The sequence below is a fragment of the Prionailurus viverrinus genome, chromosome D2, assembly GCF_022837055.1.
Source record: "Prionailurus viverrinus isolate Anna chromosome D2, UM_Priviv_1.0, whole genome shotgun sequence".
In the NCBI taxonomy this organism is placed as follows: Eukaryota; Metazoa; Chordata; class Mammalia; order Carnivora; family Felidae; genus Prionailurus; species Prionailurus viverrinus.
The window spans coordinates 55,856,054-55,978,347 of record NC_062571.1 but is presented as its reverse complement, the minus strand read 5'-3'; the positions used below and the strand labels follow the sequence as shown (position 1 = coordinate 55,978,347).

The 122,294-nt window shown below is 38.1% G+C and overlaps 3 protein-coding genes and 2 non-coding genes across 13 annotated transcripts; 1 reads left to right on the top strand and 4 right to left on the bottom strand.

Annotated features, from left to right (window-relative positions):
* Positions 1 to 9,013: 9,013 nt before the first annotated feature.
* ZNF518A (zinc finger protein 518A) lies at positions 9,014 to 37,308 on the bottom strand. 4 transcript variants are annotated; one of them, XM_047825573.1, is made up of 6 exons: positions 37,229 to 37,308; positions 34,654 to 34,739; positions 19,180 to 19,330; positions 16,409 to 16,458; positions 15,754 to 15,877; positions 9,014 to 15,604 (listed from the first exon to the last, which is right to left on the bottom strand). In XM_047825573.1, the coding sequence occupies exon 6, from the start codon at positions 15,479 to 15,481 to the stop codon at positions 11,021 to 11,023; it is 4,461 nt and encodes a 1,486-aa protein (XP_047681529.1). In that variant the 5' UTR covers positions 15,482 to 15,604; positions 15,754 to 15,877; positions 16,409 to 16,458; positions 19,180 to 19,330; positions 34,654 to 34,739; positions 37,229 to 37,308; the 3' UTR covers positions 9,014 to 11,020. The 4 variants fall into 4 exon arrangements, with proteins under 4 accessions (XP_047681529.1, XP_047681528.1, XP_047681531.1 ...); XM_047825572.1 differs by lacking the exon at positions 37,229 to 37,308 and adding an exon at positions 36,676 to 37,055; XM_047825575.1 differs by lacking the exon at positions 19,180 to 19,330.
* LOC125148487 (U6 spliceosomal RNA) lies at positions 17,311 to 17,413 on the bottom strand. Its single transcript, XR_007145570.1, has one exon. It is a non-coding gene; the product is annotated as a U6 spliceosomal RNA (small nuclear RNA).
* Positions 37,176 to 77,501, bottom strand: LOC125147610 (uncharacterized). Its single transcript, XM_047824677.1, has 7 exons — positions 77,370 to 77,501; positions 77,060 to 77,224; positions 76,834 to 76,908; positions 76,509 to 76,707; positions 69,777 to 69,940; positions 55,718 to 55,838; positions 37,176 to 37,357 (listed from the first exon to the last, which is right to left on the bottom strand). The coding sequence occupies exons 2-7, from the start codon at positions 77,126 to 77,128 to the stop codon at positions 37,176 to 37,178; spliced, it is 810 nt and encodes a 269-aa protein (XP_047680633.1). The 5' UTR covers positions 77,129 to 77,224; positions 77,370 to 77,501.
* On the top strand, positions 76,025 to 76,113 carry LOC125148542 (small nucleolar RNA SNORD88). Its single transcript, XR_007145620.1, has one exon. It is a non-coding gene; the product is annotated as a small nucleolar RNA SNORD88 (small nucleolar RNA).
* A 19,032-nt stretch (positions 77,502 to 96,533) lies between the features above and the next one.
* Positions 96,534 to 118,359, bottom strand: CCNJ (cyclin J). Of its 6 annotated transcripts, none has more exons than XR_007145466.1 (7): positions 118,163 to 118,359; positions 117,397 to 117,506; positions 112,172 to 112,382; positions 104,169 to 104,468; positions 103,922 to 104,081; positions 102,272 to 102,889; positions 96,534 to 96,554 (listed from the first exon to the last, which is right to left on the bottom strand). XR_007145466.1 is itself a non-coding variant. In XM_047826109.1 (6 exons), the coding sequence occupies exons 2-6, from the start codon at positions 117,463 to 117,465 to the stop codon at positions 102,478 to 102,480; spliced, it is 1,152 nt and encodes a 383-aa protein (XP_047682065.1). In that variant the 5' UTR covers positions 117,466 to 117,506; positions 118,163 to 118,359; the 3' UTR covers positions 99,908 to 102,477. The 6 variants fall into 6 exon arrangements, 4 of the variants coding, with proteins under 4 accessions (XP_047682065.1, XP_047682067.1, XP_047682068.1 ...); XR_007145465.1 differs by lacking the exon at positions 96,534 to 96,554 and adding an exon at positions 98,036 to 98,112; XM_047826109.1 differs by lacking the exon at positions 96,534 to 96,554 and having other exon boundaries at positions 99,908 to 102,889.
* Between the last annotated feature and the right edge of the window lie 3,935 nt (positions 118,360 to 122,294).

The window sequence follows — 122,294 nt, the reverse complement described above, 5'->3', positions numbered from 1 at the left end:
GTTTCTATAATGCTCAGCAGATTGTTTACAACAGAGGATCTCTAGCTGACCAGCACCCTCCAATGAGTTTCACAGCTACTGCCTACAGACCAGCTAAGACCAGCACCATCTTTATTATTGGCCAGCTGAATGTACCGGTGGTAGCTACAACCTCTTCAAAAAGGTCTGAATCTCAGAATAAGGGTTGGGTCGTCCTATTCTAAGTGCTTAGTTTATTTCTTGTTTATTCTTTCTCACTCTTAAAAATAATAGTAATTTCTACATTTGCCATTTCTATATTCCTTAGCATCCAATTTTCCCTTTCTAATGGTTAACCAACTTTTACTAGTCGATAATTTTAATGGCATTATTGAGATATAATTCACATACTATAAAATTTACCCACTTAAAATTATATGATTCAGTGGGTTTTATACATTCAGACCTGTGCAACCATTACCACAATCTGTTTAGAACATTGTCACATCAAAAAGAAATTCCAGGGGCACCTGGGTGGCACAGTTGGTTTGGCGTCCAACTCTTGATTTCAGCTCAGCTAATGATCACAGGGTCCTGGGATCAAACCCCATGTCAGGCTCTGTGCTGAGGGTAGAGCTTGCTTGGGATTCTCTCTCTCCCTCCCTGCCCCTCTCACACTTGCTGTCTCTAAAAACAAAACAAAACCAAACAGAAAACCAAACCTCTATACCCATAAGCAGACACTCTCCATTCTCCATCAATCCCCATCATAATTCACTTCTAAGCTATTATGTCTCTATAAACTTACATACTCTTAACATTTCATAGGAATGGAATCATACCATATGCGTGTCCTTTGTGACTGACTTCTTTCATGTAGCATGTTTTCAAGGTTCATCCATGCTATAGTAGGTACCAGTACTCCATTTCTTTTTATCTCTAAATAATATATAATACAGATATACCATATTTTGTTTTTCATTCATCAGTTGAGTACATTTGAGCTGTTTTCCACTTTTTGGCTGTTATGGATTATACCACTCTAAACACTTATGTACAAGTTTTTGAGTGAATGTTTTCATTTCTTTTGGGTTTATATCTAGAAATGGAATTGCTATGTCATGTGGTAATGATATTTAACAGTTTCAGGAATGCCCAACTATTTTCCAAAGCACCATTTTAAATTCTGACCAACAATGTATGAGAGTTTCAGTTTTACCACATTCTCACCAGTACTTGTTATTGTCTTTTTGATTATTCCCATGTTAAAGAGTGTGAAGTTCTATCTCACTGTGGTGTTGATTTACATTTCCCTAATGACTAAAAAGGTTAAGCATATATTCATGTGGTTATTAGTTATTTGTGTATCTTCTTTGAAGAAATATCTATTCAAATCCTTTGACCATTTTAATATATTTTGGGTACATTTCCCATAATAGATATGTGATTTGAAAATATTTTCTTCCATTCTGTGAGTTTTCTTTTTACTTTCTTGAGTTCTTTGAAACCCAATTTTTTCATTTTAATGAATTCTAATTTATCTACTTTGATTGCTGTGTTCTTGGTGTCTTATTTAAGAAACTATAACCTAAGGTCACAGAGATTTACAGCTACATTTCTAATTATTTTTATAGTTTTATCTCTAACATGTAGTGATCCATTTTGAGTTTATGTATGATACAAGGTAGGTTTACAAATGCATTCTTTTGCACATGGATATCCAGTTGTCCCAGGAACATTTGTTAAAAGACTATTCTTCCCACACTGAAATGCCTTGGCTTTCTTGTCAAAAATCAATTGACCATAAATATATGGGTTTATTTCTGGACTCTCAATTCTATTTCATTGACCTGTATGGTTATTATGTCAGTACTAAACGGTCTTGATTACAGTAGTTATGTAGAAGTTTTGAAATGGGAAAATAAGTTTTCCAACTTTATTCTTCTTGTCACAATTGTTTTAGCTATTGGTTATTCTGAATGCCCTGCATTTTCACATGAATTTTAGAATGAGTTTGTCAATTTCTGTAAAGAATGGCAGCTGGAATTCTGACAGGGATTGCATTGAATCTGTGGATCAATTTGGGGAATCTTCCCATCTTAATATTAAATCTTCCAATTCATGAACATAGGATGTCTCTACATTTATTTAGGTCTTCTTTAATTTCTTTCAACAATGACTTATAGTTTCAGGGTAAAAGTCTTGCATTTCTTTTGCCAAATCTATTTTTATTCCTTTAGATGACACTATAAATGGGATCTTTTTTCCTCAATTTCCCTTAGGATTGTTCATTGCTAACATAGGGAAGTAGAATTGCTTTTTCTATAGATCTTGTATTCTGCACCCTTGCTTAGCTCATGAATTGATTACAAAAATTTTAGTGGATTCCTTAGGATTTCTCACATACAAGATCGTGTCATTTAAAATTACAGATACTTTTACTATCTTCCTCTCCTATCTGGATGTTTTTTTCTTTCATTTGCCTAATTGCCCTGATTAGAACAACCAGTATTATGTGTAATAGAAACTGCGAGAGTGCACATCTTTTCTTCTTCCTGATCTTAAGGGGAAAGTTTTCAGTCTTTCACCTTTAAATGTGACGTTAGCAGTGGCCTTGAAGATACAAGTCCCATTCCTGGCAATAGACAGAACAGAACAGATGTCAGCCACAAAGAATTGTAATCATTTGTTTCGGCTAGTCTGGTGGCTTCCTGGAAGACTGGTTCCATCTGACTTGAAGCTTGCCTGGAGCTAAAGCCGCTACCTAGGGGCAAAGTTGAAACATTAACAGGCCAATGTTTTGGTTACTGGTGCCTGAGGTGATAGATAACATTTGAGGCAATCAACAGACTGATCAAAAAAGCTAGGGAGGACAGCTGGGAAATGAGATATCCTTAAGGGCTCCGTAAAGTTACCACATATTCCTAGGAATCTAGAAGACAAACATGCATGGTCAGGGCTGTGTGTGTGCTAACCAAAGCCCTGAGAAGCCCCAAAACTGTCATCTCTGACTAACCTGGAGGCTCTATCAAAGTAGTGGAGGCTAAGGCAGAGTTGAAAACTGTCTGGCTGAGTGTTGGAGATGCACCACAAAAACACAGTCCCTGGCAAACATTCTGGGTGCTTTTCCATTCTGTGTGTTTAAGGAAATCTCTGTCCAATGGTTAGCTGACCATTAAGCTAACATAACAGATACTTCAGTGGCCACACATGACAAAGAATACAGACTTTACAAAATTAGTTCAGAAAAGTTACTAGATAAACAACAACTACAACAAGCAGCAATAAAAACAAACCCTGGGACAGAGGAGGGGATGGACAATCTGATTTTCAGAGTTGCCACATTATAATATTTTAAGTGTTCTGTTTTCAAAAAAAAGTACAAGGTTATGCAAAGAAAAAAATATGGCCCATACACAGGGGAAAAAGCAATCAACAGAAATCCTGGGAAAGCCCAGGCATTGGATTTTCTAAGCAAAGACTTTAATGAAACCATGTTTAAAGAACAAAAGGAAAGTAAATATGTCTCAACCAAATAGAGAATATGAATAGACAGAAGTTGTGAAACGAACTTTTAATTCTAGAACTTTTCCATTGTAGAGTTGAAAAGTATAATAACTGAAATGAAAATGTCACTTGAGGGGCTCAGCAACAAATTTAGGCAGGCAGAAGACAGAATCTATAAACTTAAAGATAAATCAGTTGATACTGTCCAGTTTGAGGAACAGAAAAAAAAAAGAAGAAGAAAAATGAAAGCCTAAGAAACGGAGTCAACAAGCATAATGCATATATATAATGTGAGTCTCAGGAGGAGAGAAGAAAAAGAAAGCATTGAAAAGAATATTTGAAGAAAACTCCCCAAATCTGTTGAAAAATATTGATCTACAAATCCATAAAGCTCCAGGGACTCCAAGTTCTCAAAGATATGTATACCCAGACATATTATAATCAAACTACTTTAAAAAAACAAGGGAGGGGCGCCTGGGTGGCGCAGTCGGTTAAGCGCCGACTTCAGCCAGGTCACGATCTCGCGGTCCGTGAGTTCGAGCCCCGCGTCGGGCTCTGGGCTGATGGCTCGGAGTCCGGAGCCTGTTTCCGATGCTGTGTCTCCCTCTCTCTCTGCCCCTCCCCCGTTCATGCTCTGTTTCTCTCTGTCCCAAAAATAAATAAAAAACGTTGAAAAAAAAATTTAAAAAAAAAAAAAAAAAAACAAGGGAGAATCTTGAAAGCAGCAAGAGAGAAGTGACTCATCACATATAGGGTCCTCAATAAGATTAACAGCTGACTTCTCTAAAGAAACCATGGAGGCCAGAAGCAGTAAAATGACATAGTCAAGGTGCTGAATGGAAAAAGACTGCAAACCAGTTCCATGGTCAGCAAAACTGTCCTTCAAAAGGGAAGCAAAAAATTAAGACATTCCCAAATAAACATTGCTAGCAGACGTGTCCTACACAAAAATACCAAAGGGAGTCATTCAGGCTGAAAGGACACCAGATAGTAATTCAAATCCATACAAAGACATGCAGAACTGATCATGGTAATTATAAAAGACAGCAAATGCATTTTTTAACTTTTTTCCTCTCAATTTAGAAGTAAAATGCATACAGCAATAATTGATGGGCACCCAACTTATAAAGATATAATTTGTGACAATAATAGCATGAGGGGAGGAATGATGTATAACAGTTTTTATTACTGAAATTGATACCAGCCAAACTAGATGAAATAGATCAGCTCATAACCTCTTCTAATAAAAATTCTATACATTTTAAAGTTCCTGATTTCTTTTTTGTTTGTTTGTTTAAGAATATTTAAGAAGACTGCCTAAACAAAGGTCACGGTATTTACTTCCATGAGTTTTCTAGTTTTTGCTTTCATTTTGGTTTATGATCTATTTTGAGTTAACTTCTGTGTATGTAGTATGAGGAGGACTGTTTTTCTTCATTCTTTTTTCCATCTGTGCTTCAGATTTCATAATCTCTCCCCATCTATCTTCAGATTTGTGCATTCTTCTGACAGCTCAAATCTACTGTTGAGCCCTGGTAGGAAAAGTCTCACTTTGGCTATTGAACTTTTCAACTCCAGAATTTTCTTTGAGTTTTTATTTCCTATCTTTTTATTTCCATTTTCTATTTGATGAGTCACTGTCAGCATTTCTTTTAGTTCTTTAAACTTGGTTTCCTTTAGGTCTTTGAACATATTTATAATTGCTGCTTAACACTTACACTACATCTGGTATCCCTCAAAGAAGTTTCTATTGACTGCTTTTGCCCGTGTCACACTTTCCTGCTTCTTTGAATGTCTCATAATGTTGTGTTGAAAATAGGACATTTTAGGTAACATATTGTAGGTTCTCTGCATAGTAGTTCTCCTCCCCACTCCTGGCTTAGTTTTGTTTAGTTACTTGGCTGGACTAATTCATCCTTTCACAGTGTGCAGCCTCTGATGTTACTGCCCAACTTGTTTCTCCCTCATTTTTATCTTTAAGCCTGACTTCCTACGGGTTGCTTCTGAGTCAGCATCATTTTATAACCAGCCACTAATTAATGAGGTTATGCTTAAGCCCCCTGAATTAGGAAGATTTACCCCCATCACCACTGGATCCGTGTGGGACTTGGGGTCTGCTTTGACTGTCTAGGGAGTTGACAAGTTTTGCCCTACATTCTGTCATCTGGACTTGTAGCCCAGATGTTCCCTGTCTGGTCGCTTCTATGTGGTGCAGGCTTGAACATAAACACATTATTTCTGATCACAAGGGATGTCTGTAGTTTTATCCATTCTCTTTGTCTCTCTCCCTGATCTTGTCTTTACGCTTTCTGGCTGGTGTTTATTGGTATTACCAGCAATGGTTAGCCTCCATTTATTGCTAGCTGCTTGTTCTATTGTTTTAAATTTTTTATATGATTTGTTTTACATTAGCAGTTTATACCTGCTCTGCTCCAGTCTGTTCCAGGTAAAGTTAGGCCCCTGGTAATGTCAAGTGTGTTGTCAAGTCTTTGAAGCTCACTCAAACCTTCTTCTGAACAGAACCCCTGTGCCTTTGTGCTATGGAGCATGCTGGGGTGGGGGTGGGGGTGGGGCAGAGTATAGGAAACTGGCTCTTTGTTCAACGTCTCCTAGTTCTTCCCTGCAAAGTAGCTGTGCCAGGAGCTAGAGAAGGACATGGGTGACAATCGTCTATCACCTCTCAGTATGGACCTTCTATAGCCCAGAACCAGGGAGGATGGAATGTGCTAATGTTCATCAGGGGCTGAGTGTGCACAGAATAATAGCTCTTCTGCCCCCCAGAAAGCTAGAAGAGATAGAAGCTGCCGTTTAGATGCCCAGCCCACCAGAGCAGATCTCTTGCAACACAGCTGTGTGCGAAAGGGGGACTTGCACCTAAGAGTGGCTCCTGCCCTGATTCTCCTTACGCTGCAGGATTTGAGGGTGGTACAGTGGGCCCCACCAACTGCCACCTCCCACTTGATATGAGCCTTCTGTGGGACACCTGTGTGGAAAATGGGATCTACCAAACAGCGGTATATTTCATCTTATACCCAGAGACACTGTGTATCTCCCAGTTAGGTTTTGTGGATTTTCCTTAGGCAGCTTCACACAACTTTTAAATTTATTATTTTGTGGCTCTTACTATAAATGGGTCTTCTTTTATTTTTTCACAATTGATTACTATTAAGTGTTCAGAAAAGCTAATTTTCAGTGTACTCCTTTGGATTTTCAAAATATTGAAATGAAGTTATTTGTAAATAGTATTTTGGTCTCCCAAGTTTTTCATTTTGCTTTCCTGTCTTTTTACATTAGCAATAACTTATGAAGTAATTGATGATAACAGGCACCTTAACTGAAAGAAGCAGTTTCAATCACAAACTGAACATTACCTTCACTTTTGGTTAAAGGACTCTGAAGTATTAAGGAAGAATTCTAAAAAAGCAAAAATGACTTTACTAGGAATGAGCATTTTTATGTTAAGTACATTCTTGGCATTGACTAAAAATCATGATATTTGAAATTGATGTACATATTAACATTCTTCCTACACTATTTACTCAAACGTTTACAATGTCACAATAATGATATGTACTTTTCAAAGAAAGAAGATTGTTACGTTGGGGGCACTAACAGCAGCTCAAAAGATGGAACTAAAAACAAATAATTCAAAGAAGACTTGGTCAAACACCTCTTCCAAGATATTGGCTACTTCTCAACTGTACAATTAAGAACATACTTAAACCAATGAACACTAAAGTCAACCATGCTGATCCTATTTCAACTCTGCATTATAGGGAAATTTTTCTGCTAATTCTTAACTAGCTAATTAGCAGAACTAGCTAATTCTTTCTACATTCTTAACTAACAACAAATAATGCCCTGAAAATTCCCCCAGCAAGTTTCAACCAGATAAGATCCCGAATGGAGTCAAGGCACTTTGCTGAAAATAAGAATGCTAGCAAATTGCTGAAGTAAGGAACAGAGCCAATACCCCAACAGAAATGGTTCATATCCCAAGCTAAAAAAGCAGATGTCAATGGGGGGGGGGGGGGGGGGGGGGGAGACAATGGAAAAAAGATCAGTAAATTAGCTATATGGAATTAATATTGTTTTCACCTCACCTCCATTCTCCCCCCACCCAAGAACTCATTACTGTTCTTAACAGCTATTTCAAATCACTTAAAGAACTAGTATTTCTCACTTAACCTGAACATAAATTCTCACAACGGTTTGATCTCATTTTTAAACCCTCCATAAGTTACATGACCCTTTGCACACAGATGGCCCATCCATTTCAACCACTAATCCTTTTCATTATTTACATTCCCTTCACTTTTAAACACATCTATGTTGGTAACTTTATATGCACACTTTAGTTTTTATACTTTGTAACTTTTATACAGCTGGTGTACATCACAAAAAAACTGCACCAAATTTGTTACTAACTTTAAAAATCCCACTCTAAGGGCAGACCTTTGAGAGAACTAAAACAAGGGTTAGTGAACGGTTTGGTAGGCCAAATTCAGCTCATGGCTCATTTAGGAAGTTATGACAGAGACTAAATGGCCTACAAAGCCTAAATTATTTACTAGCTTAACTTACCCTTTACTGATAAACTTTGCTTACCCCTTAACAAAACCACAATTTTTCATTAAAAAAAAAATATGTATGTGTGTATATATATATATATGTATATATATCACATTTATATATAGGTATATACATATATATATCACATATATATATATATCACATTTCAATACACTGAGTGCTTAGTAAGATGAAAGGTAAACTCTTTGAAAGTTAAACTATTTTTTCAACCGAATGCAAATAGGCCCATTTCCTTGGAGATGGACAACTAGGGAAAAATGAAACAAATTCCTGACCAAGAAGTTGGATTGCAAAAATAAAACCCTTCCAGTGTAGTCACAACCTCAAATTAGTGGCTATTCCTATTTTAGAGAACAATCTTTAGTTCAGTTTCAGCTAGGAGAAAAGAAAGGATGGTGGGTTTTGATTTTGGATTTTCCACTCCACAAGAGAGAGGTTCCAAGGAAGTTTGCCTTCTTCAGAATAACCTAACAAATCAGAAAAGGGGCTAACTAGAGTATCTGGGGCATGAAGCTTTTTAAAATGGCTTTTAAAACTTTAAGGCAAAAAGTATGCATCACAACATTAGATTTTTACCAGCATGGCTATTCTGAAATGTGTTTTTATAATCCTGCAAACATTGGCATGATAGTTGCTGCTCTCTCTTCTCTATTCATGGAAGGCAATGAGTTATAATACATCTACCCAGAACAGCAGAGCATTTCAATTCTATTGCTGTTAGGGTACTAAAGAGCATAAGCCTCTCTATGATTTTCCTCATCAGCATAACTATAGTAACTTTATGGTGTTAAGTGTTTGTTCTCAAAGTTTCATCTATCATTTTGGGGGGGCAAATCCACACTTTATTTGACACAGTTCCCTAGCATAAAAGGAAACAAACTTTTTTGAAATAGAAGTATTTCCCTTTAGAATAAAATTCCCATTTGACTTCAGTACAGTAAAAAAAATTACTGTGTAAACACAAACTTAAGATAAATTTAATTGAAGAAAATTTTCATTACAGAAATTAACAATGCTTATCATTCTTTAAACACCATATACGTTATTAATATATACTGTATATTTCCAATCAACTCCATTCTTAGGCTCAATTTAAGAAACACAATTATAACAGGTTTTATACAAAAAATACTTCACTAGGAAAGTAGACAAACTGCACAAAAAAAGTACATGTATAATGTGCATAGCAAGATAGCTTGAAGCATCTATGTATGGCTTTCTTTAAAATAAAACTTTTGGGGGAATGGGCCCATTTGGGACCTACTGTTACAGTTGACATATGTAAACTGTTTCACATCTTTTAGGCACTTGCTAACAATAGTGTTCAATCCCTGAAAAATGAATTTACCCAAAAAAAAAAAAAAAAATTCTACATCTAAAATAAAAACCAAGAAAAGGACATGGGTAAAGTCTTACATATTCCTTTTAAATTAAACAACCAGTTTTATTAGTGCATGCACAGAACTAAACTGAAGGAAAATAAACTTTTTATGTCAAAAATTTTCTGTGCAAAATTTACATAACAAACTGAAAGGTACAAAAATATGTACAGGTTTAAATTCTTTCTTATATACAGAAAAGAAGCCCTGAAGTTTTCAGTCAATGAAAATGTTGTAACACTTGTAGTAAAAATATAACAAAAATTATACAGTAATTTGTAATACAAGGACTCCGTTATCCAATGATCCAACAAAATTTGATCCAAACTTACACGGTGAAGTTTCAGTCAATGATTCTGTCGTTGTCGTGAAAACATCCATTTTAAAACCCTACCTGCTGGGTATGTCCCCTAGGAATCTGTCCTGAAATTTTATGCACTGTCACTGAATCCACTATTAATGCTTCTTTATTTCAACTGCCAACAAACAGTAAAGAATCTGCTTTGGGCTGTCAATCATACTGAAAAGGTGCTAACAAAAATGGTTTGTCCCAGAGAGTACATGTTTAGACACCTAACAGTAATTAAACAGCAAAAATCTGATTTGCTTTGCTAATCTTGTTTCAAAATATGGTTTCTGGAGAATAATTTTTTATTTTCAAGAAAAGCCATTCCCTTGGAAGTGCGTCTATGGTCCACTTTTTAAATGCATGGCAACCAAGTCAAAAATGGGCCATTTGGTTTAAGAGGGACAAACAATTTAAATCAAATAAGCATAGTTCTGTGCAAGAGAATCATTGGAGATTATCATCAAATTCAGAAAAATGTTCAAGTTCCTTCACTAGACTTCAAACTAGACCCAGAGAGTTTAATTCTTCTTTTGAGGCTTCTCATCTACTACAGTGCTTGACACAGCCATTTAGAAAAAGAAAATCACCTTGGGAGGGTATTCCAATCCTTGATGTGGGACACAGCGTAAGAGAAAAAAAGATGTACTTGTCAAAAACTCTCTTCAAGCATCAAGAGGTATAACTGTACTTAGTTACTCTAAGGAACCTAATACCCTTCAACACAGCTCTATCGAGCAGATGTAAAGTTAAATTCTTTACTCAAGCTCTCTTAGTGTATCTTCACAAATGATGAGGAACTCCTTCAGCTCCATGGTGAAAGAGCTCTCTCCATCTTCAGAGGAGCTACACTTATCAGATTCCTAAGGCTGGTGGAAGAAGAGAGGGAATGCAGTTGTCAGCCGTTACCCTCTACTAAGAGTCCCTAAATAACTAAACTGGGAAAACTGTTTTATCAAAATTTTCTTTAGCCCTAACTTCCCAACAACACACTTAAAAAAAACTAAATCAAGGTACATCTGTGCTGTGATTAGTTTCTTTCAAAGCTTATGTGTGCAGTGACAGCATTTGCAACTATCACACATAAAACTTTTCTAGTCTCCCATGGAAATACAGCCTACTTTCTGATGTTCAATTTTAGGTATATACTGAAGTAGACAATTACCTTAAGGTAATTCAACCCACTGTTTTCTTCTAAGACCCTTTTACTTCTCTGTTCCTTGGTAACTACAGTAAATTATTCTAATATATTCCAATCACGAGTAGCTTCCATTAAATGTCTCTGCCCATGACCAGCCCAAGCATCCTGATTGTCAAATACTCTACCACAAAACCAACAGTTAAATTTAGCTTTTGGAACATTTTCAGAGGTAGTTTTCACGATCTGATAATTGTTTTTGCTCATCTTTTTGAGTGTTAATTTTAGCACAAATCTTTCTTTCACAGAACTAACAGGTTTAAATGTTTTATGCCTCTTGGAAAAATCATCATAAATTGTTTGTGAAGCATTACCACAAACCGGTTTCAGTAAAGCATCGATAGTTCTTTTTGACAATGAAACCTTAAGTACACGTCCATTAAATTTAGCAATAGTTTTCATTACACTTACTACTTCTGGGGCATCTGCATCAGGATGATTCAAAACTACAACTGGCTGGTTTCTCCTAGGACATTTCACAAGCTGTGTGGAACTAAATGGGAAAAGCCGCAAAGTTCTGACTGCATCTTTTGAAAGCCTCGGTCTGCTAAATCCAAATGATTCACGGACAGCTTCAGGTTTTGCCTTTTCTTTACACTTTCTATGTAATGTTGTCTTTTTTCTTGGAGGTTCTTGGTAACTATCCCTACACTTTCGTTTACAGTTCCTGTTTCTAGGTACAAAGGCAGTTTCAGAATCTTTACTTCTTACATGAGTTTTTATTCTTGGAAAATTTTTTTTGGAAGTCTTTTTTCTATCGAAGCTTCTCTCAATTGTACAATTTGTTTTACACCTTAACACCCTGGTATCTGAACGGTCAGTGAAACACACTGGTTCCTCAGAAGATTCTGGGCATGTCGCAGTAGAAGTTATCACAATTTCATTTGCTGGCATCATATCATCTAGTAAGAAGGGTAAGGCATCTCTAGAAGATTCTGGCTCTCTCTGCTCTCCTCCTGTAGTCTGATTAGATGGTACTTTGTCTTTCTGCAATGAGGATGCAGAGTTGTTTACAGACAGATTGTTAGCAGCAGTCACATTTAAAACAGGGTTAAAAATTTTCAGCAATATTTTTTGTGGTGTTCCTTCAGGTTTCTTTGGCTGTATGTTTTGATAATACGTACTATTTTGGACTAATTTAGGCTTAAGCAGCTCAGTCTTATTTGGCATCACACACTTTAAAAAAACAGCTTGTTTGCCATCAGGCAAGAGGGTATAAAGAGGTGGTTTGGGAAAAATCTCGTTCTGCTGTTTTACTGATTCCAAAATATTCAACTTGGTGCCCTGGTGCTCAGAAGCTACATTAGGAGTAGGAACAGCTTTCACTGAAGAACTTGCTGACGTTTTAATAATGTACGGGCCTTTTAACGGCAGAGTATTTTCGGAACTACTTTTCATGCTCAAGCAACTGCCAATGCTGGAACATAGTGCAGGTGTCAGACAATTACTGTTTGGTTCCACCTTTAAAAAAGGTGTTCTGCAAGGCTCCTTAGCTGTAGTTCCACAAGCTTGAGCACTCTCAGTTTTGACAGTGGAAACACCTTCAAGTTTCCCATGATTAAATGTTAAAATCATCCCGGGTTTCTTGTTTAAAAGAAGAGAAGCAGGTACACCTTGTGTGTTAACCAATGGAAGTGGTCTTCCTGAAACAACATGTAATCCAGGCTTGTTAGCAATGTGCAGCGGTACAAAAAAGCCTTTTGGAGTCTGAACAAATATAGCTTTTTTTGGTTCTGAATTTAGAAGTGGACTCTGCCTATATAAAGAACCTAAATTTTGTGTAGTGGCTCGCAGTTTATCTTTTACGAGCTGCTGTGTTATTATTGCATCTGACTGAGTCTTAAGTAATGTGCCAATACCTGAAATTCTAGGTGCCTTCTCTGAATCTCTCACATCTTGTGATATTGACAGATTTTGTTTTTCTTTTCCACTACACTTTAAATTCAGATCATTTATAGGCACATTAATCCCTATACCACCAGATGGAATTGGGAAGACGCCTTGTACTTTGAAGTCTTTTGAAGATTCAACTATTTTGCCTTCTCCCTCAGGTTTCTGAAAGGACTGGTCACAATGAAGTGGCAGGCCTTTATCTGGAGTCTTACTAGAGTCCTGTTTTGCATCAGATTTTGTTTTTAACCCATCCTGAAGTAACTGGTTTACTTCAGGGGGCAAAAACTCTGATGCCTGTTGGCTGTGGAGAGAGAAAACAGATGTGATTCTAGGCATCATAGGTGACTCAACATTAGAAATGTCATCCCACTTAGATTTTTCAGTCACATTCTCTAAATTTTGATTTTCATTAGTGTAGAAGTTCTGTCCGTCAATGTTTTGTCCTTTTTCTAACACACATTGTTCTTCAATTTCAGCTTGCATTTTTAAAGTTCCATCTTTAGTATTTAACAGGCTAAGAGATGCTAACATGCTATCTGGATTTGAGCTCTCCTTTCGCACCAAAGATAAAACCGATTCACTTATTGGTTGTTGAACAACCGTTTTGCTTGATGAGGGTTCTTTTTCAGACACCGCTGTTCCTGAAAACCTACGACGTTTATTAGAATTATTTACTTTTGAGTAATTATGAAAGGGTAATGATCCGTGGTTGGAAGATTCAACAGGTAACTCAGAGCTGACATAATTAATGCAATAGTTATGCATATCTCCGCTGTTGTATGCATTTTGTTTGGTAGCAGAGTTGACTTTATCTGGACTTCTAATGGCAGCACCTGGTATCTCAGGGTGACTCTGAGGAATGCAACTTCCCCATAAGTCAATATTATCTTTTGTTTCAACTTTTGTGGCCAAATTCACTGATGCTGTAACCAATCCTGATGCTGACAAAGACGACACACTTTTTTCATCATCCACTGTTTGAAGCATATTACCCGTTTGAGATAGCAAAGCCATTTCTTTTTCTGATAGGACTTTCCCTGAAAGTAGAGGAGATGAGCATGAAAATGGAGTAGTTGCTTTCATGTAAACGGTGTCACTTAACTCAGTTGTTACTCCTGCTAAAAATCCAGTAGTGTCCAGTGTCTGGGGCTGCAAATTGCCAGTACCATCCTTTGCAGCATCTGGCTGTGAGCCTGGTGAATATAAATTCTGTTTACTGGTAGGCAACAATTTTATTACAATATGCTGTTTTCCATCCACCATCTTAAAACCCATAAAATCAGCACTGTAGTTAGCAGGAATTGTTATTCTATTATTTTTCACCATCAACACTGTAGGTCCTTGTACAGCAGTCTTCAAGAAACCTAGAGTCGAATGTGATCCCTCTTCAGCTCTATTATATTGCCCAGTGGACAGAAGAGTTGGCTTTTCTGACCCTAGCTCAGCAGGTTTATCGTTATTCTCACAGTGTGGTCTTTCGTCCTTTTCTTCATTTAAATGTTCTTGAACAAGATGGTTCTGGTCTTCAGATTTAGCCTGTGTTTTGTTAAGTTTTTTTAGCACTTGAGTGTTTTTTTCTATACTTCGGTCGCTTCCATTGTTGATCTTCTTGCGTTTCCAGAATGTCTTCCTTGATGCATCTATTCTGTATCTTTTCAGTATCAGCTTAAGTCCTGAAGTCTTTGTCATCCTTTTTTCATATTTGTCTTTTTCCAGTTTCTCTTTCGCATATAAGTGTTCTTTGTGCAAAGTTATAACATGTCTTACGAGGTGCTCTCTCTTAGTGGCACCATAGCTACAATATTGACAAGTGAAGGGAAATGTACCAGAATGAATGTGAAGGTGCTTCTGAAGCTCTCCTTTGGTAAAACATATATGATGGCATTTACCACATTTATAATGGATTTCATTATGTCTATGAATGTGCTGAACAAATGTGCCAACATCCTGGGTGGAGAATTTGCACTTTTCACATTGAAAATTACCATTTACACAATGTGTGGATGTAAAATGCTTTGTCAAGTCTAATAAAGTATACACACTCTCATTGTTACAAATGTCACATTTTACTAAAGTGCTTCTGTGTGTCCGTCTGTGTTGTTTAAATATCTGGAAGTCATTTGCTGAAAAACTGCACATTTCACAAGGATATGAAGGTAATTCACCACGGTGCCACATCTGAAAGTGTTTCTGTAAATCATTTGGGCTATATCGAGTGCTATCTCGGCATTTTAAACAGTTGAAATTGAGTATTTTTGCCGACATTTTTAAACCCTCTTCTTCAACTCTCTCAGACTTCTGGAGCAGCATACACTCCTCTACACAGCTTACAGTCTTTATACTGATAGATTTTCTTGCAGTCTGTGGTTGACGCTGAAATAACTTTCTGTATTTGTCAACTTCATGTTTCAAAAAGACTTCATTTGGAATATTTATCTTCGGCAAATCGATTTTCACATTTTTTAGTTCATAATGAAAACGACTTTCTGAAATTTTTGGCCTAAGCACTGATCTAATAGTATCAACTATCTCATTTTTCACATCATAATCTTTTTTTAAAATAGTTTGTTTTTCATCAAAAAATAACTGTTTCTGTTCAGATGGCATGATTTAACAAAAAAACCCAATTTCTTTTTTCTCTAAAAACTGAAGTTACTTGTAACTTAAACAGGAAACAATACTGTTGCAAGACATCTTCAAAATACGAGGATTTTTCCCACATTAACTCACCTGAAATCAAACAAAGAATTGAATTTTCATCACGTAAGCATCAGTAATTTTCATGAATTTTAAAGTTCATTTTGATACAAAATGCCAATGTCGATCAAACACATAAAAAGAGATAGAAAAGACTGTGGAGTACTTCGAGGACAGCTTACCAAGAGGTAAGAGTCGGAAGCAGAGCTGGCGCTAATCAGGAAGTCAGCAGCTACAAGCTCTACCTGCAGCCACTCTCTGGGACACCAGGCAGGCTTCGACTTCTCTGCACCTCGGTTCTGTCATCTAAAGAAAACCACAACTGGATAAGCACCCTTAAGCTCTAAGATTGCTATATGAAATTGATATTACAATCTTTAAACAGGATTTGAAAAATCTTAATGAGAGCCATAAAAATTTCAGTTCCAATTACACACATGTACTAGTAACTTTCTCCCTTCTTTAGCTGACCCTATAGCTATTACCCTCTGAGAAATTCAACAGACTTCCCTCCAGATTTTCTACTTCCTTAGTGCCTCAGGGATAACTTATGTTTAAAATAAGTTTCACTTATCTAACAACAACAAAAAGATATTATGTGCTCTTTCAAGTTATCACTACTAAATGGTGTAAAAAAAAAAGAGAGAGAGAGAGAGAGAGAAATGAGAAGGAATAACACATTTTGCTGGGGTACGAATTAAGTCCACCTACTACCTTTTTGGTTCCCGACCATCTTGGCTCTTTGTCCCTAGAACCCAGGTACATGGCAGCAAGGAAAGCCCCTGGCATAGGAGAAGGCACCCATTACTACCTGCCTCCATTAATTCCAACACTTACTGGTTTGTGTTACTCTAGACAAGTCTCAATCTCTGTCTTCGTTTCTTCATCTATAAAGTGAAAAAGAAAAATTAGCACTTCCCCTTTCACAGGGTTGTTGTAAAGATTAAATAAGAAAATATATGTAACAGTATCCTGTAAAGTGCTATATAAATTGTAGCTATCACTACTGTGATGACCATGGAATGACACATTATGAGTCAAACTGCAAAGGAATAAAAAATAGTAAAATAGTAAGATGTGATAATACATCGGTGAGATTGAAATCTGAATACTGAAGGTTCAGCAGAATAGCAAAATGTGTACTGGAAAAATTGTCTTCTCTTACTTTTGTGATCTTAAATATATATTGTGAGTAACAGAAAACTAGATAAACTAAAGAAAATAAAGTGTAAATCACATTGAGCTTCACCCATAATGTCTATTCAAAGGTCTCAGCTTTAAATTTCAATTAATCTAGGGGCACCTGGCTGATTTAGTTGGAAGAGCATGCAACTCTTGATCTCGAAGTTGTGAGTTCAAGCCTCACATTGGGCAGAGAGATCAAATAAATAAAAACTTTAAAAATGTTTTCAATTAATCTAAGTAACAAGAAACATTACTATTTCAGAAGTCCTTTATTAAGAAACCATAGATAAAAGTTACATCACATTACATATTAAGAGACTCTCAATATTTCTCACACTTAGTAATTTCGGTTGGGTCTAAAAAACACATTCTTTAGTAGTCTCAAATATATAAATACTAAACTGATAATTCATTAGTAGGGTACCAGTCTACTGAATTTTTTTTTAATAGTGAAAAATCAGAATTTCACTATTCAGTGCTACACACCATCCTCTGACTCATATCATTTCCTCAGAGTTAATCTGCCGTGGGTGGTAGGACACTCGGGAACTGCACAAAATACGGAACGCTTCACGAATCTGCGTGTCATCCTTGCACAGGGGCCATGCTGATCTCCTCTGTATTGTTCCAACTTTAGTATAAGTGCTGCCAAAGCACACACTGGTTTCCTAAATGTTTTTACAGACTGTGTCTAACTCAGTAAATTATTAAAATTTTTACTAAAAATTTACTATATTATTTAAAGCTAAATGTAAAAACTTTTCCTTCGAAAGTAAGAAAAACTAACAAATGGCCAGAAGAAAGTTCACGACACCTGGTGGATACTCCACACCAACTGAGAAGATTCCCTGCAGACTGTCACATTCTCAACAGTGACCAGCATCATAATCACCTATGGAGTTTTCCCCATACCAGAATCTGAGGGTGAGATTCAAACATGTGAAACTTTTAAGAACACCTATAATGGTTCTTCCCCATTTGTCTAAATATCATATTATGGTCACTCTGGACCATCCATACTCAAGCCTTTCTATTATACATGTAATCAAGAGGAGACTATATCGTGGGTTTTATTATAAAAGGCAAATTGTTTCTTGTGGTAACAGTACATGTGTCCAAAAATATATAGGTAATGCTAAAAATAGATTGATAGGATTTCTAAATATCATCAATTCCATTTCAAAATACCTGTACAATTTAAAATTTTTCTTATAACATAACACATACCCCAGAGTCTGGCAACCAGTTTAAAAATAGGATTTTAAACAAGTCAACCAACCAAAACTTACTAATAAATAACAACTGTGATGGTGAGGCATTTTGCTGGGTGCTATGGAAAGAGTCAAAAACATGGTCTCTACCCTACTGCAGCTTACAGTCTAAAGGAAGAGGCAGGACATATACATGAATACATTGCTTGTTCAGAGTTGACATTTCAGCAACCTCACCGTTCCAGGACACAAAGAATAGAAAATAATTAAGTGGGATACATGGCAGCCAAAACAGAGTTCACAAATTCCATCCATTAAAGTGCATGTCCTTTCCTCATAGGCAAAACAATTAATAAAAGGGACCACCTTATTAAGAAATCCACTTAGCTTTTACTTAAGTTTAGTAACTGCTAAGTAATCAATACTGAGTATCAATATTTTTTTATATTTAATGTATGGCATGTACAATACAGCATTGGGGGGGTTTGTGTATTTTAGGTAGTTTGGGGTTTTTCACCCTCAAATTTGAAATGGGGAAAATCTATTTGTCTTCAACTATGTTCAACCTAAGTATGCGGAAGCAATCAAAGACGACACCTGGTAGCAAATTACAATATGGTTACCACCTATGGGCAAAAAAATGTGCTGTGAACACATCAGAAAACACAAAAAAAAGAATGAGGAATTATAATCTTCCAACCTACTAGCTAATGCTCTTTTCACTACAGTTCAATCTTTACCTTACCAAAAAGATTACTGATTTTAAATCTGCCATTGAAACTACTGTCCTCTCTCTACATATTACTACCTCATAAGACTTAACCAACATCTCATCAAGCCTTGAAATAATACTATTTGCATAAAGTATGCCTGGCCCTTTCAAGTAACCTGGAGAGTTTCCTGCATCAAGGTGGCAACTTAAGCCGTTTGATTTCCTTCTTCCAACTGCCCACTGAAACACAAACCAAAAAATACAATAAAGACCTACAAAATGACAAGAAACTAGAAAAAGATTCCATACACATACTGCAACGTGTTTGCTAAGATAGAGTCCAGAGAGAGGAGAGTGAATACAAATGCTAATTCACTGCCAAGCACCACTCTCAAGGAAGAATTTCACTAGGGGACATGCATTTAACTAACGTATAATAAGCATCTATTGTGCCGTAAGAAAGTAAAGGACATAATTCAGCCTACTCCTTCCCTACATACCTTGGGATTCGAGGAAGTGAGGACTTGAGAGGAAGATCATGTGGTACCCTTTGGGGAGACAGAAAGCTCGGGCTGAGGTACAGGAAGGAAGAGAATGAATCCAGAGTTTTGAGCTAGGTCCAGGGGCCGAGCTGGGGGTTGCTAGCACCAGCTGTTGAGAAAGATATAAAGAGAAAATTATTTCTGAACAAAGATAAATCTTCCTCTATCCATGCCTATCTTCCTCTGTTTAACAGTTCTGTCCTTTATCGACATAAGTAAATTATCTCTAAGCTGTCAGGAAAAAATTACATTAGCTTTTCACCTCCTTTTAACTAAAAAACTGAAAAAAAAAATTGGTTCATTCTTAAAGAATTCATCTCCGGACACCTGGTTGCTTAAGTTGGGTGAGCATCCGACTCTTGATTTCGGCTCAGGTCACCATCCTGGGGTTGTGGGATCAAGCCCCATGTCGGCTCTGCACTGAGTGTGGAGCCTGCTTAAGATTCTCTTTCTCTCAAAAAAAAAAAAAAAAAAAAAAGGTGGGGAGGGGAGTAGGCAGAAACATCACTAGCTGAAACAGCTCAACAAAGAGAAAACAACTGAGCACTGAGAAACCCTTCCTCATTCCCCCATTCAGCAATGAAAAATAGTAACTACATGAAAGCCACTACTGCAGGAAAAAGAAGGCTTAGAGGGGAAGAATCAAGTAGCAATTGGCAATTTTAGCAAGAACTGAGATGATATACTAAAAAAAGAAAACTAAGAACATATTGTCATGAAGGAGAGAAAAAAGTAGCAGATAGCAGAGAAATAATGATTTTGAAAACAAGAAAAAAAATCTTGAGTTTTGGGTTGTTTTTTTTTAAAGACCTGAATTTTCAAAATCAAAAGTTCCTCAAAAGCCAAGCAAGATTAGTGAGAAGAGAATATAAACCTCAATGTTTACAACTTATCCTAGTCAAATTTTTTAGTTTAAAAAGAAAAAATGAAATGCTACCAAAAAAAAGGTAGAGGGAGAATTATCTAAAAAGGTATCTTATTTTTCATCAACAATGCCAACTTTAAGCAGAAATTAGTATTAATCAGACATTTTAGTCACAATTCTAAATGTTAGAATATATAGAGTTCTGAGGAAAACTGATTAACCAAAGAATTAATTCTATACCTAGGAAAATGCATGAGGGAAAAGCACAATTTTAGATGTGCAAAATGATTTAGAGAATACGCTATACGTGTACTCTTTCTGGAATAAAGTTTCAAGTAAATACTTCAGCAAAATCAAATTTCAATCAGAAAAACAAGGACTAAAAGAAAGGAATAATGTGTTATAGAAGAAATATCTGTCAAGAACAAAATCTACAAAATAGAAATAAGAGTAAATATTTTGTTAATAGTTAAGAAAAGCAAAAAAAACTAGAGGAGGGGAACATTCACAACATGACAAATAGGTAAGGAGTCCTTAAAGAAAAATTAATAGGAAACAGGAAACATGACAATAGCAACAACTTCCTAAATGCTGGAAAGCAGAAAAATTAGTAAATGACCCTGCAGACCCAAGAAAACTGAATCCCAGACAGACAGTGGCGAAAGCTAAGAACTAACCTATTTTACACTCTGAATCTTTGAAAGGCTTAGGAACTGGAAGTACAAAGTAACTATGAAATGGGAAGAAGGGAGGGGAAAGCTAAAACAAAGAGAAATTTGGAGAAAGCTGCTTGAGTTCTGGTTCGATGCCAAGATTCCCTTTCTCACTCCAGGCTAGGTAACTGCTATTTCCCCACCACAGCAGCAGTTTATTCTCTGCAAAAAGTAAACACACTCTCTTAAACAGGGGATACCAGACACAGGTGAGAGAGTGGGTACCATATCAAAAGAGGATTAAATGACCGTATATGGATGAAATATAAACCTCACCCCAGCCCCTGTTGCCCCCTTCTACGCTGACTCCTAGGCCAAAATAAAATAGTGCTACTAAAAATATGGTCCTGCCGATGGTCCATAAAACATCTGTCACTAGTCCATGACGACGTATGTATGGAAACTGAGAGTAAGCATTTAGAAACTACTGTAGCAAATTGACAGAGTTAAATTCATATCTGTTGAATCGAATAATAAACATTTTGACTTGTATTTTGTATGCCTTCGTTTTTAAAATTTCATTTCCTAGTAACAGAGTCACTATGATATACTAATGATACAATCTTTACAAAGAACAGTTTGCTATGTAATATATTCATTTATATTTATTATAAACAATTCATAGTTATGTTACATATAGTTACATACACAATAGTATATATTTTTTAATATACAAGAAAATATACACAACTGGAAAGCAAGTATAGAACTACTGATTCACTTCTAGAAAGGTATCTTAAAGGTAATAATCATGCTCATTGCAGCATCGCTTACAAAATCACAAAATCAAAAATAACAAAATGTCCACCAATAAGTAAATTATGGTATTTTCACAGGGAGCCTGGATGGCTCAGTCAGTTAAGTGTCGAATTCTTCATTTCAGCTCAGGTCATGATATCATGGTTTGTGAGATCAAGCCCCACATCGGGCTCTGCGCTGACAGTGGGGAGCCTGCTTAGGATTCTCTCTCCTTCTCTCTCTGCCCCTCCCCTAGTTGTGTGTGTGTGCGCACTCTCTGTCTCAAAATAAATAAGCTTTTTAAAAAAAAAGATTAAAGAAAATAGTAAAATAAATAAATTATAGTATTTTCATTTAATGGAATATTATTCAGTTTTAAAAACAATACTGCAAACCTACATTTATTGATAGGAAGAGATCCAAGATGCATTCAATGAAAAAAAAAAACAAGAAACAAACAGTAGACATATTAGGGTTTAATCTGCTCAAAAATTAATAGGTGTATAGAGAAGAGACATAGACCCATACAGACTCATAGTAAGAAGTCAGGAATACACACATAAAAATGTTTATAGTGATTACTAGTGTATCCTAAGTCACTGTTTCTTAAAATGTTGTCCTTGGATCACTACGGCCTCCACATTGGCATACCTCCTTATCACAGCATAAGCAAACAGCTTACATTTTGATGTGAGGAGAATGACCTCTTTGCATCTAGACCACAGTTATGAAACTTTATCAAAAAGTGGTACGAAGCCACGAAAATTTTGAAATTCTCAAACAAAGCAAGTGAATTCTGCCATAAACCAACTGAGTTTTTTCTGAACAAACCTGAGGCCAGCACAAAATTGTGGGATGTAGACACTAAAGGGTGGAAATCAAAACAAAATAGGTATCATTCAACACTCCACTCCTCACATCAGTACACAAGTACCCAATCACACCTCTGCAGAAAAGACTGTATAACAGCCATAAAGTTGGAGGCGAACATAATGCTCAAAGAATATAAAATCGTGCTATTAGAGGTCACTCATGGTATATAAATTCATGCTATTGAGAAGCAATTTTTTGCTTATTTAAGAATTTGTGAGCCATGATGTTACCTAAAAAAGTAAAAAAGTTGGCACTACCAGAGTAACAATTACGAATGCAGTTATACATTCATAAAAAGTTTTATGTATTTTACATAGAAAACAAATGGTAATCAACCAATATGCTTCCTGATCTCAATACACTGTTAAAAGAAAGACACTAACAAAATAATAAAAACTTTTTAAAAAGAAAAAAGATAAAGAAATAGGAAAAACTGTAACGATCTAAATTCAACTATTTCTTTTTATACAGGTATCCCCTGCTTTTTGAAAGTTCACTTTTCAAAAAGTTTGCATTATGCCACTTCACTTACAAGACCTACATTAGTGTGTTTTTGCTGACCAAAAGACATGGTTTTACCAAAAAAGGTAAAGAGCAGAAACAGCTTTCAGCCTTTGTTTGCAGCGAGCTCTTATATAGAGGCAGCGCACACCCCAAGCAGTGAGTGGCACCACCAAGCTCCTTCCCCAGGAACTACAAATCAACATGTCAGCATTCAACATGGCCATAGCTTTGAACTGTGTTTGTGAGCATCTGTGCTTTTATCGCAATTATTTCTGCCTCCACCAACAAGATATGCCTCAAGATATCAGAAAAGCCTAAGACTAAGGTTATTTTTTGGCTCTGAGAACACCCAAAACTTTTCCACCCAAAGGAATGGTAATTGTTTCTTCACTTTATACCATTTTCAGCCTACAAAAGGTTTCATAGGACCACTCTTGTTTCAGATAGTGAAGGAAACCTGTATACTATACAATGAAATGAACAGCAAGTATAATGTTGAACTGTTTTTATATTAGTTAAGCATATTTTTCTTTAATAAAGTGCTGGTTTTGACCTGACAAAATTTTATTCAGAATTTTCTGCTATCTTTAATAGTTTTGATGTTGGCATTATGGAGAATATGTAAAATGAAATCGGAATAACTTCCACAATTTCATCTCCTCTGGAATTAGTTCACTAAACATGAAAATTGCCTACTCCTTAAAATTACACGATTGCACCAAAAATACCACATGGGCCTGGTACCTCTTTAGATTTTAGGCCTTCCAACCTTTGCAAGCTCTTCTACAGTTTCTGGGCTCTTCAGGGTTTCCACTGCTTGAGCCACTTTAGGCAATTTATATTTTCCTTGAAAATAATAAATTCCCTACACATTGTCTAAGTATACTCGCATAAACTGCACTTTTAACAATCCATCTTACATAAATAAAAGTACAACATATGTATCGGTATCACTTAAATGTTCATTTGTAGGAAAATGATTAATTATGCAACATCCATCCACATGAAAACATTATAAACAAAAAGATGTACGTACTGAATTGATTTCATTGTGAATTTTTTTGTTTGTTTTTAAAAAAGGAAGTTGCAGATGACGGCATATAACACATTTTTAAATTAGGAGGAAAGATCCCCATTTTCATGTCAGGAGAAAAGATAGTATGAGGGTATGTTTGCATAAGCATAGACAAATCTATAGAAAGATACGTCCTAAACTACTGACAACATATTAATTTCTTTTAGGGAATGACAGCATGGCATAACAGAAGACAAACGTACCCAAACAGCAGGGAGAGAATCATCAGCTTTCGTAAGTACTCCAGAGTGAACCAAGAGGGCAATGTTACTACCACCAAGGCTTTACTGCGGCCTGCATCTATTCCTGCCCTTGAATTCTAGGAAATCTGTATCCTTAAGATAAATTCCTCCTTTTCAGATTACCCTAACTTAAACTAGCTTAAGCTAGTTTTATTACTTGTAACTAAAGACTCTTAAGGCATTAAGTTGATAGATCAATGCTGACTGCATTTAATTCACAGAAAGGTAGGTTTTGTGATGACCCTTTAAAGAGGAAAGGACTTAAACTTGCAAGAAAGGAGCAAAGGCTATCCAGACCAGAAAAATGGAGTAACACTGAAGAAAGGCATTTTTCTCTCATGGCACTGCAGGATTGAGATCACAGAGAAAATGTATAATAGGGAGGTTAAGTGAGAACAGACTACAGAGGACAGATTTGAACTTGAAATGAAAGGTAACCAGGAGCCATGGCTAGCCCATGAGCAGAGAGAAGTTATAAAGGCACTATTTTAGAAATATTATTAGAATGCTACTAGAAAGCAATATATATTGGAGACAGTAAAAATAGAAGTTGGAAAATCAGAGAACTAAGTGACAATCCACATAAAGAGTAAGGAACCACAGAACTGGCAGTGTTCGCATATTAAGAAACACACAGAAAAATTTTAAAAAGATGATTCCCAAAGTAAAACACCAAGGATAAAGAACATTTGAATAGAATAAATCAAAAAGCGTCATTCTTAGAGTTTCGTTTGCTGTCTACAACAGACTAAAAAGCAAAGACATTTTACAGTCTTTACCTTTATTGAAATGGTATAAAAAGGAAGAATCTATATGCTCTTTATTACATTCCAGTTGCTTAAACAGTAAACAAAGAACTAAAAAATTCTGATTTTAGCTTTGCCCCATTTGTAACTTAGCATGTAGCTCTGTAACCTAACTTGTCACATTACACAGATAGAAAGACTAATTAGTCATTATTTTGTATAACAATTTCATTCCTTGAATCACCAAATTTTTTCTACAGAGATAACTGAATTCAAAACAGTCATATGAATATATAACTAGAGGTAAAACAAAAGCAGCATGCATCAGTAGAGCTTACTGAAAAAATGTAAAGTTCTGTCTAAAAGGGATCTAGAAGAGAACACAAAAAACCCTAAAACATATTTTCAAAGCAAAACCATATAACGCCTTCAAAACAATAATCTTTTCATGACTTGAAACATACACTCTGGGCTGAGTTTTTTTTATAGCTGTTTTTTAAGTTTTTAAAAAGTTCACCTACAGGGCTAATAATACCTATCATATTTTATTTATTTTTATTTTTATTTTTTTAACGTTTATTTATTTTTGAGACAGAGAGAGACAGAGCATGAACGGGGGGAGGGTCAGAGAGAGAGGGAGACACAGAATCTGAAACAGGCTCCAGGTTCTGAGTGGTCAGCACAGAGCCTGACGCGGGGTTTTGAACTCACGGACTGCGAGATCATGACCTGAGCCGAAGTCGGACGCTTAACCGACTGAGCCACCCAGGCGCCCCTAATACCTATCATATTTTAAACAAGTGAAAGAATAAATTTTGTAGAATATATATATATATATATATATATATATATACACACACACACACACACACACATATACAATACATATATATGTGTATGTGTATCTATTTTGTATATATATATGTATATATGTATATATACACATACATATTGTATACATATGCACACATAATAAAAGCCAGCTCCCTCCAAATCTTTGTGGCCTAATAAACAACTTAAACAGAAAAGAAAAATAAAGAGTTAAATATGCAGATGTAAGGAAGTACAGATTCAGAAATGTTCAAAATGCGAGAATACATGTGAGCCATGTACCACTCAGGTAGGCTAGTGACACTGATACAATTATGAAGGAGTACAAAATGGAAAAATTAAAATACAGAAGCAGTTCAGGTTCATCTTTTTTTTTTTTAAGCTTATTTATTTATTTTGAGAGAGAGAGGCAGAGAGCTGCCATGCTCTCTCTGTGTATGAGCAGGGGAGGGGCAGAGCATGAGCAGGGGAGGGGCAGAAAGTGGGGGGAGAAAGAATCCCAAGCAGGCTCTGTACTGTCCGCGCAGAGTCCTACACCGGATTCCACAAACCTCGAGTTTATGACCTGAGCGGAAATCAAGAGTGGACACTTAACCGACTGAGCCACCAAACACCCCTTAATCTTATTTCTTATTACTGAGATGATGACTGCTCATTATCCATAAGGTACAGTGCCCAATATCTAAGATGCTATCCACTACCTACACATACACTTTTATTTATCTTTGTTCATCCTGCTTCCTCTCACCAGGCTTGTCATCCCCTTCTATCTTCATTCCATACCAGTCAAACTTCCTGTCTAATTCTACCTCCTATAGGCACACGAAACCTTCTGCAATATACATTAATCTCTCCCTTCTCTGCATATCCATTTAAAGTACAGCCATTGTTCACCACTTAATTACACTGCTTTATAGTTACATCATTTCATTTTTTTAAGTTTTACCTCCCTTAAAGAGAAGTTCTATTTTATATTTTTCATTTATGCCTCACGAAAGTCAAGATGATTGGTACACAGGGTCCTAACACACTCCCGACTCATTCTTTTATTTGCAACCCAAATATCTGACTTCCTGTGATTTCAGATTAAATGACTTTAGAGCAAATAGCAAACGTTACAGATCACGTAAACTTTTTTTGCTGCAATAGAATTTGATTTAAAACACACACACACAAGCTCACGCGCACGTGCACGTTCTCTCTCACATGGTCAGAAATCACATTTTCAATATGTAGGAATTGGGACAAAAATCAAAGTAATCTATCCAAAGTGAAATAAAGACCACCAAATTTAGTATGGGAAGGAGAAAGGTTATTTCATCTCTCGTGCCTTTCTTCTTTGTCATTTTGTTGTGGCAGTAACTCAGAATAGGCAGAGTTTACTTAAGATTTTGGAACACATGGTGGGGGGGGGGGAATCAAGATTTATGGCTATTCGATTGGGAGAACATGTATCAACATGTAATCCATTTCCCCTCTGCTTCTCAAAACAATATAAACTATTTCATTTTTCTCTGGCTCTATAAAGCACCTGCCTCAAGGACAGAAACAAACTCCACTTCCCAGGATGCCCCACCACAGTAACATGGCACCGCAATCCATCCAGTTACTCATCCCAGAAATGAAGGAATCATTCTGCGCCTTCTTTCTCTTACTCCCACACTAATCCATAAGCAAGTCCTGTCAATTCTATCTCCAAAATACATCTTGAATTCTCTCCACCTCCACCACCATCTTCTCAGTCCACTGCCATCTATAACTTGGATTAAAATAACCTAACTGGCATTCATGCTTCTCTCTTGCCCACCACCTTCCTGTGAATCCATTCTCCACACAGGAGCAAACGTGATCTTAATATAAAATAGATCACAACGCTCCCTGCTTTAAAATCTACAGTGGCTTCCCAAAGCACTTAAAACAAAATTTAATCTCTGCCAAGACTTACAAGGAGCAGTGACATCTGGTCCTGGACCTCTCTCCTAAACTTCACCTCATACCAATTTCCTCATCTGTAAATGCACTCCAGCAAGCTACCACAGATAGCCTCTCAGTTCCTCAAATACTCCTTTCCTATCTCAGACCTTTGCACCTGCTGTTCCCTGCTTGAATTGAATTGGTCTTTCTCCTAGTTTTCAAATGCCTAGATCTTTCTCATCTTTTAGGTCTCAGCTCAGATGTCATCACCTCAGAAGGGTCTCCCCAACATATAAAGCACTGCTTCTCAACCAGAAAAATATTACTCTCTAAGCTCCTTGTATTTCTTTTTTATAACACTTTTTTTTCCTCTGGCAATATTTTATATATTTGACAATTTATTTTCTATCTGTCGTTACCACTGAAATAAAAACTGCATAAGTATAAGGAACACATCTGTCATGTTTTTTGCTATACCACCAGCATCTGGCATAGTGTTGGGCATGTAGCTAGCACCAAATCTGTGCCAATCTTTGTTCTAAGTATTGAGAATACAGCAATGAATAAAACAGACAAAAACCCCTCCCCTCATGGACATAACACTCTACTAGCTATTTAGATAATAAACAAGATAAGTAAATTCCTATTACATATGACATGTGTAACATATTCAAAGGTGATAAATACCTATGGTGAAAAATAGGCAGAATCAGAGTTGCAATTTTAAATATGAAGTCAGGTAGCCCTCATTTGAAAAAGTCTTATTTAAGCCAAGATCTTAAAACGTTGAGGCAGAAAGCATTCCAAGAAAAGAAATAATGAGTGCTAACACCCTGAGTATGGAGCGTCCCTAGCATGTTCAGAGAAGAGCAAGGTCGGTAGGCCTAGAACAAGAAAACAGCACAGGGAAGAAAGCAGTAGGAGATGAGGTCAAAGAAGTAATGAGGGAACTGACACAAGGCCTGAGGGATACTACAAGGACTTTGGTTTTACTATAAACAAGATGAGAAGCTACTGGAACATTTGGGGTAAAGAAGTAACATAAGCTGAATTATTTTTTAGAGATCACTTTGGCTACAATGTTAAGAACAAAGTATTTGGGAAGGAAGTAAGAGTAAAAGCAAGAAGACCACTTTGGAGATAATTACACTACAACATCCAGGTCAGAGATGATGGTGGCTTGGTGGAGAGAATGTGATATGGTTAGGCCGTGGATATGCTGTGAAGACAGAGCCAAAGGATATGCTGACAGACTCCACTTGGTCTGTGAGAAAGAGACATGCCAAGGATAACTCCCAAAGTTCCAACTTCAGCAAATGAAGAAATGAACTGCTATTTATTAATACAGAAAAGACAGAGTGGGAACAATAAGTATAGAATATATATCAAGAGTTCAGTTTTAGTGGAATTTCAGGTATCTAGCTGACAGCCAAGTGGAAATGTGGATGTGTAGCTGAATACAGAATATAGAGGTCTGGATGTAAGATAAAATTTTGGGAATCACTGGTGTGTGTATGTATTCATGTATATAGAATTGAATGAAATCACCAAGGGGTAAGTACACAAAGAGAGAAGTCCAAGGCCTGAGCCTCAAGATGCTACAACATTTAGAGGAAAAAGAGGAGAAAGAACCAGCTGGTAAGGATGAAAGGAATGACCAATGAGGTAAGTAAAGAGAGTGGTGTCCTGAAAGCAGTGAACAATGTGTTTCCAGGATCAGGTATTGATCAACTCTCTCAAGTAAGATGAGGACTGAGAATTGACCACTGGACTTAATGTCAAGACCATTGGTGACACTGATTAGAATGGTTTCAGTGGGGTTATATAGAAGGGATGACTAGCATGGATTTAGGAGAAAATGGGAGGAAAAAAAGGGAGATATAGATGCAGTACAGATAACTTTTTTTTTTAATGGTTATTTATTTTGACAGAGAGAGAGCGTGCTCAATCAGGGGAGGGGCAGAAAGGGAGGGAGAATTCCCCAGCAGGCTCCACATCACCAGCAGAGACATGTTAACAATAATTCATGGGTTTAATCTCACAAACTGTGAAATTATGACTCGAGCTGAAATCAAGTCAGACGCCCAAACAGCTGAGCCCCCCAGGTGCCCCCTTTTAAGGAGTTTTACTATAAAAGGCCAAGAGACAAAGGAATTGAAATGGAGTTATTTTTTTGTTTGTTTTTTTAAACTGGGAGAAATTACAGTATGATTACGTGCTTATGAAAATGATATAACAGAAAGATAAAAAGTGATGATGAAGGAAAAAAAAGTGAACAAGTAGGAGAGGTAAACTTAGAAAATAATAAAGATAACTGATCCATAGTTACTAGAGAGGAGGATAGTGGGAAGATGCGATTATGAGAAGCTGTGGCATAAAATGTCTCATTAAATCTATGACAGGTGGTCCACACCAACACCCTGTGCACCAAATGTGGCCTGCTGCTTTTTGTAAATTAAGTTTCACTAGAACATAGCTACACTTGTTCATTTACATATGGTCTATGGCTGCTATCGTGTTCCAACAGCAGCTGATAGGTGTAGAGATCATACTGCCAACGAAGCCTAAAATATATACTACCTGGCCATTTACGGCAAAAGTTTGCCAACCCTGGTATACAGGAATGTTCCAAATGTTAATTCTCTTGAGTTGAATATCAGCTAACTGGTTATTGAAAAAAAGGTGAAGTTAACAACAGCATTTAATGAAAGAATGACACATTAACCTATACGTCATTCCTAGTATCTGGAGCTCAAAACAATTGTTATGTGAGCAATCAAACATTAATTTAATTCCTTATCTCTTTCAGAATGCTTTTACATCTATTGCAACGTTAGTTTTGAACTGGCTGTTTCTCTAGAGGAAGGGTATGGTTATGCCACTGTTACTATGGGATCTCTCAAAAAGGGGCAGGTAAGAAGAAAGAAACCAATTTTATATATATGTGTATAATATGTATAAAACAGAACAACACCGCAAATTAATGATTGTTTTTAAAAAATTTCCAAGGCAGGGGTGCCTGCATTGCTCAGTCGGTTAAACTTCCAACTTTGGCTCAGGTCATGATCTCACGGTTTGTGGGTTTGAGCCCCGCATAGGGCTCTGTGCTGACAGCTCAGAGCCTGGAGCCTGCTTCAGATTCTGTCTCTCCCTCTCTCTCTGCCCCTCCCACGCTCACTCTTTCTATCTCAAAAATGAATGTTAAAAAAAAATTTTTTAAATAAAAATAAAAAATTTCAAAGGCAGAAAATATAACAAGATGTTTTCCACAACAAGTAAATTTACATCACTTGATTACACTTATTTTGCACCTTAGCATCACAAAAATGGCATCAAAGAAATATAAACATTTTATTCAAAGCAATCTCCACCTTAACAGAAAATAAAATTTGTTTTGCTTTCCAAATGCCTCATACATGGATTTACCTAAAATAGTCAACCTTATTATCACTACCTCTCATTTCCCCAAAATACAAACCGTTACAGTCAAACCAATCTCCTCCCTATCTTGGATCAGTCCTTAGTCATTTTCACCTCCATCCTTTCCTCAATTATTCTGTGCCTATCAAAATGACTCATAAGTTAAAACCTATTTGCACTCATACCTCCTTGAAGAAACCTTCTAGCCCTCACTAATTTCCTTTCTATCAGAACTCAGATTTAATATCCAGACTACATGAATGTATATACATTTACCTGTTGTTTGTGTCATTTCATACACATTAATCTGGATTCCTTAACTAAACTGTAAACACTTTGAAGGCAAACAATTCCTTTTATTCTTTCATATTACTAAAATGCTGAGCACAGCACTGATTATTCTCAACACACTCTTGTTGACCTGTGTAACCTAAGTATATAAAAATGTGCTACATTAAAGGAAGTCCATCATCCTCAGCAAGTAGGTACAATCCTTGACTATCCAGGCAGCTGCACATACTTGTACATAGTAGACACTCAACAAATGTTTGTAGGCTGAATGAAGGACTAAATGTATACATGAATGATGAATGAATAGTGGGCATTCTTCATAATATGTATGGAGGAAAAAAAGGGCAAACTGTAGATGGACGTGGTCAACTTGAAGCTATAGACCTTAAATTCATAAGGGCCAAATATTCATCAGAACATTTTCTGCTGCAATCCAATTCAAACTAATTTATATATAAAATTTTGGCTCATGGGACTGGAAAGGACCAGGGTAGCTGACAGAATCAAAAGAAAACCATAGATATCTCATACCACAGTCCCTGGAACTGCAATTGGCATGCTACCTCAACCTATCTCCCATTTATTTATGGTTTCACTTTCTCCTACTACAGATGGGGTTCTTATACACGTGGGAAAGAATGCACTAACACCCTACTACTAACACCCAGATTAATAAGAGTTAATCTGAATTAATTAATAAGAATCCTACTAACACCCAGATTAATAACTTCAGAAAAAAGGGAGCATCTTTCTCCTAGCATTCATACATCAATGTCACAGGATTCTAATTGGCTCTGCTGGATCAATACGCAATCACTGTTGCAATAGGGATGACTAGGCTTGGGTTACAAGAGTATACGACTGACAGGCAGCCTATCAACCACACATGATAGGCGAAGAGATGATTCCCCAAATGAAGACATACGGAGTTGAGCAAATTAGCATACAGCTGACCCTAGAACAGCACAGCTTTGAACTGCACAGGTCCACTCATGCACAGATTTTTTTCAATACAGTACTACAAATATATATTTCTCTTCCTTATGATTTTCTTAATAACACTCTCTGTTCTCTAGCCTACTTTATCCTCATTTATTTTAAGAACACAGCCTCTAATACATATACAAAGTATGTGTTATTCAACTGTTCATGCTATCAGTAAGGCTTCCAATCAACAGAAGGCTTATAGCAGTTAAATTTTAGGGGAGTCAAAAGAATACACACAGATTTCCAACTGCATGGAATTGGAAATCTACCTACCCCCACATTGTTCAAGGCCAACAAAAACATATATATGTCTAATTTTTTTCTACCAGCTATAACCTCTAACAACCCAATTTTAATTAGGAATTGGTGACGATTTTACCACATTTTGCACTTACTAGACTTTCCACAAAGCCAATATTTGTTTTTGGCTATTACCACTTCTTAAAATAAGACCCATGTGAGACCTACTTAATTATCCTAAGCTTCAAGTCATGCAACTTAATTCTGATACCTATTTCATGCAGTCATACCGATCACGATTTTAAAATTTAGTCAGGGACACATGGATGGCTCAGTCAGTTAAACGCCTGACTCTTGGTTTTGGCTCAGGTCATGATCTCATGGTTCATGGGTTCGAGTCCCATATCAGGCTCCTTGCAAAGGTGCAGAGTCTGCTTGGGATTCTCTCTCTCTCCCTCTCTGTCTGCCCCCTTCCCTGTTTGCATGCTCTCTCTCTCACGTGCTCTCTCAAAATAAGTAAGTAAACTTAAAAAAATAAAAAGTAAATTTAAAATTTAGTCAGACTCTGCTCACAATTTTTCAAGATGGAATAATCCAAATCATTTTGGTAAGTCATCATACAGCAGCCTCTTGTTTACTTCATTACATTTGAAGTTTTCACTCTTCATTGTGTAACTTCTTCTGAGAATTTTGGATCAAACACAGTAAAGAAAATTCTTAGCACTCAGCATTTACTTTATTCAGAAAACAACACAGTACCCATGCAAACCTAATTCAGTTAGAGGTCAAACAATTGTTATGTAGGAAGAAATTACACATATAAATGAACATAAATAATAACCTGGTATCTAAGCTTTGTTGCTTTGTACTCACTGTAGTTGTTAGATATTAACTTCTAATAAAATAAAACATTCCTGCCTTTGTGAAAAATGACCCTGAAAAGAAAACCATCTGCTAGTAAAACTCATGGCAAAACATGGTTATGATAAGTAAAGTAATAATTTCAGTTGGTATAGTCCTCTTCCACTTTTTTAGTAGTTATATACATAATCTTATTTTTTTTAATGTTTATTTATTTTTGAGAGAGGGAGAGAGAGAGAGAGAGAGAGAGTGAGCTGGGGATGGGCAGAGAGAGATCTAAAGCAGGCTCCAGGCTCTGAGCTGTCAGCACAGAGCCTGACATGGGGCTCAAACTCGTGAACCGTGAGATCATGACCTGAGCTGAAGTCGGGCACTCTACCAACTAAGCCACCCGGGTGTCCCGTACATAATCTTATTTCTAATTTAGAGTTATATTTATGGGTATACTTATTGCATTTGGTGAGGGGAATTATAATACTGTGGTATCCCAGTACCTACCCAAAACAAACAGCAAGAAAAACTGTGCTTCCACGGTAGATAAACTGTATTTTTGTACAAGGGTACAATATTTTCCACTGAGTTTGCAAAGCTTTCCTTACAATACCATGGATTCGATGGCAGATTTTCCCCCTTCTTTTTGTTCACACCAGGATATTCAGATGATTGCCTGAAGTCATAACTCCACAGTGATTCCCAAATATCTTTCCTGATTCATAATGTAGATGCCGTTAATCATGATATAAATATCGGGGGTTTTTTTTAGGAGCATTACTTTACACTTACCAGAGCAAAACACAAACACTCTTCTGGTCATTTATACAACTTCAAAACATCTTCCTACCATATATGTCTCCATCGTTCATTACCCAGAAGCCCTTAATGTTGTCTTTATGTTTAGAAAAATACAGCTTAAATTATCTTTAGATTTCTAATGAAATGTTAAATAACAAACTAGGAAACCAAAACTACCTTTTCTGCCAACATTAAAAGGAAACCTGTATTTTTTATTTAAGCCAAACATAAAACTATAACTTATGAAAACTCATAACTCGTATTTTTTTGTCCCATATCAAAACATATTAACTTACTGCTTAATAGACTACATACTGTAATACTTCAATCTTTACCATACCTCCTTCTTCAAGGAACAAAAGGCACGCAATTTAATGCTTGGACAAAGCCACAATCAGGAACAGTGGTCAAAAGAAGAGATGATATCTGGAAATGAAGACCAAGAGTTTAAAACTGACTGCATAAACTGTTAGTAAAATGTTTTTTATACTCGTGATTCAATTATGCTTCATATTCAACTTATGTGTTTAAATTTGAAAGGAACAAAAAAACCTCTCTGCCCTTAGGCAAATAACCCATCATTGCTACTCCATGATAACATCATAAATTTATAAAAATCAGAAAACCCAAAGCTTAGAAGGGAGCTCAGACTCCATCCAATTCATTTATTACAAGATCAGGAAAATGAATCTTGCCCAATATCACAATCTTAGAACAATCTAGATCTGATTCCACCCCAGATATCCTACTACCCAAATACTACCTCTTAATACTCATTGTGCTAGTATCCCATGTATATTGCTGACCATGTAAAGTCAATACCCCATGTAGAACTGAAACATTCATAGCCTCTACACACCTGGGATCAGATAATTAATAAAAACTTCAACTTTATTACAATTCTTTTCTTCTGCTTATATAGTGCTTTATCACAAAACTTTTAGTAGAGTACCCAAAGGAACTGAGCAAAAAAACCCTCAAGTCTTTTATCATCAAAAAAAAAGTTGTATTAAGTGATCTAAAGCAAACATTGCTTCAGTAAGAACAATTCCAAACAGAAAAGTAAAGAATAAAAGTACATTAAATGACATGTTTAAAGTATGTTTTAAAGTCAAATTGTGTATTTATGCTAAAATATATCCTCTGGAATGCTTCAAGATATAAAAACTTGGGACCGCAACATACTATTACCAGAGAATAGGATAGGATTTTAAGTGTGATGATAAAAAAATCTCAACCATTTAAAAGCTCATACATTATCAATGCACATAGTAGGTATTCATCATGGTTGTTGATCCTTTTACCCTTCCATAAAACCATATCTAAAACGTTTTGAATTGGTATTTATACTTACTTTCACTGCAAAAAATAAAGAAAAATTTGGATGTGCAATATAGGTTAGATACTTTTATTTTATCCCTCCGTTCCCTTTTGTTAACAATTTTCTAAACCTGGGGATCATCTTATTTATGAGGATTTTAACAAAAATAACGGGGTCTACTACGCTTACCATACTCATGAAATGCTAACGCCTGAAAAATGTTAATACAATGCAATGCCTTTCTTCTTGAATATCAGAAACATATAGTTTTGCTGAAAGATAATCCATTTCTACGGATTTGCAGTTAAAAGAGGTCAGGGTATTCCATTGCATCGATTTAAGTGGTTTCTATCTGTTCAACCTGAGGATACTAATTTTAGAGTACACTCAAATCCGATCCCTTGCTGCATAAAAAAGAAAAAAGGAAAAAAAAACAAACAAACAGTAAACTAGGCCTAACACACAGACGCTCTAGTTAATGAAATTCCTACCCTGATGTACAGTTTGGCGTCTTGTTTCACCATTGCTACAGCCACACAAAGTTAAAGCATTCTTACGAATTCCTTAAATATTGACTTATTTTATTTTTCTGGTGTTTTTTTAGACTTTTGATATCCAAACATACTAAACGAATGTTTTCACTAAAATAGATCACAAACACTAAACGCCCCAAATTTAAACCTAAAAAGAAAACTGAGCCTAAACTTTTGTATTCTGAACCTTAAAGCTACCACATCTGTTTTGTTGCTCTTCCTAAGTTACACCATTTTACCTCATATACATTCACCCTACATATATTCCATTACCATATCCATCTAGGAAGAGACTGTCTACTTGACAATGAGGACACCATGTTAAGAATAGACTCAAAATGGACCCTACAAGTGAGAAAGCCAGTTACAAAGAAATCCATCTGCCACTGGGTGTGGTTGGGGTCTGCAAGGAAGGGCGCCTGTGGCCAACTCTGGAGGAGAGAGCGCGCGCCAGAGAGCTGTGCGTATCTGCAAGAAAAGACCTCCAATGACCACAAACTGGACCCACAATGGGGACGCCGTCGAGTCGGGCTGCCGTGGGCCTGCGAATCTACAGCTCGAGGGGTGCGGCCGCAGGACTGCCCATGCTGTCTCCACCAGCCCCGGAACGCGCCGAGTGGGTGCTTCGAGCGCCGCGCGCCCCGCTCCGTCCCAAACACCGCGCCCGATCCGCCCCTTCCTCCGGGGTTCGGCTCCCCTCGGGCGCGCGGAGGCACACTGTCGCCGCGCTCCCGCTCCAGCTCCTAAGCTGTGGGAGAGTGTGGAGTTCAAAGAGTCCGAACGTAGTGCAAACCCAGCTAAGAAACAGAAGGCTAGCTCTAGCAGCCTGCAGGAGCGCCGGGTAAAAGAGCCCACTTCTCTAGAAAAACTTTGCGGCAAGTTAGGCGGAAGCGCTGAATAGCCGGGACTATTTAGCAGGCGCTTCCTATCACGAGAGGCGGATCCCTGAGCCGGTTCAGGGGACCCTGACACCCCCACAAACTCGCACTTTGCCCCCTGGCTGGCCATCTAGAAGTCCCGGCATCCTAACAAGTCTGAGCGGCCCCGTTCATAGGGAATACCTGTCGTGGTCCCCATTGCCTGCGAGTCCCCGATGGCGGCCATTACGCTTCCATCCGGGTATTGCCGAAAAGCCGATCGCGGCGCTACCGGTAGCGCACGCTGCGGCGGAGGGATCCGCCGGGCAGTACCTGAAGCGAGCGGAAGAGGACGGAGGCCGGCAGGGTTCGCGCCTTAGCCTGGCGAGACTAGGCCATTGAGCTGGACTTGCCGCTGACCTCTCAAATTAGCGCGCTTCCCCGATGCCTGCCACGCCAGTGACTCACCCTCCCCCTGTGTTCTCCAGCAGCTGCAGAGATCCTACTGCCCATGTTGGGGTAGACAAACCTCTACTCTATGCTCTTCAGAGTAGACACCAGAAGCAGGAACTGTGGTCTTGGCAAGCCCTTACTAACTGGGAATGGTCTCAACCCTGAGATTTTAATCATTTCCGGCTTTGCAAATGGCGTCTCCTCCTCGTTGCTTTTGACTCCCAGGTTTTAGCAGCCATTGCAGCCCACATCAATGAAGGAAGCTGCCCAAGACCCTCAGGAAGACATACTGAACTCCAAACGTGCACATATATAATAATTGATCTGAAAACTGTCGTTACAACAAGGGAGATTTCATTCCCATCAAAGGAATCCTTCCACAACATCACACAACTGAGCTGGACAAAGAGGCCAATTAATATTATGATTGGGTTTTTCCCAAAGGCCGGAATGGCTCCCCTTGTCTCTTGTAGAGCATTTCTGAAAGCCGACCTATTAATTTCACTTTTTACATATTATAAACTTACATATATATACCTTCATATATATATACATATATATAATGTGTATATATATATATATATATATATATAGCAAACACTGTAAAAAAATCTGGGGCAGAGGTGTACATCAACATATTAATATTAAAAGTGAAACTGCAATCGAGTTGTCTTCATTGAAAAAAAAATTTAATGTTTATCATAAACATTTTTTATTGTCTTAGAGTATGCTTTGAAAATGTCAACCTGTAGCCAGACACAAGATTTTGTGCATCCTTTAATAAAAAGCACACTGAGGAATCCTCCTTGTCCTTAAGGAAATTTCTTATCACTGGGTCTATTGGTCTGCACGATGCCTCCTGGAAAACGCAAATGAGCAGTAATCCACCTTAGATGTACTTATATATCTTGTACTCATATGCCTGTATAAAATACAGAAGGAGAAATCTTCTGTAAATACCAAAAGGGAGGCCCTTATCAGATAGAGAACATGTTTACAAAATGGATTTTATTTTGCATTAAACATCATCCCCCTCTCTCTGGTCTTCATTTGCATGCAAGTCACACACGCATACATATCACAGAGTAAAGAAAGGATCAGGAGTTTTTATTTTTAATAGCAAAAAAGATGATAGCTGGGAAGATAATAGAGTTGTTTGTTTTGTGTTTTGATGTAATTGTTGTTTTTTTGTTTTTCAAATTAAGAAATTGCACCCCTCTCCTCCACAGTATTTGCATTATTAACTTCATTTTTGCTTGTACATATATGTTCATCTGAAAACATTGCACACCTGTATATATGATATGGAAGAACTGGAATATGTGTGAGTTTTTTTTTTTTAAGTAAATAGGGTATCATTCAACCACAAACTTCTCTCTTCCCTTTTTCGTCATCCATATCATACAACCTCCACCCACTTTCTTGCCCACGTTTTGGATTTTGAACATTGGGTTAGCACAGAAAAAAAGAGTAAAACAGAAAGGAAGGAAAGAAGATGTTAAAAGAGAGAGAAAGAAAGAATACAAAGCAGAGAAAATGGAATCATAGTTTAAGAAAATATTTTGTAGTTGAGAAGGATAGTTATTGGGGATAGAGTTAATTTAATGCTGTAAATTGTTGATTCCTCTGAACACCTAAATCTGCTATTTACTAGCTGAGGGCACTTAATCTCTGAGTTGCACAGAATTATGCAATACATAACAGTTGGTAGATTGAAGACAGAAATCAACTCCATGGCGCCCACAGTACCCATGGTAGAAGTGATGATGGAGGTGATAGTCACAAAGTTTCCATCTTGATTACAAACCTCTTTCTCCTTTTAAATATATAAATAATGGTGATTGTGTCAGGAAGCAGATCACTTCAAGACAGTGAAATTTTCTCCTAAAAAATAGTATACAAGTGGGAATTACATTTCACTTTAGGGATTCACACCTCTGAATCATAGGTAAGGCCATATTGTAATAAAATTACAATAAGCCTATATATACATATATTTACATAAATATATACAGTATATTTACAAAAACAGCGTGCTTTTAGTTGTAGATAGCTTGGTATGTCATAAGTATTGTATAATATTATATAAAGGATAGCTGTTACAATTGTAACTAAAGAATTAAATAATATTTAAAGAGCAAGAGTCTCTGAAAAAGGCTCTCTCCTTTTTGCTGATCTCTCAAGTCCAGACTCCCTACTTCCAATAATATAATCAAGTACAACCAAAATTGAAAAAATAAAGATGCCAAGAACCTGGTAATCTAGCTTAAAATGGTCCCACTCTCTGGTCAAGAATACCACAGGTTGATTACTATCTTCAAGCCATCAAACAAGTGTTAGTTGAGTTGAGCCAAAGTCCTCTGCATGGTTGTTCTTTAATATTCATTCAGCAGATATGTTCTTGAACCCCTTACCATGCGCTAGAAACTGTGCTTCTAATAAATAAGATGTGATCTCTCAAGGAGTAACTCGTTCAGTAGCAGATTCTTAATATCTAAAAGATTTAATGATTCAACAGAGCAATTCCAAAACTGGGATTTCAAATATAACAGGTGATGATCTTTTTAGGATAGGTATCCCTGCCAGTTTCCTCTCAACTCATACTTCCTAGATGATTAAGACTTTAGATATGCTGCTATTTTTATTAAATTGTTACTAAAGATATAGTCACTCTTTCTCAGTTCTTTCAGTGGATACTATCTTCATCAATGAAGAACATTAAACTATATAAACTATACCGAAATATTTTAGGGTATTTCTCCTTATCCCCAATCACATCAAATTCTTTCTAAGAATCGCTGTATCCTGCGGGCAAGAGAGCAGGTGGCACAGATAATTCAAGTCTTTAGAGGAATAAAAAGAGGAAATGTAATGCTTGTTAATTATATTTCTTTTTAAAAAAACAAATCTGGTACACATATATGTTATATATGCTATTTTGTATATACTTTCATAAGTATAGTACATTTCATTATTTGATGTTTTAAAAGAATAAAGAAGTATAAGGCTTTTTTTTGGAGTGTGTGTGTGTGCGTGCTGTTTGGTAGAGATTAAATACTATATAAGTTGATTTGATTGCTTTGGAAAGTTTTTTTAAGGGTAACTCTAATTTCTGTGAGACCTGTGACACCGGACCATGTTAACATCAATAAATTACACTTAAGAACTTGTAAGAGTAAATCATCTGAATCATTACTCTAAAATTTCCAAGTTGCATCCACCTGCAAATTTTTCTAACTTCTCCCTTCAAACAAAAACAAAACCCCAGATTTTCTTGTTTTAAATAAACATATTCCTTAATACTACTATATATAGTGCCTCAGTGGTCCTGAAGTTGTATTAACGTTGATGTTTATGTTTTGTTAATATTGTTTGTTGGGGGAGTGGAAGTTAAGGGGATATGTAAATATTTGCAGTATATCCTAGAATGCCTGATGAAGTAAATGAGAAACAATTATAAGATGGAAAAAAAAGGGGCGCCTGGGTGGCTCAGTCAGCTGGGCGTCCGACTTCAGTTCAGGTCATGATCTCACGGTCTGTGGGTTCGAGCCCCACGTTGGGCTCTGTGCTGAACAGCTCAGAGCCTGGAGCCTGCTTCAGGTTCTGTGTCTCCCTCTCTCTCTGCCCCTCCCCTGCTCATGCTCTGTCTCTCTCTGTCTCAAAAATAAATAAAAACATTAAAAAAAATTTTTTTTAGAAGATGGAAAAAAAAACAGTAACTCATTTAAATTAGCTTTACGTGCCTTGTTTCTATTGATATCAGGACTCTCCAAGGCAGTGAGGTAATCCTGGAGAGCCAGGATAGAGTAGGAGTAAAGAGTATAATGCAGCAATAGGAAAAGCATAACTTGTTTAAGAGGAAAGTATTAAATGCAAGGAAGAAGGAAAAGCTCTATTTGAAAACGTTATAGATATATATGGAAAGGTATCAATTGGAAGCTGAAAACACAGAAGACAGCATGGAGATGAACATACAAAACCAGAGCCAGGATTGATATAAGAATAGATTCAGAATGCCTCAGACAGATGGAGGAGATAGATGACACTATCACAACATAAATTACAAAAGTGGCCCAGGTTCAATAAATATTTCAGAACGTCTTCCTAGTGCCAGAGGATACAAATACCTGCCTCTGTCCTCAGGCATAAGTTTGAATAGAGGGATCATATAACTCAGTTTTCCCCCCAAAAAGCCTTCATTTATACCTGTTTTCCCTACCTCTTACATTTTCAGTCAAAAATATCTCAATTTAGTGATAACTGAATCATCACTGTAGCGATAAAGGAAAACGGATAGAAATCTTATCTGTTAAGAGCAAATCATCTCAGAAATGTTTGACTTGCCTTGCTGTTGTTCAGAGAAACTAAATAATTCTTTAATAGTAGGAAAGGAAGGCAATAACAAGAATTATTGTGGTGAACTGAAGGCTAATCAACAAAAAGGAAAAAGTTGCTCATGATGTAATGGGCTGATTGGGTGGGCAACAGTGTTCAGCAGTGGTTTGGGGCATGTGGTCTCTCAGCTCTGGGGTTCTTTCTTTCCTCTCATATTAATTGACACACCAAGGGACACACACTAATGGGCACACGTTAACTAGGGTTCAGTTTTTTCATCCGACCCAAACACACATCACTTGAAAGAGGAACTCAAGCTCCCAAGACTCATAAGAAAAATTAACCAAAAGAAAGGTATCAAACCAAATAACATATACCATCTGAAAAGAATTAAAACAGACTAGACTTTAAAATAAACATGCTATAAGAGACTCTTAAAAACTGAGAACAAACTGAAGGTCGATGGGGGGTGGGAGGGAGGGGAGGGTGGGTGATGGGTATTGAGGAGGGCACCTTTTGGGATGAGCACTGGGTATTGTATGGAAACCAATTTGACAATAAATTTCATATATTGAAAAAAAGAAAAGAAAAGAAAACTAAGGAAGAAGCCTACCATAAAAAAATAAATAAAATAAAATAAAATAAAATAAAATAAAATAAACATGCTAACTATATTTAAAGATACTGGGGAAGATAGTATACAAAGCAAGAACAAGAAATCATTGAAAAATGTAGAAATATTAAAAGACAGAAGCAAAAAAGTTCTGTCTTCTCTTATCAGGGAGAAAAATCTCTTCCAAAAACCTTCTTATGTTTCCCTGGCCAAGACTGAGTCCTATATTCCCCTTTAGAACAAAGGGAATGGCAAAGCAAAACAGGGTTGTTGTGACTGATTTAAACCAATCATGATTTATACTCTGGGATTAAGTGAATTGCCACCTGAGAAATAACAGCAGAATTCTATTTATATACTTATAATTGCTTACAGCATTATAGTTCTACATTTTCCAGAGTAAAGTATTTTTAAAGTTGGCATAAAGTGAAGAGAGAAGCTGAAGGAGACCCCATAACAAGCTATTTTTTATTTCATAGATTTCCTAACAGGTGAGGAAACCTGGACCACAACAGAAAAGGAAGACATTATCCTGACAGTTTGGCATTTACCAAGTAAGTCAACTGAAAGTAAGAAATGTGTCCATGGAGAATAGGTCTTCACTTCAACTAATCCTATCACCAAGATGGACAATGTTTCTCAAACTCAAGAAACCAGGAATATGCAAATTGGCTCTCAGAACAAAGGCAAAGATCCAAAAGATTTAAATGAAAAAGAGGCCAATATGAAATTATACCACTGCCTTTTTCCCCTCTGGTGAAATGATAGAATTCAAGAAAAACACTCATAGAGATGAACATTTAGGGTTTTGCCAATAAAACTCTAAGACTCCAAAATAAAGTCCAATGGGTAATAACCAATCCAGTAAATGTTTAATTAATCACCTCACTTTTACTTATTTTTTAAGTAGGCTCCACACCTGGTGTGGAGCCCTACACAGGGCTTGAACTCAAGACCCTGAGATCAAGAGCTGAGCTGAGATTAAGAGTCAAATGCTTAGCTGACTGAGCCACCCAGGTGTCCCTAATTGCCTCACTTTTAAGTATAAACTTTAAGGAGCCAAGGATAAGCAGAAATTCAAGAAAAGGTTCTAAAAATATATAGATTGTTTTTTGTAAAAAAAAAACAAAAACAGGAAAGTAACTCTGAAGAAAGAGCATTGATGCAGCAAGGAGAAGAAAGCAAAATAAAACAAAAGCAACTATAATATCCTCAGATAAATAAGAAAAGCTATTGCATCTATGAAAGAATAGAAATACTGTGAAAAGGGGATATCCTGAGGCTAAGAAAGAGCTCTTGAAAATTTAAAGTATGCTGTAAAATAGTATAGTTTTGAAAATAAAATTGTAAAAAGTCTCTCCAAAATAGAAAAAAAAAGTCAGAATTAAAAAATAGAAAACATAAAAAATTAAAATTCAACATTCAATTAATAGCAGCTCTAGAAAATGAAAAAAAGAGAAACAAGAAAGAATTATTAAATAAATAATACAAGAAACTTGTCACAGAACTGAAGGACATAAACTTACATCCTGAATTTACTCACTGAATCCCCACCACAATGACCACACCAAGATATATCATTGTAAAATTCAGAATATAAAAAACCTAAAATCTTTCAGAAAGGAAAAGCGAATCACATACAAAAGATTGTGAATAAAAATAGAGTCAGGTTTCTCAACGAGAACACAAATAGCTAGACCACAATGGAGTAACACCTCCAAAGTCTAAATACTTAAAAAATGATTTTCCAACACAGGGTTCTATAATCAGTCAAACTATCAATTAAACACGAGAGTGGATTCAAAACATTTTCAGAAAGGGAAATTCTCCCAAATTTACCTCTCTTGTACTCTTTACCAAAAAAGTAATGCTTCTCTAAAATATTGCTTCCTCACAAGAAAGAGGAAGATACAGAAAGTAGGAAATAGGAAATGTAAGTCAGGAGAAAGAACAAGAAAAGCCCAGGAAGACCCAGGAACAAAACAAAATTCTCCATTGGCTCTATAGGGAATTGTGACAGTCCCAATCGTATAGAAGACCTACAATCTGTAATATAAAATCTTGTTCACCATGGGCTGGATAGGCTGAGAAAAACAGCTTCAAAATAACCAGACAGGGAAGAGAGACAGGAGAGGGGAGGGGAATAACAAACAAAAGATAAACTTCCCACTGAATTAAATTAAATTCCAAATTGCATAAAGTAATCTAATGCTATGACAGTAATCTATGAAATCAAACTTCAGATGCAAATTCACTCTGGGGGGAAATAAACTGCCTCAAAAAGGTAAACGAAGGAATAATGTTATTAAAAAGAAAAGACAAGGGTCACCTGGGTGGCTCAGTCAGTTAAGTGACCAACTTTGGCTCAGGTCATGATCTCGTGGTTTGTGAGTTCTAGCCCCGCATCAGGCTGTCTGTTGTCAGCACAGAGCCTGTCTTGGGTCCTCTGTCTCTCTCTCTCTCTCTGCCCCCGGCCCCCACTTGCTCTCTATCTCTCTCAAAAATAAATAAAAACATTAAAAAAAAAAGAATAAGCAAAGAATTATGAAGCAGGAAGAAATGAAATTCAAATAGATTGAGTTCTTTAAAAAGAATGAATTAGGGATGGCTGGGTGGCTCAGTCGGTTAAGCGTCTGACTTTGGCTCAGGTCATGATCTTGCAGTCTCTGAGTTCGAGCCCTGAGTCAGGCTCTGTACTGACAGCTCAGAGCCTGGACCCTGCTCTCTCTCAATCTCTCTCTCAATCTCTCTCTCTCTCAAAATAATAAATGAGCATTAAAAAATTAAAAATGAATAAATAAATAAAAAGCATCAATTAAAAATACAATTAAACTATCCTGGAATAGCCATTGAAATAATATGTGACAGCCTGGGGAAAGTCTATAGTGGCTATGATAGAAAAGAGAATAAATGTGAAGATAGCACTGAGCAATTTTCCCAAAATGCAGCAAGGGGGGTTAAATACATTAAAATATATGAAAGAGCAGTTAATATACACAGAGATAGATTATCTCCAACACATATCTATTAGAAAAGTACCAGAAGTATGCAAATGTGTTAATGGTAGAAAAGCCGCGTTTGAACTGACAAAAGCTGCCCATTTTTTTTGAATTGAAGAAATGTAAGAGTTCTTCATTTTACAATGTACTACAAGCACTCAGTAGGATAAATAAAAAAACATACCTGGGCATACCATAGTGAAATTTAAGAATGTCAAAAGTACAGAGAAAATTGTTTAAAATTTTCAACTACAAAAGACAGATTAAATATGAATGACAGACTAATGACAAATTTTTCAATACTATAGTAGATGCCGTAAGACAATAGCTTAACCTTCTGAAGTATTAAGAGACATTGACTATTGGGGTACCTGGGTGGCTCAGTCAGTTGAGCGTCTGTCTGACTTTGGCTCAGGTCATGATCTCACAGTTCGTGAGTTCGAGCCCCGCATCGGGCTCTGTGTTGGCAGCTCAGAGCCTGGAACCTGCTTCGGATTCTGTGTCTCCCTCTCTCTCTGCCCCTTCCCCGCTCATGCTCTGTCTCTCTCTGTCTCTCAAAAATGAATAAACGTTAAAAAAAATTATAAAAAAAAAAGAGGGAGAGATTGACTATCAACTTAGACTTCATAACCAGGTAAACTATTATAATGAGGGCAAAATAAAGATACTTGCCATCATATGAAGATTGAGTTAATTTACTCCCCATATATCCTCCACAAAAGTACTATTAAAAGAATGAACTTCAACCAGAAGATAAATAAACCTGGGGGAAGGTATGAGATTTAACGAAAACAGTGAGTTCTGAAACTTACAAAATATGTCTGTAAATTAATGAACTCTTTAAAAAAACATTTTCTTATCTTTGAAAAAAGTTGAGGCTGGAAATTTATACAATTACAGGATTTGGAGTTAGGCTTGGTATTCAATGAATAAAGTCATATTATATTCAGAAAATAGAAATACTGAGTAATTACAGATATTATCAGAAAATTTTATACATGTACTTTAAAAATGAAGGGCTACTATTAAAAGAATAGACATATATTCTATAGTTTCCAAACCAAGAGAGGAATCAAAAGGCAGTAAAGGTGTTCAATTCAACATTTTAAAAAAAGATATAATGGTAAAAGTTGATAAATAGAAAATGCAAGTACTATGGTAAACAAAAATTAATCTAAGTATATCAATAATCATTTCAATGATCAAGCTTAGATATCGGAAGGTAGATTTTCTGAATACATCACAAAAATAAATACCATCTCTATGGTGTTTACAAGAGAAAACTTAAAGCCATACAGAAAGTTTGAAAGTAAAGGATAGAAAGATACACTAAGAAAATACTAAAGGAAGATAGGTTTAAAATATTAATGAGTCTGAAATAGAATTTAAAGATAGAAGCTATATAGAAATGTAAAACTAGGGGCGCCTGGGTGGCCCAGTCAGTTAAGCCTCTGACTTCAGCTCAGGTGTTGATCTTGTACTCTGTGAGTTCAAGCCCCACGTTGGGCTCTGTGCTGACAGCTCAGAGCCCAGAGCCTGCTTTGGATTCTGTGTCTCCTTCTCTCTCTGCCCCTCTGCCCCTCATATTCTCTCTCTCTCTCTCTCTCTCTCTCTCTCTCAAAAATAAATAAACATTAAAAAATTAAAAAAAAAAGAAATGTAAAAGTATCACTATATATTAATAGTAAAAGGAACAATCCACCAAGAAGGTAACACAATCTTAAACTTATACATAACAAAAGAGGATTGGAATTTATAAATCAAAAACTAACAATTAAAAGAAAAACATTGAGGAATCCACAATCATAGAGGAAGATTTTGATATATCTCTATTAGAAACTGATGGGTCAAGCAGAAAAAAAAATTAGTAAGGATACAGATTTGAATAGTGAAATCAGCAAGCTTGGTCTAATTTTACATTCCAGCATTTAAAAGCTAAGAAGAGACAAATGGGGTGTTTACAAAATTTGAACACAATTTAAGACATGAAGAACATCTTAACACATATCCTAGAATCAATACCATGCAACCTAATGATTCCAAAATGAGGACAAAATGACACTATAAACAGTATTGCATTTCACTACACATAACACTGAAATATGGATAGTAGGATGAATATTTTCTTTACAACTTTCAAAATCAATGAAATTTTGAAAACAGGAAAACTAAATATTAAACATACTTCATCTGTTATAAAACAGCATGCAAAACACAATTTTAAAAATTTATTAACATTAAACCTGCCTATCATCTGAATATACATTTTTGAGCAATAACTAATAATAAGCTATTGAAAAATACCTAAACACTACTCCAAAAGGGATAAAAATTTGATTTAAAATGAAAAACAGAAAATGAAGTAACATTTAGCGATTTTTGGAAAGTGAAATCCTAAAAACCATGTGTCATTGGTGACATCATTAGGTTGTAGGTATATTTTGTGTACATTTTTCCAGCTGTTTAAATATCTCTGATTGTATATGAGGATGGGGAAATAGTGAGAAGGTAGTTACAATTCATGTCAAATCTTTTCTTCTATCCTCCTACATGGCCAAATAATCCCATCTCTATTTGATGACTCTGAGACTATATTTTTCATTAGTAGTACTGTTACCATTTTGTTTCCAAGAAAACACTTCCAGTAAGTTTTAATATTCTTTAATTTATCTCAAGTAAATAAGAGTCCACAGAAAATTATCTATATCGATTTTAATGCTGCCCTGTTCATATTCCAGTCATTAAGAAAATTCTTTGACCTGGAGTAATAATCTTAAAATAAAAACTACAGTGATTGTCTTTTCCTTTCTCCTCTGGAGGAATATGGAGATTACACAAACATTTGTTTAATTCAATATCTTAATGCAGCGCCTATGTCTGGAAAGAGAGGATTTTTGCAGAGCTAGTGTTTTCACCATAAGCTCCATAGTCACATTTGTAGTAATAGTTGTATTTTGATAGAATCATATTTCAATGGCCAGCTTTTCTAGAAGAAGTACCAACGTTTTCATAAAGTCATATTGAATCTGCCTTCAGAGAAAATAGATTTCGGAATTCAAATGATTTAACATCTTCTGAAACAATGTTTTCGTAAATTATATGTGTAGAGAAGCATCTCCCTGTCCAGTCCTGAAAAACGCTACCTCAATTTCAAAACCATTTTAAAAATATTGCTGATCTGGTGGAAAAGTAAGAAACTCAACTGGAGACCAGGGAAAACATGATTCCCCAGGGATAAGGAAGTAGCAGAGCCAGCAATTGCTGTCAGGGCACGTGCCATAACATGGCTGCCAAGAACTGGTGTCTTTCTGTAGTCCTTGTCTTAGGAAGAGTGAGTTCATTCAAAATGCTTTCTCTAATACGAAGAAGTAGAAAAATCACAGACGTATAGTGCAATGAATTTTCTCAAAGCAAAAACACCTATATAATCACCACAGATGCAAAAAAAAAAAGTCAGTACCCAAGAAACCCCCTCATAGCCTCTCCCAGTCTCTACACACTCTCCCCTACCAAGCACTAATCACTTTCCTGACTTATATTCACCGTAAATTAGCCACCTCATTTTTGAACCTTATATAAATGATATCACACAGTATGATGTGTACTTGTATGAATTTATTCATTCAACATGTTATCCATTTTCTTGCATCCATTTTCTTGCAAACATATAGTAATTTTTAAATAACTGTGAACTATTACAGTGTCTGAATATATCAAGATATATTTATCCTTCTTGCTGATGGACAGTTAGCTTCCAGTGTGGGATAATCACAAATAATGTTGCTATAAACATTCTTATACATGCCTTTTGCCGCACATATGCACACATTTATGTTAGATATATATGTAGGAGCGGACCTGCTACATCATATGATTGTGTATATATATATTTTTTAAGAGAGGGAGCACAAGTTGAGGAAGGCCAAGGGGAGAGGGAGAGAGAGAATCTCAAGCAGGCTCCACACTAAGCACAGAGTCCGACTGGGGGTTGATCTCACAACCATGAGATCATGACCTGAGCTGAAGTCAAGATTCCAACACTTAACCAACTGAGCTACCCAGGTGCCCCATATATATTTATTTTTAGCACATTTTGCCATATCATCACCAAAGTGATTATACTAATTTGTATTCTGACCAGGAATGTATGAGAGTACTAGTGGTTTCATAGGTACACTAATACTCGTCATTGTGGTTGGATTTGTATTCTACCTTTCATAATGAGTTGAGCACCTTTATATATATATATTTATTGGCTAACTGGATTCTCTTTTGTGAGGTGTCTAAGTCTTTGGCCATTTTTTCCTGTTTAGTTGTATGTCTTATTGATTTAAAGGAGTTCTTTAGACACAGTATTTTGGATATGAGTTCTTTGTAGATGGAATGTGTCATGAGTATAGTCTCATCCTCCATGGATTGTTTTCAGTCTCCCTTTTCCCACAGCTTTATTGAAGTATAACTGGGATACAAAACTCTACACTCAACTAATGTATATAATTTGGTGAGTTTGGACATATGTATACACTCATGTTACTATCTCCACAATCAAAGTAATAAACATATCCATAACCTTAAAAGGTCTCTCTGTGTTTCTTTTGTGGTTTGTTTTGTTTTGTTGTAAGAACACTTCATATGAAATCCACTCCCAACAAATTTTTAATACCGTCCTATTAACTATAGGCACTATGTTGCACAGCAGATCTCTGGAATTTACACATCTTGAATAACTGTAACTTTATACTCCTTGAACAATTCCCCTCAACCCATGGTAACCACCATTCTACTCTCTGCTTCTATATGTTTGACTGTTCTAGATGTCTCACATAAGAGGAACCATGCAGTATTTATCCTTCTTTGACTGACTTATTTTTTTTTTAATTTTTTTTTCAACGTTTATTTATTTTTGGGACAGAGAGAGACAGAGCATGAACGGGGGAGGGGCAGAGAGAGAGGGAGACACAGAATCAGAAACAGGCTCCAGGCTCCGAGCCATCAGCCCAGAGCCCGACGCGGGGCTCGAACTCACAGACCGCGAGATCGTGACCTGGCTGAAGTCGGACGCTTAACCGACTGCGCCACCCAGGCACCCCCTTTGACTGACTTATTTTACTTAGCATAATGTCTTTCAGGTTCATTCATGTTGTTACAAATGGTAGGATTTCCTTTAGTGGTATCTTTTGATGAACAGAACTTTTAAATTTTAATGTAGTCCAATTTTAGAGTTAGGGTCTTTTTATGTTGCTTAAGAATTACGTGAGGATATGGAGAAAGGGGAGCATTTACGCACTTTTTTTGGGAATATAGTTGGTGTAGACACTATAGAAAGCAGTATGGAGGTTCTCCCCAAAATGAAATAGAGAACTACCATATGATCCAGCAATTCCTCTTATGAGAATTTATCTGAAGGAAATGAAAACATTAACTCAAAAAGATATCTTCGCCCTCATGTTCATTGCAGCATTATTTACAATAACCAAGACATGGAAACAACCTCAGTGTTTATTAATGGATGAATGGATAAAGAAAATGTGGTATACATATACAATGCAATATTATTCAGCCATTAAAAAGAAGGAAATCTTGTCATTTGTGACAACGTGGATGGACTTTGAAGGCATTATGCTAAGTGAAGTAAGTCAGACAGAGAAAGACGAATACTGCATGATCTTAGTTATATGTGGGACTAAAAAAAAAAAAAAATCCACCAAACTCACAGATACAACATATTGTGGTTGTCAGACATGGGGGTCGGGGACTGGGCGAAGTAGATGAAAGCAGTCAAAGGGTACAACTTCCAGTTAAAATATAAATAAGTCCTGGGGGTGTAATATACAGCATGGCAACTGTAGTTAATAATATTGTATTGAATATTTGAAAGTTTCTAAGAGAGTAGATCTTAACAGTTTTCATCAAAAGAGAAAAATGTGTAATTATGTGTGGTAATAAATGTTAGACTTTTTGTGGCAATTGTTTCGCAATATATACACATAACAAATTATTATGGTGTACACCTGAAACTAACATAATGTTATATATCAATCATATCTCAATTAAAAAAATTGTGTTCCCTCCCCCAAAAAAGAAGAGTTTTTCATATATTACTTTCTAGAAGTGTTATTGCTTAATTTGTACTTTTAGAAGTAGTTGATTCATTTGTTCGCCATCGAGGCCCATGATTCTTTTTTTTTTTTTTTTTTTTTTAAGTAGGCTCCACATCCCAAATGCAGGGCCTGAACTCACAACCTTGAGATCAAGATTTGCATGTTCTACCCACTGAGCCAGCCAGGCACCCCGTGTTTCCCATCAAGATATCTAACAATATTTATTGAAAAAACAGACCTTTCACTACTGTTCTACAGAACTTTTTTTTTTCCTTTATCAAGTATCCACGTGAATGTGTTCTATTTACGGGCTGTCTTCTGGCCAATTGTTCTATTTTTCTATACTTATATCAAAAGAACACTCTCTTAATACTGTATATATGTCTTGGTATATGATGAGAAATTCTTTCTACTTTCCCTTATTATTCTTTCAAATTCTTGTGTATTCTCATGGTCCTTTGTGAATTTAAATTTACTGTGTATTTGTTTTTTATGTGTCCTACCTTTTCTGTGTTCTCTTTTCTCCTTTTGAATTGATTGTTTTATTATTATTTTCTGTCTTTTAACAGATTGGTATTAATTTATTCTTTATTCTTTAAGTGCTTTATCTATAGCTTATTTTATTCACTCTTGACTTATTAGTGTCTACTGTATATTAGTACTTTATTCTTATTCTGGACAACGAATAGAGAACATTTTATCTCAATTCAATCCCATCTCTCCTGACTTATGTGCTATTTTTGTTCATGTAGTTTAATTCTCCTTACATTTTAACCCCCCAAGTACATTGTCATTACTGTTTTATAACTGATTCAAATTTCTTGCTTTCTAATGTCCTGCAACTCCAAGCTTCCAGCTGGGATCTTTTTCCGTCTGCCTACAAGAAATACCCTTTATTATGTCTTTTAAGTGGATTTGCTGGTGATTAATTTTTTTCAGGTTTTTTTCTGAAGATATATTTATTTCACCTTATTTTTGTTTGGTATGGAATTTTAGGTTGGTCATTGCTTTCTTGCACTATATCAAAATTATCTTTTAAAAATTTTTTTAATGTTTATTTTTATTTTTGAGAGACAGAGCAGGAGCAGGGAGGGGTAGAGAGGAGACACAGAATCTGATGTAGGCTCCATGCTCTGAGCTGTCAGCACAGAGCCTGATGTGGGGCTTGAACCACGAACTGTGAGATCATGACCTGAGCTGAAGTCAGATGCTTAACAAACTGAGCCACCCAGGCACCCCCGAAATTATCTTTGTTGTCTCTGGCTGCCATTGTTCCTATTGCAAAGTCACAGCTATCTATCCAATATTTGTTTCATTGAAGTTAATGTGTCTTAAAATCTTTGTAAGGAGATAATTTTCCTTTGTCTCGGACTTCAGCAGTCAGTTCTTATGTGTTTAGTATGATTTTCTTTCTTATATTTATCCTGCTCATTTTTTTAAATACAAAAACCCTCAGTTTTAGAAATGTTTCATGTATGAGCTATTTATAAATGCAAGAAATTACCTGAAGCTTAGCAGACAAAACCAAAATACATTTATTATCTCATATAGGCTGTGTAGGTGAGGTATCCAGGAGAAGTTTGGCTAGATGTTTCTAGCTGGATGTTTCATGAGATAGCAGTCAGGAGACTTACCAGTACTGCAGTCATTTGAAGGCTTGACTAGGGTTAAGGATCTATTCCCAGGGTGTCTCACTCAAATGCTTAGTAAGCAAAAAATGCTGGTCATTAGCAGATAATCTCAATGTAATGTCACGTGGGCCTCTCCATAGGGCTAGCTAAGTGCCCTTACTGGCATGGCAGCTGGCTTCCACTAAAGCAAGTGATCCAAGAGACCACAAGATGGAAGGTACAGTGTGTTTCATGACATAGTCTCAGAAGTCATACTCCCTCATTTCTATAACACCCTATTGGTTATATATTCAACTACGTTCAGTGTTGGAGGGGACTACATGAGTGTGTTAATGGTGAGAGACAAGAATCACTGGAGGCCATCTTGGTGGCAGGCTACCACATTCCGCCCTCTTTTGCTCTCAGATGCAAAACATACTCATTCTCAAAAGATTCATCTCATTACACCATGAGTTCAAAGTCCAAAATTCTATATCTAGATCAGGTCCAGGTGTGCATGAGTCATGAGTGTAGGTTCTTAATACAATCCCCTTGAGTACTGCTCCTTTTCATTTGAAGTCATGTGAACTACAGAGGCAAGTTATCTGCCCCTTCCATGCCAAACATAGAATGGTTGGTATAGCAGAGGATAACTGCTATACAAGCTCTTGTTCAGAAAGGAGAAAATGAGCACAACACATGGTCCACAGCAATTCTGAAATCTCACTGGGCAAAGTTTAGAAGATCTCTGATTAGAACTCATTTCCACTCTTGCACAGACATGATTCACATTGTTTCATGGCTCCTCCATTTGGGCTCTTGGCTCTTACATTTGAGTTATCTTTCTTTTTTATGAAACATACCACTATTTTTGGTCACACGATTTCCTCAGTTTGCTTCCTGCTTATAAAAGTTTCAGAATCCAAAGGCTCTTTTCCTTGTTACTGTCTCTGATTAAGTCCAAGTTAATGGTGTTTCTGCCAATACAAATATCTTTATAACTTTGTGGCTATGCTGTGGATGCTATTGGAATTTACTCCATTAGACAGAAGACACACCACAAATCTGTCTGAGGTAAGCCCTTCTTTACCTTTGGCTTCTGCTGATACTGTTGAGGGGAAACACACTTAAGTTTCATATAACCCCTATCTTCTGACTGAATGTCACTAAGACATCATCTGAGACCTTCAAAAGGTTTTTAGAGTAATACTTTTAAGTCCATTGTTAGGTCATGTTTTTTTAAAGTGCCTTGAATTTGAACCTTGCTAGGAAGCTATTTCTTAATTTTAGCATTTTGTGTCATTTGGAGAGGCTGGGAGTTTTTAATTCAATGATTTCTGACTCTTCTCCCCCAGATTTTAAAAATATTTTACCTTTGGCTCATGTCTCCCCTCTTATATTTTACTCTAAGAAAAAAGATACAGAAGTGCTGTTCATAGGGGCACATGTACCCCAATGTTTATAGCAGCACTATCAACAACAGCCAAATTATGGAAAGAGCCCAAGTGTCCATCAACTGATGAATGGATAAAGAAGATGTGGTATATATACACAATGTAATACTACTCAGCAATGAAAAAGAATGAAATGTTGCCATTTGAAACAACCTGGATGGAACTAGAGGGTATTATGCTAAGTGAAATAACTCAGTCAGAGAAAGATGGATATCATATGTTCTCACTCATATGTGGAATTTGAGAAACTTAACAGAAGACGATGGGGAAAGGGAAGGAAAAAAAAGTTACAAACAGAGAGGTAGCCAAACCATAAGAGACTCTTAAATACAGAGAACAAACTGAGGGTTGATGGGGAGGGCAGCGGGAGAGGAAAATGGGTGATGACCATTGAGGAGGGCAGTTATTGGGATGAGCACTGGGTGTTGTATGTAAGTGATGAATCATGGGAATCTACTCCCGAAGCAAAGAGCACACTATATACTCTGTATGTTAGCTAACTTGAAAATAAATTATAAATAAATAAATAAATAAATAAATAAATATTTTTTTAAGAAGAAAGAAGGCACTCTCAATATTGGCCTGAAAATTCTCCTTAGCTGGATCACATAGCTCTTCTGGTATATTTTCTAACTTCCATGTTACTATAGGCAACTGTTTGCTAAACTTTGTTTCCATACAACTAGAATCCACTTTTTTCAACATTCAGGAGACTTTTTTCTCACTTTCATTTAAGTCCTCACCTGCTGTCTCCTTGAAGGCCATCAGGTGTCTATAACAAACACATAAAGGGTCTTCATGCTTTCCCTAACCCAGGTACCACTGACTGCCTAGTTCCAAAGTTACTCCATATTTTATGTTTTTGTTATAGCAAGACTCCACTTCCAGGCTCAGCTATCTGTATTTGTTGTTTGTTTGTGCATAGCAAATCACTCCAAACTTAGTGGCATAATTCAATCAACATTTATTATTTCATATAGCTCATGTAGGTGAGAAATTTCAAAGTGGCTTACCTTGCTGGGTTTGACTTGGGGGTCTTTCCTGAGGTTATATATAAGATGTCAGCCAGGAATGTTGTTATCTGAAAGTTTAATGAGGCTTAAAAGACCTGCTTCCAAGGTAGCTTACTCATTTCTGCCAAGTGCATACACTGGTTGCTGGCTGTGGACCTCAGTTCCTTGCCACATGGGTCTCTCCATAGGGCTGCTTGAGTGTCTTCAAGACATGGTAGTTTCCCTGAGAAAACAATCTGAGGGAGCAAGAGAGAAAGCTCATGTCTTTTCTGGCCTTGCCTTGGAAGTCACACTCCCTCATTTCCAGCGTCTTATTGTTATACAACTAAGCCCTCTACATGGTGGGAGGAAGCTACACATGGGAGGAGAATACCAGAAAGTGGACATCAGCGGAGATTGCTCTGAGGCTGGGGAGCACTTTTCACCTTGGGAAAATCTCAGCTGTGATCTCTCCAAGCACTGTTTCTATCCCATTCTCTCTTGCCTCTCTTTCTGGAATTACAACCATAATTATGCATATATTAGACAATATGTAATACCTTTTCACTTTATTTACTATGCCTCCTATATTCTTCTATACATTTGCACCCTTTTGCCTCTCTGTACCTTATTCTTTTTTAAAAATATTTTATATTTAAGTAATCTCTACACCCAATGTGGGGCTCGAACTTAACGATCCTAAGATCAAGTGTCACACGCTCTACCAACTGAGCCAGTCAGGCATCCCTCTGTACCTCATTCCTGATGCTTTCCTCTGACTTATCTCACAGTTTACTAATGCATTTACTAATTCTTTTCTTCTTTTAAATGACTCAACTATTTTATTCTTTATTTTTTCTTATTGCTTTCCTGATTATGCAGCTTTTGCTCATTGAGTGTTTACCACAGAGATTACATTATCCACTCTAGACTGATTAGAGTCTCTCTGCAATTAGTAATTTTAACTCATCACAAACAATGAAAGAACTTTACACATTTTAAATCATTTTGTTGTCATAGTTTTCATTCTCTATATATTTTAAGCCCGAAGAATTATTATTATCATTTTGTAAAGGCAACATTCATTTTTATATAGCCACATATTTATCCTTCTCAGTACTATTATTCCTTTCTGCATTTCTGTTCTTCCATCTGGGCCATTTTTCTCTTCTCTGAACAACCACCTTAGGTATTTCTTTAAGTGAAAGTCTGCCCGCAATACATTCTCTCAGCTTTTTTGCTGAGGGAGGGGAGCTGCTGAAAATGTCCTTATTTTGGTAACTTTGTTACTTTTGAAGGATATTTATGCTGGTTATAGAATTTTCGCATAATTTTTTTAATGTTTATTTATTTTGAGAGAGACAGAGAGTGAGTGGGGAAGAGGCAGAGAGAGAGGGAGACAGAAAATCCCAAGCAAGCTCTGCACTTGCAGCGTGGAGCCTGATTCTGGGCTCAAACTCATGAACCCATGAGATCATGACCTGAGCCAAAATCAAGAGTTAGTCACCAAACCGACTGAACCACCCAGGTGCTCCTAGAATTCTAGCATAATTTATAGATAGTTTCAACAGCTTAAAGGTATCAATCTATTGCCTGCTGACTTCCACTGATTCCATTGAAAAGTCAGTTGCTGCTCCTTTGAAAATAACATCTTATTTTTCTCAGTTTGCTTTTATGATTCTTTTGGGGGGGGGAGCTGCGGGAGAGTCTTTGACTATGATGATCCCAAGCATTACATTCTTTGTGATTATTCTACCTAGGATCCTTGCACCTTCTTATATGTGATTTTATACCTTATAACAGTTTTGGAAAAATCTCAGCCAATATTTTCTGAAATATTGCTACTATTCTATTCTCTCCTTCCCTTCTGAGATTTACACACAGTTAGAACATTTCACCATGTTCTATATATTCTTATCCTTGTTCTGTATTCTTCATTCTTTTCTGTTTGTACTTTAATCTTGATACTTTCTACTTATATGACTTCTAAACTGTTTTTGATGTGTTTAATCTCTTATTAAATTCATGCATTTGTTTCTTGATTTTAGTTATAATTTGTTTCAGTTCCAAATAACCGATTGATCCTTTCAAGAGGCTTTAAGTACCAGTTGAAATTCTCCATATTTTTCACCATTTTCTTAACTATATTAATTATTGTTATTTTAAGTTCTCTGTCTGATAACTCCAGTATATGAACCATCTGTGGGGATATTTCTACCATCTGCTTTTACTATGGTTTTTTGGTTATGTGGACCTTTTTATAGCATTCCTAATAATTTTTACTGGATGCCAGACATTGTGCATTAAAAATGTAAAGGTTTGGAATAACACTATCTCTTTCTTGAGCCAGTTAAGTTGTCTTCTGGTACATAGATATAGTGCAAATAGATCATCTTAATCCTGTCTAGGCTTGCTTTTAGGCTTTATTAAAGATGATTTACTTTTTTGCCATTACTTCTTAGATATTTTAGGCTTTAAGCTAAAGCTTAGATACTTAGGCTTTTCTGTGGTTTCCTCTAAAGGTCTGTTGCATTTAGACATTTTCTCCACCTTTACCAATCTCTAACTCCATCCTGCGTCCCTAGCACCCTGCAGCTACTGAATCTCTGTTCAGTTCTTTAGCCTCAAAGATGCTTACAACTTTCACAACTACAACTCAGCATGGATAATAGATCTAAATGTAAATTGCAAAAGTATAAAAACTCTAGAAGATGACACAGGAGAAAATCTAGTTGACACTGGGTTTGGCAATGACTTTTTAGATACAACACCAAAAGCATGATGCATAAAAGAAAAAATTGATTAAGTTGGACTTCATTAAAATTTAAAACTTCTACTCTGCAAAATATCCTGTTAAAAGAATGCAAAAACAATCTACAGTCTGAGAGAAAATATCTGCAAAATATTTGCCAAAAAATTTTTATAGAAGTTGTATAAAAGACTTTTCTTCAAATATACATAGAAGTCTTGGGGCGCCTGGGTGGCTCAGTTGGTTAAGCATCCGACTTCGGCTCAGGTCACGATCTCACTGTCCATGAGTTCGAGCCCCGCGTCGGGCTCTGTGCTGACTGCTCAGAGCCCAGAGCCTGTTTCGGATTCTGTGTCTCCCTCTCTCTCTGACCCTCCCCCGTTCATGCTCTGTCTCTCTCTGTCTCAAAAGTAAATAAAAAAAAACAAAAAAACAAAAAACAAATATACATAGAAGTCTTAAAACTCAACAATAAGAAAACAAACAAGTAAAAAATGAGCTAAACTATGAACAAATGCCTCACCTGAGCAGATATACCAATGACAAATAAGCACATGAAAAGATTTTCAACATCATATATCATTAAGGAAATGCAAATTAAAACAAAATAGGATACCACCACACACCTATCAGAATGCCTCAAATCCAAAAACTGACAACACCAAATACTGGGGAAGATGTGGAGGAGAGTTATTTATTGCTGATGGGAATACAAATAGCACAGCACTGTCCAAGACCATTTGGCGGTTATTGACAAAGCTAAACATAGTCTTACAACACAATCTGGGAATTGTCCTCCTAAGGTATTTACCCAAATGAATTGAAAGAATTATGGTTCACACAAAGTCTACACATGAATGTCTATATAGAAGCCTTATTTATAATTGCCCAAAACTGGAAACAACCAAGATGCCTTTCGAAAGGTGAATAAGCTGATGAACACACTGTAGCATATTCATGCAGTAGAATTGTATTTAGCAATAAAAAGAAATGAGCTATCAGGCCAGAAAGACCTGGAAGAATCTTAAATGCATGTGAAGGCAATCTGAAGAGGGCTAAGGTCTCCAGTAGAATCTTGAGTAGTAGTGGTAAAAAAAAAAAAAAAAAAAAAAATCATACATCCATACTGTGTCTTAACTTTGATGAAAATACTTCTAAATGTAATGATTAATATGTTTTGGGGAGGGGTTGCATTGACATCAGTTACAACATTAGGGAGCTACCTTTTTGTTGTTGTTGTTGTTGTTGTTTTAATTTAAGAGAGAGAGTGAGCAGGGAAGAGGAGCAGAGGGAGAGAGAAAGAGAATCTTAAGCAGGATCCACATTCAGTGTGGAGCCTGACACAGAGTTCATTCCTACAACGCTGGGATCATGACCTGAGCCAAAATCAGGATCAACCAACTGAGTCACCCAGGCGCCCCAAGGAGTTACCTCTTTATCCTAGTTTGCTAAATAAAGAGTTTTTTTTTTTTTTTTTAAGATCATGAATAGATTTTGAATATCATCAACAATTTCCCCTATTTATTGACTGGTCATATTTCCAATTTGATATGTTAGTATGGTGAGTTACAATGATAGAATTTTTAGTTGTTGAACCACTGTTGAATTTCTGATGTGAACTTGGTCTGGATGTATTTTTTAGTATGTAGTTTGATTCAATTTGTTGGTACAGTGTGTTTACATCCATGCTCAAAAGTGAAATTTGCCTATAATTTTTTTCATTGATTTTATATGGCCTCATGAGTATTGAGTAGTTTCTTCTTTTTTTTTAAGTTATGTTTTCAACAGATTGTATAAGACAGTGATTAGTTGTTCTTTGAAAGTTTGTCAGAACTACTTATAAACCTATGTAGAGATGACATCTTTATTGTAGAGAGTAGAAATTTTAATACTGATTATGATTTTTGAATGATTATTTGACCAGGTTTTTAAAAGATTTTTTGACTTACATTTTCTTAGAAAATAATGTATTTTGGGTAAGTTTTATAAATTTATTGAATATAGCCATTCAAATTACTCTCCTAGGAGCTAAATCCTTCTCTTTCTTTCTCTACCTTTTTATACTGATCTATTTAATATTAAAAAGAAAAAACCTTTTGGTGATATTATTTGTTTCTCTTGTTGTTTTATTAAATAATTAAGTTACACTTTTATATTATTGTTTTCCTCTATATTCTCTGGGCTAACTCTAAATTATTTTTAGATTTGCGAGTTAAGTGCTCACTTTATTTTTCATATTTCTTGTGTTCTCATATGTAAAAAGTATAAATTTCCCTCTAAGCTCCACTTTAGCTAGCTTCATGTCACTACTCATTTGTAAGAAGTGATTTCACTGGCTTTCATTTCTAAAGATTTCATAATTTCCATTTTGATTTCTTATTTGGACCTTAAGATGTTTAGAAGTGAGGATTTTGTTTCCCAAATTAATTTTTTAAGTTTATTTATTTATTTTGAGAGAGAGAAAGAGAGAGAGTGCAGGGGAAGGGCAGAGAGAGAGAGAGAGAGAGAGAGAGAGAGAGAATCTCAAGCAGGCTCCACATTGTCAGTGCAGAGCATGACATGGGGCTCGATCTCACAAACAGTGAGATCACAACCTGAGCTGAGATCAAGAGTTGGAGGCTTATCTGACTGTGCCACCCAGGAGCCCCTCCAAATTAATTTTTAAACTATCTTTTTTGCATTGATTTTTATTTTTATTTCATGTGGGTCAGAGAACACTGTCTCTGTATTATCAGTTTTTAAAGTGTTTGTTGAAGATTCTGTTGTGTCTCAATATATAATTTTTGTAAATACTTTGTGCATGCTTGAAAAGAATACATTTTCTATGTTGGATGCAAAGTATTACATATATTTATTGAAATTTACATATAAATTTAGATAAGCATTTTTATAAACCTTTTTTTCTGGTTGAGCAACCAGTTTCTGAAACAGAGTGTGTTAGATCTTTATCGGTGGTTTGAAATTGCTTATTCTTCCTCTTAATTATATTGTTTTTTCTACATTCATGTTGAATTATAAAGTTGGACAGAGCAAAGGTCATGATTTTGATGATGGATTATTACTTTTATCATTAAGAAATTGTCTCTTTTGTTGTTAATAATTTCATATTAAACTCTACTATGATATATTATCTTTGCTAGATTAGGTCTCCTCGTATATTTATTCCTATTTCTTCACTTTTAGCCTTTCATTATGACATTTTTCCAGATATCTCTTATAAACAGAATAAAACTGATTTAAAAAATTAAATCTGGGGGTGCCTGGATGGCTCAGTCATTTAAGCGCCGGACTCTTGATTTCAGCTCAGGTCATGATCTCACAGTTCATGAGATCGAGCCCCGCATCAATCAGCACGGAGTGTTTGGGATTCTCTCTCTCTCTCTCTCTCTCTGCCCCTTTCTCTCTCTCTCTCTCTCTCTCTCTCTCTCTCTTCCCCCTCTGTCTCAAAATAAATAAATAAGCCTTAAAAAATTAAATCTGCATCTTTCATTTAATAACTATCCTTAATTATTAGACACTTCATTAAATTTATTCTTTCTTCTATCAAGTGTAGAGTTCACAAAATATTTGATGAAAATGACAAAATGCTTTTACTTCCCTTGTATCTTTTCCTATATATACTATCTACAATACTGACATGTTTCAGTTGCTATGACTGTGAAAAATTACCCCAGAATGTAATGTTAAAAAAAACACCAACTTCCATATATATGGATTTTGTTGTTCACAAATTCAGACAGGGCACAGAGGGGATGGCTTGTCTCTACTCTAGAATGTCTGGTGTCTCAGTTGGAAGACTCAAAGACTGGGCACTAGACTCATGTGATAATTAATTTACTCAGAAGTCTGGTGGTGGATGCTGGCTGGGAAGTGCATTCCCTTTCCATAGAGGCCTCTCCATACAACCTCTTTTTGTGAACTAGTTTGGACTTCTGTGCTGCATGGTGGCTGGTTTTGCCAAAGTCAACTTCCCATAAGAGAGAGCTAGGATGAAGCTCTATCCTTATGACATACCCTCAGAAGTCGTAAGTGACTGCTTATGTGTAACTGCATAAGTGTTACTTCTGTGCACTCTACTGGGCAGAACAGTCACAAACCTGCCCACCTTCAAAGGGAGGAGAAATAAATCATGATGAAGAATGACAAATTTCTGAAAAGCATGTGGAACTGAAAGCATTACTTTCCTACGGATATTCCTATGTCCAGTTTTGGAAAACTCAATCTTGATAACAGTATTATTTAGAGCATATACATCAGACTAACATTAAGAAGTTCTTTACAAACAATACTTACTTAATAATAAATTTTACTAATTATATGTCCACTTTTTTTCTTATATTTCACTCTTCTTTGCAGAAGTGCTCCTTTGACAGTTTGCTCAGAGAGGATCTGTAGGTGATAAATTCCTGAGTTGTTGAGATGTCTTAAAATATAATTTTCACCACTGAATTTGGAAGATTCTTTGGCTAAGTATAGAATTCTGGGTTTGAAATTCTTTTTCTTACCATTTTGAAGATATTGATTCCTGGTTTTTTTCCTTCTTGATTTCACTATTGCTGATGAGAATCTGACCTCAATGATTCTCATTCCTTTTGTAGGTTATCTCTGATAACTTTTTGGATTGCCTCTTCTTCTCCAGGCTTTATTGAGGGGTAATTCACAAATCAAATTGTATAGAGTTAAGGTGTACACCATGATGTTTTGATATATGTATCCATTATGAGTTGTTGACCACAAAGAAGGTAATTGACATCTCTATTATAATCTCAAATAGTAGTTCCTTTTTTTTTTTTTTTTTTTTTTTTTTTTTTTTGCGAGCACAGTTAAGATATCCTCTCTTAGAATTGTTTTTTAATCCTTGATTTTCTGGGGCGCCTGGGTGGCGCAGTCAGTTAAGCGTCCGACTTCAGCCAGGTCACGATCTCGCGGTCGGTAAGTCCGAGCCCCGCGTCAGGCTCTGGGCTGATGGCTCAGAGCCTGGAGCCTGTTTCCGATTCTGTGTCTCCCTCTCTCTCTGCCCCTCCCCCGTTCATGTTCTGTCTCTCTCTGTCCCAAAAATAAATAAACGTTGAAAAAAAAATTAATCCTTGATTTTCTAAAATTTCACTATAAATTGTCCAAACCTCACCATACGATGTTCAATATGTCTTATTTATTCTACTAGGAAGGCTCCTTTCAATCTAAGGATTCGTATCTTTTATTTGTTATTTCTTTCCCTCTATTCCCTGTATTCTCTCCTCCTGAAATTCTTCATGGATGTTAATGTTTTTCAATTGATCTTTTGTTTCTCAATATTTAATTTAAACATTCCATCATCCCAGTATAGCCTAGAGTTTAAAATATGCACTCTGAAAACCAGACTCTGGATTCAAATCTTGGCTCTGCTATTTACCAGATGTGTTACTTTGGATGAGTTATAGTCCTTTTGTGCCATATGTTTCTCATCAGTACAATGGGAATAATCCTAGCACATTCCTGACAGGCTTATTATGAGAATTATATGAATTTTAGATCAGTAAATAGGTTAGAACAATGTTTTGAAGATAGTAAGCCATATATATATATATGATAGTATATATATATATATGATAGTAAGCCATATATATATAAGAAAGATAAGAAGAATAGCTTACTATATATATATATATATACTTATATATATATATACTATACTTTCTTATTATCATTCCCTCCTGCTGCCCAATGGACCAACTTACTACCCCAGTCTTCAGCTATGTCTACTCTGTTGTTCAGCCCAGGTACTGAGCTTTTATTCTCAGCAATTATATTTTTCATTTCTAAAAATGTAAGTATTTTTTGAAAAACCCATTTGTTCTTGCTTTATGTATCAAATACCTTATTATCTAAGAATATTAATTTTATTTATTCGTTATTAGTTCTTTCACTGAGTGTGAGTTTTCTTATTTGGTTTTTCTTTCAGAGTTTACAATCCTTAAGTAACTCATGACAATTGACCGTGAACTCATCCTTGCAGTTGTGATTTCCTACTAGTCCTCAGTGCAGCCTTCTTGGTGGGAGAGATGAAAGCAAGTTGCTTAGGGTTATTGCCTGTGGTATACAATGGGCAGCAGGGTGAGGATGGGCTGCCAGTTTGGGTATCTGAGTTTCTTATGTTTGGTTGCTTCTCACTTCTACCCAGTAACATCAGACATATTGCTTCATCTCAAGACCAGCTTCTGGAGAGTAAACACTTATACTGTAGCACCTGGCTTTTCATTGTATTTTATTACTATATATTATTATATCTGTTCTCCATTCTGTACCAAGAGTCAAACATGGTACTTGGAATATAGTAAATTCTCAGTAAGTGTTTACTAAATGCACAAATAAAGGAAAAACAGAAATTTAATTAAATTTTAAAACCTGCCATGGCTTGTTTTGAGACTTTAAGGCAAGTTACTTTAGCGCACATTTATTACATGCCTCTACTAAGTATTTTATATACATTATCTAATTTAATAATATTCACCACAATTCAAGTAAGTGAACTATATTCATTAGGGTGTAAGTTCAGCTCCTGTTATAGAGATCTAAGATACTACAGTATATACTTGACAGCAATTTATTTCTCTCTTACATAACAACCTAGATTTAAGAAATCTAGGATTGGTATGGTGACTTACAGTGTCAGGTAACTAAACTCCTTCTGTCTCATTGCTCAGTCATTTCTAGTTTGCCCCTTGGTTTATGCCCTAACGTGGTTCATCACTATATCTTGATTCTTATCAGTAAGGATGGGAGAGGGAGAAGGAAAGGGCACAACTTTTCCTCTTTTTTTCCCCCTTTTCAAGTTTTTATTTAAATTCTAGTTAGTTAACATATATGGTAAAATTGGTTTCAGGCTGCAATATGATGATTCATTACTTACATACAACACCCAGTGTTCTCACAACAAGTGCCCTCCTCAATGCCCATCACCCATTTATCCCATCCCCCCACCTATTTTCCTCCATCAACTCTCAATTTGTTCTCTGTCATTAAAAGTCTCTTATGGTGTGTTTCCCTCTTTTTTTTTTCCTTCCCCTATATTAATCTGTTTTGTTTCTTAAATTCCACATAGGAGTGAAATCATGTGTCTTTCTCTGACTTATTTCGCTTAGCATAATACACTCTCGCTCCGTCCATGTCGTTGCAAATGGCAAGATTTCATTCCTTGTAATGGCTGAGTAATATTGCATTGTATATATATACAACTCTTCTTTTATCTATTCATCAGTCTATAGACATTTAGGCTCATTCCATAGTTTGGCTATTGTTGATAGCACTGCTATACGCATGTGCCCCTTTGAATCAGCATTTTTGTATCCTTTGTATAAATACCTAGTAGTGCAGTTGCTGGGTCAGAGGGTTGTTCTGTTTTTAACTTTTTGAGAAACCTCCATACTGTTTTCCAGAGTGGCTGCACCAGTTTGCATTCCCACCAACAGTGTAAGTGTCCCCCTTTCTCTTCATCTTGCCAACATCTGTTTTTCCTGTGTTGTTAATTTTAGCCATTCAGACAGGTTTGAAGTGGTATCTCATTGTGGTTTTGATTTGTATTTCCCTGATGGTGAGTGATGTTGAGCATCTTTTCATGTGTCTGTTAGCCATCTAGATGTCTTCTTTGGAAAAATGTCTGTTTATGTCTTTTGCCCATTTCTTAACTGGATTATTTATTTTTGGGGTGTTAAATTTGGTAAGTTCTTTATAGATTTTGGATACTAACCCCTTATTAGCTATGTCATTTGCAAATATCTTCTCTCATTCTGTAGGCTGCTTTTTAGTTTTATTGATTATTTCCTTCACTGTGCAGAAGCTTTTTATCTTGATGAAGTCCCAAGCTCATTTTTGCTTTTGTTTCCCTTGCCTCCGGAATGTGTCTAGTAAGAAGCTGCTATAGCCATGGTCAAAGACATTGCTGCCTGTGTCCTCCTCTAGAATTTTGATGGTTTCCTGTCTCCCATTTAGGTCTTTCATCCATTTTCAATTTATTTCTGTGTGTGGTGTAAAAAAATGGTCCAGTTTCATTCTTCTGTATGTTGCTGTCCAGTTTTCCCAACACCATTTGTTGAAGAGACTGTCTTTTTTCCATTGGATATTCTTTCCTGCTTTGTCCAAGATTAGTTGACCATATAATTGTGGGTCCATTTCTGGGTTTTGTATTCTGTTCCATTGATCTATGTGTCTGTTTTTGTGCCAGTACCATACTGTCTTGACTTGAGATCTGCAGACATCTCTTATACTCATGTCTCATTGGCCAGACTAAGTCACATGACCTAATTGCAATGGAGCCTGAATCTTTATTTTTGGCAGTCTTATGTCCTACTAAATTTGAGAGTTCTGTTACTGTAGAAGAAAGTAACAATTAACATTTGAAACCATTACTCTTTATATTTTAGTGGAATCTAAGAATACAAAAAACATTTCCAATTAAATTGTGACAATACTTTTTTATCACTTAGAATTTTTATTGTGTATTTATTGAAGTAGAACTTTTTGATTCATTTAGACATGAATTGAATTATATGCCACTTTTGTCCATACATAAAAAAATATATAAAAGAGATATGTAAGCAAAAGAAATAATTTAAGATATTTAAATTTTTTCTTCATGTTCAGAGTCTAACTATTCTTAAATCGCTTAACTCAGAAGCATAAATATCTGAAGTTTTCTACACAGTGTTATCCTCTGTATCATAAAGAATGCTTGTAACTGGGGCGCCTGGGTGGCGCAGTCGGTTGAGCGTCCGACTTCAGCCAGGTCACGATCTCGCGGTCCGTGAGTTCGAGCCCCGCGTCGGGCTCTGGGCTGATGGCTCAGAGCCTGGAGCCTGTTTCCGATTCTGTGTCTCCCTCTCTCTCTGCCCCTCCCCCGTTCATGCTCTGTCTCTCTCTGTCCCAAAAGTAAATTAACGTTGAAAAAAAATTTTTTTTTAAAAAAAGAATGCTTGTAACATATAATTTTTGTAAAAAGTGCCTCATTATTGGGGCACCTGGTGGCTCAGTAAGTTAAGTGTCCAACTCCGGATTTCAGCTCAGGTCATAATCTCACAGTTTGTAAGATCTAACCCTGCACGGGGCTCTGCTCTGTCAATGTGGAGCCTGCCTGGGATTCTCTCTCTCCCTCTCTCTCTGCCTCTCCCCTCTTGTGCTCTCTCTCTGAAAATAAATACATTTAAAAAGTGCCTATTATTTCCAGTATTTTCTTACAAACAGCTGACACCCATTCTGCAGATTTTGATGCTGGCTATGACTAAGAAAAGCTAGTAACTTAGTACTGATTCTGGACGTCTCTGGATCTAACTAAAAATTGGGGTCTTATGAATATAGAAGGGGAGAATGAGTATTAGGGGACAACTAACAGTCTTAGCAACATGGTTATCACTTCCATACTATAATTACGAGGTAAATGAAACCCAGAGAATGGACAGATTTGCCCACTGACACACAATTACTAAGTCATGGAGCCAGAATCAAGTCTAGGTGTGTCCAGCTTTACAAAACTACTCTGAAACACAAACCTGGAATTGATGAGGCTTTGAAGAAACTGGCATACTCATATACTGTTGGTGGGAGTGTAAATTACTATCATATTTTAGGGAATACAATTCAGTAGAAAAAGAATTGATGTGTTTCTGTTTAAATCCAATACTTCTATGAATTGAGTCTATAGAAGTATCAATATAAACGTGCAAAAATACACATATAAGGTCTACATTAGTGAGTCACTTGTTCAGACTTTAAATTAGACACGTACTGCAAATAAGGGTAGGGGGATGGTGGCAAGTAGGTTTGAATTTCAGAGCCAGCAGTGGTAATATTGTCGTTGGTGCAAGCCATAGCGTCTACAACCAGTAGTCACACTACCAACGTCCCCACTACATCAGTTCTGTGATGGGATTTTGAGACTTTGTCTTGTCAGACAGTCTCCAAGATAGGTTCTCTGAGCATCCCAGAGGTTCTGTGGGTTGCCTAGTATATTTCAGTGAATTCTTTTTCTCCTTAAACTGTTACATTGGTTTCTACTGATTGTAACTAACAACTGTTGACTGATAAACTGACCTCATTTGTTTTCCTCTAAAGTGCCAAATCCTTACTGCCTTAGGACATTTGCTCTGGTGCTCCCTCTGCCCTGATATCACCCGGCTGGTTCCTTTGTATCACTCAGGATTTAGGCCAAATGTCATCCTTTAGAAACAGCTGAGATCCTCCGCAGAAAGAAGTGCTACATCCACACTTTTCATTCTTCATCAAATATCCACGTTTTCTTTTCTTCGCAGAACTTACTAGTAGGTGAAATTATTTAGTTCACATTTATTTGTTTACTTGCTTATCTTCTCCTCCACACCAAAAGAAACTGCAGAAATTACCTTACCTGGCAAAGAGGCACATAGTGTGGGCACAATAATATTTGCTGAATTAATAAATGATGAATGAATTTTATATCTTTGTCTTGTAATACTTATGAAATTGGGAATATCCTTTGAATATTCATCAATTATTTGGTTAAATAAATTGGGGCACACCATGCAATGGAATATTATGCATCTATTAAAAAGATGGGTTATGGGGTGCCTGGGTTGCTCAGTCAGTTGAGTATCTGACTTTGGTTCACATCATGATCTCACAGTTTGTGGGTTTGAGCCCATATCGAGCTTTGTGCTGACAGCATGAAAGCTGCTTCAGATTCTCTTTCTCCCTCTTTCTGCCCCTCTCCTGCTCATGCTCTCTCTCAGGAGTGAGTCAACATTAAAAAAAATTTTTTTAAAGACGGGGTACATTTTATATATCTTAACATAGAAAGAATTCCACAACACTGCCAAGTAAAACAGTCACATGTAAATGAAAGTAAATATAAAGGGATATTTCATATGTGTAAGATGCCTAGAAATAATATGGGAAGATACTAAACAAATTGTTAAGAAAGAGAAGCCTCCGGGGTGCCTGGGTGGCTCAGTCGGTTGAGCAACTGACTTCGGCTCAGGTCACGATCTCACGGTTCGTGGGTTTGAGCTCCGCATCAGGCTCTGTGCTGACAGCTCGGAGCCTGGAGCCTGCTTCGGATTCTGTGTGTGTGTGTGTCTCTCTCTCTCTCTGCCCCTCCCCCACTTGTGCTCTGTCTCTCTCTCTCTCTCTCTCAAAAATAAATAAAATGTGAAAAAAAAAAATTTTTTTTAAAGAAAGAGAAGCCGCCTACTTCTTGCCATATATATATATATGGCAATAATCATGTATGCATTGAGTCTTTTGGTTTCAAACAAACAAACAAACAAACTGGTCTGAAAAAGATAGATTTATTAGAAAAATATGAAGGTCTGATATCCTTTGTAATGAAAGGAAAACTTGAACACACAACTACTGAAAGGGCAGAAAGGATACTGGGTCTCAGAAACTCCCAGAAACAAAGATATAAAAATTGTCAGATCTCTTTCCATGGGTCTCTTACCCCAGCTTCTCTATGCATGTCAGCTTCACTCTGTCTCACTGCTATCCTTCTGCTTCCCAAGTCTCCAGAGGGGGATGGTGGCGACACACTAGAGAAATCTGCTCTCTTTAGCTTCATCGAAGACTTCTTAGAACCATCTGTAGAGCACTTTCCTGTAGTTTGTCCTAGGTGAAGGAGGAAGTAGTAATGGAGACAGTTTGTAAAAAAGCACATACATGACATTTAGACCGGGGCTCTGAATTCTCTCACTTCAACAGAATACATTTATAATAATGTAAATGATGTAAGATTCCAGCGTTGGACATACATGGTGAAAACTTTTACATTGTCATTACGGTAACTGACTCTGTCTTCTAGAACACTCATGTCTTTATGTTCACATAATCTATAGGCAACAGCTTATCTTTAAGCATTGTTGAGAAGTCTTCCACAAACAATTTGGGAGCTGTATGTAACTCTGAATAGGGACTGGCAATAGTTGTAGTACTGCACCATTTCTCATAAACCTTGGTTGAATCTTAATCACAGTTATTTAGATCGTCAATATTTTTACAGAATATTTTTGCCCAGTCAGTCCCATAAAAATCCATAAGGTAATGTTTTAAAATTGTTAATATATTGGAGTAGACTACCTGCTGGTTTGTTTTATTTCAGTCTTAACAGAATAAAGGATTATTGCCTCTTCAGAGCGACTCAAATGTCCATCAACTGATGAACGGATAAACAATAAGGGGTATAGCCATACAATGGAATATTATTTGGCCATGAAAAGACATGAAGTACTGATGAAGTACTAATATATGCTACAAATAGAATAACCTTGAAAACATTATACAAAGTCAAAGAAGCCAGGCACAAAGGACCACATATTGTAGGATTCCATTGATATGAAAAGTCTAGAAGAGGTAAATCTGTAGAGACACAAAGTTATTACTAGTTGCCTAGGTCTTGGGTGGGGGGGTTAGAAATGGGAAATTCAAAGACAATAGCTAAATGGTGTGGGGTTTCTTTTCATGGCAATAAAAATGTTCTAAATTGATTTGGGTGCTAGATGCATGATTCTGTGAAGATACTAAAAGCCAATTAATTTTACAGATTAAATGACTGAATTTTATAGCATGTGAATTATATATCAATAAGGCTGTTTTTTAAAAATGTATCCAGGGGCGCCTGGGTGGCGCAGTCGATTAAGCGTCCGACTTCAGCCAGGTCACGATCTCGCGGTCCGTGAGTTCGAGCCCCGCATCGGGCTCTGGGCTGATGACTCAGAGCCTGGAGCCTGTTTCCGATTCTGTGTCTCCCTCTCTCTCTGCCCCTCCCCCGTTCATGCTCTGTCTCTCTCTGTCCCCAAAATAAATAAACGTTGAAAAAAAAATGTATCCATACAAAATATATAAAGAATTTATAAAATTCAACACCCAAAAAACAAACCATCCAATTAAAAAATGGGCAGAAGACATGAACTGACATTTCTCCAAAGAAGATATCCAGATGGTCAACAGACATATGAAAAGAGGTTCATCATCACTTATCATTAGGGAAATGCAAATCAAAACTACAATGGGATATCAGCTCATACCTGTCAGAATGGCTGAAATCAACAACACAAGAACCAACAGGTGTTGGCAAGAGTGTGGAGAAAAAGGAACACTCATGTGCTGTTGGTGGGAATGCAAACTGGTGCAGCCACTCTGGAAAACAGTATGGAGGCTCCCCAAAAAGTTAAAAATAGAAGTACCTTATGATCCAACAATCACCTTACTGCACTACTGGGTATTTACCCGAAGAATGTAAGAACACTAATTCAAAAGGATACATGCATCCCTATTTTTATAGTAGCATTATTTATAATAGCCAAGATATGGAAGCAGCCCAAGTGTCCACCAACTGATGAATGGAGAAGGAAGATAGATACACACACACACACACACATACACACACACACACACACACACACACACACACACACAGAGTGAAATATTACTCAGCCATAAAAAAGAATGAAATCTTGACATCTGCAATGACACGAATAGAGACAGAGTATAATGCTAAACAAAATAAGTCAGTCAGAGAAAGACAAATACCGTATGATTTTACTCACATGTGGAATTTAGGAAACAAAACAAAAATGATCATGCTTGAGAGGGATGGTGGCAGAAGAGAGAGGCAAACCAAAAACAGACTCTTAACTAGAGAACAAACTGATGGTTACCAGAAGGAAGGTTGGTGAAGGGGTGGGTGAAAGGTGAAAGGGATTAAGAGTACACTTATTTTGATGAGCACTGAGTAATATATTGAATTTTTGAATCACTATATTATACACCTGAAACTAATATAACACTGTATGTTACCTACCCTGGAATTGAAATTTAAAAATATAAAGAGTGCTTAAACAAAAAAACAAACAAACAAAAAAAACATGTATCCATAGACAATAGGTAAAATTGGCAGGGTTGTATTTCAATAAAATTTTATTTATAAAAACACATGACTGGCCCATGGGCCATAGTTTTTGATCTCTGTTCTAGAGTAATAAAATCTCGTAACTTTTGGCTGGGTACTGACCCACTAGGAAAAAAGTATTACTATTCCCAGCTTCTCTTGTAGAAGCTTGTGTACAATTTTTGGGAACTGTCCTTAAATGGAAGAGGTGTGCCGTTCTTTGTAGGTCTCCATTCTTCCTGTTCACTAGAATGACTGGAGCTCTTGCAGCCATCTTGGACCAGGAAATTACTTTGAAAAATGGAAGTCACACACAGTGGGGCAATAAGGTAGGAGGAGCCTGGAATCCTCACCCCATGAATCACCATACTAATCCCAAGATAATTTCACCAGATTTATTGAAAGAAAAAAATAAACTTGTCATATTAAAAACATAACGACTTTTATTTTGGTGCTTTCTATTACTCTGTGCTCATGGCTGAACCTAGGTCCAACTACTAAAGCCTTGAAGAGTTAAAAACTAGCTCTGCTTCCTAAAAGGATTTTAGGAATCCTTCCTAAAAAGGATTCCTCTGCTCTACAGGACAGGGGGGGAAAAAAAAAAGGCCCTGGAGGGGTTCAGCTTTACCTTGACATGATTAGAATAATGTCTGAAGAGCTCTAAAAAAGTGTTACAAATGAGCTCTAAATATAATATGCTTACTTTTGTTCTTGCAAAGACACAGGGCTACAGTCACAATAGCCTATCTTCTCCATAAAGGTATGAGGCATGAAGCAGGCCTAATATTTTCATGACCCTCCCCCAAAGTATCTCTGTGTTATGGAGTCACACTGGTATATACTGAATGTTTGTTCTCTTAAAATTCATACGTTGATGCCCTAACCCCAAAAGTTTTGCTGTATTTGGAGATGAGGCCTCTGAAGACTTAAAGTTAAATAAGATAAGGGTGGGGCCCTGATCCTATAAATTAGTGTCTTTATAAAAAGAAACACCAAAAATACCTCCCATTCCCTCCCTTCTCACACAGGCACTGAGGAAAAGTCATGTAAGGACATAGCAAGAAGGTGGCCATCGGCAAGCTAGGAAGGGAGTTCTCACCAAAAACTGAATTGCCCAGAACCTTGACCTTGGACTTCCAGCCACTAGAACTGTGAGGAAATAGTTTTGTAGTATAAGCCGCCCCAGTCTGTGGTATTTTGTTATGACAGCCTAAGCAGCCTATACACACTCCAAAGGGAAGGTGTAGAAAAGAAGGTTCTGCTTCAGCATCATTTTCCAATTACCCTCTGACAATATCCACTTCAATACTGACATAATCATAAGCTGGCTTCGCATATTCGGGACCTGCCTGAAATTTCAACTTACCTCTTACTCTTATGGGTGATTTGGAGGGTTTTGGAGGTTCCGTGCTGGGATGCCTTCTGACTGCAACTCCTGTGACATGCAGAATGACCAACCATCCTGAGTTGCCTGGGACCGAGGGATTCCTGAGACTCAGGACTTTTGGTACTAAAGCATGGAGAGTTCCAGGCAAACTTAGACAAGTTGGCCATCCTAGATGGGCAATGCATTCTATTTCCCCCATTCTGCTCCTTCTATAGCCCCAGACTTTCTGATAATCCACACCACATAAACTCTCTCAGTTGGAGTCCCATTTCTCTTCTAGGAAGTCCTCTTGGGCAAGAGTCAAAAGAGCCCCAGGCCAGCTCTCTCATTCCCACATGTGGTACACATTTGGTGCACGAGAAACACTCGAACATCATTTGCCCTGACAAACTATGGGAGTGACAGCTGATCCCAACATAGCAACTCTTCTTTATTCCTCTGCCCAAACTTCTCACTGACCCATTTCTCCTACCTTAGGATTCTCAGATGTGAGTCAGGCACTACTGTACTTCTCAAAACCCAAGGGAGACATATCAAGTTCCCTAAGTAGTGCCTTTGGAGCCCCACTCGGTAGACTTGACGGGGAGTGAGGAAGCATAACAATGGCCCTCTCCAAAACTCCTCACGAAATCACCTCTTTTATAATATTCTAAGCCTTGAAATTGGTGACAATCTCCAATAATTGAAAAGCCAGTTTTTGGACTGTGGTTACCAAATACAGGGAGCAAAACTGACCAAGGGCCCCAGAGGTTACCCTCTGAAATCTTCTGCCACATTTGCACCAAAGAGCAAGCTTTCCATGGGCTGCTCCAGCCAGTGACTGAATGTAGCATAGATAATAAGGCAGACTCCTTCCTAGGAGGACTCCTCTGATGGCAGTTTTAGCTTGAGCATTCCCAACAGCCTTGCCAAATCTTCCTTAGACTGTTCAGCAGCTTGAGACACTTCCACCAACCTCCTCCGACCTCCTTCACAGAGTTTCAGACTTGCACCAGTCTGATGGCTCTCTCAGCCTTCTCTCCTTTCTCTTTCACAACTGTTTCCTCTAACAAATTCTTGCGCACTTAATCTCATCTTAACTGTTTCTCCCAGGGCCCAGACTAACATAAAGATATTTCCTTTGAGAGGCGCCTGGGTGGCTCATTCAGTTAAGCATCTGACTTCGGCTCAGGTCATGATCTCGTGGTTCGTGGGTTTGAGCCCTACATTGAGCTCTGTGCTGACAGCTCAGAGCCTGGAGCCTGCCTTGGATTCCTTGTCTCCCTCTCTCCCTCTCTGCCCTCCCCCACTCACACTCTGTCTCTTTCTCTCTCTCTCAAAAGTAAACATTAAAACTTTTTTAAAAAGATACTTCCTTTGAAGACATGCATCTTGTCAGGACCTCACTCGATGTTTCGTAGTTGTTGTATTACAATGCTGCAGGCAACACTCCCACTCCAGTATCGTTATGCTACTAATTACAGGATGAGCGAATGATATGGTAAGAAGGAACCCCAGGGGAATCTATGGCATTTTACTTTTTTTGTTGTTCAGAACACTCTAGGTTTTGTCAAAATATATGTCTAATTTGCAGGAGTATAATGCTGACATTTTGGTAAGAATTATCATAGTGGGTGCTCAATGTGTGAGTGGGAACATTGTATATGCAAATCTATTTGAGTGGACAACAGGTCTTGTGCCAAGACTTAGATAAAAAGGTTGTTACACGCTAACTTGGAACTACAAAGCAACCTCAACCCCAATATCCCCCAATATCAGCATTTTCCTTTATTCCCCTACATTTTATATTTTCTTCCTCCCCAATCCCTTCTCATTCTTCTCGTCTATGTTTTCACTGTATTTCTGTGCCACTCCTTGAGAGGTCACTAAAGAGCAACAGCGGGAAGCAGAATACAGAAATAGAGAATGAAACCTTTATTTTGCACAGTCTAAACCTGATAAATAGCTTAAAGCTGAACCCCAAAGAAAGCAGAATAAAAATAGCTTTTTATACTTGTTCTCCAGAATTTCAAGTGCCCCAAATCCTTCTCTTTCTCTTAGAAGAAAAACTTTGATTGTAGGATATTTTTATACAAAGGTGTGTGAAAAACATCAATACCCAAACTGTATTTTGATAACATCCTGACAAAAACCAATGCTTTTCCTAACAGAATTCCTGTAATTTGTGTCAAGGACTGTCATTGGTCAAAATCTGGCAATATGCCTTTGTCTTCATTATCGCAAGCAATTAACAACGATTTGCTGTGGTCAATTTGTTTATTTCCCTACATTAAAAAGATATTGTAGCAGATATAAAAAATAAAAAGAAAAGAAAAGAAAAGAATTAAGTGGCCACTCTTTGAATATTATCATTCTTAATTCTGATGTATTTGTTTAGTGCTTTTTTCTATACATAATTTATTTTTACAAAAATATTGCCTCGCTCCCATGATATCCAGCACTGGGTTCTGTCCTTCCCTGAGGACACGGTGCCCCTGGGACCTTTGACACCCAGGGGTCTCAGAGTTCCCATTCTAAGGAGGTGTTGGGGTGTGTGTGGCTATTTCCCCACCTGGTGGCCTCTCTGTAAAAGAAAAAGAAAAAGAAAACAAAAACAAAACACAGCAAAAAGAAAAAAAGACCTCACTGGCTATTCACACTTCAGTATTTGAAAGCTGGTTATAGTTAATGTTGACATAAGATCAAAGTACTGGTTCTCAGTCATATTCTAAAGAAATGGAAACCAAGAGAAACAACTGATTTGGTGGAAAACCCAACATAATAGCTGTCAGTCCTTTATCAAGACCGACTGGACGATGATGACAGGCCTCGAATGGTCTGAACAGTCTTGACTTTACAAGTGCCCGACAGGAGTTAAAATGTTTCCCAGCTCCAACAGTCAGTGCCCAATCCCCACAACTAACCTGCAGTCGAGGTCAGCAAGAACCCTGCATGTGCAGACTCAAGGGGTAGGAGACCAAGTGAGATCCCAGGGCACTGGGTTAGTTTAGGTGACCCCGGCACACAGTTCGGTCTGTGTCCACCGCAAAGACCACGGTGGCTTGGCACCATTCCATGGGCAAATGTTGCCGAGCTGAAGGTGAACGCCCTTGCCGAAGCGACCTGCCAGGATGCAAGCACCAGAGATTGGGATTTTGCGAAACGTAGGCATTACGGAGATTTAAAAGACAGGCTCCGCAGCCAAACTGAGGGGGTCAGACTAGCTCCAATCAATACAAGCTGAATGACCTTAGACAATTCACTTGCCCTCTGCGACCCTTGATGTCTCCACACTGGAAAGGATAAAATTTCTTCCTCCTGGGCCTGTTGGGAAGAAAGGATTTAAATGGCATGGCAATGCTGATGTCGAGCACAACACATGACACATAAAACTTGATACAAGAACTCGGTAGTGAATAAGACCCAACCTTTCCTGTCACCGTCTCTACCGCACCCGCTTCCGGAGCCCCTTCACCTCAGCCGAATGCGAATCCCTCCGCGCTCGCGTCACTTCCGGGAGACTTTGGTCGGGGCTCCTCGACATACCCGGATGCAACTAACATGGCTGCCATCAGTGAGGGGCCGCAGTGGAGTTCAAGAGCTGCCCAGAAAGCGCTCAGAGTTGGGGCTTTAAGGAGGCCTGTCAAAGGACAAAAGATGAGATTACGAGGCGGCAGGGTACCCCAAAAGACCTAAAAAATGTGCCTCCGCGCTTCCTGTTAACTTGCCGCCAAGTGTTTCTAAATGAGCCGCCCCTCTTGGCAGGGTGGGGCCTCGTTTCTTACCCAGGCTTTCGTGTGTGCCGAGTTTTGGTTTCTGTCTCTCCGCATAGTCCTGGAGTTGGGCGGGCACTGCGGGGGCTAGCTCGGGAGGAAGGGGCGGGACGGATGCGAGGACGGAGAGAGGCGGGGCACGCTAGGAAATTGGGGGCGGCAGAGGTTTGGGGCGCCCCACTAAGTGCCCTCGAGCGGCCGTGCCCGTTGGAGTCTTGCTCCTGGTCTTTTTGCCCGACATGCACCTTGCCGTGGGGCTCTTACATTTGGCCATCGGGCTGTTCCCTGCCGACCCAACCATACTCAGCTTTAGACTTTGACCCTCGAATAATATCCGGGATGTGATTGGTCTTTAAAAATCCCAAACATAAGCAAACTAATAATGTTAGTTTTAAATTTCAGAATTAATAGAGAAACTTCACATGTTGAATATTGGGTTATTTTTCTTTTAAGGTTTAAAGTTGGATAACATATTAGAGCTTGTGAGATTTCTTAACAAAAGCATTCTTACACTAACGGGTACAAGAAAATAAAATAATATTTAAAATATTCAGAAAATTGTTGCACTTTGCTACTGCGTAGTTGTCATGATGAAACACAAAGACACCGGAATTGTACCTCGTGTTAAGACTTTAATTGCGAGAGGCTTCTGCAAATACAATAATTCTAAATATAGATATATTCGTTTAGGTTAGTTCTCTCCAGTTTTGTCTCCGGGTGAAACCAGAACAAATGTGAGTTGATTGGTTAACATTTCCTAGTAATTAAAATTACTTTTTAACTGCTTAACTGTATATCTGTTGCATTCGGAATCTCAGTTGAAACTATGTAATGAACTCACGATGTGAAATGTACATATAGAATGTAATAAACTCATGATGTGAAATATACATATAGAATGTTATTTTTATAACAAAAATATAGAAACTAATATATAAGGGGGTTGACTCTATATAACACGGTGTGTTATAATTTAGATTTTCACTTAAATTATATACTGTATACTATATGCAAGGCACTGAGTTGATAATGAATGGGAAAGTGCTTTACAACATATAAAGGAATATATTGATCATGAACAGTACTCTCACTCTTCTGACCAAATCATGTCCTCCTAGGGTAGGTACATTTTAACCTCCAAAACTTGTGGTTCTTGTACAAGTATTAATATATATGGTTGTAATAATATTTTATAGAAAGCAAAAATAAATGAACTGTTTATGCATTTTGAATATTCTTTCCTTGTTTATATATATGTTGTTTCAGGTTGTGTTTATAAATGCATTCATATACATCAGAGTCCTTAGTAACTTGATAATCATAGTTGGTGTCAATTCTTATTTTTTCTATGGTTTTTTGCAGGTAAGTCTACTGGGTTCTTGGCATAGTACCATATAGACCTGGACAAAGCATTGTTAAGGTGGAAATTTTTATTAATCAGCTCAAATATTTGACCAGTCTATTTATTTTCAGTATTTTAGTTAAATAACTAGATGTGGGCTTGGTATAGTGAGCAATATTTGTAGGATAATTGGTCACTTTAAATTTCCTACCAAATGTGAAGTTTGATCTCAGATAGTTTTTGGCACTTACCGTATGCCAAACTCTGTTAAGTCCTGTACGTACATTATCTTACTTAGTACAATGTCATGAATTAGGTCTGTTAAACTGTTTTTTACAGATGGAGAAACTGAGTCAGAGGATAAAGTTCCTTGCCCGTGGTCCTAAAACTAGAACCATATTCTAGAGCCTTTCTCTGCATATATCTGAAGACTTTGGTAGAAGAATAAGAATAGAACTCAGAACCTGGACTCATACTACCTACCCTGCTTTGTAAATTAGTGCAAGTCATTTAACCTGTCTGAATTTCATTTTCCTCTCCTATAAGAAACGAACACTTTCAACTATTGTATTTAATTGAATCTTGCATCATCAAGAATCCTTAAGAATGCCTTCACCATTGTCTCCCATATTGTCTTCCAAGCTTCTGACACCTGTTCCTTGAGTTTTGACACGCATGTGCAGGCAGTGACAGCTCTCCCTTGAGCACCGCCTGGTCTGACCACGTTGTAAGATGTGGCTGTTTTTGCAGCATCAAAATGTAAAATAAGGTGCTTCTTGGAATTGGTAATATACATAGTAGATGATCTCTGAGCTCCTTTCAACCCCAATTCTGTGACATCTCTGACAACCTAATACTTTACTGCTGGTTTATGTATTTTTTAATGTGAATGCTCCAAGGTAAAATAAGCTTCTTGGTAATGGAAAAGTGGGAACCATTCTTGTCTTTTTCATTTCTAAATCTTCACTTCCCAGAACAATGCCTGGCAGGTAGTAAATGCTCAGTAAATATTTGCTGAACAAATTAAGCAAATCTTCACATTATAAATAGAGCTTTTTAAAAAATTGTGTTTGACCTGAATTTGACATAATATAGAGTGGTATTAACAGTGAAAAAATACTTTGCTAACATTTTTTTTTTTCAACGTTTATTTATTTTTGGGACAGAGAGAGACAGAGCATGAACGGGGGAGGGGCAGAGAGAGAGAGGGAGACACAGAATCAGAAGCAGGCTCCAGGCTCTGAGCCATCAGCCCAGAGCCCGACGCGGGGCTCGAACTCACAGACCGTGAGATCGTGACCTGGCTGAAGTCGGACGCTTAACCGACTGCGCCACCCAGGCGCCCCTTTGCTAACATTTTTTGCATTCAGGAAAATACTCTTATAAATAACAGTGGTCATTGTTTCCAAACATCTTTTCTGTGCGTTGTTATTGGTTGTCATCAAGTGTGTGGTACATTTTGTTCCTTGAAGAGGTATAGTAAAAATTGAAATGCTGGCATATAGACTTTTAAACAAGGAATCAAACTGGTTTTTGTTTTTGTTTTTTAGTTAGCAAAAGTATAGGAACATTGGTTAATATATAGAGATTTTTATTTTAACAAAAGTTGGGAAATGTTATTTGATATCTTCATTAAATTTTGATGAGTATTCTGGAGGTGATTAACCATACCATCCTTCTAAATACACAAATAGTATTTAATGTGTCTGAGTTACCAATGCTAAAAATAAACTATAATTGAAAGACATTTTGAAACTGTGTGAACAGGCAGAAAAGTGTTCAAGTTTTGAGGTGGCTAAGTGTAAGATAATGTAACTAAAGAGATTATCCCAACTATATTTATAGTATGTCTGATGACGGCTGTACTTTCAGTTAGAACCACAAAGGAGACACAGGAATTATTATAGAGTTGTAGACAGTTCATGAGAGATAATCAGCTAAGTGTTCTGCTGTGGCCAGAAAAACCAACAACATGTGAAATATCATCAGAAAAGGATCTGGGAAAATCAACCAAAAATATCATACCCTGAAAAAACACAATGGTCTATCTAAAATGAGACATAGACAGTTATTTTATATTCATGATGGATAGATCTAGAATGTTCAAAATCTCTAATTCTATAGCTATAAATGACTGTAGCTACAGTTTTCCTCACATAATTCTGGAAAGTCTACATGCTTGCATACCCAACTTTTAAAGACTAAATACTTGGTAGTCGAATTTACATAGCTACTAAAATCTCTGCCACTAAAATGAAACCCTGTATCACATTATATTATTACTGAATGAACATTAACCACTACCTTCTCTGAATTTCCACTATCGGTTTGCTTTTCTCAGGGCATCTTTTCATAGAAAATGCAGTTTTTACTCATTTATGAGTTACAGCCTGTGCAGTAATGAGGAGGGAATAGTGTTCAGTTAATTCATTGCAAAGGCTGTATAAATGTCTATTTTCCTGAATCCCCAAACTCTAAGGAGAATAAGGCCAAGGGCTCACAGGACATTATGAGTTCAAATAAAATAATTTTATGAGGTTTTTATAGAAATTTATGTATACTGATTAAATATTCCTGTACATTTTGAAGAACTGAAGGACGACTGATATTTATCACTAAATTTGGAGCAAATATGTTCTTTGAATTCAAACTCTAAAGGATTTTTTTAAAGTACCTAATGGTAATGCTTTGTACCACCTCAAAATAATGTTTTTCTTTAAAATTTCTATTATTTTCCCATCTTTAAAACAAAATCTTTTTGCTTCCCTGTAAATAAATCCTACTAAGCCGCTTATCCCTTCCCTGGGCTGCCAACTAGGTTGACCTGCCAATTATGACTTCATGTGACTTCATCTAGAATAAAATCCTAGGATACATTTATTTTGTTTTGTATATTTTCTCCACATGTTTAGGAATTTATGTCAAATATATATGATTTAGAAAGTTTGACATTTGTATAAAATCTTAGTGAATCAAAATAATAAAATCAGGCACGGGACACCTGAAAGTAACCCAGAAACAAAATTTTAAAACCTTCTCAGGTTGGGCGCCTGGGTAGCTCAGTTGGTTGAGCATCCCACCTTGACTTCAGCTCAGGTCATGATCTCGTGGTTCATGGGATCTAGCCCTGCACTGTTAGTGTAGAGCCTGCTTGGGATCTGCCCCTCCCCTGTTTGCACATGTACTCTCCCCCTCTCTCTTTCTCAAAATAAATAAACTAAAAAATAAATAAAATATTCTCAGGTTATTTACCTATAGCAAAAGTGGATTTATAAGCGTCACATTTAACCTGTACAGCAAATAAATTCCTTAAAAGTTTTTAGAAAAAGAATACAAATAAAATGTTGGTAATTCATTATCGGTTTTAGTTTGGTATATTGAAGGTAAAGAATTTTACAAGTTCACAACCTTATTTTTTAGATCCTGATTTTTTTCCCTTTGAGGTCTCAACCATGACTTCTTCTAATATAGGGTGCTCAGAAATGTTATCGTGCAAGTTGGTGAAGAAATATTACATCTCCTTTCTAATATTTATTAGAAAATCTTTTTTTTTTTTTTTAAAGTAATCTCTACACCTGTTGCAAAGCTTGAACTCACCACCCTGAGACCAAGACTCAGGTGCTCCACCAACTGAGCCAGCCAGGTGCACCAGAAAATCATTCTTTATAATCAAAAGCTTAAGGCTTGATGACCCATTTTAATAGAAAATTCTTTTTATGCTCTGCCTCCCAATTTGGTGACCGTGAGAAGTCTCTTGTTTCACAAATGACATTTATGAATGCCTGCCCAGGGCTGAGAGACAGACATGAAAAGATCACCGTATCTTGCAACAACCCTGGAAGTATCTATATGAGAGTGACATTTAAACATGTAAGTGCAATGAAGGATGATCTGTACTGTGAGGAGAGTATGTACAGGGTAGAGAGAGATACGGGTGATCCTTCCTGAGGTCTAGAGCATGCTAAGAGGGAGGAGAGTGGCTTCATAGAACTGTGATACCTTGGATAGCCAGGTTCCTTTGAGGAAGCACGCTAAACATTTGGGGGGCTGTATTCCTCAACAGAGACAGTGTTAGGATAGGACAGTTTATCACTGGACTAGACTCTCCTAAGCAATGTTAAATATTTAGCATTCTTGGCTCTATCATCCTTTCCCACCAACTAGCCTCAGTCGGCATCACAAGGAGCAGTTGGCTTCCTCACTCCCGGGCTCTGATCTTTATGCATGTTCAACACAGTCCGACTGCACCACTTTCGGGCCCTTTTCTGTCCATGTGTTTCATCCTTATTCATTTCCTTTCATTCTCCGAAGACTTTGGTACCTGACTTGCAGTTTCTCTCCCTTCCCCAAGTCCCACCTTTATGCCAGGTTACATAAAATTCCATGTGGATAACCCAGCTAATATCCTGGCCTCTTGATTGCTTGACCTCCTCAAATTCAATGTCCTCACCTTTTCTATAAAGCTACCCACTCCCTGGACCTTGTCATCACTTATGTCAACTTCACCCTTAAAAGTTTAAAATAGGGGAAACTGGATGGCTCCTTCGGTTGAGCATCTGACTCTTGATTTTGGCTCAGGTCATGATCTCACAGTTCCTGGAATCAAACCCCATGTCAAGCTCTGCACCAATAGCACAGAACCTGCTTGGGATTCTATCTCCCTCTTTCTCTGGCCCTTCCCTGATTGTGCTTTCTCTCTCTCTCTCTCTCTCTCTCTCAAAATAAACATTAAAAAAAAAAAAAACAAAAAACTTAAACTCTTCTACTTTCTGCTAATTTCCTCTAACGGAATGATTTCAACTTCAAGAACTCCAGGCCCTTGCCTGTGCTACTCTATCAGTTTCTTCTGCTTTTCACTTCTTATCATTTCAACCATGGCACTCTTGTAATCTTGTCTTTCTGTTAAACCTACTCAGCAAAACCCAGCCGTAGGTCAGAGATGATAATAGCTAACATATGCTGTGTGCTTCTTGTATTCCAGACAATTCTCCAAGTTTACCAGGATTGTCTCCTGTAATCTGCATAGCAGCCCTACGAGACAGGCATTATTATCATTTCCATTTTGCTGATGAGGAAACTAAAGCAGTTTCTATCCTCTAAGTAGTATCTTTAGAATATGAACCCAAGCAGTTTGCTCCTAGGAACCATGCTCTTCACGATCACTTTAGACTTCCTTCCAAACCATCTCCTCTGCTTCCGTGTTTGGACTGCTGAACTGTTTTAGGGACAGAGTGGGTTTGGCTAGATGGAGAGTGTAGAAAGTACTTGTCTTAGCCCTTGGTTCAGTACCTACCCTCATGGTAAGTTTCAAGCCAAGGCAGGAAGCATAGAGGGAAGTAACAATGATGAGGTATCTAATGCCACCAGCTACTTCTGGATGTCTGTAGCCAGAGGGAGAGGAACACTACAGAGAGAATGTGCATCAGTCTGGGGGTTGGACATGACATATCCCCTCTGCTTGATGACCAGGTAACTACTGAACTTGAGAGACTGAACTTGGCTTTGTCTGCAATGGAGTAGACAGGAGAGAGTCCTCCATCTGTTTTGGGGACAATCACTCTCACCAGTTTTTCCTCTGGGATTTCTTTCTCAAGATGTCCCTCTTTTTGTCATGGATTTGTTGACCCTGACATTATCAAGTGACAGGATAAAGCTCTTGAGAGCTGATTGCTCCAGTTAATGGGCCTACCAATGTGGCCCTCTCGTAGTTATTTTCGGGCTTTGGTTTTAACAGTGATTTTTAGCTCCCAGTACAAAAAAACCTTTCCTGTTGCCATTCTTAGGTACTTAAAAGGCAAACTTTTATATTCTATGTATTTAAAATAATATCAATGACTTCTTACCTTTAATATCAAAGCCACCATACTTTCTGTATGTAATACAGAAATGATATCTTCACAGTTCTGAACCTGAATTTGAGTTACTCAGTCTCAAGAGAGAAGCCTCTAGAGAAGGCTCACTAGCTTCTAGTGATTAGGGATTCTTCTTAGAAACCGCTTTCTGCTTAAAAGACTTCCTAGAGAAAAAGCACCCATCAGAGAACACTAGCAGCACAACAAATACAGGTTCATGATTTTGCCTGGCAATTCTTCCCTGTTTCCCTTTCTCCACAGGAGCTATTTTAAATTTCTGCTCACCTAAGACCTTCCCCTTGTATCCACCCACCCCTGTACCCCTTCATTCTCAGCAGATTATTTTACCTCTCATTATCTCAGAGAAAATAGAACCCATAAGATGCAATCTTTCTCAAATTAGTACCACCAAACCTTCTAACTTGCTTAATTGGTACCCATTCTTTTTCCTTCCTCCTTTCACAATGGAAAAGATGACCCTCTTCTGATACAAAGCTCTGGATCCCTTCCCAGTCTTGTTTCTTCGGACCTTTGTTCCTTTACTTATCTTTGGCTCTTTCCCATTGGCATTTAGGTATTTTCAAGCCTTTTCTATCTTAAAAAACTAAAACCTTCCTATAGCAACTCATCATTTTCCGTGGTTTATGAAAGAGTTGTCTCTATCCACAGTTCCTTACTTTGTATTCCTATTCTCCAACCAACTGCAATATTTTACCCCAAAGGAAGCTATCAGTTTTAAAGGTCTCCAGCTGCCACCCTGTTTCTAAATCCACTGAGCACTTTTCAGACCTCATCTGACTTGACTATTCTTCAACAGACGGCAGTTTATCCACTGCCTTTTCATAAAATCTTTTTTTCCTTGGCTTCTCTGCCACTACTCTTTTCCTTGAATCAGATAACTTACTTCTGTAGCCATTCCTTCTCAGTGTCTTTAAGGGCATCTCATTCATTCATTTTCTCATTCCTTACTCATATATTTATTAAGTATCTGTTGCATGCCAGGCACTGTACTAGATGCTAGAGACAGAATCTGACATAAAACCCAGAGTCTTTCTCTGGAAGAATGTACTCCCAAAACATGCACTCAAAATTTAGCATATGTTTTCAAGGGTTTCACAATTGCTAAATCTTGTTTATCACTCCAGATTAAGAGAACTTGCCTTGGAACTTCCAATCTATCTTAGTAGAATCTTTTACAAGAACATTAAAAAAAGGGGGGGGCAGTGGGGAAGGGGGGCACAGAAAGTGAAAATGAAGGCAGCTTTTCCCAGAAGAGAGATTTTGTAACCATTGTATACTTCCTCTGAGATGTTAAGATTAAACCAGTCCTTCAACCTAACATTTGTGAACAAGGCACTATTTCCCGACCCACCAACCCCCACTCCTTTATGCCTTGATTGGTGTCACAAGAATAAAATTCAGGAAAGCAACTTAACACGGCCTTTAAAAGGAGAAAATGAAGAGATAGAGCTGGTATCATTATTTTGAAATTAGATTGAATAGGATTCTAGCTTCTACTAGGGTTCAAATGCTGAGTAGGATGTCAGCTTCAGAAAAGGGGACAAGCAGGAGGCTGAGTAATTCCTCACTTGATGAAACTATTTCTAGGGACAAGAGAAGGAAATGGTCCTGGTGTTGATATCTTGTGGTCACAAGTAATAGGACATTTGCATTCTGGCAGTATCTTTTTATGCTATCCATAGTCTACCACCAGCCTCCAAAAGGGATGGGTGCTAAGAAGGTCCAGGTCTTTCTTCTCATTACATGAAGGAAAGTTCCTTTACATTTTAAAGGAAAAATCTTTTAGCCAAAGAATCCATATTGAGTTCCTTTGATCACTGAAAACAACCAGGGAAAACAAACAAACAAATGATAAGACTCATGTTTCTTCTGAGACTATTGTGTATGAGAGAAAATGTTTGCCAAAATTATTTTTTCATTCAACAAATACGTTGAGCCTCCACTGCTGTGCCCAACCTTGGGCATGTAATGGTGAGTAAAAGCAGATAAAACCCCTGCTCATAAAGCTTACAGTTTAGTATAACACCACCAGTTACCAGACAACCACAGAGAAATATAAAAATGCAAATTTAACAGGTAGTAGGAAGAAGTATGAGGTTATATGAGAGTCTAGAACAAGAGAATTTGACTGTACTAAGGAAGTCTTAAAATAGTGCTCAGGCTGAAGACTGACTGAATGTTGTGTACGTGTACAAGGAAGGAAAGTATTCCCCAGATAAAAGGGCTAGAATGTGCAAGAATCTATGATAGGAAAGAACAGTCAGGAAAGAGGTATGAGAAGAAAGTTTGCGTGGCTGTACAGGGGAGAGAATGAGGAGATGAGGCTTGAGGTCGGACTTGAGTTTTCAGAGGATCCCCTTGTTTGAGCTGGAAGAAAGGACAAGCGTTGAGTGGAGCGGAGGTGAGAAGTCCAGTCATTCAGGTGTGAGATAATGGTAGCTCAGGCCAGAGTGGTGGTGATGGAAACATAAGGGAAGAAGTTGGTTGTACATGGTATTCGTCTTAGATATGAATACTGGGTTAGATTGGATATAAATTTTGCTGATAGTTTAGCAGAAACTAAATTTTGATTATTCCTTTTGGCAGTGAAATAAGAATCACTGGTTAAAATATATATATATATATATATATATATATATATATATATACATGCTTTTAAAAAGTTATGGAGGACCACACTGGGACATAGAAGATTAGGCCCTCCTTGAAGCTTATTATATACACAGAATATGAACAACTAAAGCCTCAAGTTTGAGAAAATTGAGTCATGGACCTTTGAGACAGCCTCCAGATTGAAAAGTACCTCTATAATTTTAAGAGTAAAACTAATTTTTATAACCAAGTTTGAGATTATTTAGCTTGTTTGGATGGCCTAATGGAGCATTCTTTTGCCAATATTCTAAGTGATTTTTTTTACCCCATCCCTTCTGTAACTGTACTCATCTCTAATTTAATGCATTTAATTTAAATGCAAATTTAGACATGATTCCTAAAAGATGAATACCTGTGGTAAAATTGCAGGAAAATTCCCCAGCACATTTCCTGTGATAGTGAAGGTTTGCTGCATTTGTCACTTGAGGGCAATCAGCAAGCTTTGAATTAACAGGGACACTTACTATGCCTACACATCTGAGCTTGTAAGATGTACAGTTGCTTCATCTTAAGTGGCTTAAGACATTCATAGATTACAGCACCACATTGGTAGGTATAATTAGCTAAAATTTTATTTTTGTTTCCAAAATATGGTTCAGTAGCATTCATAACCTTCACAGCACCAGCAACTGTAGGAGTAGGAGCCATGACTATAACACGCCTCTTCCAAAATGTATGGGAAATAGAAACATCTTAACCTTCAGAAAAATGAGTATGTGTGTGTGTGTGCGTGCGTGTGTGTATACAAGTGCATAAAAAAATCTTTTACCTGAGATTGTTCAGAAGTCTAAAAGATGGCATAGCAAAGAGAACACAAGAAAATGTATAAATATCTGGCCGCATGAAGGCGAGTACAGGAAGTAGTACAGAGGAATCTATCTCTTATGCTTTTGGCTGCAAGTAACAAACCCAAACTCAAAGATTAAACAGCAGAATTAGCTCTTACAACAGGAACTCCAAGTGCAGGGCAGGCTTCAGGGGTGGTTGCCTCTGTTCATTGGCACAGTGATGTCATCAAGGACACAGACTCTTTCCAACTCTTTCTGCCATCTTTTGTGTTGTGTTGTGTTGTAGGAGAAAGTGTCATTATGATGTTAACATCAAGCTGAGCAAGATGGCTGCAGCAGCTCCAGGCATCACATCCAGAGCTACACCACTGCTTCTTCCATAATATGCAGCATTCTGCAAACTTATCTGGCTTCTTACAAGCTTTGCGCTTTCTCCTTTGAAATGATCTCTGAAACCGCTTTTGAGCTTTCCGCTCTGGCATTGCCCATTGCATATTGCCAGGGGTCTTCATAGCCTCTTTTGATTATGAACTAATTCTTTATACTTTGTTGGCTACTTTTGAGGACTTGCCCCAAAACCTGAAACCCTCACTCAATTGAATTCTAGACTGAATAGATTCAATTTATAGCTTTATAAATTCCATTCTCTTCTGCAGTTGTGTAAGACTCCTGAGGAGACTTACATTAAGCCCTTTTTCCTCTTTCCTACCACCCACCACAGATCACTGATAAGGGTCCCACCCTTTATCTTGGATTTGCACAATTGGTTCAGAGAATCTAGATCAAATGTAAATTTCTCTATCATTCCCATCTTCCCAAGCACCTTCCTTTGAAGGTGTTTTCCTTACCTGTCTCATTGTCTTAGGACTAGAATCATTATACTCCGTTGTGATTTCTCTCAGGGATTTATCTTGGTTGTTATTTGAAACTGGTATTTAAAAAAAAACTTTTTTCTTTTTAATTCTAACTCAATTGAGAGGCATAATGAAGTGGCCTTCCCCCTCTTCTGGAAAGACTTGCAATTACAGATCACTTTGTTACTTGAATCCCTCCTTGGCTCCCTTAACAATCCTCATCTCCTGGGTATTGCTTCAGGCTTCCTGCGGAAGGAGACTCAGAGATTTTCTGTTATTCCTCAAGAACCGTCTGCTCCATCTGGCCATTCCCAGATAAAACCATTCTTCTTCCATCTCTCTCTAATTTCAGTGGCCAGGTCACAACCTTCCCCATCATCCAAATTTTACCCAAAAGGAGAAATCAGATGCCGATTTTATTGAACTTTGTCCCTACCCCTCAGATTGGCTAGAATGTTACTCTTTCAACTCTGAGTAGCTAGTATGTTTCTTATGAGGAAGGACGACCACTTTAATTTAGCTGAAACTAAAGCAGACTTAATTGCCAGCAACTACATCCTGAACTTCCAACTGACTCGGTCCAGTTACCTTGATGGATCAAGTTTCCCGCAGGGACTTAGATCAAACCAACTGACTACATTTTTAGTGCAGGTAAATGTGTTTCGTTTCCCAGTTGAAGAATCCAAGTGGGTAACTTGCTGATTGGAAACTTCAGAGAAACTGAATAAGAGGGTATTCATAATTTTTATTCAGTTTAGAGAAATCCAAAGGTCCGAGTACTAAAGGCCTCATTTCTAGGATCTTTGCAACCCTTGATATAGGATAAAAGCTGGGCTTTTCCTGGCTCAAAAATGCCCTACGGCAAGGAGCCTACAAAGAAGACTTTGTTTGAGGCCACTTCCTTGTAGGATCAGAAAAACTCTGTCTGGAAAGTAACCTTTTTATCTTTGTTCTTCTCTTCCATGTGGATTTCTTATGACTGCATGGATTCATGGTGATGCTCAGCATCAGTGCTCCTCCCTGTTATTGGGTCCTGAAGATGTGGGCCCCTTTTTAAAAATTTATATATATATATATAAATATACATATATATAAATATACATATATATATATATATAAATACACACACACACACACACACACACACATACACACACAAATACATACACCTGTGTAACCACCACTACAATCCAGATCTAGAACATTAGCATTACCCTAAAAGGTCTCTGGGTGCCCTTTCCCACTAAACCTCCCCAACCCAAGCCCCACCCAAGCAACCATTGAGAGTAACATCCATGAGACAAGGATCTATCAGTGTGGAATAAACCTGTCTTTCCTAGAGTTCTAAACAAATACAAGTGCAGATTTCCCCCACTATCTGAAAATAGAGCATTCTCTGAAAGCTTTCATAAAAGCCAAATGTTGTAAAGCAAAGAAGCATTTACCATTAATAAATATGGAAGATTGTCTGAGTGTTCCCAGACCCAAGAAGGATACATCTTGCTAATGGATGCACAATATAAATTGAGGTAAAGCACAGGTGCTTACAGATCCAATTCGAAGCTGTGGCAGCTTGATGCTGAGGTGTTCGTGTACTTCCTGGGGAGGGAGCTTGGTGGGCCACTTTCACTACTTGGGGTATATGTTGCCTCTATAACCTACTGCAAAACGAGCACTGGATGCTACTTGCTTTTTGCCTTTTCCATCAAAGTGAATATCCTCTTTGGATTTCTTTTGGTTAGTGAAAACACATACCGATGTAAGTCTTTCGTAAAAGCAAAGTAGTGTAACACAAACCTTCAAAAAGTGGGGAACCCATACACAAAGGGTTCTCTTTGGAGTCTGGCTTCTTTTATTCGGCATTACGTATCTGATGTCCATCCATGTTGTTGATGTATTTGTAGTTTGTCTCTTTTTATTGCTGAGTATTATTCCACTGTATGGATATGCCACAATTGGTCTATCCATTCACCTGTTAGTGGGCATTTGGAATGTTTCCAGTTTGGGGCCAGCTTTTGTTCGGCTATATGTTTTCATTTCTTGTGGGGAAATATTTAGGAGTGGAACGGCTGGGTCATATGGTAAGTGGATCCTTAAATTTATAATAAGCTGCCAAACTGTTTTCCCAGAGTGTTTGTACCATTTTATATTTCCACCAGCAATATCTGAGTTCCTGTTACTCCACATTCTCACCAATATGTAGTCATTTTAATTATAGCCATTCTAGTGGGTGTGTGGTAGTGTCTCGTGGTTTTCATTTGCATTTCTTTGATGACTACTGGTGCTGTAGATCTTTTTTTTTTTTTTTAATTTACATCCAAATTAGTTAGCATATAGTGCAACAGTGACTTCAGGAGATTTCTTAGTGCCCCTGAACCATTTAGCCCATCCCCTCTCCCACACCCCCTCCAGTAACCCTCTGTTTGTTCTCCATATTTAAGAGTCTCTTCTGTTTTGTCCCCCTCTGTTGTTACATTATTTTTGTTTCCCTTCCCTTATGTTCATCTCTTTTGTCTCTTAAAGTCCTCATGTGAGTGAAGTCATATGATATTTGTCTTTCTCTAATTTCACTTAGCATAATACCCTCTGTGGATCTTTTTTTATGTGCTTGTTGGCCATACTTACATGTTTTGTCACATGAACAAATGCTTATGAGCACCTGATTTTACTAGGCAGTGACACTTCATCTCTGGCCCACTTGAACTTATAGAATGGCTACCAGAGTTGCACTGTTCCTACCTAGCCACACACCCTTTTGACTCCATACCTCCTCCCTTTCTGTGGGTCACAGATCAGTACATTTCTTTTTTTTTTTTTTCTTTTCTTTTCTTTTCTTTTTCTTTTTTCTTTCTTTTTTTTTTTTTTTTTTTTTTTTTTTTTTTTTTTTGTGAAGGGCCAGATAATAAACATTTTAGTCTTTGTAGGTCATGGCAACTTTGTCACAACTATTCAGCCCTGTCATTCATTGTAAAAGGTGCCAGAGGCAACATGTAAGTGAATGAATGTGGCTGTGTTCCAATGAAACTTTACTTATAGACCCTGAAATTGCCACAAAATATTCTTTAGATTGTTTTTCAACCATTTACAAAGGTAAAAATGATTCTTAGCTTGCAGACCTATGCTTGCCAAACTCTGCTGTAGATGGTTCACAAGATTTCACTATGTCCTTAGGATGCAGTAGAATCACACAGTTAGAGAAGTTTGAGTCCAGTTCCACAACCTACTGGTTGTGTGTCCTTGGGCATATCTCTCCCCCTCACTTTTGAAGGAGACTTTCCAGGGGCGCAGTTGGTTAAGCATCTGGCTTCCACTCAGGTCATGATCTCACAGCGTGTGAATTTGAGCCCTCCGTGCTGCCCAGAGCCTGGAGCCTGCTTCGGATCCTGTGTCTCCCTCTCTCTCTGCCCCTCCCCCGCGAGTGCTCTGTCTCTCTCCCTCTCTCTAAAATAAATAAGCATTAAAAAAATAATAATAAAAACAAAGGAGACTTTCCGGAAGTCCCAAACAATGCTTCCGCTTACATTTCATGGCTGAAACTTAGTCATGTGGCCATGCCTCAATGAAAGGGAGGCTGGGAAAGTCCTTTTCACTTCATGACCATGCGCCCAGCTAAACTTTTGGGTTCTGTTACTGAGGCTGAACGGGTTTTGAGGCAAGTAATGCAGGCTGTGCCACACACTCCTTGTCCACAGTCCTATCCAGATATTCTCTGAGCCCTAGAATAAGCTCTTGAATTAGATTAGACACTAGCCTCAGTCCCAGCTACCTCCTTAGGAGTTGTTTTGTGGAGCAATGATATTTTTTAAGTTACAAAGAGAAAAACAAACAAACAGACTTTAAAGTCCAGTGATTCTGAATACAATCAGTGAAAACTCCTGTTAGTTTTGACAAAAATGTCACCCCCCAAATCTTTAGAATATTACCATTTCAGATCTCTTGTGATGTTCTATTTTCCATTCTCTTCCAAAGTTCTAGGGGCGCCTGGGTGGCTCAGTCGGTGAAGCGTCCGACTTCGGCTCAGGTCACGATCTCGCGGTCTGCGAGTTCGAGCCCCGCGTCGGCCTCTGGGCTGATGGCTCAGAGCCTGGAGCCTGCTTCCGATTCTGTGTTTCCCTCTCTCTCTGCCCCTCCCCCGTTCATGCTGTGTCTCTCTCTGTCTCAAAAATAAATAAACGTTAAAAAAAAAATTTAAAAGGCAAAGTTCTAGATCAGATTATGAGGTTTCTTCTATTTCTGGTGATAACAATGCTTTGGTGAACAAAACATCAGCGTGGGCTTTTTCTACACTGCTATTCAGTAAAAATTCAAAATAAATAGGTTTAATTATTTTAAATAATTTTTTTTTTCCTCCCCTAAATGCTTGTCTCTACACCTGAGCTTTAAAAAAATTGATAGTGGTAACATGTGAGTGGAGCCTTGGTTGACCATCTCCAAAGGATTTCATGATAGACCTAATCTTATTCCAGATCTTTGACTCACTATTATTTAGACAATACTTATCTACATACATGGGAAACTCTTACAAGGTCAGAAGAGGGCATCCCAAAAGTTTAGGCATACCACATCAAAAATATTTGGGTGGGGGGCGCCTGGGTGGCTCAGTTGGTTGAGCATCCAACTTCAGCTTAGGTCATGATCTCGTGGTTTGTGAGTTCGAGCCTCATGTTGGGCTCTGTGTTGACAACTCAGAGCCTGGAGCCTGCTTCAGATTCTGTCTCCCTCTCTCTCTGCCCCTCCTTCACTCATGTTCTCTCTCTGTCTCTAAAAAATAAACATTAAAAAAATTTTTTTTAAATATTTGGGTGGCAATGAGGGGCTTAGATTATTTGGATTTAGAGGGTTAAAGCCTTTCTATCTGGATGAAAATTAACATGATTTTATACTGTTATGGAACAAATAGAACATGTTTTGTTTACATAATTTATATGCCATGATTTTATCATGTTTCTAACAGTTGGCATAACTGCTTTGCTTTTGTGGGAACAGTAGGAGCACATGTTTGCCTGTTGGACTCTCGTCCTCCAAAGCTGTTTTATGCTGAAAATGTGTTCTCGCCAAAACGGAAAAACATCACCATCTTCACAAAGGCTTTATTTGAGGGTGTTATTGTTATGTTAGCCAGAGATCTCTGGGTTGTATAAGTTTGGGGTCACCTAGAGTGTCTATACTTAGAGAATGAATTGATTTATTGTGAAGTAGATGTATTACAATTTTTGAATCAATAAATGGCCATTCTGGAAAGCCTTCTGGTTCTTTACTTGCTGTTAAGTAATACATCTTTGAGCATTGAGAATGGGATCCTATTAAAAAGAAACCTGCATGAGTACTTACTCTTTCTTTTTTTTTTTTTTTTAATTTTTTTTCAACGTTTTTTATTTATTTTTGGGACAGAGAGAGACAGAGCATGAACGGGGGAGGGGCAGAGAGAGAGGGAGACACAGAATCGGAAACAGGCTCCAGGCTCTGAGCCATCAGCCCAGAGCCCGATGTGGGGCTCGAACTCACGGACCGCGAGATCGTGACCTGGCTGAAGTCGGACGCTTAACCGACTGCGCCACCCAGGCGCCCCTACTTACTAAGTCTTTCATCTAGAACTTCTTTGAAACACATAAAGAAGTCAGTCTACCTTATCTGAGATGCTTTTTATGATTTCTAAAAAGATATACAAAATATATTTTTCCCAATTGTAAAAGTAATCCATATGTACTATAGAAAAAGAACACAAAGTTATAAAGGAGAAAATTAAAATCGACAGTCCCACTACCCAGCAATTACTATGTTAAACCCTTTGACGAACATCCTTTAAGATGATCAAATTAAGTTAGTTGTCTTTGAACCAACTAGATTTAAAAGTGATTTTTTAAAAGTATTTTTTAAAATGTTTTTATTATTTATTTGAGAGAGAGAGGGAGAGAAAGAGAGAGAGAGACACACACACACACACATAGCCTGAGTAGGGGAGGGGCAGAGAGAGAGGGAGACACAGAATCCGAAGCAGGCTCCAGGCTCTGAACTCAGCACAGAGCTTGACACGGGGCTTGAGCCCACGAACCGGGAGACCATGACTTGAGCTGAAGCCGGACACTTAACGGACTGAGCCATCCAGGTGCCCCTACCTTCAAGTGATTTGTGAATAAGGGAGGGCTTTAAGCCTCTCTATAATCCAAAGACTGTTTTTACTTAGCACCTCACTGGGAGGAATATCGGTAAAACATGAGTCTTCCTAAATGTACTAATTGCCAATACTCCAGCACATGCCCAATCCTTTCGTTATGTTTCCCAAAACCTTTTGGAGACCATGGTTTCTAGGATGACATATTATTTTGTGATGCCTTGATAATAGGACCAGTAGAGGATATATTTTCTTAAAGACATGAGCAATGTTTCCCTTTGGTGTGTGAAAGAAGGAAGAAAAGTGTGAAACTGGAGGGTGTAGTCCCATCATCTCAGATTATAAGAAGCCACTTCCCTGGTATCTGAAATCCACAAGGCACCTCTGCAAAAAGCAAAGACAAAATATTTGCTGAGCCACTTTCTTGCTTTCTGTGTGTTGGGATGGGGTGAAGACGTCCAGGGCAGTCATCTTTGTGTTCCCTCCAATGCCAAGCCCAAATCCTGGGGCCTAGTAGTGTAGTAGCATTTAGTTAAAGTATTAGCAATTAGGAATAATCAAGGTCAAAGAACACTTAAGGACACATTATTGACACCAGCTCCCTTCATATGCCACTTAACGATGTAAGAGATCCAGATCTTAGTCATGGTTATCACCCTTCTCAGACATGTCGCTGGCCTAGTAATTAATATCTCAGAATGGAGGCAGGTACGGGAACAATCTGCAGACCAATACAAGAACATGGCTGTAATTAGTGGGCACATGCCACCAAACCCTGCACTTTTGTACTGAGGTGGTTTTCTGCGGCAAAAGAAATGTCTTCTGGTGTCTTGGAAACCTTCTGGAGAAGACATGCATGTACAGAAGAGCTTGCTTCTGCATTATATGGGGCATAGTTTTTCAAAGCACAACCTCAAGACTGTCTGCATCAGAATCTCCTATAGTGCCTTCTAAAAATGCAGGCTCTTGATTCCCATTCCAGATTTACTGAATCAGAATCTTTTGGACTTGAGGTCTAGACGATTCTTAGGCAACCTGTTGTTTGAGAACATGGGATTAAGCAGTGTTTCCAAGCTTTTTTTTTTTTTTTTTCCTGTCACTTGGAGTTAGAAATGTGTAATAAAACAATCCTTATTTTTACTAGGGCAGTACATTCATATATTCTATTCCATTCTTTTCTATTCAGTTTGTTGACTGTGATCCATTAAGTTGATTTCATGACCCACTAATGCTGAATTAGAAAACTGGACTGGCACAAGAACAGACACTCAGATCAATGGAACAGAATAGAGAACCCAGAAATGGACCCACAAATGTATGACCAACTAATCTTTGACAAAGCAGGAAAGAATATCCAATGGAATAAAGACAGTCTCTTCAGCAAGTGGTACTGGGAAAACTGGACAGTGACATGCAGAAGAATGAACCTGGACCATGTTCTAACACCATACACAAAAATAAACTCAAAATGGATGAAAGACCTCAACGTAAGACAGGAAGCCATCAGAATCCTCGAGGAGAAAGCAGGCAAAACCTCTTTGATCTTGGCCGCAGCAACTTCTTACTCAACACATCTCTGGAGGCAAGAGAAACAAAAGCAAAAATGAACTATTGGAACCTCATCAAAATAAAAAGCCTCTGCACAGCAAAGGAAACAATCAGCAAAACTAAAAGGCAACTGACAGAATGGGAGAAGATATTTGCAAACAACGTATCAGATAAAGGGTTAGTATCCAAAATCTATACAGAACTTATCAAACTCAACACCCAAAAAACAAATAATCCAGTGAAGAAATAGGCAAAAGACATGAATAGACACTTCTCCAAAGAAGACATCCAGATGGCCAACCAACACCTGAAAAAATGCTCAACATCACTCACCCATCATCAGGGAAATACAAATCAAAACCACAATGAGATACCATCTTACACCAGTCAGAATGGCTAACATTAACAACTCAGGCAACAAGAGATGTTGGCGAGGATGCAGAGAAAGAGGATCTCTTTTGCATTGTTGGTGGGAATGCAAGCTGGTGCAGCCACTCTGGAAAACAGTATGGAGGTTCCTCAAATAACTAAAAATAGAACTACCCTACGACCCAGCAATTGCACTACTAGGCATTTATCCAAGGGATACAGGTATGCTGTTTCAAATGGACACATGCACCCCCATGTTTATAGGAGCACTATCAACAATAGCCAAAGTATGGAAAGAGCCCAAATGACCATCGATGGATGAATGGATAAAGAAGTGGTATATATATACAATGGAGTATTACTCGGCAATGAAAATGAATGAAATCTTGCCATTTGCATCTATGTGGATGGAACTAGAGGGTATTATGCTAAATGAAATTAGTCAGAGAAAGACAAATATGACTTCACTCATAGGAGGATTTAAGAGAGAAAACAGAGGAACATAAGGGAAGGGAAACAAAAATATAAAAACAGGGAGGGGGACAAAACAGAAGAGACTCATAAATATGGAGAACAGAGGGTTCAGGAGGGGTTGTGGGAGGAGGGATGGGCTAAATGGGTAAGGGGCACTAAGAAATCTACTCCTGAAATCATTGTTGTACTATATGCTAATTTGGATGTAAATTTAAAAAATAAAATTTAAAAAAGAAGAAAAAAAAATTGGATTCAGTGACTTTCCATGTTTCAACATTAAACATTCTACAACTAGGAGGAATTGAACAACATACAGAAAATAAAAAATCTCATCCTTTTTTCCCCCTTCCTTTCAGATTGTAGCCAATATGAAGATTGTCAAAATTCCTAGAAGCACAAGAGATGACATACCTGGGCTTTAATCTGTTGTGACTTTGAACAATCAAAATCTTTGGGCTTTTGTTTTCATCATCTATAGCATGAAGCTAGTAGTTCCCTTTACATTTCTTAAAAATTTTCAAGTGAAATTAAAACTAAGGAAGCTCTGTGAACTCTAAATGCATACATTGAGGGGCTCCTGGGTGGCTCAGTCAGTTAGGCATCTGACTTCAGCTCAGGTCATGATCTCAGTTTGTGAATTCAAGCCTCGCGTCAGGTTCTGTGCTGCCGGCGTCCAGCCTGGAGCTCGCTGAGTTCTGTGTGTCTCTCTCTCTCTGCCCCTTCCCTGCTCACGCTCTGTCTCTCTCAAAAATAAGTAAACATTAAAAATATAATAAATGCATACACTGATATAGACATTAAGTATAATACATTAATGTAACACAATTAACGTAATTATGTCCTTTTACACTAATTGTACTTGAAACAGTTTGGATATTGGGGTACCTCTACTCATAACACCTGTTGCTTTCTGTTCATAAGTACACTCCTTGATACCTAGTGGATCGGCTTTAGAGGAAAAGGTACTGCAGAAATCATGTGAATGGTTATGCAAATATTTGGTTCTTTCTGTTATATTCTTCGTTGCTTTCATACAAGAGAAAGAATATTCCTGGGAGAGCAATCTAGATCTTTGGTCTCTGAGATACACTCTTAAGCCTTATAACCCACATACTCTGGTCATTGTTGGGAAAGTGGTAAAATACATGTTCATTAGTTTATTAATCATTTCAAAACATTGGAAAATGGTTAAAATATATTGTATTCATATAATTGAATACTAACAACCCTTCTAACATATATACTTTAATTTGGATGTATTTTAATTTCATGAAAAATGTTGTTGATATATTGTGGAGTACAAAGTTACATATTCAACATGCCAATTATGTAAATATATATGTATATATATGTATACATATAGGAAAAGTGCCAAGAGAAATTATGCCATTTTGCTTTATATTTTTTATTTTCCAAGTTTTCCATATTGACCGATGAGAAAACCACAAATGACCACGAACATCAATAGACAAAAAAGCCTTACTTATTTCTTACTTACTCTGTAAGTATTAGCATAATGGTAGCATTACCTTTGCTTTGATATATCGTGGAGATTGCCCATATCACCTTATAGTAATACTTTGTTCTTTTTACATGTCACTGTAATAGTAAAACAAAGTCCCCTATTGATGGACATTTAGGTTTTTACAATCTTTTGTTCTTAACAGCAGTGGGGAAATAAATAATATATACTCCTCTCATTTTTTTAATGTTTATTTTTGAGAGAGACAGGGTGCGACCAGAGGAGGGGCAGAGAGAGAGGGAGACACAGAATCCGAAGCAGGCTCCAGGCTCCGAGCTGTCAGCACAGAGCCCAACGCGGGGCTTGAACTCACAGACCGTGAGATCATGACCCAACTTGAAGTCAGATGCTCAACTGACTGAGCCACCCAGGAGCCCCTAGGAGTGGAAATTCTTAATCCACACATACAAACCTGTTGAAATTTTACTCTTCAAAACAATTTCTACCTGAGTTTTAAGTTTAATTAAGTGGCAAAAGATATATTTAGGTGAACAGACCACTATCACTCACTGTTGACCCTGCTCCCTCTCACACCCTTGACTGTTTTGTGTCCCTACTTTTCTGAGATCAGATTTCAAATTTTCTGAAGTATGTGTTGTTTAATAAATTAGAAGCTGCGATTGTTAATACACTAACTGATTTTAAGCTCAAAAGTCCAAAAGCTGTGTGCGATATACTTTTATGGGCTTTGATGCTCGGTATGGAATACATAATTACTACACAAACGTTTCCTACCACTTTGGTTATACTCTACATCTGGATGGCTTTTAGTAAATATAATTAGGATTCCAAGTCTGACTAATACGATGACATGGTTCACTGAAACTACAAATATATATCAAATTTATATTTAAAACAAAACACTAAAGCCATTTTACTGAAAACTAGATTTATTTTAAAATTAAGTGCATAGCACTCATCTAATTCCATTGGTGTAGAATTTAGCACCATACTCGCTATTTGCAATTAATGTCACAACACAGATACATTTTGGTTTGCAGTCTGTACTTGAGTAGTGTTTATTTAGTGGACTTTGGTAAAGCCCTTTATACATATCATTAATCTCTTCACAGTACACATTTAATGATGGTCCAGTAATCTCAAAAAAAAAAAAAAAAAGAAAGAAAAAAGACCTACTTTAAAGACTAACCAATAAATTAAACAAAACAAAACCCACACAACTCCCCCCACCCCCGTCCCCCAAGGCTAGCAGTTGTGAGTTGTATTTATATTGAAACCTAATGTTTTAAAAATAGTTCTGATTCTCCAATCACCCCACCCACCCCATCCTGGGTATGCAGCAATAGTAACCAATTAATTATTTTATTCTACCCCCCCCCCAAATTAATCCAGTGTTTAGTTTTTTTAAATATAAACTGGGAAAGTGTTATAAGTTTTTTAAAAAGGCATATTCTTCTATAACAAGAATGACATTTAAACCAATCAATAAAAGCATTTGACAAGACATTAAATTACCATAGGCACCGGCTGTTGTTTCAAGTTGGGATCTCTATCCCAGTATCTTACATTCATAGCATTATTGAGGTAGTTAAAATACTGAAAATTGGACTCCAGGTGCTGGGTTCTGAATGTGAAAGATATATTCTCTTTTGAACCCACTTTCCCCCAAATAATTCAAGCTCTCTTGAGGCAAGAACTACCAAAATCCAATTAGCAGCCTTCTAGAGGAAAAGTGATGATACTTTCAGAAAACAATTTTCATGCTTCAAAACTGCCATGAGTGAGTGTTCTTACCTGAGTGGTTTTTAATCTACCAGACTAATAAATTCACATCATGCCCTATGTACTCTATTACACAAGTTACCATTCTTTTAAGGAAAGGACATTCTCTTAGAATTCATGCTGGCAGAAGCCACCCACCCACATTTATCCACTGGAGCCATCTGGATCAGTCCACTACTGCGTTGAGTCCCTTCCTTTCCTAACAAAAGCCATTGGCTTGATTACTGAGACTCCTGCTGCATACCCACAACACATTTATAATATTGTCTTCAATGCATATTGTGGCAGTCACATACCTGCCATGCAATTTCCCTTCTATTCAAGTGCTATCTTTAAAAACACACACACGCACACACGCGCGCACACACACACACACACACACACACACACACACAAAACAAAAAGACACACCTTACTAATTTTTAAATCAGAAAGCTTCCCTCCACCAAATCTCTGTTCTCCCACAGATAAGAGCACAATGTATACAGTTTCAGTTATTACAATGCTTTCTTTCTTTTTACGTTTTATTCCCTCTGAATTCTTTCCCCCAAATTGCCCTTGCTGTAATGACTTATTATTGCTGTTTTCACTCATGACCAATACAGTGAAATGTCCCAGGGCAGTTCTGGGGCTGATGTAATGAAAGTGGCTACTGAAATTTAGTCATCAGTTCCTTTGCCTGCTTACACTGACTGGCTGGATTGAAAGGCTGCTTATAAAACTTGTCTTCCACGTAACAAAGTGCTGCTCTAGCACAACCTGAGAACTACCCTGGCCACATTCCATTTCAAAATAAACCTATAGGACTTCATTCTAGTACTGACAGTTTACAGCCAAGCCTTCCCTTGAAAAAACCTCTAGAGTAACATCAATTCTGAGTATAAATCATTGATTGCACCGAGAAATGCAAAACCTCTGTATGTATCATGAATGATAGGAACCACTTCATTCGTTCTAAGCTATAATTATGTTCTCATTTGAAAACACATCCTAGCAAGAGTATTTTAACCTATGTTATAAAGGTAGTTCATACTATAACATTCCCAAAACATGTTGCATTACAGTTAAGTGTTTCCAAGTAGTACAAATTCCCTGAGTTAAATGTGTTTTAATTCTAAAGATATGAGGTTGATCACTTAGGGGGAAAAAATAAGAAAAACTTATGACCATGATTTTAAGAGATCTAATCCATCCTTAATCTTAGTACATGAATCCAGATACTTATATTGTGATAGGAAGTTATATAGAATCATCTAAAAAAAATTTTTTTTCTTTTACTGCAGATTGGTATAGAATAGCAATTCATGAGTTTAAACTTAGTAAAAAATTCATTTGTGGATCAAAAATGGAACTCAAAACTGCAGAATAAAAAAAAAAAAAAGGACTTCTTCAAAAATTAATACTGTAACTTTCCTTCATAAAAAGACCGTTTGGCAAGTCCACAGATAAACATTAGTCTCTGACATATAAGCCGACACTGGGCCCAGAGCCCACCGCAGGCCAATCTCAAAATGGCGATTTGGAGTCTGTCCAAATTTTGTTGTAGTGAATATTTTTGAAATATTTGGACCATCAGCCAGGGCTTGAAAATTTTTGTCATTATAGGGATGTGTTTTAACAGGATTTGATATACATACTGTTAAAGTGTTTGCGGTGTTTGTTCGGTCCTCCCAGGTGTTTGTGGCGCACTGAAAGGGATTTTCAGTCTTCCTAGCACATGCTGGTATCTGAAGAGTTCTGATGCAATCTGGATCCCTTTCCTTTTGAAGAGAAGTTTACAAAAAGCTTGCCCCAGAGCTTCAAGTCACAAACAGTCTGGGTCAGGTATTACCTTCACATAAAATCACCTTTCAAAGCATGGAGTAATGCAAGGGTAATGTTCATTTATCTGATAACTCCGGTTATAAGAAACATTCAGACAGGGCTTAACTTCTACTGGTATTGCCAGTGACATCCCAACACCAGTCTGCACATGCCCAAGGCCCTGAACACTAGTTTGGAAGCCAGCAGGACACGTCTGTAGTGTGTAAGATGAGGTGTGTGTGGTGGATACAATCTGCTGACAGCTTGGTTGTTCCGCTACAGGATGGCGATACTGCAGTGAGGTCTGATGCGTCTGATGGAGATACTGAGGCTGCTGAAAGTGAACTGGCCGCGAGGGCTGAGAAGCTGACTGGAACACACTCAGCTGTGCTGGCTGGGATCCTGCCTGTCCTCTCTGTTTGTTTGCCTCTTTCACATCATTATCATGAGCGCTGCGTAGAGAGAAAGAAAAATGTCAATAATACTACTTCCAATTCGGGGCGCCTGAGTGGCTCAGTCGGTTAAGCATCCGACTTCGGCTCAGGTCATGATTTTGCAGTCGTTGAGTTTAAGCCCCCCATTGGGCTCTGCACTGGCAGCTCGGGGCCTGGAGCTTGCTTTGGATTCTGTGTCTCCCTCTCTCTCTGCCCCTTCCCTGGCTCATGCTCTGTCTCCCTCTCAAAAACAAACAAACACTGAAAAAAAAATTATAATGTTACTTCAACTCTTCAACAGTTGACTCCATGCACTGCCCCACTGCCCAGGTAGCAGTCACTGTAACCATAATTTTAACAACAGTGAGATTTTACTCTTACCCTTCTAAAAGCTCCTTCCTTTGACACAAACCTTGGGAATTGGCTGCTGGTAGCTCTGAGGCCTATTTCCAGCTTGGGAAATATTTCCACAATAAGCACTTAAAACGTGGCTGCCACTTTGGTGACATCTGGTGGCCCTACAATTTCAAGATGTGGAGTTGGGCAAAAGGGCAAGATTTGCCTGGACTGATGAGTTGTGAGCTCACGTTAAGAGCAGGTCCTTTCCTTATCATGTACCCCAAATCATGACAGCAATGACAGCCTCTCACTAGAAAACAGCTAAAGTACAGCTTTCTGCCAAGTACTAATCATAAAATAGCTTGCTCATGGCAGCTAGTAACTGTCAGAGCCAAAATCCTAAAAGCTGTGCTTTTAAGAAGTTCTTTTCAGAGGGACACCTGGGGGGCTCAGTCAGTTAAAAGTCTGATTTTGGCTCAGGTCATGATCTTGTGGTTTGTGGGTTTGAGCCCCACGTTGGGCTCTGTGCTGACAGCTCAGAGAATGGAGCCAGCTTGGGATTCTGTGTCTCCCTCTCTCTCTGCCCCTCCCCCGCTCACACTCTGTCTTTCTGTCAAAAATAAACATTTAAAAAAAAAGGAAGTTCTTTTTATGGCCTTGTACATGAAGAAAAGTATTGAGAAATCACAAACACGAGGTAAGGAGGCTTACATCAATAGCCGTTCAATGCACTGCACTAAAAAATCCCAGGAGTAAGCAGTAAGACGATGCAATCTTGTAGGCCACGTTGGAGAAAGACGAAGTATAATCCTTGAAGAAGCCACACACGCAGCAGCTACTAAAGAAGGTGCATAATTTAGAAAGGCATAATCTGTGGAGACATCAAAAATGAACTTAAGCAACAGAATACACAAGTTACAAGCTCACAAGTCACTTACTGGCGTCCACAATGACTCACCTTGCAAAGATACTTCCAGGAAGTAATCTGCATACTTGGCCATGTAGAGTTTAGTTTTTTCCAAGCAAATCATTGGCCAGCCATCATGAAGATCTGTTTCGTGTACTGCTTCAGAGAGATAATACTCAATGAAATGGGCAGCTGTTGGAAGGCAGAGGTTCCACTGAAAGGTTTCTAATAGTAACAGTTCCATATGTAGCAAATTTTGCTTTGTTAATACTAGATTCATGTTAGTCATACAACCCAGGCTGTTGAGCTGTTCCAGCTTAGGCACACTATCTTCTTTTTCTTCGAATTTACCTTATAAGAAAAGGGGGGAGGGGTAAGACAGAGAGACAAAATGTTATACAAGTGATCATTATAGGTCTGGTCACTTCAATGGGATTTGCTGTCTTACTGCAAAGACTTAGATCCAAAGACATTCTTTCTCCTCTCTTGGGCAGAAACAAGTGTGCCAGAACTCTGGCTCTCATATTTTGCAGTATCCTCTCCTGGTGCCTCCATCCCTTACTCCCTACCCGCCTCTAAACAAAAAATGGAACATGTAAACATTCTGATCTATGTCATACTGTATAATGAAAATAGTCATATGTGCCAATGAAAAAATAACTCTCAAATCACCAGCACAATCTTTTTGGGGAAACTTCTTTTGGCAAGGGGGGAACAGCAGTGGTCAGTGGGAGAACAGGCTTTTATTTTAGAATAGAAGAAAGTTTAAAGAATTTCATGTCACGGAGTTATCTGAAATCAAAATAGCTAAGCTTCAGGGGCACCTGGGTGGCTGAGTCGGTTAAGTGTCCAGCTCTTGGTTTCGGCTCAGGTCATGATATCACAGTTTGTGAAATCAAGCCCCGAATTGGGCCCTGTGCCGACAGGTGGAGCCTGCTTGGGAGCCTCTCTCTGTCCCTCCCCTGCTCTCTCCATCTCTCTCTCAAAAATAAATACATAAAAACTTCAAGTGGGGCGCCTGGGTGGCTCAGTCGGTTAAGCGTCCAACTTCAGCTCAGGTCATGATCTTGCGGTGAGTTCAAGCCTCGCATCGGGCTCTGTGCTGACAGCTCAGAGCCTGGAGCCTGTTTCAGATTCTGTGTGTGTCTCTCTCTCTTTCTGACCCTCCCCCATTCATGCTCTGTCTCTCTCTGTCTCAAAAATAAATAAATGTTAAAAAAAAAAACAAAAAAAAAAACAAAAAAAACTTCAAGTGTTTCATTCTGGCTTATTTTCAGCACAATCTCAATTCCAGAGAGACAGTGGAAGAAAAAACTGGGTGAATATCTAAGAAGCATTCTCATTACACTGAAAAGCCTCCTCTTCTGAATTCAAACAAAACCTAGGTAAGTCTCTTACCAAAAAAGGAACAGGAGAATACTTTATATTTACTTTTGTATCCCCTTACAAAGTAGGAGTAGACATTCTGATAGCTGTACTTTATTATTCTAAGGCATAAACTTCTTTTCAGGAAATACTCATCTAAATGTGCAGCTGAGGAATAGAATTCCCTCTCCAGCCCCAGAATAATGTTTCTACAGATCATTAATGTACCATCTTACACTTTAATTTACTGTATATAAATCATTCATTTTAGGTATCTCTAGAACTTATGGCTGGAAAAAATTCAAACTATCCAGTACCGGTATGGTTTTCAAGATGCAGCATTAGAACCAAAGAATTGTCTTCAAATCTCTCTGGGTTTCTTCCATGGTGGTCCACAGAAGACAGGAAATTATTAACTAAAGCCTTCTACCTTCTACTATTATGTTCTATTTTACATTAAAACAGTCATATAATATTGCAATTATTTGATTGTATTGTATGCAATACAATCTATCATATAGATTTCTCACAAAAGCTTTTATACTTGTTCAAAATTATAGTTGTTAGACTATGTTACATATTACTCTATAAAATTTTTTGTTTTACTATTTTGAGAACTATTTCAACATATTTGATTTCTTTGGAAATCTTGTAATTTTATTTTATCCATTTAAAAACATGTTTTGGAGAAGAGGCAGAAAGATTGTCAAAGCAATAGAAACCACACAAGCTTCCCTGTGAAGTTTCTTTTCCAAGAAAGGATGGGTTTATATCATGTGTTGGAGGTGCTACAACAAATGGTAATGGTCACCAGCCCAGATGTTCAGCAGACCAGAGTCAGTGGTGCTATTCAAGTCTGTCCGCCCAGGGCTGGGGAAAAAGTACTGCTGGCTACCTTGGGTCTGGCTTACGGGGGAGGGGACCTGGGATAGGTTTTGTCTCTTTTGCCAGGTGAGTCAAAACTCATGACTTAATGAAGAGGTGAAGTCCAAAGAGAATTTTTCTCCTGCCTCAGAAATTTTGAGTATCTTTAGATCTAAATTACTCTTAACTATATATTGCTACAGGTAGGAGGTGGTCAAAAAACCATGTACAATTCAGACTCTGAAAGAATCTAGATAGCCCCTCCCAATTCAAATCACATACAGATGAATTTCACAAGTGTTTCCAATGATATACTCAGTAGGGCTGAGAGCACTAAAGTGATCTTTACAAGCTGGTCATCCAGCATCATCACTGCATAAAGATACGGGAAAGGAACCCACTGTTCTCCATTGTCAGAGTGGAGAGTGTCCCAGGAATTTAGTTCAATCCCTCTGGATGAATCATTAAGGTTTTCAAAGTACCCTGCCATTTGTGTAGCAACAGCAACACCCTCAGTGTACTTCAAAGGAATATCATAAAAATTAATGTGTTTATTTACATCATGCTTGAAGTTCCTTTGAAGAAATTAATACACTATAACTCACTGTTTAATTCAAGGATCAAGAATGTTTCATATTATTTCTTTGAAACTTTCAACACTGAAAACAAAATTGTCTAAGACCAATTTCAAAGCTCAAAAAACGAAGGCAATGAGGTTGGCTGATTCATTCAAGGTCAAGTAAGCTGAACCAAACCAAAAATGGAAGCCAAAAGGAAGACTTATGTTTGAATTCCCAAATCTGTACTTCTAGATCAAAGTATTGCACTAGGTTATATGGGGACAACAACTATCAAAATAGACAGAATTCTGTATTATTAAAAATCTATGGGGTTTCTGTATTTATAAAGTACTTGGCGGTTACAAGTGTAAAAAGAAAGCCTTTGTACCTTGACTTGCAAAGTTAAAAACAACCTGTGTACTGCATGACTATACTTGGGATTTTATTCAGGCTTAAGTTTTTTGGAACTTTTTCATTATATATAGTGATATACTCCGATACATAGATACTAAAAGACTTAAAAATGTGTGACAGAGTCAGTGAGTACCTGCATTCATAACCATCATTTTTGTTGTGCTCAAAGCTATGTGCATGGGTATTTTAAATCTACTTATCTGCAATACCACATACAGATCACAAAGATCAGTTTCTTCAATTGAAAGGAAATACCAGAAGCCATGTGATTATATTGATAAAGGCCCCAAACAGGAAATAAGGGCACAGGAAATTCACATCTGCTTCCCAGAAAATAAAGAATTAGACGCCACAGAAACAAAACATCGGACTTTCTTTCCTTTATAGGAAATGCTCAGATCAGCTATGGAAACCAGCACATTTTCAAAGCCAGCAGTGAATGGTAGGTATATGGCAGAAGGAGCCAGGATCCTATGTCACTGTATACTCTGCCAATAGACATTTCGATTCTTTTATTATTGAGCAGGAAAAAAGTCATCTTTGATACATACTAAGAATTTTCACAAATTTGTTAGACTACCAATCTAAGAGAAAAACCAAGTAAGGAACAGGAAGAGGCAATTCATAGGGGGAAAAAAGTTCTATTCATATTTTAAAAAAGGTTCTATTCATATTTAACTATTTGTATTAAAAGATGTAAATCAAGTCAACTAGGAAGTAAAATTTTCACTTTTCAGATAACCAATTAAAAAGTTTTATCAACCCATTACTGGTAAGCAAGGAGAAATAAGCATTTGTCAGATTTTCACTACTAATAGCCTATCTTACTTTTGGCTTCATCCTGATTTTGAGATCATTTCTTAGTTACACAAGACCTTGACCAAAGTATCAAAACCCTCATATCCAAGACTGCTTCCGTGCTCTCTACAAGTTCAATGCTGATCACAGAAGCCAAGGGAAGCCAGGGTATACAAGACAAAGAGTTAGAACTTAAGAATTTCCCAGGATGAAGCACAGACTTTTCTGGAAAGAGCCAGAATCTTTAGAGCTAGGGAGTCAGACTAAAGATTATAGAAGAGTTTATAGAAGAATTAATCATTATGATGCTAACATTTATGTTTCAATTTCCTATGTGTTTTTAAACATCTTACCCTACTTGATCCTCACAACAACTCTGTCAGTTAAGTGTCTTTATTTTCATTCTACAGACAAGTAACTTCAGACTTAAGGGTTGTTGAAATGCATATTGCTGACAACAGATTCAAACCTAGGAAATTCACCACCGTAATCCCTACTGTAAAACACCATACGGCTCACTCTTTCATCAGAGACAGCCTGTCGAACCTTTCTTCCCAGCTCCAACAGTACAGACATACAGGCAGCTGGGTACAGATATTACCTGGAACTCACAAGCTGTGCTCCATCTTTGGCCAAACTACTGACAGCCTCCCATCCTATTTAATAAGCAGAATCCACTGTCCCCCAGTCCTGTCAGCTGCAAGCTGTTCTCCACTTTTACGCAACAGGCTGCTCACCCTAAAGCAGGGAGCAGATGGGGAAGGCGAGCATACAGAGTTCAATCACTCTGGGAGGAGAGAGGCAGGACTTAAACAAAGTTTATGAAACCTAATTGGAGAGCTGCCAAAGATAAGAAAAGTGTAAGAATGTTAAGAAACACTAGAATGTACTCCACAAATTAAAAACAGACACCAGATACTAAAAATAGGCTACCAGTTTATACGCATCCTAAGTACGTTTGTAGCAGCAAACCTACAGAATAGAGACAGACTACTAAGGGTCTCTTTGATTCCTGACCCAAGGATACAGCCGACAGCTTAAACTCTTGACCACTGCCTACTTGGAGGGGCTGAGACCCTAGGGGATACCTATCTCACTCTCTTCACTATCCAGTGGAAAAGGAACAATGTAAAAACAATTCCTCTCTTTCGGCAAAGAGAGGTTAGCGGATGCCAGCAGAACAAAGGGAGGAGGTATCTGACGCTCAGCAATAGCTGATCAACAATTCATATTTAAGCCACAGGAATACAAATCCTAAAGCCTAGTTCCTTGAAAATGTGCAAAAATCATCTTCAATAAGTTGATCATAATCTTAAACAGTAAGAGATAATTAAAAAAACAAGAACAATTAAAAGCTCCATTTCAATCAACCTAAGATGGTGCACAAATAAAGTATCTTTTCCCCAAATTGTAGAAATTTCAAGAACTTGGCACCAATGCTAAACACTGCATGGTGGCCAGAAATCTTAGATTATTCAACTAGAATCCCCAGGAAACTTTAGCAATAACATGTAGTTTAAGAATATCTAGGGGCGCCTGCGTGGCGCAGTTGGTTAAGCGTCGGACTTCAGCCAGGTTGCGATCTCGCGGTCCGTGAGTTCGAGCCCCGCGTCGGGCTCTGGGCTGATGGCTCAGAGCCTGGAGCCTGTTTCCGATTCTGTGTCTCCCTCTCTCTCTGCCCCTCCCCCGTTCATGCTCTGTCTCTCTCTGTCCCAAAAATAAATAAACGTTGAAAAAAAAAATTTTTTTTAAAAAGAATATCTAGTTGAGGGGCGCCTGGGTGGCTCAGTCGGTTGAGCGTCCGACTTCGGCTTAGGTCACGATCTCGCGGTCCGTGAGTTCAAGCCCCACGTCAGGCTGTGGGCTGATGACTCAGAGCCTGGAGCCTGCTTCCGATTCTGTGTCTCCCTCTCTCTCTGCCCCTCCCCCGTTCATGCTCTGTCTCTCTTTGTCCCAAAAATAAATAAACGTTAAAAAAAAAAAAAAATTAAAAAAATAATAAATAAAAGCAGTGATGGCCACAACAGGCAATATCATTTTTCATGAACGATCCTAAGTTTTAAAAATAACCTAACTTGCATATGTGATTTCTAGTGTCTATTATAAACTGATCCTATTATAAACTAACATTTTGTAGGATAAGAAGCCATTCCATTTGTGAATCCTCACACATCCAATGTATCAAGTGTGGGTTTTTCTAATGCTATGCCAACTACGAAAGCACAAAGGGCTTCACAGCCAGTGTGAAACACATACAGAATTGTACATGAGATTGCTTATGAGAATGAAACTTTAATTAAAGGTTAAAGGTTAATTATAAATGTACAAGTATTACCTCTCCAGCATTCTGGATAGAAGGGAGAGGAGCAGGTGATGTGTCTGGATCATAGAGGACAACAGATTAAAGGAGAAATATAGATTTTCAGAAAATAGTATTCTGGTAAGAATTTGGCTCAAGGTGTATGGGAACAGGGAGGGAAGATAAGACTGTAAAGGTGGCTGGGACCAGATGCAAGGTTCTAAGTGTTAAAGAGTTTCTACCTTAACCCATAAAGAGTGCTACGTCACCCCCGGGGCTGTGTTTATTTATATGCAGTGTGGTCCACAAAGAATTTGAAATACGCAGGAGGTTATCAGATCAAAGGAATAGTAATAAGAATAGAAAAAGAAAAAGAAAATGAAAATCTGAGAAGAAATTAGTGCCACAAATGGTATCACAAGGCCTGCATTTGGTTTTAGGTTTACTTTCAGTCAAAGCACAAAACTGTTCTACAAAGAACTCTGGTGGTAGCATGTAGGGGGAATGTTCCTTAGACAGCACTCACATAAGATCCCAAACCCTCAAGAGGGGGTTAGAAATGAAGGCAGTAGGTGTTACTACAAAGTACTCTGAAGTGGGGATTACATTTCTACTGTAAATGACATTACTAAAAGAAAAACCCAATTTTAATTCCTTTACTCACCCTCTTTCTCTTCAGTCAAGATACTAACAATGAAATGAATTACAGGAAGAAACTAAGAGAAAGAGCCACCAAAAGACCCAACAGTACATTCTTCATCAGGTAACAAACAGGATTTATCAGAGTCTACCATGCAGACCACCACTGAGCCAGGCCTATTGCAAAAACAGTCTTTCCCATTTGTAGAAGCTGCCTGTGAACCTTCAGCTCATTAAGTCAACTCATTATGTAGTCAGTAGAAGGTATTCTAACAACACAAGACTACAGTACCTTTTGGACAGAGTTTCTCAACCTCAGTTCCACTGACATTTGGGGCCAGAAATTCTTTACGGGGCGGGGGGGGGGGGCCTACCTTGTGCATCATAGATATTTAGTAGCACCCTCTACTTACTAGAGCCCTCTACTTTAGACTAGAGGCTAGTAGCACCCTCCCAGGTTGTGACGACAACCAAAACTGTCTCTACCCAATGCCAACTATTTACTGTGGGTCAGTTTTTCCTGGTTGAAAGCCTAAGGCAATGGCTCTCAAATGGAAAGGTACATCAGAATCAGCTTTGGAACTCAAGCCCCATGATACAGATTCTAAGTCAATAGATCTGGAGTGGCCTAGACATTTGTATCAGAATCTTCAGGATGTAGAGCTTAAGCACGTAAGTTTTTAAAAGGCTTCAGAGCTAGTCTTTTTTTTTTTTTTTTTAATTTTTTTTCAACGTTTATTTATTTTTGGGACAGAGAGAGACAGAGCATGAACGGGGGAGGGGCAGAGAGAGAGGGAGACACAGAATCGGAAACAGGCTCCAGGCTCTGAGCCATCAGCCCAGAGCCTGACTCAGGGCTCGAACTCACGGACCGCGAGATCATGACCTGGCTGAAGTCGGACGCTTAACCGACTGCGCCACCCAGGCGCCCCCAGAGCTAGTCTTTTAATGTCTAGTTAAGAATGATTATGCCAAGAAGCACTTTCAACATAAACTTTCTGATATTAGTAAACTGGAATGAATGCAATTTGGTGATGTTTCACTGACCTCTATAAGAATTTATTTTATTCCAAACAATGGAAACTTCTAGTCATGTAGATGAGGTTCATACTTACTTGCTAGAAGCAGACAGGAAAGTGCAACTAAATGCAGCTGCTGGATGGAGATGTCATACCGATCCATAAATAAGTCCAGCAAATAGACAGCCAGATGTCGGGCAGAAGGGCAGAGAGTGAAGCGATTGCTCACAATGGCAATCAGGTCAGCAAAATACCTTCTGAGACTTAGTTGAGGGGACTGGCCTTTGTAGGAAGGCAACTTCAGCTCCTAAATCAAGAGGAACAACATTTAGTCTAACTTGGCCTGTAGGAGTAGTATCCCTATGATGCAAAGACAACTTTTGCCCCCAATATGTTAGTGTTATAAGTGCCTAAAACACTTCTTGAAGGAAACACAAATTTGAAAAAGTTTAATGCCATAATGAATGGCATTTAAAATTTAAAACCAAACTTTTCTCCTTATTTTTAAACATCTGTGAGGTGAGAAGTTATAGGTGTTTCATGCATTAATTATAGAAGGGATATATTCCAGCAAGATTTTTGTATCCTTTTTTCCCTACCACGTGTTTTTAGAAAAACACTGCTACCAAAAACCCAACCACACCACACATATACACCCCCTTTAGGAGGCTCAAAGCTTTGGGGTAGAAGGTAACAGGTAGTGAATATGCTCCTAGTAGGTCAAATACTATTACACTTGCAGAGACGTGGAAGGTAGAGACTAGTATTCATCCACTAGTATCTTCTAAGCATGTTTCCATTTGAGCAGTTTTATGATCTCTCATTTGCCACTACCTTTTCATATACCTAAAATTTCTCCCATCATTGCTGTTCAATCTCAGAATTACATGAACCATTTTTCGAAAATTAGAAATTTTCTATACTATTAAAGTATTTCCAGAACATACAAAAAGCAGAAAGATAAAAAGGTTCTAAATTCATTTCATGAGATCAGCATAATACTAATATTAAACCTAATAGGTATCACAATAGCAGGAAATTACATAGATATGACCTCAAAACCACAGGCAAAAAAAAAAAAGATCAATTAAACATCAAAATTTAAAAGTTTTGTGCAAAGTTCACTCTTTTCAACAGAATGAACAGGCAATCCACAGAATGGAAGAAAATATTTGCAAATCATATATCTGGTAAACGGTTAATATGCAGATTATATAAAGAACTTTTAATTTTTTTTTTTTCAACGTTTATTTATTTTTGGGACAGAGAGAGACAGAGCATGAACGGGGGAGGGGCAGAGAGAGAGGGAGACACAGAATCGGAAACAAGCTCCAGGCTCTGAGCCATGAGCCCAGAGCCTGACGCGGGGCTCGAACTCACGGACCGCGAGATCGTGACCTGGCTGAAGTCGGACGCTTAACCGACTGCGCCACCCAGGCGCCCCTATAAAGAACTTTTATATATGCAATCCAACAACAAAGAACTTGCTTAAAGATGGGCAAAAGGTTTAATAAACATTTCTCCAAAGATATATAAATGACCAATAAACACATATAAAGATGCTCAACATTATTAATCATTAGGGAAATGCAAATCAAAACCATTACGAGATACCACTTCAGACCCACTGGGATTGCTATCATCAAAAAAATCCAAAACAGAACACAAGTGGTGACAAGAATGTGAGAAATTGGAACCCTTTTGGAATGGTGGGAATATAAAATTGTACAGCCACTGAATAACGATATTACAATTCCTCAAAAAAATTAAACATAGAATTATTATATGATCCAGCAATTCCACTTTTAGGTATACACCAAAAAGAACTGAAAGTAGGGACTCACATATTTGTACCTCTCTATTGTTAGCAGCATTATTCACAAAAGCCAAAAGGTAGAAACAAACAACCCTTCAGTATATGAATTGATAAAATGCATTTTAGTTTAAGATGAAAAAGTTCTACAGATGTAGAGGTAAAAGTAACACAATGTAAATGTACCTAATGTCACTGAACCATCCACTTAAAAATAGTTAACATTTTATGTTGTAAAAACTTTACAATAAACAAACACCAAAAATGGAACTTACATATCTGCCTAACCAATAAGAGCTAAAATTTTAGACAAAATGTTAGCCAACGTAATTTAGTAGTATATCCAAAGAATACATCATCAATTGTAGTACACCCTAGGAATACAAAGATGGCTTGATATCAGGAAATTTATATATAATAGTCTAATAAACCAAAGATTATTAGAAGATAATACAGTAATCACAAGTTATTACAGAACAGAGAGACAGAAGATCTAACCCAGCTCAGGAGATGGAGTGCTGGGAAAAAACAAAGCCAGGGGAGGCTTTCTTTAAAAGAGGCTTGAACAGGTCTTAAAGACTCACTGGGAAACACAGCTGGAAAATACTTTATTTGGTGGAGTTTATTTTTCACTATGTTAACTTATTAAATGTGGATAAAACAAAGGCAAGAACACCAAGGACCAAAAGATTTTTAAGAGTGTGTCTAATACATTCTCTTTATATCATTTTAAATGGTAAACTACAAGTGCTTACCAGATGGCTGTCAGATTCAGTTTTCTTCATCCAGATACTACAGTTATGTAAGCATGAAAAAATGACCTATGCTTCTCTCAGCTTACAAGTTTTTTTATAATGTCTATTCCTGATACTCTAGAATTTTACACTCTTGTTCCCGTCTGCTTCTCAGGATCTCATGGGACCAAAGCACGGAGACCTGAGCAGGTCGTCTCCATCTCCAGTCTCAAGTACTAGTCCATTCACCATCCTAAATGCCATCCCTTTCTCAGAACGGGCTACTGTCCAGCCAAGATGGAAATAAAGGCATAGAAGCAGTACTCACAACTGTAAATACAACTCTGTGGGATATTTTTGGAGTGTTTTTCACAAGCTAGCATTGTTCCCATCTGTCATAGACACTCCTGAAAATACTTCCCAGCCATCCTAGGATTTTAGTATACATAGCATAACAATATGAGAAGATAACAATATGAGAAGTGTAAGAAGACAGCTGCTTTATAGGGTTTTTGGGGGGAAATGGAGGAGAAAATAGTTATATTTTACAAAAAATCAGAACAGCTGCATTTGGGGTTGAAGGGAATTTCCATTTGCTATAATTTTTACCCTCCCCTAGTAGATGCAATGCTGCTGGTCAAAGCAACGATTACTCCACACACCTTGGATCTAAACAGATAATTCCTTCCATTGTGTCTAAATGGCAATTGTGCAAAGGAAGAGCTAAATTGAGATGCTGAGTTATGTGAGATTAGACCTCACACAGGCAGAGACATGTCTGTCTCATCCACTATTACCATTCTAACACCTGGCATAGTACCTTGTATACTGCAGGTATTCATATATGTTGAATAAATAAATAAGCATGACTATCCAACTAAATCACTAAATTAATAATCTGGAATTAATTTTTTTATAAGAAAAGTTCATTTTAACTTTTCTTGACTTCGGTATACTACAAACAGGGGTCTCTCCAGTTCCACAAGATTCAAGTTTTACCGATAAACATATTTACCGATTAATAAATTTTTCACAAAGTGTGACTATTGTGTCAATTGTGGCTTACACAGGGCTTAAAGATAAAATAAGACAACCCAGGGTAGCACGCCACAGGTGACCCAAGGTAACTTTCAGTGGCATTCCCTCAGGCCCCACGCTCCAATAGTTCGATAGTTCATAAGCAATTTTAGTACAGGCTTGTGTCTTATTCCTTCGATCCTCTTTAGAGCCTAATACACTGGGCTGACATTTAGAAAAGGAGAACATTTAAAACTAAAAGACCAAGGGCGCCTACGTGGCTCAGTTGGTTAGGCGTCTCTTAGTTTTGGCTCAGGTCATGATCTCATGGTTTGTGAGTTCAAGCCCCACGTCAGGCTCTGTACTGACAGCTCAGAGCCTGGAGCCTGCTTCGGATTCTGTGTCTCCTTCCCTCTCTGCCCCTCCCCCACTTGTACTCGGTCTGTCTCTCAGAAATGAATGTAAAAAAAAAAAATCTCTAACCTTAGATACAGGTACAGTTGTAACAATTTAAGTCGGAATTAGGTTTTCTAATGTAGTTAACCTGGTTTAAAAAAAAAAAAACTGACGATACAAGTTCATTATCATCCCAGGAACTTTAACTCCAACAGTCAGTAACCTTTTTATTTTTTTAAATGCTTATTTATTTTTGAGAGAGAGAAAGAATGCACAAGTGGGGGAGGCCCAGATAGAGTGAGATACACAGAATGTGAAACTGGCTCCAGGCTCTGAGCTGTCAGCACAGAATCTGAGGCGGGGCTTGAACCCATGAACTGTGAGATCATGACCTGAGGCCAAAGTCCGAGGCTTAACCGACTGAGCCACCCAGGTGCCCCATAGTATCCCTTTTATTAAAGAGGCAGTTGTTTTGCTTCTTTCTCATTTTCTGTACATAACAAACGGCCCTCTCCATCCAGGATGAAACTGAGTTAAGTTAGGGACAGTTTTGGATGTGGTCTCTCTTCTGGTTATCAAAGAGGCAGAGATGACCCGTTAAACTGAGATGTGACATAAGAGCAAAATTGTTAACTTAAGAACAATACACAGACTTTGCATTGTGCCAGAAAATTGCACCGAACCTCCCCTCCCCCTCCAATATGTATTAAAGTCTACTTTCTGCTTTCAGTTAGCTGGAAGGAGCAGCTAACTCCTACCTTAAGGCATTTTGAACAGCCCCCAAATCTGGGGCGGGAGGGGGGGGGTCTCAGGGAAAAATAACAACAGTCACCTCTTTCTTAGGGCTTATTATGCCCAAAGCACTGCTGTAAAGCACATGCACAATAACAACCCATTTAATCTTCACAATCTCCCCACAAGCCTCATTCTATTATTATTCATTTTACAGATGAGGAAATTGGGAAAGAGAAAATTAAGTAACTTGTCCGAAGTCTTATAGCAGGCAGGTTAGTGGACAGGCTGGGGAATTTATGTACAGATGTGACCTAACAGCGGAACGCAACAGCAACTACAGAACGAGGGCTACTCTGCCCAATAAAAGCCAGCACACACATCTGTTTAAAAACAGTATCAAATTCATGTTCCACTTTCCCTCTCCCAAATACCACGCTCCACCCTCACTTAAGTTACAGGTTCTTCTGATACATCCCAGGGAAGAAACCCAGGAGTTAATTAACCTCGAGCAAATAAGCAAACTCGCCTTTTCTGGTCTGGAAACTAGTGACCGGACTTCCCAGGGAGCCGCGATTTATACTAACTGGCACAAAACACTGAATGGAAAAATCGGGCACCGAAATTACCTTGTATCGAAGCGCTTGATGAATGTCGGCGGCCAGCTGTCCCCGCCACCACTGCCCCTCCAGCTCCATGGGACCCGGCGACGCGCCTGGCCAGACGCGGCAACTTCAGTCTGTAAGACACACCCCAGACGCGGTCAAGGCCGGCTCCTTCCACACGACCCTCAGCGCCCCCTCCCCGAGGGGTGTGACCTCAAGCCACCCTGGGTGGCTGCTCCTCTTCACCGGACTCGACCTAAAGCCAGCACCAATCCAAACCAATTCCCCGACGCCGCGCGTAAGGCCCGAGCTACCCAGTCAGGAGGAGCGGGCTCGCGCTGAGAACTGCCGGCCTGGGTGCCGGGCAAAGGGGACCAACTTGGAGTTCCCAAGGCGCGGCCCGGGGTGCGCGCAAGGGAAGCTGGAGGCGGAGGCCTGGCTGGGGGCTCCCCGCGTCCCGGGTTCGAATTCTCGCGCCGGCCCCGGGCAGCGGAGAGACTGACACCAATCGAAGATCCCTTGAGGCGAAAACCTCCCGCGAATAAACCAGCAGACGAATACCCGTCCGGCCCCGGGTCCCAGCGGCAGCCGCTAGGGCACTCGTTTCCCCCTGGGGGGGCCTCCCCGCGGCCCCCGCCGGGCCCGGCACGCACCCAGGCCGCCTCCACCTCGTCCAGAGCTGCGCACGAGATCGCGCGGCCCCAGAAAGGCGAACAAAAGGCCGGGCCGGGCGGGTCCGGTGCCCCGCGCCCAGGACAGGCCTGCCGGTCCCCACGGCGGCCTCCCTTACCCGGAACCGCGGCCCTCACAGCCCCAGCCCCGCCGGCGTGCGGGGGACGCCGGCCCCGCTCATGATGCGGACAGTCGGCCGCAAAGCGCCGGCCTCAGCTCGGGCCCAGCGCCGGGGCGCTCGCGCCGCCCATTGTTAAAGGACCGGCAGGCGGCTCGGCGTACAAAGCCAGCGCGGGGGCACATGCGGCCCCGCCGCTGCCAATCTCGTCTCGCGATACAGCCGGGTCACGCCGAGCCGTCCAATCGGCGGCCGGGCCGGGTCCAGGTGCAGCGTCTGGCTGCGGCTCGGAGGCCCCAACCGGGACCCGGCGGCGTCAACCCCCGCCGGCCCGGCGCGACCCGGTGCTTGGAGCTGCCCAGCAGCTCCACCACCACCTACCGTGAGGCCCGCCCGAGCGGCGGGCAGAAGGCGCCGGAGAAATTATAAAGTTCATCCTCGTTCCGGTAGTCAATTTGGTCATGCCACTCACCTGCTAAGAACCTTCGATGGCTCCCGATGCCCGCGGAGGAAAGTTCGGAAGCTTCAGCTTGGCCTTTTAAAACTCATTGCAATGTGGATTCAATCTGTTTTATCTCACATCATAACAGCCCCGTTTTACATCCTAGGATCTGCTCAGTGGCATTACCAATCCCCCCCACCCCCCGCCCCGTAAATGATTTTGGCCGTTGCCGAAGCACCTAAAGCGTTTTCTCTGTGAGATTCTGCTGTCTCTTTAAGTTCCACCTCGAGACCCACTCCTTCCAGAAACCTAATTGACCTTCCCCTCTCATTTCCTTTGCTTTAGAGATTCCCGACAGCTTTGAATAAAGTTGAGCTTACCTTTAGTAACCTAGTTTGTCAGATTGAAAATGGACGTAAATAATCATCTATGGTCTTAAATCCGGAAACTACAAAACTGTGGAAACACTCCAAAACCAAGTAAGGTGATGTGGGACCTGAAATATGATTCGCAGAAATCTAATCAATTGTATTTTAACCTTTTTGGTAGACTATCACAACAGAAGTGCATGGTCAACCCAGGACAGTGATGCTCACTTTTCTGAGAATGCAGAGCAACCTCTTTTAATATTAAAAAATAAATCATGGAAGCTTCCCCCTTTTACTTTGAATTCTTTGTCCCCAAAGATGCATGATAAAGAGATACTATAAAGTGATGAATGTATGTTATATAAATCAGTTTTACTTATCACACTGACATCTTGATAAATTTGAAGAACAGCCGCAGATATGTATATGAACCATGTGAGACCACGCTCATGCCCAGAAGAGAGCTGCAGGAAGTAATGGCAAGACAAGGAAAACCCAGAAGCAGAGATGGGCAGAACCCAGCCCAGCGCAGCATTGCCCAGGGAGAGGCTGCCCCAGCCTATCTCAGTTGCAGGGTTTCCCTAGAGAGGAGAGGAACACATCAGGCTAAGAGCTCCATCCCATTTATAATGCTGTTTAAATAGTACCTACCTCCTCAGGTTCTAATTCATGTGCACTAAGCAACTTTATGACAATAATCTGGCATCCCAGTAACTTAAATGTGCAGGGTCTATTTAAGAACCTTTTCAGAAAAATAGGTCACAGACTGTAAATCATCAGTGTAATAAGTAGGTTGTCTCTCGTGGTTTCTACTTTAAGGATGTTATTCACTGGGAGGTATTTGTTCACAAACAGTTTTCATATTTTCTGGATTTGCCTCCTATGATGAAAGGACCTTAATGTTCATGCATTTTATAGATTTGTGTGCGTGAGTGTGTTTGTCTATATATACATATATAACTTAGATTATAACTCCCTAAAGTGTAAATTCAGGTTTATTACGATTTCTTCATTAATTCCTTTGGGGCAAGCTGGACACAATTAGGTATGTACTTAATTCCGAAATAAAGTCTGGTTTTCATACATACAGTTTATTTTCTAAAGGGGAAAGAGAAACACAGTAAGTGAGCAACAACAAAACACCACGTGGTGACAAGTTCTGTGAAGAAAAAGAAATAGAAATAGAGACTAGAAAGTGACAGTGACTGGACATTGTTTTTTGATAAGGTGAGGTGTGCAAAGGCCTGAGGGAAGCAAGGGAACGTGCAGGTATCTGGTGGCTGAGGGTTGCAGGTAAAGGGAACAGCAAATTCAAAGGCCCTAAGGAGAAGGCACGTTTGGAATGAACATGGAGGTCCTTGTATGCTTGGAGTGAAGAAACAGGAAAGACTTGGAAGTCTTGGAAGCAGCAGCCAGGAATGGTATGAAAGGATGGAAGTAAAAAAAAAAAAAAAAAAAAAAAAAAGAGGCAGAACTTCTACAGAGTGAGCAGAGTGAGGAAATTTGCAAAGGGTCCAGCCTGCCTGCCTCCTAAGGCACAAAATGGATTATGCAAAGATGAGGATAGGACCAGATTCTCTGCAATGCTTTTATAACTCAGGAACTTTAGGCAGTAAAAGGCCACTGATGTTAAATTGTTTAATTTTTTTTTAAATGGATGCATGCAAAAGGTAAAACATTCAAACAGAAGACTGTATGGAGGGACTAGCAAATCTCCCTCTCTCCCCTAATCTCAGTTCTTCCTAGAGGCAACATTAACTCTATTTTTTTTTGTACCCTTCCAGAAATAGCCAAGTACTTCTAACCGTGCATATACATAATGCATGCTCCATTTTGTGCACACATCATCACACTTTATGCCCTCTGTTGTGTACCTACCTAGCTTTGTCACACAATATATTCTGGTGAACATTCAATAATAGAACATCCAGGATTCCTTTCAGTGGCTACATTGGATTCCACTGACACAAAGGACTGGACGCCCAAAGACTTGGGCTCTGGTTCCTGGTTCTTGATTTATTGCTCCCTAGTGGAGTGCTGGTAATTTGTCTCCTCTGAGACTCATGTTCCTATCTATAAAGTGAACTTCTCTCTCTCTCAAAAATAGATAAACTTAAAAAAATGTTTAAAACAGGTTCCTGGGTGGCTCAGTATGTTGAATGTCTGACTTCGGCTCTGGTGGTGATCTCACAGTTCCTGAGTTCTAGCCCTACATCGGGCTCTCTGATGTCAGTGTGGAGCCCACTCGGATCCTCTGTCCCCCTATCTCTCTCTCTCTCTTTCTCTCTCTCTCTTCCTCTCTCAAAAATAAATATAGTGAACTAGACGATGACTGAGATTGCTTTTGACTTTAACATTTTAGGTTCTTTGTTCTTGCTACACACATGTGACAGTCTTCTGTAGGGAAAGAGGCCCAACACTCTTTATAAAGCTCTGATCATTGTCCAGTTTTAAAGGTTTTATTTTTTTAATGTTTATTTTTGAGAGAGAGAGAGAGAGAGAGAGAGCACAAGTGGGGAAGGGGCAGAAAGACAGGAAGACAGAATCTGAAGCGGGCTCCAGGCTCTAGGCTGTCAGCACAGAGCCCGACACAGGGCTCAAACTCATGAACCGTGAGATCATGACCTGAGTCGAAGTTGGACACTTAACCGGCTGAGCCGCCCAGGTGTCCCAGTTTGAAAGGTTTTAAATTGAAAATGTATCCTGGCAATTCGTGTATGTACACCAATTAAGAAGTCCAATATTTCTAAAAGGCATATAATGGAGAGCAACCATTCCCTGTAGCACTCCCTCCCCACTCCCAAGTCCTACTCCAAAAGGTAACCACTTTGATCTCTTTTAGCTATTTCTCACAGTGTTTGCTATCATCTTTCAAAATGGCATGCTTATATTATGATTTCAATTTGTCATTTTATTTTTTTTATTTTTTATTTTTTTTTCTTGCAACTTTTCTTTTTTTTTTTTCTGAAATTTATTGACAAATTGGTTTCCATACAACACCCAGTGCTCATCCCAAAAGGTGCCCTCCTCAATACCCATCACCCACCCTCTCCTCCCTCCCACCCCCTATCAACCCTCAGTTTGTTCTCAGTTTTTAACAGTCTCTTATGCTTTGGCTCTCTCCCATTCTAACCTCTTTTTTTTTCTTTTTCCTTCCCCTCCCCCATGGGTTCCTGTTAAGTTTCTCAGGATCCACATAAGAGTGAAACCATATGGTATCTGTCTTTCTCTGTATGGCTTATTTCACTTAGCATCACACTCTCCAGTTCCATCCACGTTGCTACAAAAGGCCATATTTCATTTTTTCTCATTGCCACGTAAT

Bases quoted from the DNA above. Each gene is read 5' to 3' on its own strand.
- ZNF518A (XM_047825573.1), bottom strand. From the start codon at position 15,481: ATGCCATCTGAACAGAAACAGTTATTTTTTGATGAAAAACAAACTATT.
- LOC125147610 (XM_047824677.1), bottom strand. From the start codon at position 77,128: ATGTCGAGGAGCCCCGACCAAAGTCTCCCGGAAGTGACGCGAGCGCGG. The intron at 76,708-76,833 runs GTCATTCAGCTT...GCATCCTGGCAG, and splicing joins GGGCAAGTGAATTGTCTAAG to GTCGCTTCGGCAAGGGCGTT. The intron at 37,358-55,717 runs GTAAGCTACCTT...CGCTCGCTTCAG, and splicing joins TATGCACTTGGCAGAAATGA to GTACTGCCCGGCGGATCCCT.
- CCNJ (XM_047826109.1), bottom strand. From the start codon at position 117,465: ATGGAGCTGGAGGGGCAGTGGTGGCGGGGACAGCTGGCCGCCGACATT. The intron at 112,383-117,396 runs GTAATTTCGGTG...CTCTTGATTTAG, and splicing joins ATCAAGCGCTTCGATACAAG to GAGCTGAAGTTGCCTTCCTA. The intron at 104,082-104,168 runs GTGAGTCATTGT...ATGTCTCCACAG, and splicing joins CCTGGAAGTATCTTTGCAAG to ATTATGCCTTTCTAAATTAT.